The sequence below is a fragment of the Oculina patagonica genome, chromosome 6, assembly GCF_052425735.1.
Source record: "Oculina patagonica isolate OP01 chromosome 6, crgOcupat, whole genome shotgun sequence".
Classification (NCBI taxonomy): Eukaryota; Metazoa; Cnidaria; class Anthozoa; order Scleractinia; family Oculinidae; genus Oculina; species Oculina patagonica.
In genome coordinates, this window is record NC_135763.1 from 27003495 (window position 1) to 27123001 (window position 119507).

Below are 119507 nucleotides of genomic sequence, written 5' to 3' on the forward strand. Positions count from 1 at the left end.
AAATATTGATAAAATAGGTGGAAAAGATATCAGCGGTAAGAAAAAAGTAATCCACAGCATAAAGGAAATGAGCGACAACTTAAATCTCGATGATATATGGAGACTTCATCATCCAAATGATAAGCGCTTTACCCGGCAGAAAAGTTCAGGAAAAATAAGATGTCGATTAGACTATTGGCTTATTTCAAAACATTTAGTTCCACGTACTAGTATGACGGATGTGCTATCATATTACGACTCAGACCATTCCCCAATTTATGCTGAAATCGCGTATAAAAATAAGCAAAAAAAAGCTGGCCCTGGGTTTTGGAAATTTAACAACTCTCTTCTTGACAATGAAGAATTTATAACAAACCTAAAATTCTTTTTACTTCATGCCAAGAAAAAGCATAGTGGAACAAGTGACAAAAGACTCTATTGGGAGATGATTAAAATGGAGATTAGAGACTTTTGTATCCGTTTCTCTAAACGTCTTGCTAAAGGAAAAAAATCAAAAGAAATAAATTTACTCTGCAAGTTAAAACAATTAAATTTGCGTTTGGATCAAAATCCGCTAGCAGCTAATTTAGCAACAGACATTGAACGTGTCAAGCTTGAACTTCAAAGAATCGCTGAACATAAAACAAAAGGTGCGATTATAAGAAGCAGAGCACGGTGGTACGAACATGGCGAAAGAAACACGAAATATTTCATGAATCTGGAGAAGCGCTCGCATGAAAGGAAGCATATTGTTAAATTGAAAGCCGATCAAAACGAGTATGTAGAGGAACCGAACAGGATCTTGTGTGAGATGGAAACTTTTTATAAAGCTTTATATGCCTCACAAATAACAGATAACACATTTGATGCTTCAGCCCCGTCATTCTTAAATCTTGACAATGTACAGAGACTTGATAGCGAGCAGCAAAAATCCTGCGAGGGCCTTATCACTGAAGAAGAATGCTTAGCCGCTCTTAAAACGTTTGAGAAAAACTAAATCCCAGGTTCAGATGGACTGACTACAGAATTTTACTTATGCTTCTGGGAATCCGTGGTAACTCCTTTAATACACTGTTTAAATGAAGCCTATCACAGAAGTGAACTGATGTCGATCTCGCAAAGGAGAGGTGTGATTTCTCTGTTGCCTAAAAAGAATAAAGACACCCTCCTTCTCAAAAATTGGCGGCCAATCACGTTGTTGAATATTGACTACAAAATGGCAACGAAATGTATTGCAAAACGATTAGAGAAAGTCTTACCAACGTTGATAAATAATGATCAAACCGGGTACGTTAAAAACCGCTTTATAGGAGAAAATATTCGGCTAATATCTGATGTAATTGAGTTTTATGAGAAAAAACAACTACCTGGCATGTTACTTTTCATAGATTTTGAAAAAGCATTTGATTCCCTAGAGTGGAAGTACCTGTTTAAAGTCCTTGAATTAATGAACTTTGGGCCAATTTTCCAAAAATGGATCCACACCTTCTATTCCAATATCACCAGCTGTGTGATAAATAACGGATTTGCGTCCGATTTCTTCCAGCTTCAAAGAGGAGTCCGACAAGGATGCCCCTTATCGGGGCTCTTATTTGTCCTGGCAATTGAGGTACTTGGCCAAGCGATTAGGAATAATGAAAATATCAGTGGTTTGAAAATTAACGACACCGAATTAAAATTAAGTAGGTACGCGGATGATATCACAGCCTTTATAAAAGATGATCGCTCAGCTAATCACTTGTTTAATCTTTTAAATGATTTTGGAGGCTGTTCAGGTTTAAAAATAAATACTTCTAAAACGGCGGGAATGTGGCTGGGCATTCTTAAATGCAACTTGGGTCAACGTTCTTAATTTAATATTTCGTGGCCTGAAAAATATGTAATCGCGGTAGGTGTGGCCTTCGCATATGATCAGTCTGTTAGTTACAAAATTAATTTCGAGGAAAAACTTGTTGCGCTAAAGAAAATTTTAAACCAATGGACGACCAGAGGCTTAACTTTAATGGGAAGAATTTGTATCATCAAAACCCTCGCTATCTCCAAGCTTGTTTATAATACCTCCGTTCTCACAACACCACCAAATTTTTCTAGTGAAATTAATGATATTTGTTTCAAGTTCATATGGAACTTTAAGCCTGATAAGGTCAGACGTAACACGCTTATTGGTCCTATAGAGAAAGGTGGCCTTAACATGGTAGATTTCAACATGATGAACAAATCTTTAAAGGGAGCATGGGTTAAACGTTTATATGAAGCTGGTGATAACAAATGGTGCTCCCTCTTCCCATCTGCTACATCCCTATATGGTGGTTCGTTTCTTTTGGAATGTAATTTTAATGTATCTGATCTTAATTTCGTCTCGTATGTACCGTCCTTTTACAAGGAAGTATTGAATGTCTGGCAGGAGCTACATTCTAAAGACCCTTCTTCTGCTAAGGAATATGAAAACGAAATTATTTGGAATAACCGCTATATTAAAATAGATGGTAAATCAGTCTTCTATCCATCTTGGCATAGAAAAGGAGTTATTAAAATCGGTCATCTGCTAAATGAGAACAGAACGTTTTTATCCTGGTCTGAGTTTCAACATAGATATGGTATGACGATAAACTTCTTAACGTATTACGGCCTTCTCACCGCGATCCCTGAAGAATGGAAAAAATCAATTTTAAATTCCGAACGAATGCTTACCGATGTTGACAGTAATGAGCTTCCTCTTGCGAATGTTACCGCCAAATCTGCTCGCGAACTGCTTGTTATGAAAGTGTTTAAAGCCCCAAACATAGAAACTAAGCTTATAGAAAAACGTCTTCCTGCTAAAGCCATTTATGAATTGCCATTCAAAGTTACAATAGAAAATAAACTCAGATGTTTCCAATACAAGGTCATACATAACATTCTACCCACTAATAACTGACTTTACAAAATGAAATTGAAAAGTTCTCCCAGTTGTGATCGTTGTAGCTCTTCATACGAAACTTTACCTCATTTGCTGTATGAGTGTCCGACGGTACAATTATTCTGGCAAGAAGTTATTGCATGGTGGAATGAAAAACGTTCAGAAAATATCACCTTAATTGACACAGATATTTTTTACGGTTATAAACCAGATTTATTAAGTAATTTTTATGCCCTGAATCATTTCCTCATCATCGCCAAGTATCACATTTTTCTGTCCTGGTTGAATTCAGCATATCCGAATCTAGATATCTTCCTTCTCTTACTCAATCAAAAGATTCTCTATCAACGCACAATCGCTGTTAAAAATAATAGTTTGACGAAATTCAAAGCAAAATGGACAACACTTTGTGCCTGAGTTCCCCCAAGTTACCCCGCCCCCTGCCCAGAGGTTGTGCCGCAATCTATTTATTTATTTATTTATTTTTCGTTTCATAGTAAAATAAAATACATACAGTTAGTATTAGAGTTAGTAGTAAAAAATTGAACTTTGTAAATAGATTGTAACTTTAAAATGTAATAGTAATATAATGTAATATTTTTTGTAAGAGCGCTATTTGTTATAGTAGGTATTGTAAGGCGTGTTATTGCGATATTATTATTTAAAAAGAAAATGTATATTAAATAATGTAATAAGTAATGTCTTGTAATTAGCATCGTAAGTATTGTATGTATTTGTTAAGTAAGTAGTGTTCTTTGTGTGTCAATAAATAAATTAAAAAAAAAAATTAACAAATTAAAAAAAAAGTAAACCTAATAGGCCTTATCACGGTTTTCGACGCCATTTTGACGAGTAGGCAAAGCGGGTAGAAATTACAGTGTTTGTATGGGGGATCCGATGGCAAATATCTTCTACAAGAAATGAATTCTGGACAACTTATGAACTGTAAAGTTAAGACACAGGCAAAATTTTTTATTCGCCGAGTTTGAAGGATGTAGCTGGGCTAGAAAGCATTCAGTGACGTTTTTAATTTCCCTTACATTTGTCTATATTTTTTCCGCATGACTGACGCGATTCGCGGGAAAAATTATAGACAAATGTATGGAAAAATTAAAAACGTAACTGAACGCTTTCTAGCCCAGCGACAACCTTCAAACTTGGCGAATAAAAACTTTTGCCAAGCATCTTAACTTTACAATTCATAAGTTGTCCAGAATTCAATTTTTGTAGAAGATATTTGCCGTCGGATTCCCATACAAACACTGTAATTTCTACCCGCCTTGCCTACTCGTCAAAATGGCGTCGAAAATCGTGATAAGGCCTATTTAGTAAATGGTGTTTATAGTGGGCATGCACTTAACTTCATATCTCTTCGAAATAGCTAGTTTACAGGCATGCCTTTGAAACAGGGGAAACAAATATTTTAAATGAACATAACATAGTTCAAAACCCAACTACCAGAAGGCAGACCAGTTGGCTATACACAAAGCGTGACCGAGGATTTGAACGACCAAGAACAAATCCAGCTAGTGGCAGGGTGGAGGGGTTGAACCCGGGACATCCGGACTACAACATTAGCGTTATAAACCACTCGGAGACGCTGCCTCTTCTCAGTAAACTTTTTTTTTTTTACAAATCATTGATACCTGTGGCTTTCACTGTGCTTATTATTAGAGCAACACGGTCTAATATATATATATCAAAACTCAACCCCAAAGTAAGTCAAATTCCAAACTTGTATTTATCGTTATGTCGTATATTGATCTTACAGGGAATGTCGGGATCGCTGACGTACTAGCCGTGTTTGTGCGATGAAAACTCCAAGAAGGACACATCAGTGGACACTGTAGCTTTTGAAACACGAGTTTAGAATAAACAATGGGCGCACAATAGCAGCATCAAACCTTTGACCTTCCACCGGTCGGGAGCTCTACCACTGAGCTACAGGAGACATGTGGTAGCTAGACCATGTAACTAGGTAGAAATGACTGTCCTTACCGCGTACTACTAGGATTAGCTTTATTGTTAATGTTGCTCCATAGTTTTAACTTGTTGATTTTTATTTTCTTTACAATATAGCCAATGCATGCGATGTCATATTTTGAAATAAGAACATTCTGCTTCTTAGCCATCGCTGTAACCATTTTATAGATTCCTAGGTCGTGACTTGAAATATGGTGATCAAAAAATGAAAAATTTTTCCGGGTTGTCCTTTTCAGTTCTCCAAGAAAGTTCAAGTGGCGTGAATGGGCAGATTTCGCTGATCACATTTTAAGTCCAAAAAATGTAATTCTTGAAATTAAATTTTGTAAATTTAGGAACGGTGAAAAAGTTATTGCACTACAGGGTAAACATTTAAGGACTGCAGCTTTGTTGGCTAGCGGATAATCGTACAAATAAATCTCGAGGAAAATTTGCGGAAATAGGCCTTCACATGGCAGTAACATGGTACAAAATCGCAACTTTGCGTTTCCTTGTTTTTCATAACACAGTGTGTGTACAATGTGATCTTTTACCCAAGAAGTTTTATTTCTCTCGTACTACTAAAGGTTCAGTATAGAACTGCTCAGGCCCGAACCCGCAGTGGAAAGGTCATAAGAACACCTAAGAGACTGGAATTTACGTTAGCCACCCCTCCCCGGACATTGTTTCGTTGCTATCAGTACTATTATAGGATGTTTTGTTCGTTCTGAAGGATGTGCTTTCTACTCGAAGATGTGTTTTGTTGCGTATAGCGAATTGTTCAAAAAAGCGCGTAATTTCTTCATTGTTACGTGAAAATATATCAGATTCATTATGAACTGAACAAGAACAAAGGAATAACACCCATCGCTCATACTCGTACATCCTCAAGAAACTAATTTATGCGCTTTTCTTTGCCAAAAATTACTTCGTACATAACAAATGCTTCAAAGACAAGCAATGATATATAACAACTTTGGAAGCTACCTAGTTTAAAATTAAAAAGGCCAGCTTTTATAAGTATACTAGCAAAGTAGTGTTGATGTTCTGTACATGTGGACTCATCTCAAGTTTGATGATCATAAAACATATTTTTTTTCTCAACCAAATTCGGAGGTAAAACGCAACTTGCAACGCAATTTTATAAAAATGAGCCCGTCAGAGTGCGTCCTTCGCTTGTGGAAGATTTGAACTTAACTTTTTCCAGCAAGTGCATTGCAAATTGCGAGCAATAATTGCGAACGTGTAACAATCACTGTGCAACTTGCAATGATTTCAGTTGTCATCGTTGCATTGCAAGTTGCAAGGAAAATTACCTCGTGTAACATGGCTTTAATGAGAAAAGATAAAAAATGTAAACGATTTCTCGAGAAATTTCTCCTCTCATTCTTACCATTCCTAACCCTAAATAGCTTGTGTATGGCTAGAGAAGCTGAGATGAGTATGTCCTCTATTTAACATTACAACTATCAAGACTTTCGAATGCTTGCTAAGACTATTTGTACACTTAACCTGTACAGTAATTTAGAAATTCAAATATTGTGTGTATTAAGTCAGTTCGTCTCCAACAACCTCTACATACATATCTGTCTGGATTTTGCAAAACGTAGACCCCGGGATCCGTTCTTGAAGGCCCGGGCCCTGAACTAACAACCCAAGGGAGCCCTTCATCGGCTGTCGAATTGCAATCCGGCTGGGGGGTGGCTTAAGTCAGGTTTTTGGCTTGTTTTCTGCAAAGACTTTGCTTTGAAATGTGGTCAGGATTGCTCCTGGCTTTGGTTTTTGGGGGGCCAGGCTCAGTAGTCTTGAGACCTCTGAGAGCTCAGCTGTGACCGGGCATGGGAATGCTTCCTACCAGTGCCCCTGGGCTCTCAGAAACCCACAGGGATAAGGGAAGGGAGGGCTAAGATAATTGCTGGCTCCTAGTAATTCCTGGGGCCTTGTTTTCTTAAATCAGGACAGATATGTATTTTATTATTTAATCTTTAAGCAAAATAAAATAAATTCAATCCATACTTCTGGGATGTATTATTTACATATACATACGTTTTTACGACAAGCTTTTCATCAACATTGATAAGTAACAGTATTAGTACAATTCAGTAATTTCGGCCGAGGGTGCAGCGCGATCACGTGGGCGTCCAATTACAGATATCCAAGTTGAACAACTTCAAATTGGATACCTGTAATTGGACACCTACGCCATTCACACGTCAATCACTCGCATTTAAATGGGGTTTTTCTTCTCGTAATTGGATCTCGTGTCGGCCGAGCACGCAGCCCGAGACAGATTTGAAATTGCGAGCACTATTACTCTCTGAATTGTACGACACGAGGTCCAATTACTAATTAATCTTATCTATATAACAAATTTCGGGGTTAGGAATTCTTTGGAAAGTTTTTTGTATGAAAAAGTCAGTTTTACAAACATTAGGAAAACAGCATGAAATAACTCCTCTTAGTGCATATGATGGACGCACGAGCGGCGTAGGTGTCCAATTACAGGTATCCAATTGGAAGTTGTTCAAATTGGATACCTGTAATGGGAAACCCACGTAATAACGCGTCAATTACGCGACAAATGGGTGCGCAGAACCAATAAAAATCGAGATATTTTAACTGTCATTAATATTTTAAAGAAAACGCTTACGAAGTCTCTTCCGTTCATAACTGCATGGCTCACTGCTTTTCCTCTCCTCTGTCACTTTCATAGTGATTTGCAAATAAATGAGCTTTTAGTCAGTTATTCTACCGTTTTTAGTGGTATTCATACATATGATAAGTCGCTTCTTCCGTGTGACTTCGTTGTTCGCATTTATGTTTTGGAAGGCTGGGTTGCATTGCATCGCTGGAGCCAAGCAAGGTTAGTAAACTCCTCTATATGTTGGTAGAAATATATTGTCGTTATAAAAACGGAAGGAAAATTTGTTATTATTTCTACCATTTGCATTCATCCATAAAGCGTGACGAATTTAGCGCATAGTTTTACTTTTCAAACGTTAACGGTTTTTAACTGGTTATGTGTTACTTCGGACAAATGAATCAAGCATTGAAAATCTTGCTCTTAAGCGACTCCTGGACGATAATTCTTTCTAAACTTGTCAACTTTTTCCCTCTCTATTGCAATAACATTTTCCGAGCAGACTTCTATCGAGGTGAGCGTGCAAACCTTGAAAATATTAATAGCTCGTGAAGAAAAAATTATCGCATGGCGCCAAAGCGACCTGACCGCAAACTTTTTAGTGGTCAAAAGAGACACGTAAACAGACAACCGTTGAGGTTTTAAAAGTAAAACTACGCGTTGAATTCGTCACGCTTCAAGTATGGACGCAAATGGTAGTATTTTATTACAATTGCCCTTAGAGGTATTTTTTGCGTCGTTTAAACGTTATTCTAATCTTTCCATAACTAACTGTTGGAAAACAGGCGAACCAAGTCGGCTTAAAGATGCAAAGGTTCAATTAATGATTAATTAATACCTAGATTCTGTGCAAAACTACGCACTCCAGGCACATCACGTCACTTTGCTACATGATACGCTTGTTTTGAACATTTCTCTTCAAGAGGACAAAATAAAGTATCTAAAAGCGAAGAAAGTTATCAAGTTTTGAAATTGCCGTTATCACTTGCTGAGGTCTGCCTTGCATTTCACAGTTTCCTTTTTTCATTAATAATTAACAAAAAAAACATCCCCTTGTTTCGCCTAAAGTTATTTTTCTAGCTAGATAATACACTTTTGGCAAAACTAAAAAATAAAGCCTTCCACAGCATTCCTTTTAGCTTTTGTCATCGCCGATATTTTCCATTTTCAATTAAAATCGGTTCTTGAATTGAAATTATTATCGCTATTGTACCAGAGTAGATTTTTCGCAGATTGAAGTACACAATTTTTTCGACCGTCGATGAATTTTAATTTTGCTACAATACACTTTAACTAGGATGTGAGTTCTACTGTTGATTTCGTTGCCCCGAGTTATCTATTTTTACGCAGTACTTGCACGCGTCACGCGACTACATTTTCACCAATTTTCATGAAAAAAGTTTGATTGACCTCCAAATAATTTTTATTTACATTTGAAACTGACACCTCCGGCGACAAACTCTCAGACTTAAATCAACCTTTCATTTGTCTGAGCAAGCTCTGTGAAATAGCAATTAGTTTAAGATAAACATGCAGTTTATTAATTACTTCGAGACCTTTCGGCTGAGCAATTATAATTTCATAAAATAGACCTGTTTTAAATTGAAATCCCAAATGACAAAGTGCATGTTATCGATTACACACCAATGGCGCAAATGACGAAGTTATCTGATAACGGGTATCCAATTTTAAAAACAAAATGAAATTGAATACCTGAAATAAGACACCCACGTGACCACGCGCCAATTACTCGACAATTAGGGGGAAAAAAAAACCAATCGAAATCGAGAATTTTGTTAGATACGAAAAATCCCATTAATATTTAATATTTAAAATAAACGCCTACTAAGTCTTTTGCTCTACTCTGTCACTTTCATAGTGACTTGCAGATACATGTGCTTTCAGCAAGTTATTCTATCGTTTTCATTAGTATTTATTAATATGATAGGTCGCTTTTTCCGCGTGGCTTCGTTGTACACCTTTATGCTTTGGGGAGCTTGGTTGCACTGCATCACAGATGCCAATCAAGGTTGGTAAACTTCTTTTTTTGCAGGTAGAATAACATTTCTGTTATAAAAACTGAAGCATAAATTATTGGTATTATTTTTGATAAAACCGCTATTGGAGGTAATTTTTTTTTCGTCCTCGAACGTTATTCTGATAGTTCAATCAACAATCTATAAGTAACCTCTGGCGACTGTTTACTGGATCGCCTTAAAAGTGCAAAGGTTCAATAAACAAATAAATACCTTCAAAACTACGATAACTACATTTCTTTGTTACATGATGATTTTTTAACGCTTCTTTTCAAAGAGGACAACAATAGAGATTCTTAATATCTTAAAGCAGGGAAACCTGTCTCCTTTTGAAATTGCAATTATCACTTGCCGAGTTCTGTGTTGCATTTCGTTGTTTCCTTTTTCGTTAATACTCTACACAGCGAGCAAATACTTCGTCTAAGTCGAGATAGCTATGGCAGTTGAATACTGTTTCGTCTATTTTCTACATCGCATGAAACTCTTTTGTCAAAAAGAAATTCTAAAAATGTGGACTCTTCCACAATACTACTTTCAATTTCTGTCATCGACAACATTTTAAAATAGATGCTGTTTTTAATTTTGAATTTGAAATTGTTATTGAAATTGCCTTTTCGCAGATTGAAGTACACACACTTTTCGCTAAAGTTTTCCTACAATTCAACTTGGGGATATGAGATTTAGCGTTGTTTTCCTTGCCCCGAATTGTCGATTTTTACCTCGTACTTGCATATGTAATAGGACAGCATTCTCACTAATTTGCATGAAAAATATCCAAATAATATTTATTTTAATTTGGAAGACCTCCGGTGAGAAACAACCCTTAATCATCTCTTCATTTGTCAGGAGCAAGCTCTCCCATGCTGTTAAGATAAACATGCAGTTCATTAATTAGTTGGAAGCATTTCGGCTGAACAATTATAATTACGTAAAATATACATGTTTTAAATTACAATCCCAAATGACATACCGTATGTTCTCGATTAAACGCCACAGGCATTTATTTCAAACTTTGCCTGGTGGACCCGGCGTTTTTTTGACTTAAACAGTTCATTCGAGCCCGGCGTTTGGCCAGGTGACTTGACATTTTTTGGAAGTTATGTTTTCAAAGGTTGTTTTTTTTTTTTTTTTTTTAAAAAAAACTGTTTTTCTTCTTAATAAAGTTTTGGTTTTTGTTTAATATTTTTTTTATCATTATTGTAAACTTTTTTCAGATCTCTGTCGATCGCTAAAGTTTACAACACCGTTGGAAGGTCATGCCCTTGTTGGTCATGTGATAAAAAACCTTTCCATAGGAATACACGCATCATGTAAGCACCTGTGTACAATGGAAAGCCAGTGTGTCTCATTTAACATTGGTCCTCCAACAAATGCCAGAATGCTTTGCCAGCTGAGTGATTCTGATCACAACACGCATTCTGAAAATCTTAAACCAAAGGAGGGATTTATCTACAGAGCTACACAGGTATGAGACTCAATCGCGGAGTCGGTGTTCTTTTAACCACAAATATAATAATAATTTAAAGATCTGTGCAAGCTTTACTACTTGTTTATTTCATCAGAACGCTTGCCTCACTAACCTCTGCACGCACAATGGAACATGCCTGAATGGATTTACTTCCAAGGGATATCTATGTGAATGTAAACCTGGTTTTGCGGGAGAAAACTGCGAAAAAGGTAATGGAAACGAAAAGTACTATTAAATCAATATTTTATCACGTTCTTTTAATTGCTCACGATAACCAACAAAGAGCCATTCTTTTTAGGAGTCCTTTCACTGAGATTTCATCTGTCAATAGTAAAGCATCGTTACATCGTAATTTATAGAGTGCCATTCTCGTTATACTTGTATGTTTTGTTAGTTATCGTTTTTCTGCAAATCGTCACATCGTAATGAATGAATGAATGAATGAATGAATGAATGAAGGACTCAATTTAAGTGTCAATAGTATTTAGTTTATAAATACTAATTAGAGACACTTGTTAAGAAATATATCTAAGCTACATAAAGTTAAAAATATTTACATTTTGATTCTAGGAGAAAAGCTTTCTACATAGATAAATAAATGAATAAACGACGAGTGGTGCCGGATTTATTGAAGATCTGGATCAGTAACTTAGTTAAAACGGAAAATATAGACTGCAAACTGATCCTCACGGCTAAAGCGGTCAAAAATAAACAAAGTTGATTAAAAAAAACTAAGACGTATTGCATTGCCCTATATTTCGGTTTGCGATACAAACCTTCCTCAGGGGCTGGGCGGATAAAAAATGTGAGAAAAGGAAAAAATATCGTTACAAATAAGAAAAATTAAAATAAAATACTGAACAATGATTGGTTCTAAGAACTAATTAACAAGTGTCAGTGACGTGTTTCGTGACGTCTGTTTATGTCAAGGGGATTAAATGTTTTCGCTTTGGTACTAATTAAATGGGCTTCACGAGCCTTCCTAACTGAGTCACGTTTGCTATGAATAATTTCAAGCGGGATGAGGTGAACGTCGTTAATTGAATGGCCAGGTTTGTTGAAATGAATGGATACTGGAGAAGGGTCGTCAAGTTCATGGTGGTTAAGGATAGATCTGAGGCGTTGTCCGAAGCGTTCGTTGAGTTGACGTTTGGTCTCTCCAATGCATTGACGTATTTTTTACAATCGATTAAATAGATAAGGTTTTTAGAGCGAAGTACGCAAAATCACTGACAACATGTCTTGCCGCTCTAAAAACCTTATCGATATATTTTAGTTTTTTATCCATTTTGTTTATTTTATTTTTTATTATTTTTATTATTTTTTACTTTTACTAGTTCCCATTGTTTTTATAATGTATTTTAATTATTGTCATGCGCTTTTTACATAAGCCTCTGGCTCGGATAGAGAGGGCAACATCATCCAGCGCCGTGACTTTAATAAATTGATTGATTGATCGATTGATTGATTGACCGCTTTAGCCGTCAGGATCAGTTTCATCATCATCATCATCATCATCATCATCATCATCATCATCATCATCATCATCATCATCATCATGTCTCGTCGCGCCAGTAGGCGCATAAGGAAGTTTGCCGTCTATATTTTCCGTTTAAATTTACAATGTAATTTAAAATTAAAAAAATGTAAATTTATAGTGGCCTAGCATCCTATGTCACATTTACACTCAGTATCTATTAGGTGTGAAAGGTCTTCCCCTTCTAACAAAAATTATAAAGGTCTTATACTTGTATGTTTTGTTGGTTACCACGTTTTGCAGACACTTAAGGGCAAGATCATAGAGAGTTGGTTTGCAAGAAAATTATTATTGTTTTAAAATCTTTATTTCAGTTATCAACAATTGCTTGGACGCCTTTCCAACAACTGGAAAAGTTGAGATTTTTAATCACGGCCCGGAGCTCTTTCCTGTTTACTGTGATCAGACACACGACGATGGAGGTTGCTAATGTCATTTCTTGTTTAATTATTTTTCTTTTTGCATGTGTGTGTATATATATGTGTGTGTGTTTTTATCGTACACTTCATCAGATGAAATTTATGTTGGCGATAAGCAAAGGATATCATATTAGCATGCACTTCCCACGTTTGTTTAATTTGAATCTTTAGACAGACTACGTAGCACGATTTCACTTGCTTCATCATCATCATCAACATCGTCATCATTTTATTTGCCACTTTAGAAATTAATATATACAAAATAACTTAAATAGATAGGGTCAGGAGACCTCCAAGTAACCACAAGGCTTATGGGGGAGGCCACCTCGGGTTAGCAATATGTTAATAATTTCGCTGTGAATGTGTGTGTGGTATGATGTTATTTCCTTTTAAAAGCTTAATAATTAAAAAGCCATGGCCACATCTGCGCAGATGGGTAACTAAGAGGGGAGAGGTGGGTGGAAGTAGGAGTATGACGTATTTTCCAAAGGCAGCTACCAACGATAATTCGCAACTGCACCTCCTAAAATTGGCTTTCCCATTCCTCATTAGAATTACTCAAATAATGTGTAAAAACACATCTGAGTCCCCGTCGGGGACTCAGATTTTTTCTTTGTCCCACGCTCGTGTCATGTTGAATAATTTCTTCACTATTTATCACCGAGCTTGAAATTTACCATCTTTATTATTTACAACACATTTGATGATTTCGACATTGCTGATCCTAGCAGTATGCAGGACGCGTGTCACATATCAACCTAGTAAATGGCCCAGCTCACAACGAGTCTCTCGTAGCTCCGTTGGCCAGGCCATGGGTTCGATTCCCGTCGGGGACTCAGATTTTTTCTTTGTCCCACGCTCGTGTCATGTTGAATAATTTCTTCACTAAAACAACTTTTGTTTCTAATACCAAGGTTGGATGATGGTATTCAAAGTTGTTGGTGGCGTTTCTTCACCAAAAGTGGGCGAGTTGTGGCATTCATCCTCGGTGTTTTCAGAGAATGTTAGAGCTGCCCTTGACACGACTGCTTCGCATCTGGGGCATTACAAGAACCGCATTGTTCAAGACTGGACAACTTTTAATCCTCAAGAGGTAAATATATGAAACGGAATTCAGCCAATTTAGTATATGTTCCTATTTCTGATAATCTTTTGGGTGTTTGTTTCTGCCAGTTTGTGTGGCTTACTTATCATCGTTCGTTTTACGTCGAAACATTTTATCTGGACTTTCATTGAATACCTCAATAGCATTTAAACAATAATGATAAAACATCTATGGCGTATAAAGCAATTATATACACCTAACTGAAGAATCGCTGACCATGAAAAGCGTAAACCATGAACAATGCCACCTGTTTACTGAGAAATCGGAAAAAAATAATCGTCTTCTGTGACAAAACGAACATGATAATAAGACAGGTTGCATAAATCATGCCCTTAGGGCTCTCGACTAAAGAAACAAGTCTTCATTGTGAAAAAAAGGAATACAAAAACCCAGTCTACCCAGAATACCCTTTCGGTCATATCGTTGACGGTTTATGCTTTTCACATGATCAACGTTTCCTCAGTTATGTGTATAATATTTTCTCTCAGTCACGGTAATACAATTTTGGCTTTATTTTGGGCTTCGAGGAATACAAAAACCCAGTCTACCCAGAATACCCTTTCGGTCATATCGTTGACGGTTTATGCTTTTCACATGATCAACGTTTCCTCAGTTATGTGTATAATATTTTCTCTCAGTCACGGTAATACAATTTTGGCTTTATTTTGGGCTTCGAGGAATACAAAAACCCAGTCTACCCAGAATACCCTTTCGGTCATATCGTTGACGGTTTATGCTTTTCACATGATCAACGTTTCTTCAGTTATGTGTATAATATTTTCTCTCAGTCACGGTAATACAATTTTGGCTTTATTTTGGGCTTCGAGGAATACAAAAACCCAGTCTACCCAGAATACCCTTTCGGTCATATCGTTGACGGTTTATGCTTTTCACATGATCAACGTTTCTTCAGTTATGTGTATAATATTTTCTCTCAGTCACGGTAATACAATTTTGGCTTTATTTTGGGCTTCGAGGAATACAAAACCCAGTCTACCCAGGATACCCTTTCGGTCATATCGTTGACGGTTTATGCTTTTCACATGATCAACGTTTCTTCAGTTAGGTGTATAATATTTTCTCTCAGTCACGGTAATACAATTTTGGCTTTATTTTGGGCTTCGAGGAATACAAAAACCCAGTCTACCCAGAATACCCTTTCGGTCATATCGTTGACGGTTTATGCTTTTCACATGATCAACGTTTCTTGGGCCTCGAGGAATACAAAAACCCAGTCTACCCAGGATACCCTTTCGGTCATATCGTTGACGGTTTATGCTTTTCACATGATCAACGTTTCTTCAGTTGGGTGTATAATATTTTCTCTCAGTCACGGTAATACAATTTTGGCTTTATTTTGGGCTTCAATGGCTTAATTTTAAAACGCACCATCATCGTAAGGCTCAGTGATCGAAACAAGCTACCCCCTCTTACCCTGCCCTCCCCTCCCCACAAAAAATAATTATAATCATTGACTTGTTAAATCTCTCTCCAGTAAAGCTTCTGTCATTGTTTGGTCTGATGATGATGATGATAATGATGTCTGATATTATTTTTCTGGTACACCCATAGTGTTTTATTAAATATACATTTACAGTTACTCTAAAGACGCCCTTTATTAGTTAAAACTGGCCATTCAGACCGATATTAATATTCGAGAACAGAATTCCGTTGTTAGTCCAATTGGTCCTGTCAAATCAGTCAATGCATAAATATTATACACTGTTGTGGTGGATTTGTAGAAAAATCTCCCGGAAAAGCTAGGCCCATTCCACATTTAAAACCACAATACCACCCGGCCAGTTCCGAATAATAGGAATCTTTGACGTACTATGCATGTTATGTTTTTGTTGTTGTGATTTAAGGCCCGTGTGGTGCTGTATGAGAATGGAAATGAAGTGGTCTCCCTCAAGTTCAATGCCGGTGGCACAAACAACTTGAACTGGTTCTCGCAGGAAAACCTCATTTCGTCCCCATGGAGTGACCTCAAAACGGCTGCAAACTTGCAACATTTTGATTTGACCGGGTCATATGGTCGCTATATTGAGATCAGCAGGCCTTACAGTCACTGTAATACTGATTCTGGTTGGTTGGTGATCACGAGTGTAAATGATTGCGATTGGGAAACTCGCGTTCCTGTGCAAAGTATCCAATACAGTAAACTGGGGAATTCTGTAGTTTGGAATGATTACGGTAAGTAATGGTAGAGGTGTTTTCACTTGAGTGTCGTAAGTAATTTGCGTTTGCTTTGGTTTTGCATTGCTACGCTTAGTGATTGGCTCAAAAAATTCGCGCCACTTTCTCACCCAATCAGAAGTAAAACCAAAACCAATTGTGATTCGCTCGTGCACGTTCTCCCGTTCTTAATGCCGGTTACGTGTATTTGCTTCAAGTTTTCATTGGTTCGCTGGATTGTCTGTGTCCTTTGTGATTGGACAAAGTGATTACCTTGGTTTTGGTTTTACGACACTCAATTGAAAACTGCTCTAATATAGTAAATGGTAGGTAGTCATCACTTAGCTTCATATCTCTTCGAGATATGAGCCACTAAAACAGAGAAAATAAATATTTTAAATGATCATAACGCAGTTAATATCCCAACTAGCAAGAGGCATGACAGACCAGTTGATTGTATAGAAAGTTTGAATGAGGACTTAAACCCCTGTGGTGGGGGGATTCGCATAAAGAGAGGCAGGGATGCTTGATCGTTTCGTAAGGGTGTAAATTTCGGATTTTTTGTCTCGCTTAGGATGTTCCAGGCAAAACTCCAATATTTTTAGCCATAATAGTTTCGTTTAGGGCTACACAGGAATAAATATATAAATATAAATTCTATTCTTAGTTTTTTGGTGACTTTCAGGGTTCAAGAAAAGCTTGCGTCACCAACAGATTGGCTTCTTTTTAAGGGTTATTTTCAAAATTTTCCGAGGAGCATCCCTGCATCTTTTATATAGGAGTATCCCCCCCGGATTTGAAATCGGGACGGCCGAGAACAAATCCACCTAGTGGCAGGGTGGAGGGTTTGAGCCCGTGATTTCCGGATTACAACACCAGCACTACAAACCACTCGGCAACGCTGCCACCTCTCAGTAAACGTTTTTATTATCAGAGCAACAAGGGCTTTACTCGTTCATTCTATACAAGGGGAGGTACAAGCTATGTCATAAACAGGAAAATTACACTTTTTTCTTTCAATAAGGTTGTCTTTCTCAGGGAAGCAAGAGGGTGTTGTAAATTTTTCACTTTTAAACCATTCTGGTAATATTTGTTGAAACACTTCAAACACTTAAGTTTACCTGTGAAGGTTGTTTTTTACAAAAGACCAACTTTAAACAAGCAAAGCGTATACACAACCAATGGGCACAACGTGGTCTCCCTGTGTTGGTCTCCCTTATTACTGCCTTGATTCCAGTTTTTAAAACTGTAAAAATACAAAACTCAATTTTTTCTGTGATGGTGAGTCAAGCAAGGCATTTTTACCCAAAAGGACTAACGCCGATTATATATGTAAAGTTATACTAACTAAATAATCCATGAAAAATTCATCTCAGTCAATATTAAATACAACCTTAAAGTAAAGCAAATTTCAGACTTGTATTTATTGTTGTTTCGTGTATTGATCTCACAGGGAATGTCGGGATCGCTGACGTGCTAGCCGTGTTTGTCCGATAAAAGCACCAAGAAGACCCATCAGTGGACACTGTGTACTTTGAAACACGAATTTAGAATAAAACGCTAGGCGCACAAGAGCAGCATTAAGGCCTGGCTAAACTTAGAAACAATGTTTCAGAAATATTGTTTCCTGTCATGTTCCCTAGGTGGGTAAATTAGTGGAAAGTAAGGAAAATGTTTCGATAGCTTAAACATATATATAGGTTCAAGTGAATGATCTTCAGGCATACTGCCAGGATTAGCTTTATTGTTGCTATTTAGTTTGTGCTTTGTAACTTGTTCATTTTAATTTCTCTTACAATGCATCAAATGCATGCTATTACGTTTACTTAAAGTAAAAGCATTGTTTTGATTCTTCTAATTTCAAGGGGCGTCAATGGAAAGATTCTTTCCGTAGAAATCCGATATATGGAGCAAAAGCATTGTGAAACAAGAGAAAAACTGGGGTGAAAAGCAATCTTGGGTACTTTTGTTAACCCCTTTAAGAAGTAAAGTCGACTTTTAACGACATTTGGAAAAGCAGTCAATACACCGCCTGCGACGTCATCATCAATTGGGACGTCAGCAGACTTTGGTTAAAATCAACTGATAAAGCTTGGTTTGACCTTTTCATAGAACTATTCATTTTGCGTATCGATTACATCCAGACAGAGCTTATCGAGAAAAACACAATCCGTTTTTGGTGCAAAATCGCAGCTTAAACAGAGCAAAACACCTGTAATTGATCGAGGTCCTCTTTTCAGCGTTTACCAATGATTCATCAAAACTTTTCTGGCCTAAAGGAAGAAAGTGAAGAATATGATAAAGCGCATTGTTGAAATTAATCACAGAAATATTTAATAAATAAACCTCTTTCTGACTCGCTGGTATATTGGAGGACAATGCCCTTGGCTTAAAGTTTGTCCTCAAAATTTCACAGTTGCCCTCGAAGCTTCGCATCTCGGCCAATTGTTCCCTTTTGCGAAAACTTTTCTGCCTCGGGCAACATCCTAAATGTAGCAGATGCTTCAAAGAGAAATAAAGGTAAATGGCAACTAAGTAAGATAATTGCTTATTTAAAATTAAAAAAAACAGCTTTCATAAGTATACTATAGGCATTCAACAAAGAAGTGTTGTTGTAATATACGTATGCTAGTATACAATGACATGACTATTAAAACATCACTTTCCAGCAAAGCCATACCCCACTACCGAAGAAGAGGGGGTTTCATTGGTGAAGCTCCACACTCCTTATCAGTAATTTCACTGAAAAATTTTCTCGATATGTACTTAAAGATATGTAACGATAGATGTAATAAATGTAAATAATGGCATCTACCTCCTTTCGGTATTGATGGTTTGCTCTCAATCTCGAGAAATTGACCTGACAATTGATTGGCAGCCATTTTGTTGGAACAAACAAAAGAAGGTTATTAGAAATTTTCTGTTAATGACCACCAACATGGCGCGATGAAGTCACTTTAATTTGGCTTGGAAAACAAGAAACACGGTGTTTCCAGCGGTATGTTGTAAAACAACCAAATTTGGAATTTTGAGAGAAAAATCTTTTGGGAAAATTTCAGATGAAAAACGCTCGAAACTAAAGCGGGAATAAGCGAAGACATTGTATATATCTTAAATTGGCTAATGATAGAATAAGCTGTTAAGTTCGTAAACTTGTGTGTTTAGAAATTAAGTACTGAGAATTGGACATTCCATCATTACGTAGTTATTGTTACATTTTAATTAAAGGAACTAAGTACTTAGAAATCCTTTAGAATTCGAGTTTTACAGAGACTGATAGCGTTTGTTTGTACAACAACAACAATTATTTGTACTGTAAGATTACAAAAAAGAGTTACAAACATAAATTTAAAATACAAGCAGTTGTAACTGGTCACCCAAAATAACTTATAAGCCAAACTAGTTGGGGGACCTCTATTCTTTAATTCAAATAAAATATTTACATAGGCTAGCAAAAAGGTATAAACTAACTAACCATAACTAAATTCACACATCGTAATATTGTAGGTTACTTGTGTTAACAACTTAAAAGTAATATATAGAAATGGGCGTTCCTAGAGTAATTTGAGTTATACGCCCTTCTCTTACAGTTCCGTCGAAGAGTTGTTGTTTAAACATATTGCATAACGATAGCTAGTTTTAGTTTTTACTGTTCATTCTTGTAACTTACGTTTGATTTTATTCTGTACGAATGAACTCTGCAATTTTTGTATTGCTCACGCTGTTTTGTTTTGACCAGATGTCGTTTGAACGACAGTTAAAATTGGCAAGTTCAGTTCAAGACATTCGGAAACACTAATGTGCGCAGTCGCATTATAATTTTACAAAAGCTACGCTAGTCCTTACGTAAGCATAAACGTCTAAATTTTGACAGTTTGACAGCAGTTTGGCAGTTAAAGTCTGGTCATTATAAAAGTCGCGCGAGCTTGTTTAAGAGCAGAGTTCAAGGTTGCCAGTTGCTAAACATAGTTGTTAGTAGTGTTATTGCTGTGAAGTAGTGTGAAGTCGATTGAGTGATTAAAACAGTTATAAACAGATCCGCAAGTGATGTGATCCTTGTGTCAATCTGTGAAGGACTGGAGCAGAGCTAATTCCCCACCAAAGTTTCCTCCCTTTTACAATGTACAGCCCACTAACGTATATTTTTTTTAAGAACATGTCTTACTATCTTCTTTCTTTTTGTTTCTTACCCGAAATGTAGGCATGTTCGGTACTTTCTTTTACAAAGCTTGGTGAAAAATAAATGAGCGTTTGCTGTCGAATCATCTCAAGTTTGATGACCAATAAAACACACTTTTGTGCCAAGTGGTGGCGGAACTAATGATATTGAAGCTAATGATGTTATTCGGACAGTTTTAGTAAATAACGAACAGGTTTCAAACGATATCTATCCCACCTTAGGTTTTTAACCATGGCATAATAAATTACAATATTTGATTCACTATTTTTTTACCTTAGCCCTGCTTTGGGTTGTAGTGAATAAACTCGGACCTACAAGCAAACTCATGCCCACCTTGCCGTACAAACGGTCGAGCGTTTTTTACGTAACAAATTAAGCCTGGTTTACAAGCTCGTTAGGCTGGACTTGCTCTAAGCCACTCCTTTGTTCCGCAGGGGACTGCTGATTACGTAGGAGTAGGCGAGCGCAGGCTTGAGGATCAAAATTTCAAAATAAGTGCAAGCATACGCAAAAGAAACGTCCGTGTAACAAAGCATAAACGGAAGGGAAAAAAATCATTTTCTTGTTTGTTTGGTTTTGGTTTGCATCGTTGCATCGCCAATGTTAACCGGCATTACACAAGTACACGTGTTTTTTCACGTCTTGCCTTGGTCTTTAAGCCTTAATTCCATTTACAACCCAAGCATAAGCACAAAGATAGTGTTTATCAGGATTTAAAAGTACTCTGCCGGAATTTACTCTTTTGTTATTATGCATGTGGAAAATGTTAACAACTTGCGTCACACGTATTAACCAGTCTTGAGAACTTTCCTCAGCGAATGTACACTACCATAACTTCTGCAACTCCAACATCATCTATAAAACAAATAAGACAAAATAAGATTATAGAATATTTGGGAAGGCAAGGAAAGTTATTCATAAACAGCAAATATAGTGAGTTTCGAATTTTGGTTTCGGCCTCATTTAAGTTTTTCACCTATTTTTCCACCAAATTCGGAGATAAAACTTCATCATGATGCACTATTTGAACAATTCGTTCAGTTTGCACAGTTTTGGTTTAGCAAAATGATGTTTCATCAAAAGGCAGTCAAAAAGCTACATGTCAGCGGTCACGCTACAAAGTTTCTCTCTGAGTAGATCTCATAGTTGGGTAGATCTCAGCATAACCTAAATCATTTCAAAACAAGAACTATCTCAATAGGGGATAGTAACAATAGGGTAAAATTTGTATTTATTGCGTTAAAACGTTTCTCGTACCATGACTGTTCCAGTTGACAAAAGTGCTTATTTTGCTGTATAAAATGCTCGGTACAGGGTGACGAGTTTCCCATTGGCAGTGGGATTGGGTAATTAACAACCAACCAACGTCATTTCCACAACCACCATAACTGTGGCTTATCTCAAAGGTACGGGCAACACCATGGATGCTAAAAGCCACCAAGCCTGTTGCGGTTTTGAGATCCATCCAGGGTGATTGAATAACATTGTTTTGTGAAAACCAGTTCAGGTTGTCTGTCCCGGCAGCATTAAACTTAAGAGAAGCGACTTCTCTTCCACTTGTGTACACCACAACTCTGGCCTACAATCAGAAAGTAAAACACTGGTCAACATAACAGCATGAAGCCCAGGACAGCATGACGGGTATTCTAACATAGTAAGACCTGTGCGTAGAATAGAAGGAGGTGACGCGTTTCGCAACATACGCTGCATTAGTTTTTATATAGTTTTTAATATAATTGTCATAATATTGCAACTAATTTTTAATTTTTATTCTTATTCCTGTATTTAGCTCTTTTTTTTAAATAGTTTTACCATTGTATTTTATCAACTGAAATAAAGACACTTTATTTATTACTGCTCTTACGAAATGTAGTTTGTATTTTGAGTGACATATTGCCTGAAATATCTTTACACTTGTAGCATCGATCACGAAATGAAATCAGGGCATAATATCGTTGGCGAATCCAATAAGTGTATGGCAGATCTTTGAAATTTGCAACGTCAGATGACGTCATTATCATTGTAACTGTTTTGCATATGTTATTTTATATTTGCTCTTTAAAATAATATTAAGTAATTATAACGGTACCTTCTGCTTTGTTATAACTTACTTCTCGAGGGTTAAACTCTTGCCAGTTTTGTACAATGCGGTTTTTGTAGTGTGCTTTGTGGATAGAAGTTGGGTCTAATGCAGCATCGACATTTTCAGCAAGTGTGTTAGATGAAGACCACAATTGGTTAATGGTATCTGGAACAACTCCTCCAACTACTTTAAATATCATCGTCCAACCTTGATATCACGAAAACAACAAAATGAACAATTTTTTATGAGAAAATGTTGATCATCATACGATAGCAGTGCGAAATTGAAAGGTTTTCAGTTGTCCGTGTTGCACACGCTCTGAAGCTGCCGGGATAAGGACTCTAGCTTTGTGTGGCACTAACGGAAAGGGTCTTTGTACTCAAGTGTTTATTAGTTAATATAAAGGAAAAGGAAATACAGGAGATATCGAAGATGGGGTTTTTCAACTTTCCGTAGATAAAATTCGGCAATAACATAAAGACATACCTCCTCCGTCGTTTGACTGATCACAGTAGACAGGAAACGGCTGCAGACTGTGATCCCAAATCGTGTGCACTCCAGTTGTTTGTTTAACGTGAGAACAGTCATTGATAACTGAGAAGAAAATGAAAAACAAAACTGCATTAACAAAAACACAGTAAAAGTAAAGAAAGCGTAGAGCCACCTGAACATAAGATACCTTATCACGGCCGGTGCTAAGGTATTTGCTTCCCGACAGGAAGCAAATAAAGGGTAACCCCTTTTTTTCAGGTTGCTAAATTGTTGCTTAATTTGCTGAATTGGTAGAATTTGCTAAAAAAATATATGCTCCTTTACGACCAAATACTGAAAGCATAGTCAGGTTTGTTTTTTCTTGATTTCAAAAATTTTCCCATGTTGAAAATAATTTATTATCAATACAGCATTAATTACGCGGATAAAAACGGGTCTGGTAGCAGCTCTCGCAAGGTCTCCAAGTCCGTGCGCTAACTATTAACACAACCGTAATAAATACTACTTATTAACCGAGGGTAAGGTCATTACAGGGGAATCTCAGACCGAGGATTTGATGTATTGACCGAGCGATAGCGAGGTCAATACATCAAGGTCGAGGTCTGAGATTCTCCTGTAATGACCGAAACGACGAGGTTAATAAGTTATTTATTAAATGGCCTTTAAGCTCTATTCAAAAGAAGAGTAATATTATAATCAAGGGAAAAAACACTGGAGGTAAAACTCGCTCTCGCTCTCTGTGGCTCTCTTCGTCGCTCATACTAAAGAAGTATCGGTATGCTTATATTTTTCTTTAAGTTATTGAAAAGATAGTTATATTTTGTCGGCTTTTTTTTTGCCCCCTCGCTAGTAGCTTTTACTCACAACTCAAAAAATCGTCGAGCCGAGAAAAATTTTCATAATGCCCGGTCATTACAAGAAAATAATGCCCGCTCAGCAGCCAATCAGAGCGCGCGTACTATTGTAGCCATATAACAAATTACTATCTCACTCACATAATTCCCTAGCTGGAAAAAATAATTAATGTAATTAATCTAATAATCTAAAAGTGGTATTTAACAATGATTTCACGAGCGCGCATTGAATATGACTTGATTGTAGCGCCGAGTTGGCTATAACGATTTCATATCCAACAAGCACGCGTGGAATAATTGTTTTATTAAAAACGCCCAAAGAATTGCAATATTTGAGGTTCTTAGCTGTTTTCGTTGACGCCTAGCTATCGGCTACCATGTTTGTGGTCAATGGTATATAGGCTCATATACCATTGCCTGTTAGCAATCAAAACTCAGGAATTGCAATATACCACTCTAGTTTTTATAATCACTAAGATCAAATGAGGGAGTTAAAAAAAGAACTATTCTTTACCATGTTCACAGTCTTCACCAGTGAATCCAGAGGTACATAAACAGCGATATCCTTTACTTGTAAAGCCGGATTGACATATGGCGTTGTTCTTGCAGGGAGCCTTGCCACAAGCGTTCTTAAAAACAAGAAAACAGTAAAAAACCTTCAAGAGCATAATATCTCGTTGTTTCGGTTATATGGTTATATATAGGAACTAATACTATTATCTAATGCCACTATGACCGCCATAAGGATTGTCAAAGAAAAATTATAACAACGCACGTTGAGTAGAAGTAGTAAACACTCCGGTGCTTTCCAGCCAGCAGCTCCAATGCTGGATACAGCTCGGAAGTCGTCAGGAGGAACCATGGCAGACAGTTTCGGCCCATTCTCCTCGACTGCCGCCTTCTGCCGTGGCGGGGCCCCTCCCACAAGAGCTGGTGCTGGCTGGGACATCATGAGTTACAAAAAAAGCTAGCCTAGCCACAATTTGTCGTCAGGTTTCAACCAGATAAAGTATGAGGCTTTTTCTGCTGCCTGCCTCGATTAAAAGTAGGAAATAGTTTAACCCTCGGACGTACAAGGGGGGGGGGGGGTGGTGGATGCCACCCCCCCCCCCCCGTAAGGTTTTTTCTAAATTTTGAAAAAAGCATTTACTCTACAATGCTGAAACTTTCGGTAGCTTTTCGTTCATCCTTTGGGGAAATTTTGATATGTGAACCATGTGCCCATGGTAAATGACGTTGCCATGGCAACTTCATAAATACAAGCAGGTCTTGCCAAAAATCGTCATTTTTAACATTTTTCTTTATTTTTTCCAGTTTTTAAAAACAGAAGTGCAAGATTTGTTCATTTTTACACTCCATAAGCATTCTAGCTTGATTTTGCATCAATTTCCGTTATTTGGCGACTTTCTAAGAAAATGTTGAAATCCAAGATGGCGGATCACAGCCAATTAAAATTATGTCATCTTGTAGAGTAAGCTAAGGGCTTTCTTGTCAGAGCAAGATAATTTCGCTACGCCTTAATATAACGAAAACTCCGGGGAGGGGTTCCATCCACTCCCCCCCCCCCCTTGTACGATGATGGGGGTATGAGTTTGCTTGTACGTCCGAGGGTTAAGAAATAGTTTTAGCCTGTGTCGGAAACAAATACAAGCAACCCGAATGCTTGCGGACTTGGATGAGTTGTCAAAAATACACACAGCGCAAAGCCGTTGTAAATAAATGGAAATTTTTTTGCTTTCCTAGTCTTTCTGTGGAAAGAACTTCACACAATTGAAGGTCGCCTTGACTAAAACCTGAGCAAAGTGATCATTCGATTTTGTTGGCTGGGTCTCTTTGTTTAATCTTTGTTTAATCCTGTATTCAAATACAAATAGTAGCTGTAGCTTTCTGTAAGTAGTGATAGATATTTTCATTCTAAATAGATGATAGTCATTAACAAAATAAATACATGTGGCTGAAATGGAACTTGTCTTACAACTTACATTTGTTCCATGGTATACATAATTTGCTGCTTGCACCAGGTCCTTCTCGTACTCTTTATGAATTGCATTATTTAAGTCACAGTTGTGTGTTCCTGATGTGCTTGGTCTAACTTCAAAATTGATGCTGACACAATTATGTTCCATGTAACATTGAAATTCACAGATATCCTTGTTCATAACACCGCCCGATGCTATCACGTGGTTTATTAGACGTTCTCCTTCGAAAAATAACGAGGACGGAAACTCCAATTCACGACATTGATCTACAAAAAAAGTAAAAATGGAATTAGAACTCGAAAATCGGAACACCACTGTGGTCATGTTCGTTCTATTGATCTAAACACTCACAGTGATGTAGTGCAAATATCTTAAGCTTGCGGTCAATATTCCACTTTGTTTATTTTGCAGTGGAGGCAACGAGATTAACATAAACTTTTTTATTTTCTCCTTATTTACATGAAAAATCGGCATGCTAAAGGATTAGGAAGTTGTTAAACCTTTTTTGCCGTTTAGAGAAGTGTTAATGAATAGGATAAAAATTATATCAATATATTGTGCATTCAGTAATAATAAATAAGCTACAGTTCGCCAATATATCTTTTAATTAAGGCTATGTCCGCCAGTCCGTTGACATTAGACAATTCACCTGTTATGGAACATCTAATTCATCAGGTATAAACTCGACAGGAAATGCATATTTTTTTGTGTAAGCGAGGCGTTGTATAAGCAGTATTAGTCATTCACTCGATCTGTACAGAATACGCAAGAGAGCAAGGCGAAAATTACTAGAAGTACGTCTCATGACATTACAATTTACTGCAGTATTCATCGAGCTATCTCAGTAAACACCTTTCTGCAACGCGGTAATTGAAAACAAAGAAGCGAACTAAAGAGTGATTGAAAATAACAAAACTTGATGATAAGTTACGCCAGAAGGCAATCGTATCAACATTTTTAAAGCCTTTTAGCAAAAACAAAAAATAATATTCAAGGAAGTGCCTGTTTAATTGCGTGATAAAAGGTAGCCCACAAACTGCGGCGCCGTTCCAAATAAATAGGAGCTGTTCAAGCTAAATTAACACCTCTAAGTTTATTTTATGAATAGGAATTTAATTCGCTGCAGCGATAAAAGAAGAAAACATCAAAATAGTATAGGAAACTTACCATCCAAATGCAAACAGGATGAAACAGGATTTAGACGAAACAGCAGAAATAGCGCACATAAATGAATTGAGGAAGCCATGTCCTTCAAAGTGGCTACAAAAAATTAGTTCGTGATGCGATCGAACTTCCGTGCAACAACTCGAGTCAAGCAGGCCTTATCTTCTATATGATGTAATTAATTTTCATAGCGGGCATTTGTTAGCCAATAGCACGTCTTTTCAACTTCGTCACTAGCATTTCTTTTATGAGGAAGTTGCTTCATTGGTTATTATTATGAAGTAATTAACCACACTTTGTTTTTATATATTGCTTAACTTTAAATTGTGTCACGCACCAATGAGAATAGCTTTTATTAATGTCCAGCAGTTTAGGTTTCGTTTCGACGAAGATTATTCCTTTCGTTCACAAGGCTTAGTCTCCTTTACCAAAAACAAAACCAGTTGAACAAAGTCCGTGCGTAATCTTTATCTTTTGTTTAAATATTGTAAAATTCAAATTCTGAATTATCACAGACTTATTGGGTATCCCTACATTATACTATCGGATACAAAATTATCTTTAGTATGGTTTTTGTACATTAGCATGCCTCAGCATGGGCATTTGACTGAAAGAGCAATGCTATTTACCGCTCTACATGGTATTTGCACATCCACCATGCCTCGCATGGGCAATTGGCTGAGAACGCAATGTTATTTGCCGCACTACATGATGACCGGAGATGCTCGTGCATGCTAATGAAGTTCTTAAAGTTAAGGGTTCAACTGGTGGATTGACTAATTATCTGTTTCCAGTACGCCCTGAAAAATTGAGAATTCTGTGGATAGAATTCTCCTCAAAATAAAAAGAATACTAAATACTGCATAATTTTTGGAAAAGAAGTAAAAAAAAAATTAAAATAAGACGATTTCGTTCTCGGAACGCTTTGCCAATACTGTAACTTCAATAAACCATCTCGGTTCAAAATCCACCTGTTAAAGCAATTTCGTCTTTAAGTCAGAATTAGCATTCATTTCGTATATGCATACTCATTATATGTATATTTAAATTCACACATACAGTATACTATTTATACATTCCCTTCGCACCACTTAGAAAATTGGAGTTCAGTGAAGTAGTGTAGACTGTGCAAACAAGAAAAGGCTCGAAAAAAAACGAAAGGAAAAAATCAATAATAGCAATTGAAATTTTACGGACATTTGCATTTAGTTGATTGCGGAGAAAAGAATATCCCCTTACTGAGTCTTCTAAAAAAGTGATTTTAAACAGTCCAACAAGAGGTTTCGAGAATAAATAAATAACCGGGCGAAAATTGTAATAATCAGTATTTGAGTTTTCACTGTATTTACAATGCAAAAGAAACATGAAATCCACAATAGGCTTATCCGCTTGCTTACCGCTGCCGCAGAGTATTTATTGACATAAAACATAAAATAATAGCCACAAACAGTGTTATTTATAACTCATGAATTAAGGATAAATTTATTAACCCGCTTTTTGCTAGCCTGAACTATCGTAAGGAATTTTTCTAACCACTTCTTCAGATAGTGTGTACCAAGTGTGCATTACCCTTTATCAGATACGCCTGCAGGGAATGATGGTAGTTCTAGACAACAAAACATTTTTGTTGACTTGGCAACACTGAATACAACTACCATTATTTCCTGCAGTCGTGCCTTATAATGGTAATTGTGCATTCTAATTGATTCTAATTGTAGAGTGTAGGGAACTCCCATCTAGTGTGCTCATCTTCATAAACTTGCTCTGATAGAGCATGCAAAAGAATGGAATCAGTGAATCTTCGGGAATTCTTGATAATATACAATTCCCTCCAAGCCCTTGACCTGTCTATTCTTAAACAATTATTTTTTTACATCAAGTCTAACTGTTCAAGAATGTCTTTTAACGCACTTAACAAAGCTAAGCAGATGAAACTACGTTACTGAAAATTTTGGCTATTACAGATAGCAACTACAGGGGCAACTTTTCAAATTTGACCTGTACTGTTTGCGATTGAAGACAGATGATTAAAGCAAACTTATTGTTAACGCATGCAGCGCGTCATCTTATAATAGCGTAACTCTTCTTCCGAGACAAGACCATGGACTTCACATTAAAAAGGTTTGATATTAATCTTCTAGTCGTAGTCTCTTTAATCTTGGTGGGGTCTCTGTTTAAACCAGCATGTACTAAATTTCCGTCAGTGGCTGGTCTTTTTGGTGCAGGGAGGATCGAGTAATTTACGTCTTCATGAAGCGCGTTGAAGCATAATTCAATTTTACCAAAAGTTTACTAAGCTATAATATGGGAAGGGTGAAGCACGTTTCAACTCTTCCTCAATCCAGCTGAGAATTATCTTGAGGTGGATTTCCACTGAAGAGTGATTTTTTTACGTGCGTGAAAAATGTTACAGACAATGTATGAACGACTTGCCTATACGTTTACCCAAGTCGTTCATACATTGTCTCTAAATTTCTTCACGAACGTAAAGTTAACACACGTAAAAATTACGCGTCAGTGGAAATCCACCTTTAGCCTCTTGGCGTTATTAAGTAGCTGAGCTTTTCTTACTAATCAACAAGAAATAACAATCTTATATTTTTTTTTCTTTGTAATAACTTGTGAATCTGTACTGAACTGTTTTTAAGATGAAAAATGTTGAATGTCTAAGGCCTGTCCATGTTAAATTTGATTTTTTTATTTGTTATTGCGCCGAAGGATTAATGTTGTATTGTGACTGCTTATGTCGCCATCATGCTTAGCTTATCGTACGTATGGACACTCATATGCTTGTAGAACTGTCTTCAGCGAATGTACACTATCATCACCTCTGCAACTCCAACATCACCTAAAAACAAATAAGAAGATAAAATAAGATTATAAAGTATTTATAAAAGCAAGAGTTATATTTCAAAACAGCAATGTGGAATCTAACCATGTTTTAATTGACCTTTGAACCCGGGGGGGGGGGGGTACTCAAAAAAGTTTCATACGAAGAGGCTCCGCCCCAAGTTCTAACCCCTTACCCTTTTATTACCATTTTTGACAGAAATTGTACCCCTTTCGTATACTTTTAACTAAAAAAGGTAGCCCTTTCATATACCTAAGAGACATTGCGTGGACTTAAAATAGGACGTTTTCTTGTCAATTTTATGTAGCGCTTAACAACTTAAAATAATACACAGCCATAAATTGCGTTTGTTTGAAATATTTTAATTAAAGGCCCTTTTAAATTGCCAAATGGCAGATTTCCATACCCTTTCATATACCTAAACTCGTGAAATCCCTACCTTTTTATATACAGTAAAAACCCGCGTGTAAGAACCTGCTTTTTTAGAGTTTGGCAAAACAGGTTCTTATATTTTGGGGTACTTACTGGCATTTTTTAGCTTCCCTGTGCAATTCTTGATCTCTAAAGACATCCTTTTTGATAAAATACAGTTATTGTATTATAAATAAAATAGTTTAACTCCACATATAAGAACCTTTTGGGGTATTAAGGAAGCAAATTTCTGCCAGGAGGTTCTTAATTTCTAGGTTCTTACACGCGGGTTTTTACTGTACCTGAAGCCTGAAAAAGCTACCCCTTTCCGGCAGAGCCTCCCCGTATAGGCCATTATAGGGAGTACCCCCCCCCCCCCGGGCCTTTGAATACTTAGAATTATGCTCTTTTCAGGTACTGTGGCTTTGTTGTCCGCCAAATGTGATGATAGCACCAAATGCAGCGCTTTTAAAACTCTTTCAAGTGTCGACTAAACACAAAAGAGTTTTCATCACATAGCAAGCCGAGAGCAATATGTTTACTACTTTGCAATGATCGATAATCGTTCGTCAGAGGCACTTCTTATGAGATAGTTTGACCCTATTATTTACAGGTAGTTCGAATTGAAGCACGGCAACAGAATATAAAAATAAACATTGCACGTGCTCTAATAAATAGGCAAGTGTTATCTTTCAAAATGTCGCAGTACCCTTTTTCAGTGTTCAATACAACATCTAATTATGTCACTCGTTTCGAAAGGAATATTATCGCGAGTTTAAGAGCGGAATTCAATTTAGCAGGAAATATACTTTTTTTGCATTTGAGATACAACTAATTGCAATAACGCTGTCATATAAAAAAGAAAAAAATGGAAAACCAAACCTTATTAACAAGGAACCATGCTACATATGCAGAATTATACTGTGAGAAGAAAAAGCCAAAGCCTGTTATTACAACGTATTGTTGACTGCTTTGAGAATTATTACGGTCGAGGATGTAGTTTGTTTGCCTAATTAATTCCTATACGCTTTTTCCTCTTGTTTGTTTATGACAACGTTATTGCAGTTAGGTGTATCTAACGTTTTTCTCGTACCATACTGGTTCAAGCTGACAACATTGTTTAGCTTGCTGTACACGATGCTTGGCACAGGAAGGCGAGTTTCCCAAGAGCAGATGGGTTGGGTAATTAACAACCAACCAGTGTCATTTTCACAACCGGCATAACGGCCACTGATCTCAAAGGTGCGCACAATACCGTGAATATCAAAAACCTGTAAGTTTGTTGTATTTTTTAGATCCGTCCATGGTGATTGAACAAGATTGTTTTGCGAAAACCAGTTCAAGTTATCTGTCCCTGTAGCACTGAACTTGAGGGAAGCGACTTCTGTTCCATTTGTATATAGCGCTACTCTGGCCTACAATCAGAAAGTAAAAAACTGGTCAGCATTAAGGATATATTTCTGGCGCTCCTAATAACAATACGACTGATGATATCATTCTATTAAGATAGGTAGCTGGTAGAGAATGAGGTAATTGTTGTATCCATGGTAACAGCACTGTTATAAACTGCTCTACCAGAATTAAATGTTCAGATTTAATAAGATTTTCCTTGCAATATCTTCACAGTTTTAGCACAACTTATGATCGCGTCACTGACGCGATCGTAAGTTGTGCTAAAGTATACCAATGATTGGTATACTTATACAAGTATACCAATGATTGGTATACTAATTTTGTCTTTCTCGTCAATCATAGACAACACCGACATTCAAGTAGCCGAATCCAGTTTGGTAGATTTTTGAAATTAAAATCCTCATTGCTAAATGTAAAATGATAAGTAATCACAAGTCACCCCCCCCCCCCCCCCCCGAAAACTGGATAGGTTAGGTGAGTAGCACACAGCTACAGCGGTCCCAGGAAATGGAAGAAGCCCAGATCCTTGAGAAGATTACTAGGAAGTAAATGATCACGGAATAATACACGTTTCTCTTATATAAAGCTGCCCTACTTACTTCTTGTGGGTCAAACGTTTGCCAATTTGGAACAATCCGGTTTTTGTAGTGTCCTTGGTATGTTGAAGTTGTGTCTAACGCTGCATCAACATTTTCAGCAAGTGTGTCAGATGACGACCACAACTGGAAAAAACTCTGTGAAGCAACCCCTCCAATGACTTTAAATACCATTGTCCAACCTTAATGCACGAGAAACGATAGAATAAAAATATCAATGTAAAGTGTTTCGCTATTAACAGAGAACAATTGTTGGCCATGATACAGTATCAGGAGCGGGGGAAGGGAGGAAGGGAGGTGGTTACTCTCTGTATGGCACTGATGACGAAGATCCTTGTTGTACTCGTTTAGTATAAATCGATCCTCTTACTCTTCTTCGTTTAAAATTGACGATGATGAAGTAGGAGATACTACTGCAAATCTATATCTGATCCCGCAGGCGGACACCCTCGAGATGACCGATTAGGGCCCGTTTACGGAAGTTTGGAAAAATGGGCTTTGAATCAAAAGGACAACCTAACTTTGCTTTTCAGAGTCTCGCTTTGCTTGTTGCTAAGATAGTGAATTAAGCTATCTTAGGCTGATGTTGTAGTATTTTGTTTGACCCCCTTAATCGTGTGCTTTCAAGTGATTATTTTTGCCTCAACGAAAAGACTTCGGTGTTCGCTAAAGGAAGTTACAAAAAAGCGTTTAAGAGGGGAGAGTAAGAAGAAATAGTCGGGCCCGCTTACGAAGCTGTACTGTCCGTTAGTTGAGGCTCGGAAGTACTAAATACATCAGGGAGGAAATTATTTTCTCGGATTGGAAGCTGACAGGAAGAGTACTGTCTTACATCTATACGAACAATAGTTTGTTATAACCTACAAAATCTAAAATGTCGTGAAGTTAATTCATCAAATGCACTACGTCATTTCATTTCAGCTAAAGTTGGCACGAAAAGCCTAACGAAACGCCAATTTTTTTTTGTGTGAGTGGCAATTCTTCCGTCTTTAAAATGATTTTATCTCAACATTCCCTTGATCAAGTATACATGTATTTATCGAGATTTGCTGTTTGGTCAATGATGAAACAACTTGAAACTACGTATACCGTATTTATTCGATTAACGCCTTCCTCCAATAAACGCCGTATTTTAGAGCAGAAATATTTATAAACGCATCATGATGCGGCGTTTATTCGTATTATAGACTCAAAAAGCAAATGTAGTAACTATCAAGTTTGAGGAAGCCTAAACAATTATTTTCCTTGATGGAACAATGTTTCAAGATATTAAAATTGACTTTTGACACACGCACTGCAACATCTTCCTTTTTTTTAAAGCTCAAATGTTCAGTTACCATGCTGTTGTTTGCACGAAAGTAAATCAAATTTTAAACTAACGCCGCCCTCGTATAAACGCTGCCATCGAATAAACGCCGCACTGGAATCGCGAAAAAAATACAGTACTATGACATAAAATAACCCATACCTCCTCCATCAGTTGTCTGATCACAGTACACATTAAACGGTTGCAAGCCTTGATTCATGATACTGTAGATCCCAGTTATTTTAGGAGCGACAGAACAGTCACCAATAACTGAAAACCAAATTAAAAAAATGCATTAGCGAAAGTACTGACGAAAGTTAGTCAAAAGTTGAAGAATAAAGTAAAAGCCCGGGTTGCTTTACACGGTGGACGCTAATCCCGGTTTGCTATGCAGGAAGAGACTACAAAAAGCGGTCGTTTTATTCGTGAAAATTACAAGCAGCATTTTTGTTAAAGAGTGACAATAATAATAATAATAATATAATAATTTGCTAATTTATATAGCGCATATTTTCATGTTCTGATCAATAGCGCTTATGCCGGTCAATGCAAACACGCTGGTGTTTTCTAAAGAATGCGGCAAAGCCGACAAAAAGGACCAACTTATACACCAATGCTCGGGTTAACCACGGTACTTTTCATTTCAAATTTAGTTTGACTCATGAACAGTATGGCCTTTCAACAGGGCCTAAAAGGAAAGGGAGGAATATTTAATCCCACACTAGTGATACTACCTCCCTTCTTCGGCATGTAACTGGCATGGACGTACACTGTTCCGCATCCCTCGAGTTATTTCATCTTCCACCACTTTCCACCGATTTAGTTTTGTATTGGGCTTGACTAGCACTTAGTCTCGACATCGTTAAGCTCAAAGCTAAGCGTTGTAGTTATATTAACCCATTCTAAAACGTCTATTGCAAGACATACCATAAGACGTGGCGGAACTGGCTATGGTAAGGGAACTTGAACTCGATGTTGGTGACTCGTGAAAAGGGGTTGCAGTGGAGCTTGAGAACTCTGGAAGGAGAATTGTATATACACAATAAACATTGATAAGAGCTGCCTATCATGAGAGTTTTCGTCAGCTCTCATCAACTATGAACAACTCGGGCCAAAACGAGAGAAATTTTTAATCGACTTTCATGAGCAATCTGAGCACATTCAAAGTCGGTGAAGGCACATGAGAGTCGATGATTTGCAGATAGCATGAAAGTTTCAGGCCAAACAAGAGCGAGAGGTTGCACTCTCATCAATTCTCGTTCTCGTTTATCCTTGGTATTAAAACACATTCTCAGTAAGCGTACGGCTGGTTTCTAAGGCGATAACAACAACGACAACAAAATACAAACACATGTAAAACGATCAACAAACAAACAAACAAAAATGAAATTTACCAAAAGCCCCCGCGAAACTTGCAAAAAAATTGAACTTGGTGCTGTAGCTACTTAAAGAAATCGAAGTTTATGAAACGACGCTACCATGTGAACCATTTACTTATGCTAAAGATATATCCATGTATTTCTATAGAACAACAGAAAGGTGCATTTATTATAACTTTACCATTTGTTGGAGCGGAGCTCTTTGGTGGGCTTAAAGTTGAACTTGGGAACTCTGGAAAGAGAAATTTCTAAAATTAATTTGTATATATTCTCATGTTTGAAAAGGAAAGCTTAGGCTTGTCAGTTACAGTTAAAGAAAAGGCGTGAATGGACTGCAAATAAAACAAAATCATTTTAATTCACCAGAGGCCTCCTTGGGAATTGCAAGAAAACTTGAACTTTGACATTGTTTGACATTTTTTAACAAAAAAAAGACGAAGTAAAATAAAGTTACAAAGAACATCAACAAAAACTGAAATGTTATTTTGTAAACAATATATTCAAACTTAAATGGACTGTGTCACGGCTGAGTTTAGTCGATTTCAATCACATTCTGACAAAAACTCGCTATGAAACTAAATGGCAGTGAAGAAGTTTTATTTTTATGGATCTAAGGTACAAAACCTTAGCGTCATTACAAATTACCATGTTCTCCGGAAGTTAAAAAAGCTTATCTTTAAACATGACAAACAAACGAGATTAACTTTAAAAATTGTTCAGCTTAACAGTTTTTCAAAAACTAATACAATTTTTGTCCATTTGTACCTCCTTTGTAACTGTTCCGTCATTAAAGTGTTCCTTCAACTTAGTGATCATTTTCTTGTGTCTAAAATCTGTTACACAGTTTCTTTAGCAATGTGAAGGTATTTCCATGAAATTGCACAAATTAAAGATAAAAGGTTATCACTACCATTTCGTGAAGTGGATCTTTGTGATTGGTTTGAAGTTGAACTTGAAAACCATGGACGGAGAAATGTGTAAACTGAAAATGATCTTTATTTTCATGTCATTAAAAAACCTAGCGTTGAGAATTCCATGTCAGCGAATTGATCTAAATGGCAAAACCTTTAGTGTGTACATTTTTTTATTTTACTTCAATTAAAAAGCCAAGCTTACAGTAGGGTTAGTCAAAAGGCGAATAATTTGCTGCTTGGTCTTGAAAAGAAATTTAATTTACCGTAACTTGAACCTGAGCTACTATTAGCAAGTGAACTTGAACTTGATGCTGTTGACACTTGATTAAGAAAAAAAGGATAATAAAGTTTAAAACAACAACGACAATCACATCAACAACAACAAGGACAACAATTCCAAAGACGCTACTGTATAAACAACATTGAAGCTAAGAAGCGTACACACAGTATATATCAAGGAAATTATAGAGGTAAAAACCTCAAGTTACCGTTTGGTGGGGCCGTGCTCTCTGGTTGGCTTGGAGTTGAACTTGCGAGCTCTGGAAGGAGAAGTGTGTGGAAATAATTCATATTTTAATTTAATTTTACCTTGTTAATTTTTTACCTTTGTTGTGATATTGCACAGTAATTGTTGAGAGTGAAACGTGAAAGAAAGATATCGAAGTTGAAAGAATATTATTGAACAAGCCAGAGGGAAATAGAAACATATATTAAAGCTTGAAAGTGATTATCAGAAACCAACATTTAAAAGTGGTGTGTGATCAATGGCTAAACACGGAATTCTTAGAATTAAGTGTAAATTTGGCTAGGAAAGACTTTGTAACCCAATAATACTGTATCTTGGCATATGAAGGAATAAAGTACCAACCTCCAAGCGTGGTTCAGAAAGAGTAATCTGTACCACTGTAAAACATTAAGTTGTAACGGTACCTTGGGGGTTTTGTGGGTTGCGTATGCACCGGTATCCTTTATCGGTGAATCCATTTTGACATAACAGATCAGGATGGCAGGGACTTTTCAAACAGGCGTTCTAATGCAAAGCAAAATAAAGACAAGACAAAACAATGTAAGGTACCAATAACACAATTCGTTTTTTTGATTGGCAGGGCAAGGTTGTCTTTTGAATTCCTCCCCTTGATTTTAATATAAAATTAACCTTCCCCTTTACTTTGCAAACAACGCAACTTAGACTAGAACACCAGATCTAAAATTAACCTTCCCCTTTACTTTGCAAACAACGCAACTTAGACTAGAACACCAGATCTCGCACTTTTTTTGTATTTTTCAGAATTTGTTGTTGCCATGGCAGTGCCAAAAACATAAACATCATAACTTTCTCAAGAGATGAACGATCAGCTACTGAAAGCCTTAGCATCACAAAGTAATCCTATTTTTAAAATTGAGAAAAAAAAAAAACATTGAGGGTTGGCATCCCCTTCCCCCACCACCTTTGAACGTCTGAGTGTTCAGACGAAAACGCTTGCAGAAAGAAAAGATCCGGAACGGCGTTTAACCAATGGAATTACACAATTCAATACATCGCAACTGCAAAAAGAAAAATGACTTTCACCATGACTGATTTCGAAAAATTAAAATTAAACTGGAAGCCACTTTTATGTGGCTGTCCAGCTAACAGCGGTCTGGCGACTTTCGGGTCGCGAGTAAACCTTCCCTTTATTTTTTGTGACAGAAAAGGACTTAATGTGAAATGATTAAAATCGATCTAATTTTTTCCAGAAACTTTTTCTGTGCTTCAATTCGCTACAGGACAAAACGTATTTTACTATCTGAGAGCGGTTTTCAGGGTTATTCGATGGCGGAAATTCGGCGATTTTAAAAGCCGCGTTTCTTCGAAACGGATAAATATCGCTAAATTTTAAATAGTACATTACATTAAGCCGCATTTACGTTGTCTTATCAAGGAATAACGAATTAATTGATGAAAACTTAAATTAGCTTAATTAAATCAAAGACAACGCGGTTTGCGGTATGTTTTCTCGCATGACAGATTCCTCAAAAGTAAAAGCTAAAATCTCCAAAGCGGTACAAAAATCACTGAGCTACGAGAGACTCGTTGTGAGCTGGGCCATTTTTACTAGGTTGATAAGTGACACGCGTCCTGCATACTGCTAGGATCAGCAATGCCGAATTCATCAAGTCTGTAGCAAATAATAAAGATGGTAAATTTTAAGCTCGGTAATAAATAATGACGATGAAGTATTCAACATGACACGAGAAATTTACCATCTTTATTATTTGCTACCATAATAAAGATGGTAAATTTCTCGTGTCATGTTGAATACTTCATCTTCATTATTTATTACCGGGCTTAAAATTTACCATCTTTATTATTTGCTACAAACTTGATGAATTCGACATTGCTGATCCTAGCAGTATGCAGGACGCGTGTCACTTATCAACCTAGTAAAAATGGCCCAGCTCAAAACGAGTCTCTCGTAGCTCAGTTGGTTAGAGCGCCCAACCGGTACCTGGGAGGCCATGGGTTCGATTCCCGTCGGGGACTCAGAATTTTTCTTTGTCCCTTGCTCGTGTCATGTTGAATACTTCATCTTCATTATTTATTACCGAGCTTAAAATTTACCATCTTTATTATTTGCAACCCGTTATAAATAAGCAAAAATTTGCATATTGTGCGAGCGGACGAACGATTCCTATTTATGGCATTTCAGCCGTTTTTATTTATACAAACTAAAACGGCCATAAAAACCAAAAGTACTCGTTTTTCGAGGATGTACAGCAAGACTCTGAGCTGCTGGATAAAATATTTCTATCTAATCACATGCACTGGGCATAAACCGTCAAACGAGCAATCTAATGTAAATATTGCCAAAATGAGCTCTTAAAAACGTTTGTTCGCGTCCAAAGTAGAACGATACCCGGACCTTTTAATTTATTTTCTATTAGAATAGGGTTATATCTTTGCTTAACTTACTTACTTACTGCCCATCATGCCTGTGTGACACATAGGGCAGCAACGAAGTTTCTCCAACCCTGCCTATCTCTAGCCAGTTTTTCAAGCAAATTTATATGTAATATAAATGCCAATTTACATGTAATATAAATTAAAGTTAATGTGACAACCATGAAAGGAGTTCAGAGAAGTCATAAGATCACTCTATTCAAATACGCAGATCTGTCACGCAATATGCTGCAAGACTATCACTCTTGCGTTACATTCAAAGGTCAAACTCACTTCTGAGTGTGATGCGCTATTCGGGCTGGCCAATCACATCGCCCCTTTTCTATTATGTCAATCAAGGCCATGCGGTTTTATCTAGACTTGAGTAGTTTTACTTCAAATTCTCTGAGCTCCCTAAAAGAGTTTTCACAATAATAATTATTGCTGTGATATCCTTCGATTGTTTTTCGCTTCAACATCGCTCCATCAGTACTTTATGAGTTATCCTGGTATCTGCCCACGAACTACGTTCCGGTTTTACACATTTTATTCTGTCATTCGAAGATAAATGTGCGGACGATCTGTCGAAGGCATCGCACTACTGAACAGGTATTCGGTCCAGCAACTCAGGAACTTGATATGCACACACAGAACAGATTACCTCTACCGGAATATGGCCACTCTACCGACTCGGCTTCAAGGTCCTGTAGTCTCCAAACCGCGGCTAAACCCGACACTACAGCATTATTTGTATGGTGGAGACAACATGCCTTCGTTTGCCCGAGATTATGTAAGCTTAATGTGAATGAACGACTTATAAAGAACAAGACGATTTCTTCAACTAGAATATACTATTCTCTTGTCAAGCCGGAGAACAGTCAACAAGGGTCAAGGCCATCGCGAATGTCTTTCAAGCCTCGTCCAGCGCGCCGCCTTCTCTCCCGCCGAAAGTGGTCAGTAAAAAATTGGACAAGCAATCCGGATTTCCCTAGGGTGCATCTTGGCCAAGTGGAGCTTGCTAAAAGCTAAGTATAAATATTTATAAGCTGATTCTATTTTGCGTTATATTAGACCGGCGTTAAATGAGATTTCAATATGAAAACAAACGAAACTTAGAGCAATTTGCAGGCTGCCGTTTCCACCAGCCGTCGAAAAGCCTAAAGGGCTGGAAATTACAAGATACCGGTGGAATTCGCTATTGTTACCTTCTGTAATGTTCGAAGTCATGTCTTAATACCTGAGTAGACGAGACCCTTTATAATTTGGCTGCTCAAAGTTGAGGAAGAGCGACATAAACTTAACTTTGCTGGAGGCCAGGGTGGTGAATTCTCGTCCCTTGTCACTAAAGTAAAAATAGGACAAATAACAACTCAAAGCAACGAAAGTTTTCAGCTTATAGAATACTTTATGAAGATTCTAAAAATGTAAACAGTTTTTACATTTAATGCAAGAAATTTGAGGTATTTAAAGGTGCCATTGTCACTGCCATTTTAACAAAAAATAGGTTATAACTCAAGGGGAAATTGAACAATAATATTATTGTAGCAAGAATTTGATCCAAGACATACAGGGGCGTACCTGCCTTTACTACCACTAAAATTGCCTAGGAACGGCCCTGACATAAAATACAATAACAGGACTTTCTACGGGAGTATGTCACAGGAAATACAAAAGTGAGGATTCTAGGATCAAAACATAAAATTTTGCTTTGTAGTGAATACATTACTTTGTTCATGCAGAAGCATTGAACCATTTCAAGGCTGCCAAGTTTAGTGGCACAAGGATAAATCCAAAAGGAGCTACTCTATCTACAATGAATGCATGTCTGTGTAGCAAGTGTCTTAATTGTTCAAATACGCCTTATTTTTCGCACCTTCTACCCTGATTGATTCTTGTGCGAGTTCTGCCTTCCTGCCATGTTTCTTAGGTCAGCAATGTATAATTCCAGTGGTGAATAACAAACTTGTGCTCTGTATAAGGTCTTTTATTCCCGTTTTTCCCAGCACTTATTGAATTTGTGCTGTATCATTCACAGGGAAACCATGAATAGGGCATTTTAGTATTAACAGTCTTGAATTTATATATCTACTCCTTTACGTGTATGAAATGGCTAGGTCACACCTTACGGATGCATTCCTGTACCATCAAAAGGCAAGCTTTGACCTGAAATCCTCAAGGGAGTCAAAAGAGAGGTCGACTATTAAACACCTGGAGACGCTCGCTAATAGCAGAGATCGAGTCCATGGGCAAGAGTTGGTACCAGCTAGAGAAGGATGCACAGGATAGGATGCTATGACGAGAGACTGTTGATAGTCTATACTCCTGAAAAGGAGTCGAGTGAAGGGCTACTACTACTTATTTACATGTTAACTTAAACCTATTTTATATTTTCGTGCTATTCGTCTATGGGGAATACACTTCGTGTATTTGTGGGGATGAAGTGCTCTGTACCATTCGCCCTTTTGCCCCATAGCCTCACAGGGTCAGCTTTCCCCTTATAGTGGGGCCCCGCAGTGTTGCTGTTGTTGGTTGTTGTGATTGTTCCCAAGGGTCCTAGAGATTAGGACCTCAGTTTCTTGGGAACCAGGGCATGTGGTTGTGGTTGTTCCCAAGGGTCCTAGAGGTTAGGACCCCAGTTTCTTGGGAACGTTCCCAAGGGTCCTAGAGATTAGGACCCCAGTTTCTTGGGAACCAGGGCATGTGGTTGTGTTTGTTCCCAAGGGTCCTAGAGATTAGGACCCCAGTTTCTTGGGAACTAGGGCTTCCTGAAAGGAAGGAGAGGATTCCAGTCTCTCGTTGCCAACCAACTAACCTGTGATACATGTACCCTGCATGATTTCTATTGATGATTCTGATTGGCAACTCGAGCACTTCATCCCTTACCCCTTTTCTCCCACTGAACTTGTTGTCTTGTTTTAACTTCATGGGTTGGGAACATTAAAGCAAATTTATATGTAATATAAATGCCAATTTACATGTAATATAAATTAAAGTTAATGTGACAACCATGAAAGGAGTTCAGAGAAGTCATAAGATCACTCTATTCAAATACGCAGATCTGTCACGCAATATGCTGCAAGACTATCACTCTTGCGTTACATTCAAAGGTCAAACTCACTTCTGAGTGTGATGCGCTATTCGGGCTGGCCAATCACATCGCCCCTTTTCTATTATGTCAATCAAGGCCATGCGGTTTTATCTAGACTTGAGTAGTTTTACTTCAAACTCTCTGAGCTCCCTAAAAGAGTTTTCACAATAATTCCCACCCACCCAGCCCCCTTTGGTTCTCTTTTAGCTTAGTATTTGTAAAAATGTAGGCAATGTTTTAGTTCTACGCACATATCTGGCTATGTTAAGGGTGTTTATTATATTACTATTATTATTTTTAAACGTTAGCCATAGCTGATGGACTAAAGAAGCAAGCCCGCATTTATAGACATTATTCTAATAATTATTATTTCCATTTTGTATGCTTACTTACGTTTAGAGCTGATGGACTTAAGCAGCATGCCTGCTTACAGAAACATTGTTTTTATATTGTTATCATTTTGTATGCTAGCTCAGGCTTAGAGCTGTTGGACTTGAGCAATGTGTCTGCTTTTGAGATATTGATATACATGTAACCGTTAGCTTTAGTGTCGAGCTGGCATGTATCAACTCGACCATTCTGTTATTCGATTACTGTCTCTTCCGAACTTCTTCAATAGCTTTAGACCATCTTAACTAAGCATTGTCTTTTCTTATAGTTAATAAACCACGGGAGGGGATGAAGTGCTCTGTACCATTCGCCCTTTTGCCCCATAGCCTCACAGGGTCAGCTTTCCCCTTATAGTGGGGCCCCGCAGTGTTGCTGTTGTTGGTTGTTGTGATTGTTCCCAAGGGTCCTAGAGATTAGGACCCCAGTTTCTTGGGAACCAGGGCATGTGGTTGTGGTTGTTCCCAAGGGTCCTAGAGATTAGGACCCCAGTTTCTTGGGAACGTTCCCAAGGGTCCTAGAGATTAGGACCCCAGTTTCTTGGGAACCAGGGCATGTGGTTGTGTTTGTTCCCAAGGGTCCTAGAGATTAGGACCCCAGTTTCTTGGGAACTAGGGCTTCCTGAAAGGAAGGAGAGGATTCCAGTCTCTCGTTGCCAACCAACTAACCTGTGATACATGTACCCTGCATGATTTCTATTGATGATTCTGATTGGCAACTCGAGCACTTCATCCCTTACCCCTTTTCTCCCACTGAACTTGTTGTCTTGTTTTAACTTCATGGGTTGGGAACATTAAATGGTGCTCCAGCTGTAATTGAGCTCCCTTAACTCCGTTTCTACCGTTCTGCGCCATGTTGTTTTTGGGCGCCCTCTTCTGCGTTTGCCTTCAGGTGTCCAGCGCATTGCAGTCTTGGCTATGTTGTTGTTGTCCTTTCGAAGCACATGTCCAATCCATCTCCATCTTCTCCTGGTGACATATCTTTGCTGTGAATTGCATTTTACCTGTGATTTTTGTACCGCTTTGGAGATTTTAGCTTTTACTTTTGAGGAATCTGTCATGCGAGAAAACATACCGCTAACCGCGTTGTCTTTGATTTAATTAAGCTAATTTAATTTTTCATCAATTAATTCGTTATTCCTTGATAAGACAACGTAAATGCGGCTTAATGTAATGTACTATTTAAAATTTTAGCGATATTTATCCGTTTCGGAGAAACGCGGCTTTTAAAATCGCCGAATTTCCGCCATCGAATAACCCTGAAAACCGCTCTCAGATAGTAAAATACGTTTTGTCCTGTAGCGAATTGAAGCACAGAAAAAAGTTTCTGGAAAAAATTAGATCGATTTTCATCATTTCACATTAAGTCCTTTTCTGTCACAAAAAATAAAGGGAAGGTTTACACGCGACCCGAAAGTCGCCAGACCGCTGTTAGCTGGACAGCATGTCAGCTTCGCTACATGTAAAGTTGTCTGTACACACATTCGAGATTACATTTAGCCGTTCATTCATTCATTAGAAAGAGTTAAACTCTTCTCATCGTGTTTAAAAAACTGTTATATATATGAAAATCGTCAGACTTCGAAAACAGTTTGTGCAATACATAAATCAGTCGCGGGCTCCTGACTTTCCACCGTTGTATAGACCTTTCGCGCGGTCAGAAGGAAGTTGAGGACTGCACGGATCCTGTTAAACTGGTCTTGTGGAGTACAATTATCGTGAGATATCTATACATGTTTCGAGCGTTATTTGTACTTCTCTAAGCTGGATAATGAATTACTTAATCAAACTAACCTCAGTGGGTTGATAGGTGAATCCATGCCGACGTACGAGTGCCTTAGGGTGCATTTCATGATCAGAATCACTCAATTCACAGATGTAAGCGTCATCCTCGTCCAAAGATCCAACATTGAAAGAAACACAGTTATGTTCTATAAAGCACCTTGCGTCACACGCGCTTTCTCTCTGCACAGTTAAATTCTTAATCACGTGACCCTGAAGAGAATATCCTTCCATTGCGGCTTTGAATTTCAAAATACGGCAATCATCTGTCATGAAGTAAACAAAAAAACAAACAAACTATTACATGTAATAAACCTTTTTTTCACTGTAAAAAAGCTCTGCCTTCGCTTTCTCTTTCAATTGAGCGTGACATCTTTCTGCATATACATGTGCTAAAATCCCTTTATTCACTTCATTTTTAAAAAGTATTAAAAAGTACTTATTTGTGAATATTGTACCTGAAGTGAAGTTAGCGTGTACTACACGTTTTTCGGTTAATTTGTGCAATGCAATTCACTTAAGTGTCAAGTCAGTTGACACATTTTTAAATTTTAATGCTGTGATTGGAAACTCAAGCGTGTGACTCAACATGATAGTCACACCTGGCGCTGTTTTTTTTTTTTAATGTTTTTTCATACAAGGGAAGGCAAATATAATCTCTTGATGAGCCTCCTAAACAATATAAGTCAATAAGTGGATTATCTTTAGGCCAAAGATCCAAGCTGTGTTTATACAACTTTAGAGAACACGAATATTGCCTTTTGTTACTTTACTTAGTTCATAGGGTAGCCAACCGAAAACAAAAATTCCATATCGATAAAATTGTTAATATTTTTAGATAAATAGGTAAACTTAAAAAATAAATAAATAAAATTGTGCAAACAATGGTTGTCTTAAAAATTGTTTATGAAAGGTAATTTTGTTATTTTGAATATCAGAGAAGTCAAGATTTATATATCTTTATGAAAAGCGAATCTGACCTTACGTTAAGTCTTTTGTGGTAGTAAGGAACCAAGGACAGATATATCGTTGAAAACAATTTGCCTTAAGATTTAATAAGTTAGAATAGTAAATACTAAGTTTTCATTTTCATTCATTTTTAACTGTTTTATCAGTGTTTTTCTCTTCAGATGTTACCCTTTTATGGGCTTGCCGTGTGATCGTCGACACAATTCAACGTTGCAAAACTGCTTAACAAACAAATTCAGTTGTGTGCTTAAAAAAGTTTTTGACTCCGTAACTGAAAATCTGTCAAAAATACAGTTTGGGCGGGCGAATAGCTATAATATTTTGATGATCTTTGGTATATTGGTGACTGCAATATTTTTTTCAGACGACATCCAGTTTCATTACAAAGAAAAATTTCTAATTTCATCTCAAAAAATCTGAACGAAGCTGACTTTCAACGCACACGAAACTAATCGTGAAAGGTTAAGCTGTTTTGAAATATTACCATCAAATAAAGTTAACTAAATAAATGTTTAAACTATCTGTATCATACCATCTTGTGCCAAAGCCCACGAATGAAATAGCCAGGAGAAAAACAGACGTACAATCAATATTACAGTAGGCATATTTAGCCTGTAAAACAAACGAAGGACTGATAGATGCGACAAAATGCTCTTTAACACACAAAGTATTTCCAAAATTCGTCGCTTCACCCTTACAGCTACCTTTTAATTTTTAATTTATTGTGTTTTTTTTTTAACACGAGCAATTGTTGCTAAATGCAAAGCCAATTAAATGAAACCCCCTATGATAATGGTTTGACTTACATTAATTTATCATTTTTTTATTTAAAAAAACTGATATATTTGATTTAATCATATGTCATGTCTTAGTTAAACAGTTACGGCTATTTCGCGGTGATTTTTCCATGATTTGTTTCAACAGTCTGTACAAGATCTTTCTAAAGTTTAATATCTCAAACGCTCGGCGGTATATTTTAAATTTCAAGTTAATCACGTTTATTTTTGTTACACAAACAGTTGGCAATAATTAACAGTACAATCCGGCTTTGATAAAAACAAAATATATGCCTATTATATTTTCATCTTTTCATCTATATTCACAAGAAGTCTGCTTTCTTTTACATACGATAATTTTTTTCAAGAATTTTTTTCACATAAAGTATTAGACGAATCACAATAAAAGTCAATTAAGGCATAAGCCGCAGAATCTGACAGAAAAAAATACATTTCCTTTAAATCAACAAAACAAAACTAATAATACCACGATCAAACAAACGAGTTTTTGCGTAATAAAGAGGTTATGATACTACTAGCAATAATATAAGTTATAACTATATAAATGATTTATTTTTGTTACTAACAAAATCTGCTGCTGAGCAATGTAATCTTGACTATACGTTTGAGATTTTTTACTCGTTGTATTTTATTACTTCTATTACAAATTAATTTTGGTTAAGTTTTTTTTAGTTTGTAGTTATTTGTTGAAGGGAGGGCATGGTGTAAATAACTGAGCCATCAATAATGAATGTACCCTCTATAAACAAAGTATTACTTTTATTGTTGTTGTTATTGTTTGGTTGTTTGCTTGCTTTTACCGTTTCAAAATGTGTACCTTTAAATGTTTGCTAGGACTGTTACGTTATATGTCTTGAAAATAAAAGTGAGCTTCGTAAAGTTTCTTCGTCCTGTTAGGACTCGATTCTATTTAATTCCGTTTATGAAGTGTTTTTGTTGATATAAAAAAATGTCAACTTTGAAATACGGACGGTCCAACCATCTACTGCAGGCCCCTAGCCATGATGCTATGATGCATGCGTGTGTTCGTTCGCAAGCGCACACCTATCCCTTACGAGAATGCACTGTTTTTTAAAGATACCTTTTCGATTATACCTCGTATATGGCTTTATATAAACTTAAATATAAATTATTTTAGTACTCAGTCAAGATAAAATTTGCTGAAAAAATTAAAGCAAATAAATCGGGTGCAGATAATTAAATTTAGTGAAAAAAAATGAAGCAATGCCAATTTATTCCATTTCTATATATTTTTCAAAAATGTATGTTTGTTTAGGTTTCGCGCATGGATTGGGGTTATAACACGGCAAGCTGAAGCAATTAAACAAAAATAATAAACAAAACAGATTCGGAGGTATTCTTTTGGGGGCGGCCTTCAAATGTTGTCAACAGAAACAAAACAGTCATATCTTAAACCCCAGTCAGTTATTTTAGATAAGGGGATGAATTCGTCCCCTTTAGATGGGAAATGATTTTTTAACTTTTTTAAATTGCACTGTTTGTTGTGGTTTACATCTAACGAGTTCGATTTGCAATATTAATGGATCTTGATCCAACCGGCTTTATTTTTTGCTCCTCATTGGTCCAAAGTTTAAGAAATAACTGTGCTGTCATGGTTACCTATTGTGTTACTCTACACTCTTAAATTTTTAAACAGTCACACACCGAAACAATCACACCCCCGTTGTTAATTTGAAAAATGCTCTGTTAAAGGCATGGGAGGTGTTTTGATTTAGCAAGCTGAACTTGGATGAGTTTCTAATCATCGGAAAGAGAGATCAAGAGAAAATTTCACTTGATCTTCGAAGTGAAAACGATACAAATTTCGAGGGGCTAGTGCAGAACATTTTATTTCCTCGTCTGCGAGTTGGAATATGGCAAAGCTAAAACCTTACATTTTACTTTTGTTAATCGCTGCAGCTAATCAAGGTGAGTGAAATTACGCCAAAGCTTACAAATTTTTATATCCTCGCACTAAGCTAGAAAATACATAAAAAATAAATTCAAAAGTTCGATAGATAATTTTCCTTAGTTGTCTAGTAAGATGTGATGAACTGAAGTGCCGATCTCTCGCCTGCTTGAGGCTTTTTCTCTCGACCTGCAAAAATAATTTATTAATTTGAGCTACTCTCGCACCTAAGATGTGTCCTAATCTTTATGTTGTATTCCTTGTTAGATGGGTGTTTTACCCCTGAATGTGTTTATAAACAATAAGTCAAATTAAAATGAAAAACATCAGTAGAAGGGGAACTAATTTCGCAAACGGCATCACAATTCAACGACAGTTTTGTTTATCAATTTTCTTGCAGAGTTTGAATAGCTTTTATTTGATAAAAAATTCAAATTTTACCCCATCAAATCTGAACTTATTCGGGGCGTTTGGTCGATGTTGCGCGGCGACCATTGGAATTCGAAACGCTCTAAACCTAAAAAAAAAGAATTGTAAGAACTTTTGATAACAACGTTAAGTTCTTAGATGTAGATAAATATCTAGAAAATAGACTTTCATGGTCTTGTTAATGAAATATTTTTTCTGCAAATAAAAGCCATATACAGGCAGAAAGTGAAATTGGGTTCAAAGCCCATAACAGGTTATTTAATCGGCGACAAAATACCAGGATAGTTTAACAAACAGTTATGAAACAGCCAATGTATTTTATTTTTACAAAATGCGGTTTGAAGGTTCTATGTTACGTTCTATGTTTCTATTTTTTAACTTATAATTTTATGTAAGCTATCTATACTGGCGATAAATTAAGTTCCAAGAAAGCTTAAGCGTTATAGTCAAGCGCGACCCGTAAGCGATGTTTTGGCAGCTGCGTTCCAACGGGGTTTGGTTGCTTAGCAACTGCAAAGTTTATCTGAAACAGAAATAAAAAAAAAATAAACATAAACGTGGTGTCTCAGTTGTTCAAACTTGTATTTACTAGGCTTTTTAAGTGATCATAAAATGTGAAAATTAAAAAAAAACTGTACCTGTCTAACAGGTTAATCGATCAAACTTACACTATCTCGGTCGAGATACTGTTAGAAACGATAAACCAATGTATATTTTTTTCTTATTTAAAAATACAGCGCTTTCACATGGCTGCAGAATAATTGAATTCGTACCACGAACCCAGAATAAAGTTCTCAATAATCACTTGATCAGAAGCTTGGTAGCACCGAGCGAAGACCTGTGCGAGATACGCTGCTATCAAGAACCTAACTGCGTGTCCTATAACTACGGCCCAGTACAAAGCGATGAACCATCTTGCGCTTTGAACAATCGCACCCATTTACAAGTCTCCAGCAGCGATTTTGTGACAAAGGAAGGATATACCTATCGGCACATTCTGGTAAGAAACACAACTTAAAAATCTGATGCTCTATGGCATAGTGATTTATATAATAACCTGAATTCTACGCGCATTTTGATTGGTTCTTACTTATGATCTATAAGAGTACTGACGCATAGATGACGTCACGCGGTGTTGGCCCACTCGTCTAGCGGCTTGTAGGCCACTTTTTTGTTCATACCACATTTTGACGTCATCTGTGATCTATAACTGAACAGACGCACGGCAAAATGGAACATATTTGTTGAATAGATTGCGCGGTGTTCTTAGGACGGTTAAAATTGGTTAAAGGTATGTGTTCGGGTGTTTAAAATGCTTATAGTAAGGGACATTCTGGACGATTATGAATGCAAACGAAACGGTCATTAATGTTATATGCATAGAGAATTTAGAGTATGAACAGCAGTTGATGTTATTTCTTACGTATGAGCAGAAGCTGACTTTCTAAAGCGGCCTTCACACGACAAACTAAAGTTGGCAAACTTACGTTGGCAAACTCAAGTTGGTGTGTGTGAACAACACAACAACAGTTGGCAAACAATTAAGTTGGCAAACTGTTGGTGAGAATAGAGACAAGTTCTAATTTGTCGACAACAGTTGGCCCAACTTGTTTGCCGTTGTTGTGTCGTTCACACACACCAACGCGAGTTTGCCAACACGAGTTGGCCAATAGTTTGTCGTGTGAAGGCTGCTTTTAAAGTCCTTCGACGCGCGGTTTAGGTCGTTTTATTTTGGTGTCGATCTGATCGTGTTGCCCAACATTGTGTTTGTTACCGCCAAGTTGGCTAAGCTTCCGTATGTGTTTGTTTAAACGCGGCCTTCCTTTCGTTTAGAATGCCTGTGAGAGCAATCCATGTCCAGACAGTAGCACGTGCCAGACTGGTTTCGAACCAAAAGGATACCAATGTGCTTGTCCTCCAGGATACGAAGGAGATCACTGTGAAATAGGTAACTTGATATTTACTTCAGATACCATTTTCAATCGAGGCTTAACTTTGAATTTCTAGCAACCTTTAAGGGGATTTATATGCTGAAGCCGCGTCAGTTACAATAATGACAAAGCAGGAGAAAGCTGAATAAATAGTAATTAAATTAAAAGTCAAGTAATTTGTTAACGGAGAACCGCTTCAAAATGTAGAATTTATAAGAATAAATGAAGCTCTGCCATCTCTGGGGCTGCAAAACCATTTCAGGACATTTCGTTATCAGGTTAAAATGCTAAGACTGTCAAGAAATCCTGGTCTTCTCAATCTGGTCAAATAATAAGCAGTTATTATTAAAATGAAAACAAAACACAATGAAGTGTATACCAACTACAAATCAGATTCATATGTCACGGTTTTTTTCTTGTATAGGCTGCGAGATTTTAAGTTTAATGTTCTTTTTTAATGTTAGTCAGTATATTCTACTTATGCACTAAAATTGTATGTATCCGTCGTAGATATTAACGAGTGTTCTAGCAGTCCATGTTTGAATGATGGAACATGTGTTGATGACGTGAACACATTTCGCTGCAATTGTACAAGCGTGTATATCAAAGGACTGAGATGCGAGATAATAGGTTTGTTTTGTTTTTTGTTTTTTTGTGTTTTTTTATTTACCATGATGTAACGTTGGTAAGATATAAAGGTGATTCCTCAGTATTGAATTGCGCATCCTTATTGCGCAGAATTTTACGCGTAATTAGCGCGCGCACATAAACAAAATGGCGGCTTTTTTCTATGCGGCTTGGCTCGCGAGAGAGAGAAATCAAAGTTTTCTCGTAAACGAGTTCGGTGACCTATAATTTTTTCTCTTAGTTCGAAAGTAGCGATCAAATTCTTTCTATAAAATGAATACAAATCAATTTCTATAGCAGAATAATACATTTTCACCAAAAACGTGTACACTGCCAGTGCTCGCAAAGGAAATATAAGGAATTATATGGTCAATACAAGGTCTTCCTGCTCCTAAACAAATACGGTAACCCCCCTTTTTTATTTCAAAATTTAACTTTCCTTAAGGTAGACAACCAACTGGCAAAGTTTGGATGGAAATCTATGAGCAGTTTTATTTCTAGGGAATTACCCTAAGATATTCGCAGTGGGTGAACTACTACTACTTTTCTACTTTTTCCATATCTTATGATCAATTTGATAGCAGCTCGATCATTCCGGGTGTTTACCACCATAAAAAACAAATGTTTTTTATTTCTTTATTTTCTAGATGTACAGGACGCAGTTGCCCTTTACCCATTTAACTCTGCGTTCACCACTAAAGACACGATGGGCATTCAACCCGATGGAATTCCCTCCAATGTGCAGCTTGCAGAGGGACCAGACGGGAATCCAGAGGGATCGTACCAGTTCCTAGGTACCAATGACAGCTTCATCGAGCTCCCAAACAATGGTGGATTAGATACAAAGTATTCCATCACGGTATTAATGTGGATTTACCCTGAAGGACAAGAAGGACCTCTCTTCAACTACAGACCTAGCGGAGGTTGGGGAGTTCACGCGTGGATGATTGGAGGAGCTTTCTTTTGTCGTTTAACCAGAAGAGATGGTTCTGGTGTACCACATTTGTTAAGTCAATCTCTGAACACGGAGCAGTGGTATTACGTAGGCGTTTCCTATGATTACAACACTGGGATTAACAGGATGTGGGTGGACGGGACAGAGGTTGATCAAGGAGATTTTGGAGTCTTCACTCTGGGTACTGCTGATCCTGTCAGAATTGGCGTAAAAGACGATGAAAACAGACATTTTAGAGGAAGAGTTGCAAGGGTGCAGGTTTACAACACATCGCTAAATCTGGAACAAGTCGTAGCTGTAAAAACAAGAGGACGAGGCTAAACACTTTTGGATTGTCTAGAGGCCATTGATTTATTTTTCCTCAATGAGAAACAATTTGCCGAAAAATACTGACTTACACTGATGATTTTTTTCTCTGTGTTGTTGTGGCGGTTGTGGTTAAGATTTCAATTTATGCCCAAGGTATATTGATGTCATATGTATTCCCGAAATTTGAAGTCCTATGTACTTAATGATTATTCCCAGAATGGTCGAGAGGATCGCGCACAATGGTCGTATATTTCACATATCAGAAGTGATGAGATGATATACAGTTCAACAGGTGTATGCAGCACTTGTGTGTATAATTCGTAAACTCGCGTACTTGACATCATATTTGTCAAATTGATATTAGAAGAAATGACCCCCAACTGTTCAACTGTGTTTAATTGGCATGTAAGTTTCGGTCGATCGAATTCATTAAAACTAAGGATTGTTCTCATTTAAAACTACAACCAAATCAAACAGCAGGCATCTGTCATCATATGCCAGGGTTGCAAGAGAGATTGTAAATCCAGATTGGCTTAGTCTGCAGTGACACAAAACAATGCTCATCAAAACCGTCTCACGGTGCTTAACGAATCGACCACATTTTGCCATGGACTACACTCTCATAGACCATAGAAATTTGCCTTGCGTTTTGCTACAGGTTACGTCATTTCCAAGGTCTATTCTCTAATCAAGCATAACTTTCAACCAATGAGCGCGTGATGTTTTTTTTGTTTATGGTATAATATTCTCTAGATCGACAGACGTATTCCAACAGTAACGAATAAGCCAAGCAAACCAGCCAACCTGAAAACGCAACAAAAGTATTAGTGTTACTTTTACCTTATAGACAATATATTTCAGAGAAAAAGTATAGTGTAGTAAATTGCAAAAGTGACGTTTCGCTAGATTCACATCATAACGTTTTTTTCCTGTGTCAGGAAGGTTATCCAGTTAGAAGCTTTGTAGCGTAAAAGTTGCTTCTTAAAGCATGTAAAAAATAACCAAGTTCTGTTGAAATGGCGCCTTTGCAAAAGATTGCCAGCAAAGTCTCATACGTTCTTTTTTGTAAGTAAACAAATTGTTATGGGGATGTGCCTTGAATGAAGCAGACAAGCTCATTATTAAAGATGAATTCCGGGTCATGAATGCGCTGTGTACGTTCAAATAGGAACCATGTTTTGGTTACCCAAACTTTGATGTGCAAAATTACCGTGTGTGTGCGTGTGTATGTGTGTTAGTCGAGGCAGATCTTGTGCCAGGTGAAAAATTTAGCACGGAACGAGACTTTAAAGTATAAAGTTTATCTTTGAATATATACTTATTGACAATATTTACATGATCCATATTAAAAAAAAAAATATGTTGATAGTTTTCTTCGTGATACAGTCCCTTAATGTCTCACTGTGTTCAAGTGACCACAGCCACAGGAGGTGCAATAGCAGCTCTGGGTCAATAAAGGGACTCAATTTATGTAAATAGCTAGGCGTGAGTTATATCTGATAATGTAAGTCATTCGTATTATACCCATTAACGCACTGTAAAATAAAAGTATTGCTTGTTCATGCATGTGAAGCAAATCAAACAGCTTGTTTTCATGATATCTTCTAGACGAGCATGTAAAAGGCAGCACACAGCAATATTGAGGTGGGGATGGGGGGGGGGGTGGGTAGGGGGGGGTGGTGGCATTATGAAAAACTGTTTCTTTCAAATCATTTTGTAAATGCTTATTGTAGCTGGCTCTTTCTGACGTCAATCAGCCATTTTTGCACCGCATTGTAATTTTCTTTCTATAACATAATTTATCGATGTTAAAGAATTAAGAAAAAAAAATTAAACTGGAAGTGTTTTGCAGGTGTCTTTGTCTTCAGACTAGTTGGCTAGGCCTCTTTCACTTTCCTGAAGCATAAGTAGCAAAAAAATATATTGCTTCAACTTCAGATGAGTCGTTCGGAGCAATGTAGTTTTTTTTTTTAAAGATGACCAAACAAAGAAACTCATTGCCTACAGAGTAAAGTCCTTTGTATTGGTGATTTGGCGTTTGACCCCTGTCTTCATAATTTTTCAACTTCGGACACTAGCAAAAAAACTTTTATTACAACTTTGATTTTAGAGGCTTTGTTTTGGAAGGCTTACCAGTTTTGAAAAATCATTAAAAGTATTCGTTCGAAAACGTAAAAAGTATATAAGATAATATATGGCCTTTGTTGTCATACATGACTTTGTTGAAAACACAGAAAAACTTTAAACGTTATGCTTATTACATAATTATCTGCTAAAAGCCATGGGATCTTTCATAGTCTACACCACAGGTGCTTGTGTGGAGCATTTCACGGTATACCCCGAAATATGGTTGACTTAAAAAAGCCCCGCTAAGCCTCTCTGGGGAGTGTATCGCATTTATGAGTTCGAGTTAGAAATTTCGAGTTCGAGATAGACATTTCGAGTTCGAGTTAGAAATTTCGAGTTCGAGTTATGGGGTAACATTTTCCCAGTTGGTCACGTATAGTGTCGCCCTTATCACCAAATGAAAGCTAACCGAAAGCAAATAGGAGTGGAACTTACCGCAAGCAAATATAGGAGTGGAACTAACCGCAAGCAAACCAGAGTGGAACTAACCGCAAGCAACTCGAACTCGATATTTTAACTCGAACTCGAAATTCTAACTCGAAATTGAACTCAACTCGAAATTCTAACTCGAACTCGAACTCATGAAATGGACAGACCCCTCTCGAGTGGGTTCCTTAAAAAATACATAAAAAATAAAAAAAAAATAGAAAAAAAAATTATTTTTTGCCAGTTGAACCTTTGAGGCCCCTAGAATATTTGGGCTGCTACTAACATAATTATACAAAATAAGAACAGTAATTTATCTTAGAGTTTATGCTTTACATACGCTTAAAAATAAAATATTTTAGTACTCATAAAAGATAAAGTTGCTGGGAATTAAAGTACTGGACAAATTAAAGGTAAAATCTCAAGAAGACAATTATTTTATGGTTAGTGGCCGTGCCGACGCTTTGTCAACTAAATATAATTTAAAACACGCCACTCTAAAGCAATGAAAGTTTATTCATTTTTATTTTTTAAGAAAATTAATGTGTGTTTTGGTTTCATGTGGGGGATCGTATTGTAACACGCCAAGCTGAAGGACAAAAACAAGTCATACGGACACCGAATGGTCAAAAAGGAGTGTTCTTATTGTTGAGGTACCCCTACAATAGAGTTTCGACTGTCCAAACCTAAACAAAGCAGATTTTGAATTATTCTCGTAAGAGTTTCTCAAACATGAACAGCCCATTCTGTGTGGGTACCAAATGTTGTCAGTACGGTGCCCGAAACAGAAACAAAACAGTCATAACTCCAACCCCAGTCAGATATTTTAGATGGGGGGAATGATTTTGTTCACTTTATATGTAGAATGTTTTTTTTTTTAACTTTTCACAGTTGTGCTATTTGTTATGCTCAAAATTTCCCAAGTCGAATTCAATATTTGTGGGTCTCGAGCTAGAATTTTCTTTTTGCACCTCATAGGTCCCAAGTTCTCGGAATATGTGTGCTTTCATGGTTTTCTTTTGGGTTGTTCTAGCGCTCATAAATTCGTAAACATGCAATGTGGCTCTTAAACAATCACAAGACGTCCGTTGTAAATATGCAAAATGCTCTGTAAATTGCATGACAGGTGTTTTGCTTTAACAATCTGAACTTCGTTTGAGCTTCTGATTAACGGAGAGCGAGTAGAAGAAAAGTTTCAATAGGTCTTCAACTCGAAATTATGAATTGAAAACGATTTAAATTTCGAGAAGTCTGATCTGAACAATTTGTATTTGTTGTCTGCAAGTTGAAATATGGCAAAGCTAAACCCGTACATTTTACTTCTGTTAATCATTGCAGCTAATCAAGGTTAGTGCCTTTACTCCATATTTTTCTAGCCTTTTCTTTCTAGCTTTACACCCTCATCACAAAACTAGACATTGAAATTAAATCCAAAGTTCAATAGATAATTTACTTTAGTTGTCCAGTAAGATGTGGTTAACTGGAGTACGGGTCTTAAGTTATTTTTTTCTCCCGACGTCAAACATAATTTATTAATTTGAACTAGTCTTGCTCTTAAGATGTGCCTTAATCTTTGTGTTGTATGTCTTGTTAGATGGTTGTTCTGTCCAAATGTGTTTATAAACAAAAAGACGAACTTAGATGAGAAATCAATGGCAGGGGAACTAAATTCGCAAGTTACATCACAATACTATAAATTCTTCTTTTATCAAATTTATTGCACACTATGAGTAGCTATTATTTAAAAAATATACTGAAGTACTATCAAATTTTGCGTCACAAAAAAAAAAAACTTATTCGAGGCGTTTGGTCGACTTTGCTCGGCAGCGATTCGAATTCAAACTGCTTAAAAATCTTACAAAGAATATGTAACGTAAGGATAATTGATAACAACCTTCCGTCTTACTATATGATCTTGGTAATTAACGAATCTATCAGCACATAAAAACCATCTATAGCTAGGCAGAGAGCGAAAGCATAAACTTTGATATTGTTACGGTGTGTAATACTATGGATTTTTATCTAACTAAAATAGAGTCGTGACTAACGTACACAGCTGCCTACTGTTGGAGTCCAAAGCCCATAACAGATTATAAACTCTACGACAAAATATCAAGATAGTTTATCAAACAGTTAGTAAACAGATGATATTTTTTTCACGAAAGGTTCTTTGTTACATAAGAAAGAACATTTTTTAACTACAATGTTAAGAAAGCTTATCAATACTGGCGATAAATTAAGTTGCATGTAAGCTAAAACGTCATAGTCAAAAGCGACCCGTAAACGATGTTTTGGCATTTGGGTTCTAACAGGGTTTGGTTGAAAAAAAGAAAAAAAGAAAAAAAAAAAGAAAAAAAGTTGTTTATTTAGACAAATTTTCTGCCATCACACTTTACAAGTGCGGGTGATTTGTCGCGACCTGTCAAATTTTGGTCGAAGCGGACAAATTTTCAAACGCACTTTCAACAACAACTAACAATTTGTCCCAGATAAAAACTTGACAAAATCGACAAAATAAACAAAAACGCGTGATTCTTGTCAGTTAAGCAGCCATCAAAAATTGCATTAGCCGGGAGTTGTGAAACTGAGTTTTTGATTTACGCGATCAAGAGGACGCTCGCTCGAAGGCGGCTTTTACCTTTAAGCGGACTCCGGCCAGATTCGCGTTCTAAAGAAACAAACAAGTGTATGCTAAATTGTCACAATCATCGCAAACAATAAACAAACGAAGGACACTAGTAAGTTTTCTTTGATTTGAAAGCTGAAAAACGTGGCCGACTGCAAAGCAAGGACGCACAAGAGTTGTCAGATTTGATAGCTTGTAAAGCATCAGTAGTTTGAGTGCGGATTCAAGTTATCTGACAAAAAATTGTCGCGACAAAATTTGTTCTTTAGTTTTGTCACGGACAACTCCAATTTTGTCTGCTAGTGCGGAAAAGCCCTTATAAAAAATAAAAATAAGCACGGTGTCTCAGTGCGTTCAATTTTGTAGCTTCTAGGCTTTCTGTTATTGATCATAGAATGTTAGAGTAAACCCTACCTGTCTAACAGGTTAAACGATGAAACTTACACTATCTCAGTCGACTCGCTTTTGGAAACGTTAACCAATGTATATTTCTCTTATTTGAAAAATACAGCGCTTTCACATGGCTGCAGAATTATTGAATTCGAACCACGAACCAAGGATAAAGTTCTCAATAATCACTTGATCAGAAGCCTGGGAGTACCGAACGACGACCTGTGCGAGTTACACTGCTACCAAGAACCTAACTGCGTGTCCTATAACTATGGGCCAGTACAAAGTGATGAACCGTCTTGCGCTTTGAACAATCGCACTCATTTACAAGTCTCCAGCAGCGATTTTGTGACAAAGCAAGGATACAACTATGGGCATATATTGGTAAGAAACGCAACATTAAAAAAAAGCTTTTCTTCAATGTCTCTTGCCATTCTTGCAACGCCTTACAAGCAGATTCGTAATGACAGAACAAAACAAAAAAAGGAGATAGACAGACAGACAGACAGACAGGCAAGCAGACAGACAGACAGACAGACAAATAGACAGGCAAGCAGGCAGGCAGATAGACAGACAGATGGATAAGTAGAGAGATAGACAGGCAGTTAAGCAGACAGCCAGACAGACTAGCAGATAAGCTGACAGTCAGACATACAGACACAAATTCAGACTGACAAAAAAGGTCAAAACAATGCCTATTTGATATTCTTAAGCTTTTAAACCTGTTGCTTACATTTCTTGTTGCTATTTAAGAGGGCGTCTTTCTTAGAAACACCCACTCAATTTCGCGTAAAAAATAATTTTGCCTGAAACTCTGTCAACTGAAAGACTTTACCGAGGTAAGAACTAAAACAGATTTGGTTTGATTTGAAATGATATTCTGGCCGCGTTAGGAGCCATAAAATATTTTCCCTTGTCAGCCCCCGTCACAACGTCTCGAAAATTGAAAACTAGGCACTTTTCGTAACACTATAAAATATTTATTTCGCATCATCTGGCCGCAAATTTTATATCAACTTGCTCATAAACCTTTCTAGTTTTCCAAGACAGTCACAATTTGCCTCTCAATTCTCCTGAAAAGGCAAAATCGAGCATATTATGACCACTACTAATCGCCATCGAGTGAAGGCTGTAAATTGGCTTCGATTTAGAGACTATTTTTTAAATTTTGGGACCAACCTAATACTTCTCGCCTATACAGCCGACTAGAGTAGTCGTTTATCTGCAAATATGTGCAAAATCCCATGTACGTTTTCAATATTTCAAAAGTTGTGACCGTTTTTATCAGCACATGCACCAGCATTTTCGATTTTTTCACCTATTTTGAAATCGAACTCTCTCGAGCAGATTTTGACACACATGCAGCCTACCTGCTTCTCATCTCGGTTTATGTCCAACGTTAGACGGTAAACAATCCCCAGATTGATAAATCCCACAATAACTCCCGCAAATTGGTAGGTATTGCCTTCAAAACTTGAGCACCACGGCATCTATCTAGTCCCTTGTTAGCGAGCGAAAGCCTGAATCCAAGGCTACATTTCGCACTAAATAGCCCATTAAACACCGTTTCAGAGCCGTTTTTCTTCAAGAATCAGACAAAACACACTCCGAGACTGGTATTCAGAGAACATAGCGCGATTTGAGGTCTGAATTCCGAAGAAACATCACCATTTAATTTTTCTACTCCCTCCTGGATAGAATGCTAGTCCATCGCAGTTTTTTAAGAAAACGTGACAGCCTTCTGGCGGCCATCTTAGGTCTTGTGTGGCGTAAACTCCGAAATTCAAAATGCTTTATCTTATAGTCAGCGAATGCTATTTATTATTGTATCCATATGGGAGGCGCGGTGACCAGGGCATTCATACGCCCTGGCGGTGACCTATTGGTTAGCGCGCCGGCCGGACTCCAGATCTAACTGTCCGGGTTCGATCCCTGGCCAGGGTTGCTGTGTTGTGTTCTTTAGCAAGTCAATTTTTTCTCTCATAGCGCCTCTACCCACCTAGGTGTATAAATGGGTACCGGCGAAATAATGCTGGGGGGGGGGGGGGGGGTGGAGAGGGGGGACTGCGATGGACTAGCATTCTATCCAGGAGGGAGTAGAAATATTCTTAGCCGCTTAATGCTATCGAAACCGGGATAAGCTGTGACAGTATGGGCCATTTGGCCCGAGGCTCCGCTTTTATTTATTTTTTAGGATTGATTTCTTTAAAACTCGAAATTGCGCATGCTTTCCAAATTTTGATTTAAAAATTTTTTGGTGGCATTTAGAAGTCCTTGTTGGCACAAGCGATCAGCGGTCTCCCTATTTATGCGGACCTCTGCGGAAGCAGCATCACACGATACTCGATTGTCGAGATGTTCGCTGTAAATGGTGATGTTTCTTCGGAATTCAGACCTCAAATCGCGCTATGTTCTCTGAATACCAGTCTCGGAGTGTGTTTTGTCTGATTCTTGAAGAAAAACGGCTCTGAAACGGTGTTTAATGGGCTATTTAGTGCGAAATGTAGCCTTGGATTCAGGCTTTCGCTCGCTAACAAGGGACTCGATAGATGCCGTAGTGCTCAAGTTTTGAAGGCAATACCTACCAATTTGCGGGAGTTATTGTGGGATTTAGCAATCTGGGGATTGTTTACCGTCTAACGTTGGACATAAACCGAGATGAGAAGCAGGTAGGCTGCATGTGTGTCAAAATCTGCTCGAGAGAGTTCGATTTCAATATAGGCGAAAAAAATCGAAAATGCTGGTACATGTGCTGATAATAACGGTCACAACTTTTGAAATATTGAAAACGTACATGGGATTTTGCACATATTTGCAGATAAACGACTACTCTAGTCGGCTGTATAGGCGAGAAGTATTAGGTTGGTCCCAAAATTTAAAAAATAGCCTCTAAATCGAAGCCAATTTACAGCCTTCACTCGATGGCGATTAGTAGTGGTCATAATACGCTCGATTTTGCCTTTTCAGGAGAATTGAGAGGCAAATTGTGACTGTCTTGGAAAACTAGAAAGGTTTATGAGCAAGTTGATATAAAATTTGCGGCCAGATGATGCGAAATAAATATTTTATAGTGTTACGAAAAGTGCCTAGTTTTCAATTTTCGAGACGTTGTGACGGGGGCTGACAAGGGAAAATATTTTATGGCTCCTAACGTGGCCAGAATATCATTTCAAATCAAACCAAATCTGTTTTAGTTCTTACCTCGGTAAAGTCTTTCAGTTGACAGAGTTTCAGGCAAAATTATTTTTTATGCGAAATTGAGTGGGTGTTTCTAAGAAAGACGCCCTCTTAAAACAACACATGCATGCTATGCAAGCATTTACGTTACATTTACAGGCCACCTAGGCCACGTCATTATGCCCTCAATTTCATTGACTGAGTGTTTGCATCACCGATATCAACTACAAAAACATATTTTTCTACTAACAAGTTCTAACAAATATAGATTTTTTGGCGTGAGATTGCTTTAAAGTGCTGTCAGATGAAGGGACATGTTTCATGGGCACGTCGAAATTGCAGCAGGGACATGCGGCAGCAACACGTTCATCTGTGGCACAATGGGACTTGTCGCTGCACCTTTCTCTGCTAAATTTCCTTGTGTGTGTACATATTGTGTTTTAACGTCTGCTCCATGTCCTTTCTTGTGTCAGAAATATTTATCTTATTCCATCCAAAGAGGATGACAGCTAAAATTTAAATTGGAGGTAAAAAAGATCGGTCACTCGATTACGCAAAAATCGGTCATTATGACCGATATCGTTCTGACTAGAAAAGTACAGCAAAGATGTGTACTTACCTCTAGTGATGTTTAGTATAATGTATACAAATTGTTTTTCATATTGGTCTCCATCTGGCGCGTTGACAACAATATCTTTGCTGCCGCCAAATTGGCTTGGCTTCCGTTTGTGTTTGTTTGAACGCGGCCTTCTTTTCGTTTAGAATGCCTGTGAAAGCAATCCATGTCCAGAAAATACCACGTGTCAAGCTGGTTTTAAGCCAAAAGGATACCGATGTGTTTGTCCTCCAGGATACGAAGGGGATCACTGTGAAATAGGTACCTTAATATTTTTACTTCGGATACCATTATAAAACGAGGCTTAAAATTGAATTTCTAGCGCCCTTTAAGGGGATTTATCTGCTGAAGCTTATGTCACGGGTAGTGTGGTTAATGAAAAAGTGAGAAAAAGATGACTATTAAATAAGAATTAAAAGTCCAGTAATGTGTTTACGGAGAGACACTTCATATGTAAAATTGATAGGAACCTCTGCCATCTCTTGGGATTGCGAGCAATGGTTTAAGAAATTGATTTTAGTAGGCAAGTAGGCAACCAGGACGTTTTGCAATTAGCATAAATGTAATGCTAAGGCAATCAAGAAAGCCTGGTCTTCCCAATCTGGCAAAAATAAGTAATCGGTCATTGTCATAGCCAGCTTCAGGAACAAAACTCCACGAGCTGTTAACCCACTTCAAATCAGATCCACACGGTCACGTTTTTTTTTTCTTGTATAGGCTGCGAGGTTTAAATTTTAACGTGTTTTTTAGTGAGCACATTTTAATTATGAACTTAAAGTGTATGTATCCGTCGTAGATATTAACGAGTGTTCCAGCAGTCCATGTTTGAATGATGGAACATGTGTTGATGACGTGAACACATTTTACTGCAATTGTACAAGTCTGTATATCAAAGGACTCAGATGCGAGATAATAGGTTTGTTTCTGTTTTTGTTTGTTTGTTTTTCCTTTGTACCATTAAAACAGTGCTGCATTTCTTAACGCTTAAAATTGTTTGCTGGGCCCTTATACAGTAGTTGAACACACCAAGGGTGGAATTGAATGGCTATGGACAAAGGTCCATAGCCATGTTAATAACATTATTGTTTCCAATTGTTTATCGATTTTACATAGAACATAATTAGCTTCCTTTCTGGCCCAGCAAAGGTGAAAGAAATTCCATCCCCAGCGAGTCAAACAAAGCAATGTCACAACAGCAATAAAAAGCTCAGTTGAAGCGTATGCTCCGAGAGAACGCATCCTTTGTTTTCATCCTATGAGCCCTCGGCACAAACCAGGATGTTGTCACACAACCCGTGACACAACAAAATAAGACTGTCGGGATAAACATAAAAATCCTATTCGCAAGCAAATCATTCATTTATTTCACTAGCATGTAACGATAGTAAGGGATTTAGCTATTCTCCGTGGTTGAACTGCTATTCCATATCTACTTTTACCATAGATCATGATCAATTTGATAGCGGCTCATTCCGGGTGTTTACAGAAATAAAAAAAAAATCGTTAATTGTTTTTATGTGTTAACTACAAGATGTACAGGATGCAATTGCCCTTTACCCATTTAATTATGCGTACACCACCAAAGACATGATGGGTATTCAACCCGATGGAATTCCCTCCAATGTGCAGCTTGTAGAGGGACCAGATGGGAATCCCGAGGGTTCGTACCAGTTCCTAGGTACCCTTGACAGCTTCATCGAGCTCCCAAACAATGGTGGATTAGATACAAAGTATTCTATCACGGTATTAATGTGGATTTACCCTGAAGGATAAGAAGGACCTCTCTTCAACTACAGACCTAGCGGAGGTTGGGGAGTTCACCTGTGGATAGTTGTAGAATCGTTGTTTTGCCGTTTAAATAGAAGAGATGGATCTAATGTAACACCTTTGTCAAGTCAGTCTCTGAACACGGGGCAGTGGTATTATGTCGGCGCTTCCTACGATTATAGCACTGGGGACAACAGGCTGTGGGTCGATGGGACAGAGGTTGCTCAGACGAATCTCGGAGTTATTACCCTGGGTACTGATTATCCGGTCAGAATTGGCGCGAGAATTGCTGATCCCCACGACAGATACTTTAAAGGAAGAGTTGCAAGGGTGCAAGTTTACAACACATCGCTAAATCAGGAACAAGTCTTAGCTGTTAAAACAAGAGGAAGAGGTTGAAACGCTTTCGGATTGATAACAATGGTGGTTAAGGTCGTGGTTAAGATTTCAATTTATACACAAAGTATATTGATGTAATATGTATTACCGGGATTTCCCAGAATGGACGAGAGGATCGCGCACAATGGTCATATATTTCGCACATCAGAAATGATGAGATGATATACAGTACTACAGGTGTATGCAGCACTTGTGTGTATAATTCGTAAACTCGCGTACTTGACATAGATTCTAGATCTATGTCAAGAGTTAGTTTCTAGAGTTAGATTCACAACTTAATATTTTTTTTTCTGTGACAGGTAGGTTATGCAGAAAGAAGCTTTGTAGCGTAGAAGTTGCTTTTTAAAGCATGTAAAAAATTACCAAGTATTGTTGAAATGGCGACTTCGCAAAGTTTGCCAGCTAACTCTAATAAGTTATTTTGCGTAAATTAACAAATTGTTATGATGATGTGCCTTGAATGAAGCAGACAAGGTCATTATAAAAGATGAATTCCGGGTGATGAATGCGCTGTGGACGTTCAAATAGAAATCATGTTTTGGTTACCCATACTTTGATGTACAAGATTTTCGTGTGTGTGTGTGTCAATCGAGGCAGATCCTGCGCCAGATGATTACATTCCGCATGGATCGAGGCCATAAAGTATAAACTTACTTATCTTTTAATATATACTAATTGACAATAGTGAAAACTTTCAATGATACAATTTTTAAATACTATTTGTAGTTTTCTCCGTATGACGTGGCCCTTAATCTATAATTATGTGTGTTCACGTGGCGACAGCCACAACAGGCGCCATATAGCAGCTCTGGTCAAACAAGGGGCTCAACTTATGTAAATAGCTAGGTGTGAGTTTTATAACATTGTTAATCACAAGTGTAATTAATCATCAACCGACTGTTGAATGAAAATATTCATTGCTGATGAAAAGCAAATCTGCTGGTTCAAGAAGTATAATGCCCTTGCAAAATGGCTAAGACACTTTCGACGTTTTACAAGCTACTGTTTAAGCCAAGTTGAAACCTGCGGTATCAGGATGACCCTTCCATTATCAAAGTTGTTTTCATGCAAATATGTTTAAGACGAGCACATATAAGGTAGCCTACAGCATTACTGGGGGGAGAGTTGTCGTTATGAAAAACTGTTCCTTTCAATCATTTTGTAAATGCTTATTGTAGCTGGCTCTTTCTGACGTCTCTCAGCCATTATTGCACCGCATTGTAATTTTCTTTCTATAACATAATTTATCGATGTTAAAAAAAGCAGGGACGCAAATTAAACTTAAAGTGTGTTACAGGTGTCTTTGTCTTTAGAATAGTTGGCTAGGTCTCATTCACTTTCCTGAAGCATTAGTAGCAAAAAAGTCTCTAGATTAAACTTCAGATGAGTCGATCGAAAAATGACCTACAGAGAAAAATCCTTTTTTTCAGCGATTTGGCGTTTTGACCCCTGCCTCCTTAACTTTTCACCTTGGGACAATAGCAAAATTAGCTTTAATTATAACCATGATTCTTGTGGATTGTTTGGAGGGCTTACCAGTTCTTCTGAAAATCGTTTATAACATTCATTCGAAAATGTTAGAAGCATATATATGACAATATATGGCTTTTGTTTAAAAAAGTTGAAGGCTATAATATATAGAAATTGAAAGATGAAGTAAGCAACCGAACGTTTTCGACTAAAAGTTCATCATCAGGGTTGATGTGTTAAAGTCACTCCCATGAGGAACAGATGATTGGATGAGCTAGCAGCCTTTTGTTTAGCTCTGGCTTTCTTAAAGAATCCCGCCCACCCACTTTGCATTGCGCGCCTCTATTGTTGTTATTATCCGGGGACTCCTGATATCCGTTCCTTATATGGGCACAGATCTAAGGCCCCGTTTACACGGGTCCGGGCAAATTTTTGCACGGACAAAAACTTGCACGGTTCCACTTTGCGTTTACACGGGACCGGCGGAACTGGACGAATTTTTGAACGGCTAAGTGTGCAAGTTTGAGACCTGAAAAAAGCAGGTCACCTTTTTGACCAGCACGGTTCCAAACTTCGTACGGACAAGTGTAAACACCCGAAACGTGCAACATTTTGCTCAGATAGCGCGGTTAAGGCCTGGAATCTAGTTATGTTTTGTCTGGTTGCTTAGCAACAATGAAACATTTTGTTACATTTTGCTCCTGTTTTCTTACATTTTGTTAAATTTAAGACAAAATAAACCACAAAAAAAAAAGCAAAACAAAAAAAGCAGATTACAGATATGAGGAGACGAGCGGCAGCAGCATGCATCGCTATTTTAGCCGGATTAGCTGGGCTTTTGCAGTGCACGTTGCTGCAATTGGCTATTGTTTCCGATCTTCATCGATCGAGGCAACTTAACTTTGAATTTCTTGGTGAGCATGCACAGCTTACAAAACAACCAACCGATGAATCTACAACCACCTGTAAAAACAAATTAATTTCTTTATCCGACCACGTTAAGTGTTTGTCTGCCGCCATGTTTTACTTGCTGCGTACTGCATCAGCTGCAACATGATTGGCTTAAAACATTAGCGATAACCAATCACAACAGAGACGTAAAGAAGCCATTCAAATGCCGCGACTGGTCTAAAATTTGCACGGATCCGTGTAAACACCACTGCAATCTGTAACAGAATTTGCAGGGATCCATGTAAACAGGCGGTCCAGGAACAAAATTCGTCCGTCCAAAAAATTGTCCGGACCCGTGTAAACGTGGCCTAAGACACCGTATCTGTGTACATGCAGAGAAAATATGAGGATTTCAACACAAGAAAACAAGATCCAGTTCAGGAACGTCAACAAATGGACAAATGGCTTGAAAACAAACTTAAAACTAACAAAATTAATTACTGTTGCTCTCTAGACTGATGTGAAATATTTTAGTAGACTGGTTAAACAAGGAATATTTCGCTCAGAACTTACGTGAAACGACTTCATCTTCATCTGCTTCGTATGATCTGCACCGTTCACGAAGGTCTTCCAGGCTTTGGTGAAGTAATATTTCGGCAAACTGGCTATTACTAAGCCCTTTGATACCAAGGCTTTCCTTCCTTTGAATCCAGAGGTCGAACGTTGATTGCCGCAGAATAATTTTCTTGGTTTGTTCCGTCTTCGGCCGACCGCGCTTTGGAACGCGAAATGCCATCCGACATACAAACGAGTATTTAAATGACAAATTGAAAGAAACCAATAAAATAGACACTCGAAATAAACCACAGATAATTACTAAAGATTTTGACGGGAGTTAAAGTAGCGAACACAGCGTGTACGCGAGGATGCGCTTGGATTGTTGACCACAATATTGAAATTATCCAAAACTAGATGTCATACAAAATGGCGGATTATGCTTTTGAGGCGCGCAATGCAAAGTGGGTGGGCGGGATTCTTTAAAGCGATAAACAAAGCCTCCAGGATCTTGCGATTTCGCCAATTGTGTTGTGCTGTGATTATATTCTCAGTGTGAATTAGTACCCCGGGAATTCAAGTAGATGTCTCGCAGGTTCTGAGACCTTGGTGATGTCAGAATGTTCATCAATCCGAACACTGAAATTTCTTTGTGTTTCGCCGACATACTTGGCACCACAGTCGCAATTGCCTTCGTAAACCACGTGGGATTTGTGGACGTTTTTGTCCTTCAGATCGAAATGGCTTTTGTTGTCATAATTGATAAATGTTGTGACGCCTTTGTTTTGCTCTGTGAAATATTCGATATTATAGATTTTTGAAAATCTTGCAATGTTATGCTTATTAAACAATTATCTGTTAAAAGCCGTGGAATCTACACCGCAGGAGCTTGTGTGGAGCATTTCACGGTAGAAGTTCGTAAGCGAAAATACCCTGATTAGCACTCTGAGGATAAAAACAACATCTGGACTGTAAATTTAGCAAAATTTTGACCCCTTACAGCAAGATCACTTTGCAAAATCACTTTGCAGTGACTTTGCAGTCAATCTGCTTTTGCCAGTGACCTCACGCATTTTTTTACGTTTTCTTCTTTCTCGAAAGTGGTTGTCAATGTGCAAGAGATTGGTTTTTCCCTCTTCATCATTGTTAAGTACACAAAAAAACAGCAGGAATTTGACGTACTTATAGATTGTTTTTGGAAGTTGTTTTTTGTTCCGAATAGGCTGGCGACTCAAACAAAACCAAACAAGGGAAAACATGTGCTTTAAAATAAAAAAAGGAAACCAACATAATTACGTAGCAAGTTCCAAGCTCAAGCAAGGTGTTTCATTAGTTCGCTGGTTAGTTAGATAGTTAGTTAGTTAGTTAGTTAGTTAGTTAGTTAGTTAGTTAGTTAGTTAGTTAGTTAGTTAGTTAGTTAGTTAGTTTGTCAGTTAGTTAGTTAGTTAGTTAGTTAGTTCGTTCGTTCGTTCGTTAGGGGAGCTAAAATAGGGATAACCCCACGGTCCTCCCCTTCAAATACTTTATTTTTGTATGTTTTTGTATTTGAATAATTAAAGTATTATTATTGTTTCGGGAAAGTGTCGTGAGATTCTAAATTTTTGTTGTAAGCATTTGACAGGTGACAACTGTAGGTGGCAAAATCTTTTGTTCTTCCAATTACCAAAAACTCGTCAATTGTGTTCATGTCTTCAAAATAACTTGATCCCCTTTACTGGTCTGGTTCATAAAGAGCGTTGATGTCAAAAGCTATTTTGGGGAAGATGTCAAAGTTAAAATCACCATATGCGCTGTTTCTCATGGTTACTACAGTGAATGCAGGTGGGTGAAATTATGTAACATTATGTACATTCTCTGTTTTTTTTTTCTGAATATAATTCACTTCACAAGAGGCCACTACGTGTATATTTTAAAAATTAGAACTTTTCATAGGGTACCAAAAGTGAGAAATGGTTAGTTTCATTACCGTTTACCAGAATAAAGAAGGTGACGATTTTTTGGAAAAAAAGTCTGATAATTATCGAAAACTCCAACCTTAATTTTATGATATGTTCCGGCCAATGTATTTTCCTTAATTTTTTTCTTTTGTGCAAAACTGTTTCAGTAGAAATCGTTAATATTTAACAGTTTTTAAAAGAAGGCACTTAAACAAGATGGAGCTAATGCGACTCTTCTTTCTCGCCTTCCTTTTATTTCATCAATTCACTTCAACGGTAGTACTAGATTAAATTCCACGTTCCTTTGATTTGAAGCCAGCCGAGTGAAAATTCACTGCTTTATTATTTACCTCTTTTCCTGACGATGAGGACGACTTTTAAGTCAAAAACATTGGTTTGGTTAATCCATCTATCAAAGTTTTGTTCATATAGCCTTAAGAAAAAATTGATTGGATTATTTGTGTTACGTCGAGACTCATGACCGTCAAAAAAAAATGCATTTTGGCTTAAATAAAACTTAAAGTGCAAAACAACAACAACAACAAAAGTACAGAATAGAAAGAAAGATCGATGGCGCAAACTAAGGCTATGAGTTATGTGGCTGCTTCTAAGTCACTCGACCAGAAGAGTTTCAAAAAACCCAAAACGACGTTTATTCACAGGTAAGATAGGTTGTACTACACATGTAGATTCTTGAACATTAACTGGATTACCCGAGCTGGATTACCCGAGCTGGATTACCCGAGCTGGATTACCCGAGATAACAATCTGTGGGAAGAACCGAACTGAAATAAGCTAAAGTTCTAAGCACATCACTAAAATGATTTACAACATTGAGCGGAAAGTTCAACGAACAGTTTCTTACCGTTTAGGCCTTTAACAACACATGACACGGTCCGATGGAAAACGATTTGCTTTCACCAATACATATTTATAAGAGCACCACACGATGCGAAAACAAAATGGCGGTAAGTAAACGAGCGAGCGGTCGCTAAGCTGCGTAGATAACCGCTGATCATAATCTGGCTGAACTGCAGCCGCATGGCTCCCCCAATTGTTTTCTAACAATTAAACCTTAACAAACTTAATCAACAGTCACTTAAAAATAAAAACGAATGTTCATGTCTATAGTTCACTTGCACTTAGTCTCTCTCACTGAACATCTGGCTCCTCGATGGGGAATTCCCCGGTCTTTGTATTACTCTCATGGGAAAGCAGCTAAGACTCATCACATGGTAACAGCAGGACCAATTTATGGATTGGTCTGTCCAAGAGTGAAGGAGGCTTCTGTCGTCTCCCTTTGTTGTCAAGCTCTCCGTCAGCCTTTAGAATTTTGACTTTCCTGACATAACCATCTTCACTGGGGTAGACTTCAACGACCTTGGCGAGTGGCCACTGGTTACGTGGTCCTTCATCTTCCTTGGATATTACTATGTCCCCTACCATCAGGTTTCGTGTTGGGCGCTTCCACTTACTTCGGGACTGCAGGTTCTGGAGAAACTCATGACGCCACCTAACCCAGAATTGATTGGCAAGATACTGCACTCTACGCCACCATTTGCGACAATAAAGATCTGCTCGATGGAATTTGCCAGGGGGCGGAAGTACTACTTTCTGCTTTAGGGTGAGCAGATGATTTGGCGTTAGAGGTTCTGGTGCATCTGGATCATTCAGGTTGCTGACTGTTAGTGGCCTGGAATTCACTATACACTCTACCTCTGTCATAAGGGTTCTGAACGCTTCGTCGTCCAGCTGGGTGCCAGCACTGACAATTAGAGTTTCCAATGCACTACGAACTGTCCGTATGAGGCGCTCCCATACACCACCCATATGACTTGAATGTGGTACATTCATCTGAAATGGTATCCATTCGCAGCCATTTTCCACCAGGTACTCCTGCAAATGCTCTTGGTTTAACTCTTCTAAAGCCGCTTTCAACTCATTTTGTGCCCCCACAGTTTGTTCCTTGGTCACAACGTAGTTGTCTCACTGGACCACGTCGATGGAGAAAACGACTCAGAGCACTGATGAACGACGAGGTGTTCAAGGAGTTAGCCGTCTCCAAATGTGTACTTCTGCTTGCCATGCAGGTGAATATGACACCATAACGCTTTACTTCACTTCTTCTCTCTTTGATAAGAAAGGGCCCGAAGAAATCGACACCACAGTACGAGAATGGCGGGGAAGGCTCGACGCGGTCAATAGGCAAGTCTGCCATCTTCTGAGATTCCAGGGGACGACGCAACTTTCTGCAGGTCACACACTTTGATATACAGTTTGACACGGCTGAAGAGCCACCAACTACCCAATAACCTCTCTGGCGTAATTTATTTTGCGTGATTCCTCGTCCCATGTGGTTCACCTTGGCGTGGTAGAACTTGATTAACAAATCAGTAATTGGACTCTTCCGTGGAAGTATTACTGGATGCTTTGTTGCAACTGGAAGGTCGGCTCGTTTGATTCGACCACCTACTCTGATAAGACCATCGTCATCTAGCAATGGATCTAGACGGTACAAACAACTGGACATCTTGATAGTTTGATTTCTCTGTCTTGCTGACTCTCTAGTTGATACTTCTCCAACCACTTGAAGTTTCACTAGTACTTGAATTTCTTCATAGAAATGTTCACGCTGAACAATCTTCAGGACTTCCTTTTCAGCAAACTGGAATTCTGTAAGCGAAACAGCTGCTCTTGGCAAGGGTCTAGCGCACTTCACATTTGCTTGATTGTTCAACTTAACCTTTCTGTTTGTTAACTTTGACTTGAGTTGCAGGCATAAAGCAACAACCTTCAGAAGACGCCACCAGCTAGATACATGGGCTAAGCGGTCTGACTTGAACGAATCAGGGCAGTAAGTAGCTGTACTTTCTACGTGAGACATGAAGACATTTCCTTTCTTGACTTCCGGATCATCCTTTTCAACTTGAATGTCTTTCTTCTCTTGAGGCTGGAAGGCTCCTTCTTTCCAAAGAAACGCTGGCCCCGTTAACCAACTGGAACCTTGCAACAACTGCGAAGCTGTAAGACCACGAGATGCATGATCCGCTGGATTGTTTTCTGTGTCAATATACTGCCAAGAACTTGGGTTTGTGAGATCACGGATCTGCTGCACACGATTAGCAACATACACATGAAACCTCCTAGCTTCATTGTTGACATAGCCCAGGACGATTTTACTATCCGTCCAGAAATACTCTTTGACATCTGTGTAGGGGAGTTCTTCGCGCAGAAATTCACTCATCTTCGCTGAAACGGTGGCTGCGGCTAACTCTAGCCTTGGTATGGTAAACTGCTTTATCGGAGCAACTCGAGCTTTGCCAATGACAAAAGAACAGTGAGCTTGGTCTTCCTCATTAACAAGGCGGAGAAAAGAACACTGTCCGTAACCCTCCTTGCTGGCATCTGAGAAGTGATGCATTTCACACTCCTGAATCTGTCCAAACTTATCTGGCTTAAAGCATCTTTGAATCTCTAGCTTTTCTAAGTTCACAACATCTTTTAGCCACATCTCCCACTTAGGACGCAGACTCGCTGGGATCGGGCTGTCCCAATCAAGTTTGTCTCTCCACATTTGTTGAAGGATTTGTTTTCCTTTTAAAGTTACTCGTGAAACATAGCCATTGGGGTCATAGATGGAACTCACTGTAGACAATATTCCCCGGCGTGTAAATGGGCGTCCATCCAGCTCAATTCGAAACTGGAAACTGTCATTTTCTACGCACCACATCACTCCTAAGGCACGCTCCAAGGGAAGTGGGTCAACCTTTAAATCCAACTCTCTCACACCCTTAGCACGTTCTTCAATTGGGATTGCTTCGAGAACCTCTCTCCTGTTTGACATGACCTTGTGCAGCTTAAGTCCTGCTTTGTCGCAAATGCCTTGACTTGCTTTTATCAGGGTGACTGCTTCCTCCACGGTGGGAACCGATTTAAGCCCGTCATCCACATAGAAATCTCTTCTTATAAACTCAGCGGCAAACTCTGCCAACTATTCCCCATCCCATTAGGGACTTCTGACCATAGGGATCATCATCTTTTCCCACGACAACTTCTCTGGGCCTGACGATACTTGGGCAATTATTTCCAATAAGAAGGGAGATCTCAACATTAGGATCATACGGCATTAGCTTGTCAGCAATGGGGCGTAGATGTTCCCACTCTTGGGCAACACTGGCCTTTAGAATCTGTGACCTACTAGCTGGGATGGCATCCCGCGTGAACAACATAGGCAACTTCACACTGTGCTCCCGTTTTAAGTCCAACACTTCAAGTCCACAAATTCGGCTACTCGGTGTATGTACATTTCGCTCTTGCACTGTGGTCAGCAGCAAATCCGTTGGTGAGCCTTGCAAATTCAGTTTCTCACATAGACTCTGCGACACGAAACTAACATTAGACTGGTCATCTAACACTGCATAATGCAAAACTTCTTGATTGGGTTTACTTATGTGACGAACCCACACTGGCACAATCATGGCATGATCAGAACCTTTGCCTTGCTCTGGAATTGTTCAAACATTTGTACAGTTAGAGGTAGCCTCAACAGTGTCCTTCTGCAGGTGGAGACACGTTGGATGGGTTTTAGAACAAACACGACATACAAGTTTGTTCTTACAGGATGCTGCTTGGTGCTGTCTACTGGAAGCACAACCAAAACACAGAAATTTCTCAAAGAAAAAGTCCTTCCGATCCCTGTGGGACATCTCTGCAAACTTCTTACAGTTGTCTAGGTGATGGTGTTCCTTGCAAAACAAACAGGTTTGAGAATTTTCTTTCTTGCCTTGACTCTGGTTGTTTGAGTTCCTGTTTTGTTCAGATCCTTGAGTGGCAAAGGAATGTACTTCCTTGTCCTTGAATGACTTTCTGGTATGGTCATTGGGTTTAACAGTCTCCCTTGTTCTTGTTAGGTCTTCAAGCTCAGGGATGTTTGCCCTTTCAGCGCATTCTTTCACAAATGCAGCAAATTCGGTGAAAGGTGGATAGGCCCCATCTCCATTTAGCGCGCTACACTTCTTTACATTTCCTCTCCATTTACTTTGGAGCTGGACAGGCAGCTTTGACAGAATCTTAACATTTTCTCTGGCAAAGTCCAACACTTCGAGACTTGGAGTAGTTTCTCTGGCAGCCTTTATCTTTTCAAGGAAGTCGGAAAGATCCCTTAGAGCCTCTGCATCCTTGATACCAACTTTTGGCCAATTTTCTAACTTGTTTAGGAATGCCGAGCCAACAACATTGCAATTACCATATCTTTCTTTTAGCAATTTTCTGGCAGACTGATAAGCATCTTCAGTTCCAATCAATAGGTACTGATCAACAACTTGTTTAGGTTTCCCTGCGAGGTATTGATTTAGGAAGTTCAATTTGGTTTGAGCATCCATCGGCTTAGAATCAATAAGGGTACCAAAGGAACTGTTCCAGGAAGGATACTGAAGGGGGTCTCCACTGAAGACTGGAATTGAAATCTTTGGCAGCTGACCAGTGATAGCTAATTGCCTGTTTACTTGGTTCTGTTCTACAGTGGCGGCTTTTCTTCTGCTAAGCAGACATTAAGCTTGGCTTGATTTTGTGCTAGCTTACTTTTCAATCTTAGCTCCTCTAACCTTTGCTCTTGTTCTAGCTTCATTAACTCAACCTTTTTTTGTTCCATTTTCAATTTTCGTTCTTCATCTGCAAAAGCCAACTTGACCTTTAAAGCAGCTTCTTTCTTTCGTAACTGAAACTTATCAGACTTGACACTGCTGGTGGAACTGCGTTTTGATTTGAGACTGTCTCTGTCCTTAAAGGAAACACGACTAGAACCTTTGGAGCTGGCTGCATCGAAGGCAGATTCAAGTTTTTGATACTCAATAGCTTCTAGATGTTTTATTTCTGCTCTAATATCAGCTTCAAATTTCGACCACTCTTGCTCAGTTTCTACACAGATTCTTTCAATCTCTTCAATGCTTTCACCAGGAATGACAACCTCCTTAATTCCACCAACAATATCTCTAAATTCGCCATAGATGACTTGAGCTTCACTTAGCTCTCTCTTAAATTTAGAAAGATCTACTGACTGACCTCTTTCCAGCAGAGTACTTCTCATTCGTTGGACTAGCTCACGCTTCTTAGACTTAAAGTTGTTTGTCTTCACGTCCATTACATAATGGTAACCTTTCTCCGTCATTGGGCGCCTCCTTGCGTCCTCTACGTGTGCATCATCGAGAACTTTCTCGTCGCTACTTGCTTGTGCCACGGACGAAGCTTCATCGGGAGTCGCATCTTTCTTGCCGGACATTTCGGCTGTTGAAAACGATTGTTACTGTGGCTGCTTCTAAGTCACTCGACCAGAAGAGTTTCAAAAAACCCAAAACGACGTTTATTCACAGGTAAGATAGGTTGTACTACACATGTAGATTCTTGAACATTAACTGGATTACCCGAGCTGGATTACCCGAGCTGGATTACCCGAGCTGGATTACCCGAGATAACAATCTGTGGGAAGAACCGAACTGAAATAAGCTAAAGTTCTAAGCACATCACTAAAATGATTTACAACATTGAGCGGAAAGTTCAACGAACAGTTTCTTACCGTTTAGGCCTTTAACAACACATGACACGGTCCGATGGAAAACGATTTGCTTTCACCAATACATATTTATAAGAGCACCACACGATGCGAAAACAAAATGGCGGTAAGTAAACGAGCGAGAGGTCGCTAAGCTGCGTAGATAACCGCTGATCATAATCTGGCTGAACTGCAGCCACAAGTTATGATCCTTGTTAATAACTGACTGTGTAGAGGAAATCGCCACTGATAAAGTACACTGATAGAATAAAATGTTACAGCTTTTTAATGAAAAAACAAAAAACCAAACAAGCAAACGAAAGGCAAACAACGGTTTCGTAAAAGTTCTCTTAAATATCGTAAAAAAATGTGGTGCGAGCGCTGTGTATTTAGTTTTGGGTAGTTTAAATTTGTTTCAGTGTCTTGAATTGAAACAAAATATTTACTGTCGATATCGATGGTATTTTTCAACAAATCAAGACACACTCAACGATAATAGAGGTAGTTTAACAACATGCGAATGCTAACATGTTTTTCTTTCACACAAAGCTCTTTCAGATGACTGCAGAGCCATTCAATTTCAACCGGAAACAAAGGACAGGTTTCTCGAAAATCACATGATCAGAAGTATGAAAGTTCAGAGAAAATCATTGTGTGAATCACGCTGCTACCAAGAACCCAACTGCGTGTCCTACAACTATGGCCCAATAGACAGCGATACGCCATCGTGTGATCTAAACAACCGCACTCATTTTCAATCCTCCAGCAGCGATTTTGTGACCAAACAAAGTTACACCTACAGACATGTTTTGGTAAGGAACAAAAAATTAGCACAAAATGAAATCAAGAAATATAAATTTTAGTTGGACAAAAATCGAGTACCATAATAATTTAAATCCCATTATTTTAAAATTTCTACCCTTTTAAAATCTAAAGTTGTAAGCAATTATCCGTGATAACACCAACAACAATTGCTTATCAGAGCCTGAGAAAATTAATTTCAATGTTTACAAGAACCTTGTAAATTACAGGAAAAATCTCTCGTTCGATGTTTGGTGTTGCGAGGGATGATTTCTTTTGATAACATGTTTGAAACAGTAACACAGAAGTTTGTAAGAAGATGTAAATAATTTGGTACTTAATTTTGTCAAATAGTACCCGAAGTACTGGCGGATTCCGTCTTAAAGCGTTTGTTTTTGCTATTAATTGATACCATCTGCTGACGTCATAAATTCCTAGTAGTGATGGAGATCCAATTTCTTCTTAGTTCATCAATACAATGAACTATCTATGAGTCAGAGAGTCAGGGTCAGTCTCTTAAAAAGAGTGCTTAGATCTTTGAAAGGTCTACGTACTGTGCAATTTTGAAAATAATTGGATGACAATGCCTGTTCAACTTTTCAAGACCATGCAAGTGTGAACTGTATTTTGGAAAACAATTTTTTCATCGGCAGCTTTACACCAGGTAGCAAGTTCTCATTAAACTGTTATGAACCTGTTAGATTAATCTGTTCTCCTCTAAGGAGGGAAGTTAAGCCTGGACTCGGCTGTGTCCTTCTGAGAGAGAGAGAACTGCGTGTGAACTTTTCTAGAGGCATGTCACAACAGCTGTTTTCATTTCAAATGAAACCAAAAACTAGGATAAGTCAAGGTGAAACAATGACAGAGTTAATTAAGTATGAAGCGTGTGTATATTTCTCGTTTTAAATGTTCATTGTATAATAGCCCTCTTTTGTTATTGCGAATTCCGCGGTTGTAAGTTCTGTTGCTTGCTAGCAAAAGAAATTTCAACAGATTACGCGTTTTTTTTTTGTTTGCTTTGTTTGCTCGTTTTATTTCCTGGGAAGCATTTGTAAAATTTCTTGGCTCTCACGAGCTTATGTTCTTGGTTTCTATCATTCTTATTCCTTAGAATTCCTGTCAAAGCAGTCCTTGTCCGAGAAATTTAACCTGTCAAACTGGATTCACAGCAGAAGGCTACCGATGTGTTTGTGAATTAGGTACGTGCATTTCTATATGGTCTTCCTTTACAGAAGAAAAACAAAGAAACATAAAATTTGTCCATCGACCACGGGTTTAACTCCAGGGGTCGTCTAATGCGAAATATTTTGACCGAAATGTGAAACAAATAGATTTATTAATATATCTTCTTCAGACTTCATCCTCGGAACAGGGTCACTTGCTGGTTCATGCTACAAGCTATTCACTGAGCCTGAGACCTGGAGCAACGCACGTGCAAACTGTGAAAGTCTTGGAGCACAGCTGGCCAAGATCGAATCAGCAGTCGAGAACGACTTCATCAAAAGAACCTTCCTAACGTCATCTGGGCGGACGTTTTGGATTGGACTGAGTGACCAATTGGAGGAAGGCAAATGGATGTGGACGGACGGAAGCCCACTAGAAAATTACTTCAACTGGGAAGCACGGAATCCCAACAACCTGGGTGGTTACCAAAATTGTGGCCATATTTCGATGGGAACCTTTTCACTGAGCGGCTATGACTTTCATGGTTATGATGGATGGTGGAATGATTTGGAATGTGATGTTGCACTGGGATATATTTGTGAGAGGTTGTCTCCCTAAGGTTGTTGTGTTCATCGCTTCTTTGCTGACTGTCTTTTTGTCGTGTATAATTTTGGTGATTCAAAAGGTCTGTTGTACTATTGTGTTACCTTTAATATTGCTTGTCACTTTTAAAGATTTTATTTATACTATGCTGTGTATATGGCCGCTTGCCGCAAATTTTCATTCTCCCTACCCTTCCTATTACAAACTACGTGGTCTACGGATCACAGGGGGGACGAAGACGGGGGGGGGTGGGGGGCGGGGGGGGAAGCAGAGGATCTAGTAAAAATTATAAAATGGACAGGTTGATCACATGAAATTTCGAAAATAATGCATTATGGTATCATAACATTGTTTTGTGACCAGAAAGCAAAAATCAAAATACGGGAGGTAATACGCGCAACAACAGTACTTCACAACTTTCAGTGCAACATTGTTGTGAGACAAGTTGAAAGAAAATGTTGCCTGTATTGCTAAGGCCTTTAATAAGGAATCCTGGAGTGTAATTCTCAGCATAGATAATAAGGACAAAAGTTAGATAATAAGGACCAAAGTTACTGCGTGGTACTAAAACATAAAGGTGTAATAAAATGGGTAATAAAGTGACAAATTTTTTTTTTGAAAAACCAGACGTTTCGGGCAATAGCCCTTCTTCGGTGGTAAACGTCGCCAAATAAAATGCGACAAACAAGCCGAGCGTTTGAAAATCAAAAATAACGTTCAAAGCCCAGCGCGCGCAAAGGGGCACGCGCGCAGTTTAAATGAATGTGAATTAATGTTCATCCCGCGTGGTCGCACGGTACCCAATCCGAAGATCATTCTCATCTCCTGTCGCTTCCGGTTGATGTTGTTTCCGGTGTTTCCCCTTTTTTGGACGTCGGAGATAGAATGACGGTCTCTGCAGAAGTGCACCGCCACGGAAAAACCGGGTACCCTCTTCTCTATACTTCTAAGGTGTTCGCCGAAGCGTTCTCGTAGGGTACGTCCGGTTTCACCGATGTAAAGGGCGGAGCAACGACGACAGGAGACGCAATAGATCAGGTTACTGGACTGGCAGCTGAAATGTTCCTTGATGGTAAAGGAGCCAGTAAAGGAGCCATTTTATTACACCTTTAATTCTCAGCATAGTCTATGTTTTCGAGTTAAAGCGAAAAACGACTAGAGAAAGGAGAAATTAGAGCCCTTTTTAAGGATAAAAGACTACGAGTGAGTCAGCAAGTATAATTGCATCATTTACATTAATTTATTAATTGATCGATTCGTCGACTTACTAATCAATCGTAGTCTTAATCAAACTATAACAAAATCCTCGAGCGTGATTGATTATCTAATCAACAGTCCGATTTGAGCACTAAGAGAACAGTGTGCACGTCATGCTTGTAATTGAACAGTGTAATAGGACAGTAAACGCGTCATACCTGTGTAATTGGACAGTACGCGTTAATGAATTTGTGCGCGTTGTTAATTGTTGTGCATTTTGTTGAGTTAAATGTTACGTTTTTCAGTACTCATAAAGATGTTAAACCATTGAACCGAATATAAGTCTCTTTCTCGAATTTTGTCATAGTTTTGATTAATTGGTAACAGGATTTGGTTGATCACTCGTGTGATTGAAGACCGAATTGGACTAAACTCAGTCCTATAACCATTATTTATTTATCATGATAATAGAGCAAAAATAATAATCCACAATAGCGTGCAGGGTTTACAAAGAAGCACAGTAGTTATAATAATACTACAAAAAAAAAAGTTAATATTTAAGTCACGTTAAAGGCCCAGAAGGCTCAGATACAAATGCCGTGTTAGATAAGGTTTAGTTTGCATGGGGCTGCAAACGAGGGTGAGGGATGGTGAGAGAAGCCTTTCATGGAATTGTTCTCCACCTCTCAGCGACGACCATAAACTCGGGCCACACGAGAGAAACTCTCGTCGACTCTCATGAAAAATGGGAGCAATTTCAAAGTCGACGACAGCACACGAGAGACGATAAGAGTGCATGAGAAATTCAGGCCAAACGAGATCTAGAGTTTGAACTTTCGTCAATTTTTATCCTCGTTTAGCCCGAGCGTAACAAAGAAGTAATTAACAGTTTCTGTCATCAAACTTTTGAACATCGAAACATCTCCAAGAGATAAATAGATAAATGAGCGACTGTTGCAATTTCTAACCTCCGAGACAAAGCCCGTGTTTAAAACCGTGGAATAACCTCAAACAAACAAAATATTCAAGGTAAAAGTTTAAATTGTCAATACACCAAATTGCAATAGCGTTGTCATATTAACAATAAAAATAAAAACGTCAAACATGAATTAAATAGCTCGATCAATCAACATACGTGGCAGCATTTACAGGAATCTCACGTTTGTATAACTTGATATATACGTATTTTGAAGCGTTTCAGTGAGGCCAAAGTTTCAAATATATCTCTGTAATAAATTCATATTAATTCCCTTTTTTCCCTTTTTTATTTTTTTTTTATAACATTTTTGCGATTTTGGCGTAGAAACGTTCGTCTAAATTTGTATTTTGCGTATTTGTACCCAGGAAAATCGGACTCAAACGGGCATGTAGGGTGGCCGGGTCGTGCAAAGCGCAAGCGACAAGCATTGAGCGTGATTGTGCTTCGCGTTAGCCGCTACCCATAAACGCTCTGCCCGTTTAATCACCTGCTCTGTAGGCTACCTTATTTGTACAATTACTGTGTCATCAGAATTCCTTTCTTGGAACTTGATGGAATATATAACTACTGAAAGATTAAAGCACATTTTTATCTCAAAATCTCTTTTTCTTTATTTATTGTTAAAAGCTACAGTTTTGCATGAAACGTTATTCTTGCTCTAAAAACGGTATATATACACAGGATCCACGAGGGTAGTATTTTGACTATTTGCAGCGCCCTTATAAGGAGGTTCGATGTAGTTTTTTTTAGCCCTAGGGTGGTCGTTTTGAAAATGAAAATTATCTAGGAAGCCAATGTCCGATTTTTGCAAAAATACACCATAATTATTAAATATGTCCAAAGTTTAATTTTTTTGCGGGTCACTTAGTCACAAAGGTTACCATAGCAACGATTGTCGTTTTCTTTTGTTTTCAAACAAGCTTGATTCTAGATTGACAATTGGTTTTTGTTTTTTGATATGTTAAAGTACAGTGGATTGACTAACAAGGGATCATAGTTGCTAGATCATTCTACTTTGCCGTGAACGTGATATTTATTGCGCAAATTATCTGTTGAAAAACGTGGAGTATCTTTATTTGGTACCCTCTTTATGATGTAAAACCTGAAAAACAGGCGGGGCCTTTAAACTTAGGGGAGAAAGAACGCTAAATCGCCATCATTGTGGGCGTTTTTCGAGAAGGCCGTCTTCGACCCTTCAAAGTGTCGCACTTAAGCCACAAACAAACAACTAAATTGGAGCTATCGTATTGCTCGGGGCGGCGGGGGACGGCGGGGGTTTTATTTTGTGACAATGGCATGCAGGTATGTCAACTGATTAAGCTGTTTTTATGAAAGCTTTATTGGTAATCCTTCTTAATTAAAAATTGCCCTACTTGTTTTGGAAGTTAATTCTTTGTCGTTTAGCCGCAGGAGCCGACAACTTATGAATCCTCAATTATCGAAACGGATAAAAACAATTTTTTTATAATGGGAAGATAACATATTAGTCGTGATTTTAACCCCACTTTTTCTTGTTATCGATTTTTTAATGGTACAGCTGATGGGATTTTCGGTAAAACAACCTGACGCATTCTGTAAGCTTCCTTACAACTGATTAAACTTGTTTCGTATCTTCATCATCATTAGCAGCAGGACTTGACTTCCTAAGTTTTGTTTTGAAAGTTATCTCTATGTTGTAAAATGACTGTTGATGCAAAGCAATTAACACTGTTCAAAAGAATATAAACTGATATGTGTTATTCTTTCCCCAGTTCCTAATCTAGTATAAAAATTTGATTCACAATAAACTAAATCTTTGCACTGGTTAGTTTAATTTATAGGTCTCAAGTTAAAGAATAAGCTTGGAAAACTGTTAAATTCAGTGCTTTGTGTAATTTGCGCCAGGCTATTAACAGGTGGTAGCAATAGGGTGCAAAATATTTCAATCTTTCAATTACAACAGACGACGTCAATTGTATTTGATATTAAAAACAACGATTTATGTTTTGCTCTTCTCTTGGTACGCTTCAGAAACAGCTTTGATGTCGAAGGTAGCTTCCGAGAATATGCCAGGGCTGAAACCGTACGTCCTGTTTCTTTTAACCTCCACGGTAAACGCAGGTAAGAGATAAAATATGCTCATTTTTTCCTTCACTTTTTTTTTTCTTAGCACCTTCACTTATAAGAGCAGAAAGGAATCAAAAAATGTAGCATATCATAAATTCAAGAAAATCTGGCTCAGGATATTTCAGTCGTGTAACAATTCAAAATACGATAAACAGGGAAAACACAGCTACACCCTTCGAATTCATTTTTCGGAGTTACTTATCGTTTAGAAATTCGCCTTAGCCCTATTACTGCATTCTTCGTTTCCTTTTTGAATACTTTTTCTGAGGGCCACAAGTTCATCGGTTTTATTACTGTCAAATGTCACCCTCATACAACTAGCCCACTTTTGATTGCATTACAGAGAGTTACATTTGAATATTCTACTCGATAAAATAATCTAACAACTTAAGTCTTTTAACTTTGTCCGCTATACTAAGTAACAGCTACTGGTCTCGCTTTCTCTCCTAATTAATGTGCAAACAACTTGTAACCTTTTGATCCTTGTTCTTCCTTTAAACGCGTCTAATTTTATCTGTGTGCAGAAAATAAAACTTCATTATACTGTAAATCAATCTTTTAAAAGAATGCCAAAATGAAAGAAAAAACGGTTAAAAAATAACGGTAATATTATTTTCTCATTCCTAGATTTTGAAAAAAAAATATAATGAGCATGAACTGTAGAAAAACAGCTTTTATTTGACATTTCTCTAATTTGAAGGCGTTCAAAAGATGTCTTATTTATTATTTATCATATTTTAGAAGAGTTATGGCTAAAAATTGCGCAAAAATATCGAAATTGGCGTAAAAATGTAAATAATATTTTAAAACCATGAATGATTTAATTAAATGGTAAGAAAATCTACCGAGAAAACAAACTTTGAAGAGTTCTAACTTTGGGTAATTGACAACAACCAATTTTAAAAACAGATCAACTTTTCGCTTCAATATAATGCAGTTTAGCAGAATTATAGCCAATACAGGTGCTTGTGTTTACAGTGTCCCAGTATTGGACATGGCGCTTAGCAGGCAGTTGGCAATAAACTCTGCCAAAAACCACCAAAACATGTTTGCCCCAAATAAAATGTTAAATAAGAATAATAGGCCTTATTATGGTTTTTAACGCCATTTTGAAGAGTAGGCAAAGCGGGTAGAAATTACAGTGTTTGTTTGGGAATCCTACGGCGAATATCTTTTACACAAATCGAATTCTAGACAACTTATGAATTGTTAAGTTAAGATACTTGGCAAACGTTTTTATTCGCCAAGTTTGAAGGACGTAACTGGGCTAGAAAGCCTTCAATTACGTTTTTTTTTTTAACTTTCCATACATTTGTCTATAATTTTTCCCCCGAACCGAGTCAATTTGCGGGGAAAAATTTAGGAAAATGTGTGGGAAATTAAAAAAGCAAATGGACGCTTTTTAGCCCAGCTACATCCTTCAAACTCGGCGAATAAAAACTTTTGCCTAGTATCTTAACTTTATAATTCATAAGTTGTCCAGAATTTAAGTTTTGTTAAAAATATTTGCCGTTGGATTCCCATATAAACACTGTATTTTCTAACCGCGTTGCCTGCCTGAAAAAAAATAGCGTTGAAAACCGTGATTAGGCCTATTAAGCAAAATGCCGCACATTTTTTGGTTTTGGCTAAAACGACGATTTATTTTTTTATGAGCCGTCAAAGTTAGGGTTTTTAGCTGCCGAACCTTCTCGGACTCGGGCGATTATATCTTATGGTGAACAGTGTTAAGTGGAAGTCCCGTTTAAAGCGGTCCTCTCAACTTCGCACCAAAAGAAAGTTTCCGTTTATTTTTTGCCTGTGAAAAGGCTTTGGTCCATACATACAAAAAAGCAATAAATTATTTTCTAGTTTTTTATTTTCGCTTTGCTACAGACCAAAATTGAATTTTGGCCGACATGGGGCCGCCAACGGTAGTCGAAGGGCTAAATTTCGACCATTTTGTGAAGCGCGCTATGTCCACAAAAATGTACTTGACGGAATATCATTTGGCACAAATTCTAAGACACCTTTATTTAGTTCACTGACGAAACGAGGAAAATTTTACGAAAATTCTAAGCATGCCAGCGCTTCTGAAATACACCATACTCTGAGGTCTTTATTCACATGTTAAAATTTAGGTAAATACAAGAGATTAAAACTCAAAAGTTTCAACATAAATTGGAGTAGAAAAGCACATCAATGTAATCTTCTTACCTCAATGAATCGTTTTCTACTTTCAAACCGGTGGGTATCTCCTTGGATTGCACGCGAGAACAAATTAAAATCTGCCATATTCAGTGTGTTTACATAATTGTCGCTTCGTGCCAAAGCTCATTTGCATAACCTTGCAATCGATGAGAAAACTCCCTCAACCGTCCAAACTCGATTAAATAGCTTTAGAATATAAGGAAATTGCTTCTTTTGATATTCCTATACCATACAGATCCAGCGCTGAGAAAAATTGCGTTGAAGATGACAAGAATACTCGCGGCGTGCGAGACTCCACAAAGTAAATATTGACGGTTTATTCACTGGTCGCACTTGTCCCATAATTTAAGTTCAATTCGCTCCCGTAGTATCTCTAGGGGAAGAAGAAGAGTCGAAATTCAGCCATTTAATAAATATAAAACGTGTTAAAACGACAAATGAATTCTGACAACGGGAATCGATCATGCAAAGACAGCTTATAACTTTATGTCCAAAAACATCACTTACAGGTTGCTTACTGAGGAAACGTAGTCGCCAGATACAATCCACAAGTTTGAATAGAACTGTTTTATGTTATGAAGTGATGAAAAGGCATAAGCTTCAATTCATTCTTGATACGTTTGCTTTCATAATCGGTCATTCGAAGCCACAATGGAAGGTTTGTGCTTCGGGATCCATCAACTCTTTCCCCTTGCGACACGATGTCACACAACTAAGTGAATTGTGACGTGACTGGCTGATCAGAGGTCAAACAAGGGTCATACTTTGGGGGTGGTGGGGAGGGGGTTGGGTTGTCGGTATTTTACAGCAGGAGAAAACTTGAGGGGTTGAAGAGCTTTTTTCACAGCTAGAGAAAACTCAGAAGTAGTAAATGATCTGTTTTTTTTTTAATAAGTGACTCGTGTTTTATCGCTAAATATTTCTTTTTTCCTTGTTCCTTATTCCACCTTGTATCACTCAAGTGTAACGTGCCTTTGCTAATTTATTTCTGTGGTTGGGCATTTGGGAGCAAATCGCAAAAAGACAGAACAGAAAAAAAAAATCCAAGAAAAGGTTCCGATAAAAGGCGGAGTGTGCTAAACTGTTTTCAATATTGAAATGAAAAAATGCTACCCTTAGTTGTGTTTTATCTTACTGTCACGGGCATCTGTGAAAAAAAAATATAATCTGGCAAAGTTTTTTTTTTCAAAAATCTATAGGACTTAGCAAATGGAAAGAAACAGTTTTTCTTACCTGGAGGTGCTCTTATTAGTAGCTACAGCAGGAATCGTACCGTAAAAACACGCAATCACTGTATTTTATCATTACTTATTTATCCTTCAGAAAATATGGAGAATTTCCACTACTCGGGAAACGGGCTGGGTACCCCCTCCCCCCCCCCCTCCTTTTTCTAAAATCTAACATCACTCCTTTTCTTTACACCAGGACACACGTGCAAGGAAATTAGAGTTAACTTTTGTGTCCATCTCTTGAACACATAATTAGTCTAAACAAGATGCTACAAAGTTAATGTTGTATAGGTATAATTTCTTTATATCGGCCATACCCCCAGGCCTTTGTTTTTTCTTTCTTTGGTGGGTTAGACAAATGACAGAGTGCACTTATCCGTTTACAAATCCCAACATTCTTGAAATTTCTTGCATTAAACCTTCTTTCAGTCCCTTTTTATAGGTCTTTACTCTCTTTGTTTGCTAGTTTGTTTTCAAATGACCACGGGCATTATGAAAAATACGAAAATACGGATCAATACAGATTTACAATCATGTTATCTGTCCAATCTACAGGCGTCCATAAATTTAAAATAACGAACGTGTTCATTCTTTACTTCACTGAGTGGCAGCCTCGTCAGCTACTTAAAACAGGTGCATTCCTTTACCATGTCCTTTACCTTGTTCACTAAGGAGGAATTGAGATCTCTGGATTTGTGTGGAAGTTCAAAGTGAGCGCACATGGCTTTTAGCGTCGTGACATTGAATTTCGATAAGGTGTCATGTCTGGCATACTCACAAATGTCATGACCGTCATAAGTTATGGGATGCACCAGTCCCACTTGGCTGACAATATCTTCCACTGCTTCACGTCTAGCTTTGTCATCCAGGTAAACAAGTTCGTCTTCGATGAGACTGTCATCGTCGTCATTATCGTCCTCTACTTGATCAGCTGTTCCTTTCCTTCGTTTGGCTGCAAGTCTCGAAAAAAATCCTTGCACCTGGGTCTTTGTTAACCATTCGCTTCTTTTGAACTTTCTCGTTCCATCAGTGTTTCTGGCTTTTTTCATGTCAGCTGCCACTTGGGCGGGATCGGCTTTACGACCAGTTGTCTCGCCAGTGTTAAATCTCGTTGAAAGATAGTCTTTCACATTCTCCGCAAACCTCGTTCCTCCCCCTCTTGGTTTCTGAAGGGCCCAACCGATATTGGAACTCTCATTATTTACTCCACCTGTTACTTCTTTAACTGTGGACGATAATTGCGATTCCAGTGTAAGTGACGAGAACTTTAAAGCCCAGGCGCGCCTTAGTCCATCGTACAAGTTCTCTGATGTGTTGTGTCGCCCGAGGTGAATATGATCTTCAAGTTCCTCTACCGAAGAAAATTCAGAGGAGCATCCTGGCTCTTGGCAGACAAGCTGTATGTCGTTAACGTCATCATCATCATCATCATCACGGGAAGCCTCAGGGTCATTTGAGGTCGGCTTTATTGCTCTAGGAACGGTGGCAAAGAGACCATAATTATCAACTTCCTTAAGCACTGCAGGATTCTGGTTCTGAATGAAAAGTTCCGACCATGGAATGAGAGTCTTCCACCACCAATTCCATACGCTTTCACGACACGAAGGCCATCTTCTTCATATGAAAAATTGTGAAAAGCACTGAAATTGGCGATCCGGTTGACTTGCAGTTCCTGAACCTCTACTTGATCCAGCTTACAAACGACTGCAGAAGTCCCCTTAACCTGCCTTGCTCTTAAGGCCTCGTACATGTCACTGGCTGACATGATGTCATTCCCTTCATTGCAATATCTGCGTATTGCGCTTTTCATCGGGGAAATAATGCGGTCGCAAACATCTTTCCCAAACTGCGGCTCCGAAAAGTCGTAGCTAATAGGGTAGAAAAGGGAATATAAATTAGTTACTGCTACTGCTGATGCTGCTGCTACTGCCAGAACTTTAGCATATTAAGCGGCTCCACAGGAAAATGGAATCGAAAAATAAAATAAAGGTAGGAGTAGTTAACAATTATTCACCTCATCAGTGTCGTTGAATAGTGGCGTTCGCGGCTCAGTAAATATCCATCACATTCACCGACACTGAGGTGAATAATTGCTTTAGTATATACCACACAAGTTGAAAAACTAACGGACCAAGACATCACTTTCGGTAAACAAAACGACGCGCAAAGGCAGATTGTTTCTCTATAGCTGCTCGAAGGTGAATAGTACTTTGCTAATCACCTCCGAGTTAACCAATCAGCGCGCGCGAAAGACACTATTCACTTGGCTGTGTGGTATATACTAAAAAAGGATAACCTCAAACGCAACAACTTCTACGGGGCTGCTAAACAATATTTATATTGGATTTTCACGAACAAATATAGGAAAAAAGCAACACTATTAGTGTTAAGATAAAAGTTTAACGAAATTGTCGTCCATTATAATAAACGGCACGCAATGCATGCAAGACGATGAGGTTTCCCAAGGGGTCCTAAATAGTTTTTGTAACATTTGTCAAAAAAATTAACGTATACCATTCTTATGCGTATATTAAATATTAGTAGATGACAACTTCTTTATTGAATGACTGTTGTGTTTTTCTTGTAGCGTGAAATATTTTATAAGCCTTATTTACGATATCTCGCTTAAGCGACCAAGGTCTTTATTAAATAAGACGAATGTAGGCCGCTGGAGATGTCTGTTTACTGAATTTAATCGAACTTGTCAAATATTTTAATTTTTTTTTTTTACCATACCCAAATTCACAAGTACCTGACATCCTACGATATCAAGTTACTGACCTGATATGCCAAGATATCGTGGCCACTTTCACGTATAAATTAGTGTTACTGTGCGACGAAAAGAAATCACATTTTATGAAACCGCATACGGATGCCACAGTTTGAATTCGAAAAAACGTAATAGCATTTACTGTTTAGCCCAAAGAAGCAACTCTGTGGTCACATTGCTGGTTAAAATTGCAGATACGGCCATCAATTGGCACAAAAACATGTTTGCGCGGAACATGCGCCATCTTGTTTTGATCTCGCACGAAAACCGCGCACGCGAAAATGCTTTTGGTTGAACTGGTCGACTCTGTCATGTGAATGCAGAACGAACTTCATTCCAGAATCATGTAACAGGACCTTGGAAAGAAATAGTGACTGGGAATTGAGGTCCTTCCATATTTGGACAATTCAATGTAGTAAGGAAGCCGTGGGTTAGTCAAAACACAAGCGTGGAAGTAAGATGATAGCTTCAAAGATGGAACCTTTATAAGCTTATCTTCAATTGCTGTGCACCGTAGTTATAGTATAACTCTTAGATTTTCTTACCTCATAACTTTGATTCCAACTTCCTCCCCAACGTCAAGGGCAGCCGCAATTAGATTGTTGTTATGGTAACAACCGGCTTCGTCTGATCGCAAGAAGACCTCACTTACGTTCGGCTTGTTTCCTTTGATGGTACGGAGAAGGTGCTTCAGTATTGCGCAAACTGTGTACCAGTCTTGGGCACAGCTGTCAAACAGGTGGGCATATGACACGATCTCCAGGCCGTTGTCTGCTTCATTCCTCGTGATGACACAACTAACATGCCAATTTATCCCCCTTTTTCCAAACCACTCTGATTGCTTCTCCCGATATTTAAGTTGCAAAAACTTCATGGCCCAGTCCATGACCACTTTATAGAGCAGAATTCAACTGGAGTGAGTTAATCACATTCTGTTTAGCTCTCTCTTGATTCTCTGCTCTGATGAGGTGGGCCTTCCATTGAAGAATCATTTCCTGAGCTTGCGTATGGTCGTACTTGAGGTCCTCTTTCTGATCAACACTGTACAGATTGATTGAAGGTGATTCAATCTCATCTGCGATTGCCTGCATCGTAGATTTTAAGCTTTCACAATCTTCGCAGCGAACGCGATGCTCATGTAGGCTCGTCCTTTGAAACTCGCGATTCTCAGGATCGCTGACAGCAAAGCGTGGACAGTGGTCAGCACAAGCACTCTCATCTTCCCGACAATGGACTCTGTACACCGTCTTAAGGTAGCGCTTTCCATCCTTGAGATTGCTTCGAATTTCATCGCACCACTTTGCACTTGCGCCTGCGTTTTTCAACTCATCTACTATCTTGTGCATAGTATCAAACCCTTCAGCTCCAGCTGCAGCAGTGTTGTCAAGCCCCTGGAGGGATTTTCTCTGAGATGCTTCCCTGACCTGTAAAATTCTGTAGAGCGTCGATCTTCCAAGAGGGTCAAAGGCTTCTTCGCAACAATATTTGAAATACTGTTCGATCATCGTCGACCTTCCAACAATTCTTACGACGTTGGGCATGACCAGGCGCTCTCCAGAGTCGAGTTTTAAAGTTCTCGTTCCATAGGCAACATCCTGGTAAAAGTGGGGCTGATCTGCGAAAGAAAGAAAGTGCTCAAGCTTCACTAGGTCTATTCGAACCCTATGACTTGGCAGCTTTTCCACAGTAAACCCTACTCCGACGTTTTTTGCATGTGCCCTTGCCTTCTTTATCTGGCGGTCACTCAGCTTTTCAAAAGGCTCGTGTATTTTTTTCAGGAATTTGCCTGAATAACGCGTTGCATACAGGCTGAGAATCTGGGTTTTCAGATTTTTGGTTGGTGCATTTTTGTACGCGGCTACTAGTGCCTGTAGGTCGTCGGAGCACGCGTTTTCTTGTGTTGACTCGTGAAATGCTTTGAGAAGCCTTTCACTGTCTCTCGGGGCAATGACACTGCACACAGCTAAACATGCTTCATCCACCTTTTCCAAGCATAAAGCTTTTTCACTTGCAGTAGCCTTGTCCCACTCAGACACAAGCCTGAAGGTGAGTGGCTCCACGGTTCGATCTGTGAGAGACGCAATGTTCGTCATCGACTCATTGTACACCTTAAACACATCACGATCTTTCTCAGCAGAAGATTCATCGTCTGACGAGCTATCAGATTCCTTTTCACGCCATTTCCCAGGAGTCCAAGTGGGATCTGTACTGCAGCATTCTAAAGCGGGAGATGAAAAGCAACGTCTGATTGTGGAGACTGCCGCTTCTTTCGTTTTTCTGAAAAAAAAAAAGGATAGTAAAGTAAAGATAAATAAAAAATAAAAAGCGGAAAAAGGACAAACGACAAAGAATAAATTAAAAATTATATTTGGCGCACGGATGTACTAATGAACAAATTTTAATTAATGAAAGAATAGAAAGATCCGCACACACGACCAAATAGGCATAACATATCGAGGTAGTCGCTTTACAAAGGTTATTCTGGCTGACCAGACCACATGGATAATATTTTTGCATAGGTCTGTTCATCACGGCCATATTCATTTAATCAGGACAGAGAATACCCTTAAACTCGAGCGGCTTATAGATATACAAACCCGGGCGGGGATACCCAAAAAAGTTTTGTACGGGGAGGCTCCGCTCCGGGCTCTTACCCCTTGCCTTTTTATATACCATTTTGACAGAAATTGTACCCCATTCGTATACCTTTTAATGAACAATGGTACCCCTTTCATATACCTGAAAGTCATGGTATAACTTTTTCTTGTCATTTTCATGTAGCGCTTAATAAATTGAAATAATACAGCCATAAATTGCATCTGTTCGAAATATTTAAATAAAAGGCCCTTCCAAAAACGTAAATGACAGATTTCCATACCCTTGCGTATACCTAAACTTGTGAAATCCCTACCATTTTATATACCTGCAGCCTGAAAAAGGTAACTCTTTCAAGCGCAGCCTTCCCGTATAGGCCATTATAGGGAGTACCCCCTCCCCGGTATAAACATCTCTTGTGAACGGTAATAGTATGCGTCAGATTAAAAAGAAAGCTATGCTATCTCTAGTTCCTTAAAAAATCGGAGCACTTTCTTCTTTCCGGGTTTTAGGGACTGTAAACGTAACAGTTGGTTTGGGACTGATTCCTGTTCTGTATGCGCAATGATATATTTTCTAAAGTAGGTGCCCCTCCCAACGCCGCCCCCCTCCCCCCTCCGACGCACACACACACAAATGAAATCCAACATTCAGTGACAAAATGCTAAAAAATCGCTTGCCACAAAATGCGGTATTACCTTGACAAATCTAAAATGAGACCATAATCCTCTTCTTCCGTACGACTGCTTTCTTTTTTCGGTGTCCTTAGCCACAGCCATTCACTCTTCAGTCTGCTACTGTGCAGCTTTCTACAGCTGTTACAGATGGCTAAAAAATACATAAAAAATGATCCTTGTGTGCTGTACTTATCAAAGCGTGTTTTATTATATAGATAATATCGCAAGATATAATTAAATTAAGTTGTTTTCTTCTTCTTTTGGAACTGTTATGTTACAAATTCCCGTTTAAACGCCAAGAGCATTTCATCAATAAGCTTTAATTGAATACGTCCTTATTTCTCGCTGGCTCTGTGTTTGCTTGGTTCATTCTTGGGTATTGAGAGTAACAAAAAAACAAAAACCCGAAAAGTGCGTAAGTGCACAAATAAATGTAATTAGTCTGTTAGTCGAAATTATGTTCTTGTCGATTTATAATTTCGGACTGAAAAGTAACATATTTACATATTCAAAAGTAGAAATACGCTCATTTCGGTAACTGTTGCATTTTTTTACTCGTAAAAACAAAGTCATTACTCCATTTAAACTAGAACTTACGTGATCCGACTGCAACTGTAATTCCAAAAACTTCAGAAACATCTCTTGCCAGTCGTACATTAAAAACGCGGTCTCCCTTTACTCGTTCAGGCTTCCCCTTATGTTCAGGATGCTGACAAACACTTTTAGTACATTTCCAATATTTTCCGAGATAACCCCGATGCATTGGGCACACAAACATTTCCATAACCTTGTCTTCGCTTAGGCCAAAGTGACCCGCACGAACAAGAATCAATTGGTATTCAAGAACATCTTCGTTAGAAAGGTGAAAGCGATTCAAGTGGGCTGAAATGTCATCTTGGCATTCATGAAGACGTGCGAGGGCGCTAACTCCTCTGAAATCCCCACACCCACCTCCATCCTTGATGTTCATAAAGCACACAGGCATTGTTTTACCGATAACAAGCCGCAAGCTTGCAAGTACAGTTCGTGCTTTCTAAATCTAATTAGCGTAGTTGTTTGACAGCGCGAAATTTAGAAATCGAAAGGGAATTGAAAAATGTGAATTGCAATCAGGACTGACGGCATGTACATATGTGATCTTGGGCCATTACAGAGGGGAAATATAATGATTCTCTCAAACCTTTTTCAGTTCCCGTTTTCATTTCCTAATCACCGTTGAACTGTTTTTAGTTCTCATTACGTATCCCGTTTATGACCTTCCCTTTCCATTAAATCATTTCCATTCCCTAAACGTTTCTCTATTCCCCGTACGCGTTTCTTACTCCTTTTCATGCACAAGAAGAGAATGTCATACCAATTACACTCCTTCCTTTATCGCCCTTCATTTGTGGCTTTCCAAGGGTTGCATGGATATATTTGGACTTGACCAAGGCAAACAGACATTCGTTTTGCGACGGGTTACTACGCAATCCAACATTTCTAGCAGAATAGATGTACAAACGCAAACCAACACTGAGTTTTTCATCAGTGATTTTTCGCTATATCCATTTAGGCATAAGTGCTTTTACTTCATTCAAGTTATGTTTAATAATTTTGTTTGGCTGAAGTCGCAGTGAACTTTTTTTAGTACATATTCAAAGAAAAATAAAGAAAATGTTGACCAATGGAAAGCATAAATTCGTTTAAATGCTTTCAACTGCTGAGTTTTCTCTTGCTGTGAAAAAAGCTCTTCAACCCCTCAAGTTTTCTCCTGCTGTAAAATACCGACAACCCAACCCCCTCCCCACCACCCCCAAAGTATGACCCTTGTTTGACCTCTGATCAGCCAGTCACGTCACAATTCACTTAGTTGTGTGACATCGTGTCGCAAGGGGAAAAAGTTGATGGATCCCGAAGCACAAACCTTCCATTGTGGCTTCGAATGACCGATTATGAAAGCAAACGTATCAAAAATGAATTGAAGCTTATGCCTTTTCATCACTTCATAACATAAAACAGTTCTATTCAAACTTGTGGATTGTATCTGGCGACTACGTTTCCTCAGTAAGCAACCTGTAAGTGATGTTTTTGGACATAAAGTTATAAGCTGTCTTTGCATGATCGATTCCCGTTGTCAGAATTCATTTGTCGTTTTAACACGTTTTATATTTATTAAATGGCTGAATCTCGACTCTTCTTCTTCCCCTAGATATACTACGGGAGCGAATTGAACTTAAATTATGGGACAAGTGCGACCAGTGAATAAAACGTCAATATTTACTTTATGGAGTCTCGCACGCCGCGAGTATTCTTGTCATCTTCAACGCAATTTTTCTCAGCGCTGGATCTGTATGGTATAGGAATATCAAAAGAAGCAATTTCCTTATATTCTAAAGCTATTTAATCGAGTTTGGACGGTCGAGGGAGTTTTCTCATCGATTGCAAGGTTATGCAAATGAGCTTTGGCACGAAGCGACAATTATGTAAACACACTGAATATGGCAGATTTTAATTTGTTCTCGCGTGCAATCCAAGGAGATACCCACCGGTTTGAAAGTGGAAAACGATTCATTGAGGTAAGAAGATTACATTGATGTGCTTTTTTACTCCAATTTATGTTGAAACTTTTGAGTTTTAATCTCTTGTATTTACCTAAATTTTAACATGTGAATAAAGACCTCAGAGTATGGTGTATTTCAGAAGCGCTGGCATGCTTAGAATTTTCGTAAAATTTTCCTCGTTTCGTCAGTGAACTAAATAAAGGTGTCTTAGAATTTGTGCCAAATGATATTCCGTCAAGTACATTTTTGTGGACATAGCGCGCTTCACAAAATGGTCGAAATTTAGCCCTTCGACTACCGTTGGCGGCCCCATGTCGGCCAAAATTCAATTTTGGTCTGTAGCAAAGCGAAAATAAAGAACTAGAAAATAATTTATTGCTGTTTTGTATGTATGGACCAGAGCCTTTTCACAGAACAAAAAATAAACGGAAACTTTCTTTTGGTGCGAAGTTGAGAGGACCGCTTTAAACGGGACTTCCACTTAATAAGCCATGTAAAAACTAGAGTTGATTCCATTTCCTTTTCAAAACTAGCTCTTTCAGATGACTGCAGAACCATTCAATTCCAACCGGGAACAAACGACAAGTTTCTCGAAAATCACATGATAAGAAGCATGAAAGTTCACAGCAAATCAATGTGCGAATCAAAGTGCTACCAAGAACCCAACTGCGTGTCCATCAACTACGGACCAATAGACATCGATGGGCCATCCTGCGATTTAAACAATCGCACTCATTTGCAAGTATCTGGTGATGACTTTGTAACAAAGGACGGTTACATATACCGGGGCATTTTGGTAAGAAACAAAAATTTATTGTTTATTTTATCCGCCTTAGCTTTTTTATTTTCCAATTTGTGCTACCTTTTTTTCTGCTTTATATTTTGAATAATCTTCAATTTTCGGCACAATCACGAGCTCGAGCTTGTGTCACTTTCATGTACATATGAACCGAAGCAGCGTCAGGCCAGGCCATTAGCTTCCAGCCCCTTTATAAAAAGTCTTTTTCAAGATGACGTTTACGATGACTGGCAGCAATATATTTTTAGGCTTTAAAGACGGAACACTCTCTAGTTTTGGCTCCCCGTCATGTAACATACTTCAGGCGAAAACAATCCATTTATTAGCCTAGACATTCTGTTGGTCTAGAAAATCTGCTGATCAGAATTTCTAAAGGACTGTGTGTAGGTGCGATGCGCTAGCTTGTCCCTATTTAAACTGTCTTCGAGGCCAAGTTTCCGGGCCGTCTATCATAACCCCGGCCTGGCCGAAATAGTAACAACGTAACGAGGAAAAGAAAAATAATTTGAACGTTCTTTACCACATTTCTCTATTTTCAGGGGCACCCAACGAAACTTTTTCATAAAATGCAACAAACAACCCATAACAATGATAAAAAATGCTGTTTAGGCCTTTTTAACACTTTTTTTTTGGTTGCTGGGAAAAATATATCTGTTCCGCACTCCCAGGAGGACGGTAGGAAAAATTCCACTCCCAGCTATGTTGGTCGGACATTTCCCAGCCAGCTGATCGTCAACTTATTTGCTCCCAGCCAGCAAATGAAAACGGCATTAAAAAGTCAAAACGCATACTTGTTTAGTATTGCTTTAGTTTTGGCCTTATTTTGCCTAAGAGAAAGCTAAGGACTATGATTAAACAATTAGATATCATAACCTGCCTAGCTGCTTTACTGTTGTAAGTATTGCTGTGTAAAAACCTTAATGAGAAATAAAAAAAAATCAGATAAAACAATTAGACAGTTATTGCACATTGTCAAACATTTATTAACTTGTTCACATGATTGAAAAAAGTGTACAATGATTCGGCCATGCAGTGTACAATGAACAAATAGAGGTACAACGATCTCCTTTCATGAGGATGTACATACATTTACAAAGGTTTTTCAGAATTTTATTAGTGCGCGCGTATGTGGTACATACATATTTCATGGTTAATTTGGTAAATTAACTCTTGTAATGAAACCGATAATAATTTTGCAAACAATTTCAAAATATTTGAACGCTCGCCATGAGCTTGTAAAGGCAAAGTACAAATGAAATCTTACAAATTGAATTTTTGTGAGCGACATCAAGCTCATATATTTTTATGTGTCATAATTACCATAACCGCCTTTGGTTAACCACTCCTCATTAGCTGATGTTACAATAATGGGATGAAATATATGGAACAGGTACCCAATTAGTGGTGTGAACACACTGTGGCCATATTTCTGATTTCTCGGTTCAACTAATTATGGGGCATTCGTTTGATTCCTTTGTTGTAATATCAACTGCATATGAGAAGTGGTAGTAATATCCTATTAAAGTGTAAGTACGAAAAAGTACTGTAAACATTTGCCACTGTAAGTAACAAAAAAGAATAGCAAGAGAAGTGGACTCTGGAAATACAGTAAAAACCCACGAGTAAGAACCTAACATTTAAGAACCTGTTAGGCTAAAATTTGCAAATTAGACCCTACTTTTATAAGAACCTATGGCCTAAAATCTGAAAACAGGTTCTTATTTTCTAAAATTGATTAAAAATGTTTACTTTTGTGAAAATAAGTTTGGACATGCAAGGCTTTACTGTACATGTATACAATGTCATATTCTGAATAACAAGTGCATCATTTTTACATAAACACTTGATTAGATAGGCTAAATATTGCTAACAGTTCTATAAGCAGCAATGTAAATTTCATTTCTTTAAGAACCTGTTTAGGATAACCTGAAAAAACCTAGGTTCTTACTCGATCGTGGGTTTTTACTGTAGATGAAGACGTAGCTATGGCACTGCTATCCAGTCTTCACTGCTCTTGACATAGACAGCTGACAGACTCTAAAACAAGGAAAGAAATGAAAGTTTGTGTTAGTATAAACTTGAACTGCAATTTCGTAAAGTTTACTTCTTAAACAATTAGGGGCGTAATTGTCACAAGAAATGTGCTGTTTTGTTGTAAATGGCCTCCATCAAACTACAACCAAGTACAAACTTACTTTTTTTCTACATGGAGTGGTAATATAATAATAGTTATTATTAATGAAATTGACCTGTGTAAGCAATCACTGTTGTCAGAAAACAAGAAACGGAACATTCGATAAACAAATAGAATTCCCAGATTTGTAATTGTTTCATCGTACCATCATGGCTTATTATGAATGACATCCAGCATAAACCGTTTTCTGTACTGCGGGGCTTCTTCGAATGTCCAGCCAAAATCCTTGACACCATTGGAGTAGTCTGTTGCTGCAAGGAGAACACCAATACCACAGCTCGCCGAGCCTGTGCCAGAGTGGGGTTGGTCAGGCATACCAAAGCTCTCAAGGGAGAGTGGCTTCCATTTAGTAACATTGAACCTCTCACAATTTGAGTTTTCAAAAATTGTCTGCAACACCTTTACGCAACTCCTTAGGTAAATTGGCGGAGGATGCAAATGGAAACCATCGTCATACAACAGTCTTTGCGATGTTAAATCAAAGATTATTAGACCCCAGTGGTTCCTTTCAATGATGCAGGGCAACATTATAATTTCTAGAGAAGAAATATCATGGGTAAGTGTTACCCTATGGAGCATCTTCATTGCTCCTTCACCCAATTGCTCTGGTGAAAGAAATGTAGAAAGAGACAAGCAAATGGTTTTTCCTGCATTGCTGTTTGCCCTTTCATCAATCAAATTGAATAAAAAATCAATTATTTTATCATTCAGGTAACGTTCTCCACAAAGAGTCGTCAAATCATCAACAAAGATTTCAATTCCATTCCGTTTGGCGATCAAACCACCATTTTTAGGAGGAAGATACAAGACAGTGTTTAAGAGATGCATCTTTTCCTTCAGGGAAACTCTTTGTGTGTCCTCCTGCAGCCACTTTTCTTCAAATGTAGCCTTTGTTGCAATAGACTTAAATGCAAAATAATTTTGGAGGACCCTTAGAGATTGTGCACTGAACTTACCCAAGCCATTAAATTCAACAACGTGAGATTCTGGGTTTTTTTTCGAAAACAGACTTTTGGATGCATCATTAATTACTCTTTCTGGTGGTAACCAATTTACAGCAAAAGGGTCAGCCAAACTCCCATTACCTGCATTCAAGGGAAACAGACTAAATGTGGTGCATCTGCGCACTGGTGGTGTGTGATAGGAAGCAATGGCCATTCTAGGGCTGCAGAACCTTCCACTACTTTGAAGCAAATCCGACCTGAGAAGTGCGGCATCAGTGGTAGTCACTAAGGGAACAGAATTTCCATCATCACTATCATAAGTCAAAGAAGACAGCTTGTTCAACGGAAGTTTTTGCCCAGGGGATTTGGAAGCACCTGAAATGATTGTTGGAGTGTGTTTGGCTTCGTCTGCTTGAGTCACATTTGTGTCATGTTTTATGACATCATCAGCAGATATCACATTGCTTTTCTTTTTAGGCTTTGAGGTTCTTTTGGTTTTTTGAGGCTGCTTCACTTTTTTCCCTTTAGGGTTTCGTTTCGCACTTTCATCCTTTCCTAACTTAACAGAACCTGAGAGAGGATTACTTGCCTCGTCAACATTGGTCTTATGGAACCGCTTTCTACCATACCTTGAGCTTGAAGCGAAATCTACAGGCCGATTAAAAGATGATGCAGGGAGCCAGGCATCATCTGACTCAGTGTAGCCGCTAAACCTCACCCTATACTCAAATTCATGAGTCTTAGCATTGATCCGTGTACCAACAATGTCATCAACTTCAAAGAAACCATGACTTAATAGGTCCTGTTTTTCATCACTAACAACCTCATCCTCTCCACCAGATTCTTCTAAACAATTGATGTTAACCATGTCAGAAAGAGGAAGGTAGCCCATTTTCGTTAAACATTCAAGGCTTTCTGAAGCTACCTCGTACACACCATCTCTGTCTGTTTTGGAAAGTTTGACTGGCCCCAAAATACTACTCCCTGATATCCAGTCAGTGACCAAAACATCAGAAGGGACAGAAACCACATTCCCATTCTGCTCATACAATGAGCACCTACAACGAAACTCTTTTCCTTTTTTTGAGGTTGTGCTCAGAATGTCACTGCCACCCTTTTCTTGCAGAGACACGATTCTTCCAATTTTAAAGCCTTTTTTCTTTTCTTTGCTACTTTTAATAGCCACATCAGAAAATTTTACAATGTCATGGTTAGGATCCATTGGGGATTTTCCGGGCAAGTAATTTGAAGCTATGTGCCGCTGTGAGCGATTGCGGGAAATGAATTCTCGTGGGAGAAGCATTTTGATTGCCCTGCTCACATGTACCTTGGTAACACAGTCTCTCTCGACCCTACTAATGTACCACTCTTTGGATGCCTTTTTGTCAATACACTCATCATCATCATCGACAGTCTCAAACAACTCACTTCTCTCAATCTTGACATTACTCTGTTCATCGTTACCATCACCACTTTCAACAGGCAGGGCTTCACATTTTTTATGCTCTTCATTGTCAACAGAGCATTCTTCCTCAATTGTTTTCAACTGCTGCCTTAATTGCATGGAGTCAGAAAAAGAGAAATCTAACTTATCGTAGCCTGCAGGCAAGCCACCCTCTCCTACCACTATCATTCCTTCGGGCATATTAAATGTGAAAGGCTTTCCCCATGCACCCGCCTTCTTCAAACAATCCACAGCAGCTAAGGGAAGGTACTTCTCCAACTGTGACAAGCCAAGCAATATGCCTTCCCGATGGGCCTTTTTTTGCTCATTTTGATACTCCAAAAAAGAATCAGGGTATCTGTACCCTTCATTTGAACCATCACTGGGCGTTTGGAAGGCAAATGCGAGCTTTTTGCGTGCCGTTGTTGGCTTGACTTTGACACCTGATAAAGCCAACTTTTTTTCTGCGCCCTGGTTAAATTGCACCGAAGCTGCTTTATCAAGCATTTCCCCGAAGGTAGGTTGACTATTTAGGGACTGCATCTGGACAGTTTTGCCTTGCAATTCGCCAATAATGCGTTCAGTTGACTTTGTTCCAGAGCAATAAGGAGAAGACCACCTTGGTCCCAGTTCTCCAAAATGCAAAAAAAGAGCTAGATTATGAAGGGTGCCAGCAGCAAACAATATTTCTGCAGTTTGTTCACAACCATAGGTAAGAAAGTGACCTCTGTTTTCTGGGTTTGTTTTTGCACCAGCTTTTGAACGTAGTCTACGACCTTGCAGTTCAACCAAACGTTTCCAGTGTCTGAAGATGGTTATCCCGGCTGACAATGACGTTTGCACTTCTGCTGGAGTGCCAAAATTAACATTTCTAAAAGGTTCAGTTAAAAAGAACACAGCTCTTATAAACAGGCTTGTACCTTGAGATGAAGAAACATACTTGTCAAGAAGGTCTGCTGTTTGGATAGTAAAAAGGCGGTCACTGGCATCAGGATTTTGGTCAAAGAATGAAGCAAGCAAGAGATCATGCACAGTAAAACCACAGACAACACCTTCATCTTTGCATTTCTCTCTAAGGGCTTTCAGGTGATCAATGGTAGCAATGCAGATACTTGAATCTTTCCAGAAGGTCAAATCTAGGGTTGGATACTTCAAACATTTTGCAAATAGCCTTCTTTCATGTTCATAATCAAGATAGGCAATGAAAGGCAATTTGAAGTAATAGGGAGCTGCAAATTTCTCATCATCTACTCCCAGCCTCAAAAAATAAATACCAGCTTCAACTTGACTTTCAGAAGGAGTCATAGAAATGACTGAAGCTGCAAGAGAAAATCCTGCTGAGTCAGTTGAAAATCCCATCAGATTCAAAGGCTTTTTTCTTACACACCCATTTGGTTTAAAAACAGTTAATCTTCTGAGATTTTCAAGGTACTTTAAAAGATGAACAGACTTATAGCCCTTATTTGGCGTTGGCCACAAGCAATGGACAACATTGGGTACTGACACAGATGTTAATGATGAGAAATGGTGTACAGAAACACTTTTAGATAACAAATCTTTGTTCACCAAGTCTTCAACCAAATGTTTTAGAGCAGAAAAATCATCAGGGGCGCCATTTTCACCTGTTTTTGGTATTTGCAAAGTCTGATTAACCCAGTTCTCAACTGAAGGATCAAAGCACCTTCCAACAAGCTCAACTCCTCCATCAATACTTTTACGAGCCTCTAAATAACGCAAAGCCCGTGCTTCATCGCTGCACTCAATTACTGGCATGTCTGAGTAAACATCACATGCTTTTTCTAAAGCAGCCTCATTCAAACCAGGATACAATTTTTCACTTCCACCATGTGAACTAGCTGTTGTCTTGCCACACAGGCCAAAGATGTCAGCCAAAATACTATAATTTCTTTCACCAAGTCTGTTTTTGTGCAGTGTACTGATATCTTTTACAATATCTAGGTACTTGTGATTGTTCTTGCTTTTTAACTTTCCTACCAAATTTTTCATCACAGTTAATTGAACTGGATGATTTTTAGCTATGTTTCCTTTAAACAAACCCACCAAGTCAAGGATGAACTTTACATCATCCTGATTCTCAACCGATTCTCCTAACACCTCTTCCCATTCTTTATGTGTACGAACAACATTTAGAAGACTACTGGTAAGTTTCTCAGCCCTTTTTCTGTTAATTTTCTCCTTCTCTAGTGCCTGCTTTTGCTCATTCACTCGGGAATAACTGGCACGGAAACCAACTCTTCCAATCCTGTTATCAGTCTCTCCATACACTGCCTTCTTTTTTTTTCTCAAATGATCTTTAAGGTCCCTCAGTTGCTTTGAACAGTTTTTACAAGTATATGGATGATTTCCATTTGCATCAGCAACACCCAAACAAGGTGGCACAATGCTCATGATTCCACCCTCAATTTTTACATGCCTCCCATAAACGTTTAGAGTTGCTGGTTGAGGAATAAATGTGGATCTAGGAGAATTTCCTGCTCTGTCAACAACATTTCTGTGCTGTTGGGGATGCCTTTTCTTCCAAACTTTGTATTGAATATTACATCCTTTGTGCCCTGGAGTACTGCATTTAATCTCCCCCGTTTTGGTCATTTCACGAAACAACATACGCACACTGGACCTTCGAATTTGACTTGCATCCTTGAAATGTTTAACGACCTCTGGATCCCAAAGAAAGTGACATCTGACCTTTTCATTAGTAGAACCAGAGGTCCTTCTCAGTTTAAAGAATGAGAAGAAGGAAAGAAATAGGTTAAGTTGGATTGTAGCTTCTTAGGATGTTTCTTCTCTTCCTGTTGTAAATTTGTACCTTCAATAACACTACCATCAGTTTCATCAAGGAAGAAATTGATTGCCTCTCTATGGGATTTAGATATGGCATGCTCATATAGCTGCCTAAGTCCAGAAAACATCAAGCATGCAGTGCCCTTGGCGATCTGTTCAAGAGTGGCAGCTTTTGATTTTAGTTTAGCAGATGAAACGTTATGTTCTTGAGCCCATTTTTGATATGGAACACAGATCTCACACTGAAATTTTAATTTTGATGGAGAAGCAGCAGAAAATTGAGGAAATGAAGTACCCATTGAAATTGGTGCCACATAATGTGCAGCCTTTGGACCAACGGCTACTGGCAAGAAAGATGCTGCCAAAAAGCTGTGAATCTGTGTGAGGCAAGCATTGCTGACAGATCCAATCACATTGAGAAGGGCAGTGTTCTGCTGAAATAAATACTCTGGGAATAGCTGCTCAAGATAGCTAGTGTGATTTGGAAAATAACTAGGCAGTTTGGAAGATGTAAATGCTCTCACATTTTTCCAGTGACTAAAAAATATGGATGGATTGAAAAACTTGCTCTCGCAATCTTTTTTGCGAAAAGATGCCCCCTTCAAACCATCAGCCAATAATTCATCTTCCACATCAATAGGGTCATTCCAAGATGTTTCAGAAAAATCAGTCATATCATCATCAAAATCACCATCATCAATAACTTCGGGACCATCAGAAGAGTCAGAATAACCACCACTTTTCCCATAATCTACAACATCATCACCATTAACAACAACATCAGGACCAGCAACAACTGAAGAGCCAAAGCCAAACTCAGGATAACTACCACTTTCCACACAACTAACATCAGAAACATCCTGATGGCCTGAAGTGTCAATAGTTATGTTGGTGTCACATTCAGATAACCTTTTACCACCAATTTCCTCTGATCCACTTGCACGTCGAATACTGGCCTTCCTGTTTTGGGAACTGCAACTCTTAATTTGTTTGGCTTTTTTATTTTGCGGCTCATCAAAAACATCCACATTCACTTCACCAGTTTCTAAGACCACATCACCAACATCTTGACAAGATTTTGTTGTGTCATTTATGTTGCTTCCACATTTTGAGAATTTTTCACCACCAGTTTGTTTTAACAAATTAACATCTTCATTATACTTCCCTTTTTGGGAAATACTACTGATACTTATACAATTCCCTTTTTGGGAATTACTGCTAATCATTTTTGAAGTTTTGTTTGGCTTATTTGCAAAACCCACGTCAGTAACAATCTGACATAATTTTCTTTTATTTGTTTCCTTAAATAAAGGCATTTCTTTTTCTCTTTTGTTTGGTACTTCACTTTCACTCAAATGTTTGTCATGTTTAAATGAGGCCTCTTTTTTATCAGCCATTTTCTCAATGGGTTCACTGTTTTTAAATGTTAAAAAACGGTACCCCAATATCTTTCCCTTTTTTTTAAGTGGAGTTACATGGTCAAATGGGGCATTTCCCATGAATCGACCAAAAAAAGAAAAAAAAGTATCTCGAGGAATGTCTGGATGCTCCACTTGAAAGGCCTTAAACAAATCATCCTTGAGAATAACATCAGAATCTTGTTGTGTCTGCTGTACCTTGTCTACAGTCCAGTTCCATGCCCTCTTCAGTTCCATGACCTAAAATAGTATTGAAAAGGCAAAAAAAGAAATAAATAATAAACAAATAGGATGATTGATTCAATGCTATTTTCTGATGAAATTACAGTTCCTTTTGTAAAATTGAAGGATAAGAATAGTAGACATTTCTTGAACCCAAACCGTACGAATTTTGAATTCATTCTTCATCTTGAATTTGAATGAATTTTCAACTTATTTTTCAGTTCTTCCCTATAAATTTAATCTAATTTATTTACTTATTAAGCTAAACACTACTCAGTTTAAAGATGCATTAAATTGTAATTTTAACATTTCAATTTTAGGCAAATTCTTTTATTATTGTTCTAAAGTGTTTGACAGCTAGTGTATGGTACTGCATAGGTGTATTTCAATTAACTTAAATTTGAAACAAAGAACTGAGGTGTAACAAGGTACATGTAGCTGCAAAATGTCACCATATATATTATTTATTTGTCCAACAAAAACAACTGAAGTTGTAACATCAATTTGTTATCATGGTTCAAATGTGACCAAATTAGTTATGGCATTTTTATGTCAACAACAGCCAAATATGTCCGACTGTTAAAATACTCCAAAAACATAGCTCAATTCAATTAATGTAAAACAAAATGTATTTGTTACCATGGCTGAACAAACTGTTGAACGTCTTTATCCCAATGACTTGGATGTGCAGACATTCACAAAAAGTGACAGTAGAAATTTAAGAGGGGGCATATAGGAAAGCATACGGAAGAGAAAGGGTCGCAAGAATGAACAAGCAATGAATGTTCATCGTCACAAGCCTAACTCAACCAGGCGGCAGAGAGAGGGTCGCAAGAATGAACAAGCAATGAATGTTCATCGTCACAAGCCTAATTCAACCAGGCGGCAGAGAGAGGGTCGCAAGAATGAACAAGCAATGAATGTTCATCGTCACAAGCCTAACTCAACCAGACGGCAGAGAGAGGGTCGCAAGAATGAACAAGCAATGAATGTTCATCGTCACAAGCCTAACTCAACCAGGCGGCAGAAAGAGGGTCGCAAGAATGAACAAGCAATGAATGTTCATCGTCACAAGCCTAACTCAACCAGGCGGCAGAAAGAGGGTCGCAAGAATGAACAAGCAATGAATGTTCATCGTCACAAGCCTAACTCAACCAGACGGCAGAGAGAGGGTCGCAAGAATGAACAAGCAATGAATGTTCATCGTCACAAGCCTAACTCAACCAGGCGGCAGAGAGAGGGTCGCAAGAATGAACAAGCAATGAATGTTCATCGTCACAAGCCTAACTCAACCAGACGGCAGAGAGAGGGTCGCAAGAATGAACAACCAATGAATTTTCATCGTCACAAGCCTAACTCAACCAGACGGCAGAGAGAGGGTCGCAAGAATGAACAAGCAATGAATGTTCGTCGTCACAAGCCTAACTCAACCAGACGGCAGAGAGAGGGTCGCAAGAATGAACAAGCAATAAATGTTCATCGTCACAAGCCTAACTCAACCAGACGACAGAGAGAGGGTCGCAAGAATGAACAAGCAATGAATGTTCATCGTCACAAGACTAACTCAACCAGACGGCAGAGAGAGGGTCGCAAGAATGAACAAGCAATGAATGTTCATCGTCACAAGCCTAACTCAACCAGACGGCAGAGAGAGGGTCGCAGGAATGAACAAGCAATGAATGTTCATCGTCACAAGCCTAACTCAACCAGACGGCAGAGAGAGGGTCGCAAGAATGAACAACCAATGAATTTTCATCGTCACAAGCCTAACTCAACCAGACGGCAGAGAGAGGGTCGCAAGAATGAACAAGCAATGAATGTTCATCGTCACAAGCCTAACTCAACTTTGTAGTGTGGAGATAGTATTAAATTTATGTTAAATGTTTCACAATCAAAAAGGAGAAGTTTGAGATCTGCCATGGTCTCATAACTATAATAATACCTGACATAAAAAAATTAAAAATATTAATAACTGTTTACTGAAACACTTTATATACCCAAACCCACACAAAACAATAATTTGATCATATCATCAGTTGAATTTTGACCAGTGAACCATAGTCTAGCCTAATAAGGGGCAATCTCAAACACTCTCAAATTTAACTTAGTGTGGCAAAAAATATACTACTCAAGCATTTCAGCCTGGCATTTGACATATCACAGATAAAAAAATACATGAAATACTGCAGTTGATATAAACATGAGACATGAAATAATTTTTTTTATAAAAAAGTCTAAAATAATTAAAAAATATCTGAGATTTCCTTGTCCAACAATGTACAAAAAGGAATGCATGCAATTGATGATCTCTTTCCCCAAAAATTCCTTGAATTTGTCAGAAACAGTGTCTTAAAAAGTTGAATTTTGAATATAAGCACGACATTAGCAATAAGTAAATGTCGTACACTGTATTTTCTGGCACATATTTGTTTGCTACAGCCGAATCTAAAAATAACCATGCTGATCAGCTCCACCAGGGACAGGTTTTCTAAAGATATTAACCGTACGTACAGTAGAATAGTTTCTGGCCGTTCTATTATGTTAACACAAAATGTAGGCCTTGCAGGAGTTCTCGAGAAAGACTGATAAACTTTTTACTGTAAAATATGCTATTAAATCGACTACAAGGTGAAGTTTTACCTTTTGTTTGGAGCACCAGCACTGCAATTCTCCTGATTCTCTTGCACCGCGTCAAATCTGCGAATGAAAATATACATTAAATGATTCCTTTAGTTTGTACAATTTGCAGAATTCATTTTACCTTTAAACTAGAAGAACATCACAGAAACTTAAGCATGCAGATAAAAAAACAATGAATAACCAAATGCCTGAAATACATCTTCCATGTAAATGAAATTAATACACGTGGAATAAGAATTTCACGTCAAATTTCAGTGAAATTTGTGAATGAAAATGATGTTAGTTCCAGTAATTCGTTTAAACTGTAGAATAGCATACAGATCACAAAACAATGGAAAATTAATCTTACATGATAATGAAGAAGCATTCGGAGATCCAGGAGATCCCTGAAATCCGAAATCCCGCGTCAAATCTGTGAATGAAAACACTACTGTTAGTGTTAATTCACCCAAATAGTTTCAACCGAAGAAAAACATCGCAAGAGCTTTAGTATACAGATCACAAAACAATGGAAATAAATCTTACATGTAAATGATGCCTAATATATTCGCCCAAATTCCGTTGCTCTAAATCCCGCGTGTATGAATGAATCCAAAGCGACCAAAACCGGTTTTTTCCGCAAACGCGATCAGCCAGCGGTCGTCATTTTGTCAGCACTGGGGGAGGGGTGGAGGAGTTCTTTTTCTGGTCAACCTCAGTCTCCAGAGAGTTTCTAGGAGTCTCTTCATGATTCTTCAGTCATCTCTCCCAGCTCGGCTCGAAATGTTAGAGAAAGTAAGTAATTCCCAGCCAGCTTGGCTTTAAATGCTTGAAAAAGTCAGTATTTCCCAGCGGAGCCTCTAGCAATAAAAAATTTCCCAGCCAGCTCAATCTCTACTGCGGAACACCTTCTTTGCGGAACACCTCCGCTGGGTGCCCCTGTATTTTGTTGTTTTACGTTGTTGCTTTTTTATTTAGAAATATGTTTTCTGAACTGAATGGATAACATAAACCATAATTAAAACCATCTTTACTTATTTTCTTTAGAATCCCTGTCAAAGCAAGCCTTGTCCGAGTGGCTTCTTCTGTCAAGTTGGGTTTACTACCAAAGGCTACCGATGTGTTTGTCCGCAAGGATACATCGGGGTCCAATGTGAATTGCGTATGTGCAGTTTGTCATTTTGTTAATAACAGTAGTTTTCATTTCATAAGCTTGAATTAAGTGGGAACTTGCTATGCCTGGTAGCTTTTATCTTCGGGAAAAGCTGAGTTTGTTAGGCCAAATCAGAGCAGGAGCAATCTTACTCTCCATTCCTTTCAAATAAGAATATTTTTAAATTGCGGCAATGAAACTCCCAGGCTGTAAAATGCATCAAAAACTTAAAATTTGCAACGACAAGGTCACGAAGCGGGGAATGCGTCGTCAAATTCCAAACAACCGCCATACTGAATTGGCCGTCTTTTTTTCTTTATCTGAGAAGTCAGAAAATTTATCGAAACTAATAAAAAAAATGCTACAAGAAAGTTAAATTATTTTATTTCATGATGCGGTAATATTCTGAACAGGTTAATTGATCATCACTTACTTTTATAAGTTAGTTAAAAAAATCTATTTTCACTATTATCAGTTTCATCGCCAACAATAATGCCAGTTAAGGCACCGTCACCGATACCGTCAATTACGTCAAAAAGCGTTTTCATCATCATCATCATCATCATCTACGCCTCTACCACCATCTTCATCAGTGACATCCGACCAAAACGGTGAGTTTATTATTATCACAATTTTTTTTAACCAAATCATAGACATGAATTCATGGGCTGATAGATCGAAGTTGTCGTGAATTGCGGTAAGTTCCAAAGATTTAAATTTAAAATTAGCTTTAGGTCTACTTTCACTATTAAAAGCGGGAAATTTTCTCTTGTCTTCAGTTGCATCGTCTACGTTACCACCAGCTGCAATGACGTCACCTTCACCAATACTGCCAATAACACCGAAAATATCACCAACAACATCGACACCATCGCCATCATCATCATCAGTGGCATCTGTCCAAAACCGTGAGTTTTCTTTTTATTATTTTAAACCCAACCACAGAAATGAATAAGTAGGCTGTTGAATAGAGCATGTTGTTTTTTTTTGTTGTAAGGTGCAAACAGGTCCGTCCGAACGGTCCGGCCTGTTGGCCGTGTCTGTCTGTCTGCCTGTCTGTCTGTCTGTCTGTCTGTCTGTCTGTCTGTCGGTCGGTCTGTCTGCCTGTCTGTCTGTATGTCTGTCTGTTTGTCTTTCTTTCTATAAATATGTATGTCCATCTTTTTTAGTGACGGGTGGCATATGCGTTTTGAAAAGGCGATAATACTTATTGAATAAGATCATTTTTTTGTTTATTAAAGCCTGTCAATCACCGTGGATTGAGTTTCAAGGTTCATGCTATACCCTGTTCACACAAGCATTGTCATGGCACAGCGCGCAAGCACGTTGCGTGGGTGATGGTGCCCAGTTGGTGAAGATTGAATCCTCGGCAGAAAACGACTTCATTAAAAACGAATATATGGCAAGTGATCGGGATTTTTGGATTGGACTAACGGATGAAGAATCCGAAGGTGACTGGAAGTGGCCTGATGGAAGTGATGTGTTAGGGTACGACAACTGGGAATCTAACCAGCCAAGCCATGGCTCGAGCCAGAACTGTGGCGGGATAAGAAAAGCAGGCGCATATTGGCACGACAAATCCTGTATAGATTTGAAAGGGTTTATTTGCGAAAAGTAACTAGATGCATTGCCGTGGATTTTCTTCAATTTCAATACGTTTCACAATTCACTGGGCGATATCAAACCAAACAGAAAACTTTGATTTAACTTTGACATGTTAATTTGTTGATTTTATAAATAACTTACACTGCAATTGTATCAATTAGACGTTAACTAGTGTCAGAATTTCGATACTAGCCAGATTATCAAAACAAGTATAATGGAACGTTACATTATTTATATGATATAGGTTGCCATTTTAAACTTAGTTTCGTTCCTCTCAATGCCTTTTATTTGTAGGTGGGTATTTTATCAATTTTCCTAACAACCTCTAGGCGGGAGAAACTAGCTCAATTTATATTATTGGGCACTTCTCGGTTGTGGACAAGAAAATGATGATGTTGATAATGAAGAGGCTTTTACGCGCGGGGACTACTGCTTCCAATGAAAATGGAGACTTTTCCACACAGGATACCTGTTAAGAAACCTCCCATGAAAATGACACGTTGATTTTCACTATTTTATGAAATCAAACTAATCTCTCGTTAAAGGCTTTGCACCAGATCTCATATTAAGGTAGGGGTAGCAGTCCCTCATAGAATGGCCTTTTCTTCGAATAATAAAAGCCCGATATAACAAAGGATAGAAATTCAAAATCAACAGCTAAACAGCACGATCTCGTAATTATTCAACTTAACTAAGAGGTCTTATTGAATCTGCTTACAATGGCCTGTATGACATTAGTTATGTTAAATATTCTTAAGAGTGTATAACTCGTATATTGTTACACTATACTTTCTAATTAATAGGGGATCTTTATGGAAACTGTCTAACTCTCAGGGCTTCTGGTCTGGAAAACAAAATGTTTGGGGAGAAGGAGGAGGGAGGGACGGAGGGAGGTACGGAAACCTGTTATAGAGACGTTTTTTCCACGCGAAGGAACAATCCGTGAGTTGCGTCATGGTACGGATGTCAGGAAAAACCTCGCATGGGTGGATGTCTGTGCCCCAGAGTAATTAAGCTGCTTCGCATATCCGCAATCCAGTATGATCCAGCATCGGTTACGCATTACCACACCAACACAAGAAAAGCTTTTTGTTATTAAATTATCTTCTGAAAGCCGTAAACACTTTTATTTGATATGCTTCTCTTTTCCCTGAAAGATAAATATTTTACCGAATACAGGGATTTTCTACCAGAAGGGCGCAGAACTTTATCAATGTCAACGTAACCCCTCCCCCCCCCCCCCCTCCCCCCAGCCACCTTTTCGCCTCTCGGTAGGATACCTTTAATATATTTTTCCATCACTTGACAAGATCCCCTTCTTTTCATTTTCAGCTTGGGCCAATAGCAAACAAAGACCGAAAAAGTATCTCTTTCGTTAAAACTTTATTTTTGTTTGAGATAGTTTTTCAATCGATAAATCTGATCAATCACCCTACGTTTGCGTGCTCACGGTGCAACCAATTTTAAAGGTTGTTTTGATGAGGCGATTGTTCTGTAAATGACCTCACAGGCATTATATCACATTATCAATATGCAAAAAAAATTTGAACTTGAACAACTGTATTCACATTTATAGTAAAATGGTTTGGACTTATTGCAAAATGATTAAAAAAAAACCTGCTATGAATTCTCAGGCCAGGTGGATTTACTTTGTTTACCTATATTTTGATCATGAGCTGCCCTCATCAAGGAGAAAAGCATAAAATCACCCTTTGTCATTATTATTGTTGTATGATTTGGATTCAAGCCACAGGACTTGACCCATTTAAAGTTGTGTGTTGAAGTTCTTTTTAATTCGGAAATAACTGTTGACACCCGGTAATAAGTAATGTTCAAAACAATACAGATTCAGGTTGTTTTTCTTGTCTCGAAAGTTTCAACCTAACATAATGTTGGATTCGTCACATTTGGTATACCTTTTTATAGGCTTCAATTTTTGAGAATTTGTGATTTGGTTGAGCTCACGTAGCATTTATTTTTCTTCATTTTATTTTATTCAAAACAGCAGTACTTTAAGTTATGGTTTTTAAGTTCTTTATTATTCCGAAATAACTGTCGACGCACGGTTATTAAAACTGTTCAAAACAACATAATTATCTGTCACGCAAGTTCAAGCAAGTTCAATCAAGATGTAAAGAGGTTAACTATGGACCACCTTTTTCATACTCGATATCGTTTTTGTTAATAACAAGAATACAATTAATAGCCTCCAAATTTCAGAATTGTGAACTGCGAAATTGTTTTGGGAGATTTTCTTTGCAAAACGGATAACAGGTGCTAACATTTGGGGGCTAAAATTAAAACTCCTAATTATCTGAGGACGTTAGTTGTATTTGTATCGATAATTATAACAGTATGCTTCCATCAGTTATTAGTTGGGTACAGAAACACGCAGTTTTGAAGGATGCACAGGAACGCTTTCAAAGATATGCCGAAGTTAAGCCCGTGTATCCTGTTTCTATTAATCTCTATTATATCTCTATATATTCTTTGTTGCATTTTCACTCTTCTTTTTCCTACTTTAAATTCCGTTTTACAAAAAAAATAGAAAATACATTAACGGCGGTAAATTCGACATAACGTCATTACCGAGTTAAGTGTAAAATTTTAATCTTTTAAAAACTTACCGAACTAATCATTCAAAAAAATATAAATATATATTTAGGAAGCAGAAAGCAGTCTTAAACTGTTTACAGTTTGTCATTTAAAAACAACTTTATATGTTTTGCTCTTCTCTTGGTACGCTTCAGAAACAGCTCTGATGTCAAAGATTGCTTTCGAGAATATATCAGGGCTGAAACCGTACCTCTTGTTTCTTTTAACCTCCACGGTAAATGCATGTAAGAGATAAAATGTGCTCATTTTTTCTTTCATTTTTTTTTTGTCTTAGCACCTTCACTTATAAGAGCAGAAAGGAATCAAACAAATTTAGCTTATCATAAATTCAGGAAAAATCTCAGGATGTTTCAGTCGTGTAACAATTCAAAATACGATAAACAGGGAAAACACAGCTACACCCTTCGAATTCATTTTTCGGAGTTACTTATCGTTTAGAAATTCGCCTTAGCTCTTTTACTGCATTCTTCGTTTCCTTTTTTAATACTTTTTTTGAGAGTCACAAGTTCATCGGTTTTATTACTGTCAAGTGTCACCCTCATACAACTAGCCCACTTTTGATGGCATTACAGAGATGTACATTTGAATATTCCACTCGATAATATAATCTAACGACATAAATCTTTTAACTTTGTCCGCGATACTAAGTAACAGCCACCGGTCTCGCTTTCTCTCCCAATTAATGCGCTTACAACTTGTAACCTTTTGATCCTTGTTCTTCCTCTAAACGCGTCTAATTTCATCTGCGTGCAGAAAATAAAACTTCATTATACTGTTCATCAATCTTTTAAAAGAATGCCAGAATGAAACAAAAAACGGTTAGAAAATAACGGTAATTGTGGTATTCTTTTCTCATTCTTAGATTTTGAAAAAAATAAATAAATCATATAATCAGCATGAACTGTAGAAAAACAGCTTTTATTTGACATTTCGAATTCTCCTGCGCACAATTTGAAGGCGTTCAAAACATGTCTAATTTATTATTTATCATATTTTAGAAGTAGTTATAGCTAAAAATTGCGGCAATTGTCGAAATTGGCGTAAAATCGTAAATAATAATTTTAATAACATGAATGAATTAATTAAATGGTTAGAAAATCTACCGAGAAAACAAACTTGGAAGAATGCTATCCTGGGTAATTGAAAACAAATCAACTTTTCGCTTGAATATAATGCAGTTTAGCATAATTTTACGCAATACAGGTGCAGGTCATTATAGTGTATCCGAGTATTGGACATTGCGCTCAATAGGGGGTTAGCAGAAAACTCTATTAAATTGCCTATAACCACCGAAATATTCTTGCCCCAAATAAAATTTTACATTATAATAATTGTCGCAAAATGTCGCACATTTCTTGGTTTTGCCTAAAACGGCGATTTTTTTTTTTCATTAGCCCTCAAGGTTTTCGGTTTTAGCTGCAGAAAATTGCTCAAACCTGGGCGATTATATTACAGTGTAAAAATTGTATTTGCCTTTTAAAACTAGCTCTTTCAGACGACAGCAGAACCATTCAATTTCAACCGGGAACAAAGGACAAGTTTCTCGAAAACCACATGACCAGAAGTATGAAAGTTCACAGCAAATCAATGTGCGAATCAAAGTGCTACCAAGAACCCAACTGCGTGTCCATCAACTATGGCCTAAAAGACAGCGATATGCCATCGTGTGATTTAAACAATCGCACCCATTTGCAAGTATCTAGTGCTGACTTTGTAGCGAAAGTCGGTTACATGTACCGGGGCATTTTGGTAAGAAACAAAAATTAAATGTTTGTGTGTCATCCCACTTAGCCTTTTAAAATCTCCATCTGTGTTAACATTTTCTTCTACTAAATAAACTTAAACAAATATATATTTTGAATAATCCCCGATTTTCTGCACAATCACGAGGTTGTGTCATTTTCACGTACATGTGAACCGAAGCAGCGTCAGGCCTAGCCATTGGCTACCAGCCCCTTTGTAGAAAGTCTGATGACGTTTACGATGACTGGCGGGAATTTATTTATAAGTTTTTAATATGGAACACTCTCGTTGATGATCTAGTTTTGGCTCCCCGTCATGTAACTGATTCAAACAGTGCATCAACATACTTCAGGCGGAAGCAATCCGTTTATTATTATTCTTCATTTTGAGCAGATGTTCTAGACATTCTGTTGGTCTAGAAAATCTGCTGATCAGAATTTCTAGAGCACTGTGTGTGGGTGCGATGTCCCTATTTAACTGTCTTCGAGGTCATTTTTCTGCGCCGTCTATCATAACTCCGGCCAGGCCGAAATAGTAACAACGAGGAAAAGAAAAATAATGTGAACGTCCTTTACCACATTTTTCTCTTTTGCTGTTTTCCGCAGTTGCTTTTTTATTTAGAAATATGTTTTCTGAATTGCATTGATAACATTGGCCATAATTAAAATCCTCTTTTCTTATTTTCTTTAGAATCCTTGTCAAAGCAAGCCTTGTCCGAGTGGCTCCATCTGTCAAGTTGGGTTTACTACCAAAGGCTACCGATGTGTTTGTCCGCAAGGATACATCGGGGTCCATTGTGAATTGCGTATGTGCAGTTTGTCATTTTGTTCATAAGAGTATTATTCATTTGATGAGCTTGAATTAAGCGAGAACTTGCTATACTCGGTAGCTAATATCTTAAGGAAAACCTGAATTTGTTAGCCCAAATTAAAGTGGGAGGAATCCGACCCTCCACTCTTACAAAATAACAAGATTTAACCCATTAGCACCGGTTCGGGTCAAACTCGGCCGTGGACAAACATTGCCCTTTGTTCCACTTCTGACGTCATTATCTTTGACCAAAATAGGTATCATTTACATTCAAACTTTGCAGGAGAAAAAGATCTTTCCAATGATACCCAAATTTGAGTGATTGGTTTAATTGAGCTTGAAATACCCATAAAAATGCTTAGCAATTTGAATGAAAAACTTGGAGGAAAATTTGCCTCAACCACCCTTGGGTACTCAATGGCAAGAATTTCCTGTTTGGATGATGCTTTCTCGGGATTTTTTGAACTAAAAACAAGCCCAGTGGAAGGCCAATAACTGCAACAAAAATGGAATAAAAGGATAAAAAGGAAAAGCGGAAAAAACTCTCACTTTTGCGCATGTCCAAGCAGAAATAATGTAAATGCGATGCGTGTTTCTATTGCCGTTTTCAGCAGTTTGGAGCAGATTTAGCTCATATCTAATTTGAAAATGTCAAAACTGTCCAACATTTGTGCTTTTACAAAGAAAATTCTGGCGCCAAAGGGTTAAAAATGGCGGTAATGAGCCGCTGCCGGCTTTAAATTGTTTCCAAAACTGTATATTTTAACATGACAAGGACACGAAGCGGGGAATGCGTCGTTAAATTCCGAACAGCCAAAAAAAATCCAGTTTCCCGTCTTGACTTATCGTTTTTCTCTACTGCAGTCAGAAAAGTAATCAAAACTAATAAAAGGCTGCTGCTTAAATCGCCTAAAAAGTAAAAGCTGCTACAAGAAAGTAAAATTACCTCATTTCATGATGCGGGAAAATTCAAAAGCTGCATGGAATAATACGCCTGTCAACTCGATTGCCATTACAACATCAAGTTCCTTGAACAATCACATGTCACATCAACCTGCTCACACAAAGCTTTCAGCTGCAGATAAAGACAGAACGTTAGGAAGCAATTGCTTATACATGAAAAAATGTTAAAGCTATTAACGTTTAAATATTTTCAGTGCATATTCCCACTCCTCTGATCTGACAATTGATAATTGATCACCACTTACTTTTATAATAATTATAAGCTAAACAATTCTTTTTTATTATTATTATCAGTTTCATCGCCAACATCGATGCCAGTTACAGCACCGTCACTGATACCGTCAATAACGCCAGAAAGCGCATCATCATCATCATCATCATCATCATCATCATCATCTCCGCCACTTCCACCATCTTCATCAGTGACATCCAACCAAAACAGTGAGTTTATTATTATCACAATTTTTAACCAAATCTTAGACATGAATTTATGGGCTGATAGGTCGAAGTTGTCGTGATGTGCAGTAAGGTGAAAATATTTAAATTTAAAATTAGTATAAATTCTACTTTTTACTATTAAAAGCGGGGAATTTTATCTTGTCTTCAGTTGCATCGTCGTCGTTACCACCAGCTGCAGTGACGTCACCTTCACCAGTACTGCCAATGACACCAGAAATATCACCAACTACTTCATCACCATCTCCACCACCATCATCATCAGTGGCATCTGTCCAAGACCGTGAGTTTTTTTATTATTTTTAACCAAACCAAGGAAATGAATAAAAAAAGCTGATGGATAGAGCATGTCCAAACGGTCTGTCCATCCGTCCGTGTCTGTCTGTCTGTCTGTCTGTCTGTCTTTCTTAATATGGGAAACAAAGGGACTAAGAAAAGCGGCGGGATGTCCATCTATTTGGTTACGGGTGGCATATGTGTTTTGTCATGGCGATAATAGTTATTGATTAAGATTATTTTTCTGTTTATTAAAGCCTGTCAATCACCGTGGATCGAGTTTCAAGGTTCGTGCTATCTCCGGTCCGGAGTAGCACTTCCATGGAAAGACGCGCGCGATTATTGCATAACTGATGGTGCCCAGTTGGTGAAGATTGAATCCTTAGCAGAAAACGACTTCATTAGAAGCTCATATATGGCAAATTATCTTGATTTTTGGATTGGACTAACAGATGAAGAAGCCGAAGGTGTCTGGAAATGGTCTGATGGAAGTGCATTGTCCGGGTGGACCAACTGGGCAGAGGGCCAGCCAAGTGATATTAGCGACCATGACCAGAACTGTGGCGGGATAAGAACGCGACTGGATAGAGGTGAAGACGCACAATGGCACGGTAAAAAATGTTCAAGCGTCAAAGGGTTTATTTGCGAGAAGTAATAAGTTTGGTTTTCACGGATTTGCAATCGAACACTAGGAATGCATTTCCATCCCATATTTTCTTTATTTCCACTATCTTTTTTCGCTTAGATAACCGACCGTAGATAAACATTTCAATCTAGCACGTAATATATTTTATTTACATTTTTCTTAGACGTAAACCACTATCACAATTTCGATACTAGTTACATTACCAAAACAAGTTAGTTAAACAAGAGAATGAATTTTCTTGTTTGAAACTTTTACTTTTGTTATATGAAGTAGGCTGCTGACTTTTGTGTGTCAGTCAAATCTATGCCTTTCAGTAGTAGTAGACCCTATCAGTTATTGAATAGTAGGTTGCGCGGTTACAAAGATGAAACCAGTTCAAACCTGATTTAGATTTACCTTTCGATGTGACTTGTTTGTTATCAAAATCGGGGACCATGTCATGCTATTTAAGCTGTTCAGTCCGACTACAGCTGGAGGGGTGCTTTACCGTGCCTTTTAAAGGGGGGAGTAAAGAGAAGACAAATCAAGTGTAAATGAAGGCATCGGTCGCAGTGTTCTAGCCTTTGAGAATCCAGTCGTCTGTTGAGTGCTGGACAAAGCACAGATAAACCATTGTTTATTTATTTGTTTAAAAATACAACAACTACTATATTCTGGAGAGGCTCGCTTATGTGAAGCGACAGATCAAAACTATTTTAAAAGGGCGCACATGATGATGTGGTTCCAATAAAGACACTCGATAATACTTTCTTTGATGTTTTACGGCTAGCCTAATAATTGCGGAAATTGTGAAAATTGGCTTGAAATCGTAAATGATAATTTTAAAACCATAAATGATTTAATTAAACAAATGGTTAGAAAATCTACCGAGGAGACAAACTAATAGACGTAAGATGTATTTAGCATCCGACAGCTTAGTACAGCTAGCCAACCGCTTGCTGGTCACGAGTTTAATTTTATTAAAGAAATAAAGAATTAAGATCCCAGGAAGTAGCAATATATGTGATTTCTGAGGGTTGGAAAGGGAAAAGGGAAGCAATTAGTATAAAACGACAGTATATAGAGGATATAAGACGGTGGCGAGAAGATATGAATTTTATGTTCGACTAGCAGAAACGATATCTCACGAGTTCGCTACGCTTACTCGTGTGATATGGTTTTTGCCACAAGAACATAAAATTCATATCTTTGAGCAAACGTGTAATGTTCTTTTTATTATATGGGGACCAGATGTAGTTGATGTTGCCGATTTTTATTTCATTGTTTTTGAATAATCGAGCCTCTTTTACAAATCAGCGTTCGTCTTCATAGAAAATACAAAGCACCCGTGCCCAGGATATAGAAACACTAACTGAATTCTAATCAAACAAAATACTTGTCAACCAAATAACACGTAAGAACTGAAAGCATATAACTAACTTTGAGCTTATCATTGCTCTCGAAGTGTTGCTTGTTAGAATCAGAAGTGACGTGAGTATAAAAGGTATTGTCGTTGACAAGGAAATCAAACTTGCAGCTTTCGCTGATGATCTGACAACGTTTTTACATGACGTCAACTCCCTCGAAAATCTTTCCACGACTCTTCATAAATTTGGATTGTGTTCTGGCTTGAAGCTCAACGCGGAGAAAACCGAAGCTTTATGGCTAGGAACCAGCCACGATAACGACCAACCCTTTCCTGCTGGTATCGACAAAGTTAATAAACCAATTAAAATTCTTGGCGTTCATTTTATCTACGATTTGAAGAAAAAACAAGAGCTCAACTATGATGAAACTCTAAAGTCGCTTTCCGATACCCTAGCAGGATGGAGATGGCGGAACTTGACTTTATATGGCAAAATCCAGGTCGTTAAGACATTTCTTATACCAAAATTTATGTTTCGCGCATCACTCATGTGCTCCACGAAAAAAATAATCAAAGAGCTTAACTCCATTATCTACAGGTTCATCTGGAAGGGATGTGACAAAATTAAACGCTTAGCACTAATCAGTGATTATAAGAATGGTGGTCTAAGAATGCCACATGTTAAAACTCTTATCGATACCCAACGCATTATCTGTCTTAAAAAATATATTGAGGATTACGACAGCCCATGGAAACACTTTCTTTCGTTCTTTCTCAAGGACTATGGCGGAAAATTTCTCTTATACTGCAATTTCAATCCTGCTGACCTACCAGACCATATTCCCAGCTTTTACAGAGACTGTCTTGATGTCTGGTCAAAATTAACGACCAAACCTGCCGAGTCCCGTGGCGAAGTTCTAAACCAAATCCTCTGGAACAATCAATTCGTACGCATCAACGGCAAACCTTTTTTTTACAGAAGACTACTCTCAAAGGGTATCACTTTCATTTCTGACATTCTGACCAAGAACGGCAAGCTAAAGCCTTGGCCCTCTTTTGCGACAATTGGGCTTACGCTCATTGAATTTTTCTCACTACTGGGTATTTTTGACTCTCTTCCTTCTCCGTGGAAAGCCCTAATTAACTCGAATGGGACTCCTATTGAATCTTACATCCCACCTGTATTGCAACATACCCTCTATTTAAATGGTAAATGCTTTCCGCTTGATTCGATTAACTCGAAAAAGCTATACTGGGAATTGGTGGAGACGATTCAAGTAGACCCAGCGGCACGACACAAATATACAACATTATTTCACAATCACGAGCTAGACTGGGAAACATTTTACTTAATTCCACATGTCGTTACAATTGACACGAATACAAAAATTTTCCAATACAAAATTTCTCAATCGGATACTGTACACCAATAAATCTCTATACAAAATGAAAATAGTCAGCTCTCCTCTTTGTACTTTCTGTCACACGTCTGAGGAATCTCTCGAGCATCTTTTTTGTTATTGTAAACATAGCATCGACTTTTGGAAGTCCGTTGTTCTTTGGCTAAAATCCATAGACATAAATATTGACTTTTTAAATGATTACGATATCATTTTCGGCCTAGCTCGAAAGAATCTCAATTGGACCCTTCTAAATCATATTATTATTATTGGTAAACAGGTCATTTACTCTAACCGGCTCAAGAATATTCTACCCCTTTTGCCACAT

General features: G+C 38.1%; 7 protein-coding genes, 1 long non-coding RNA gene and 1 pseudogene across 9 annotated transcripts; 5 read left to right on the forward strand and 4 right to left on the reverse strand.

Moving 5' to 3' along the window:
- Positions 1 to 7569: 7569 nt before the first annotated feature.
- On the forward strand, positions 7570 to 20300 carry LOC144658210 (uncharacterized). Its single transcript, XM_078518589.1, has 8 exons — positions 7570 to 7703; positions 9430 to 9510; positions 10732 to 10982; positions 11080 to 11194; positions 12837 to 12944; positions 13856 to 14034; positions 15912 to 16239; positions 17675 to 20300. Exons 1-8 carry the CDS (start codon positions 7616 to 7618, stop codon positions 17716 to 17718), a joined length of 1194 nt encoding a protein of 397 aa, XP_078374715.1. The 5' UTR covers positions 7570 to 7615; the 3' UTR covers positions 17719 to 20300.
- On the reverse strand, positions 20256 to 26077 carry LOC144658271 (uncharacterized). The gene is made up of 6 exons (XM_078518677.1): positions 25813 to 26077; positions 24345 to 24459; positions 22971 to 23078; positions 22513 to 22691; positions 21659 to 21980; positions 20256 to 21256 (listed from the first exon to the last, which is right to left on the reverse strand). The coding sequence occupies exons 1-6, from the start codon at positions 25987 to 25989 to the stop codon at positions 21213 to 21215; spliced, it is 945 nt and encodes a 314-aa protein (XP_078374803.1). The 5' UTR covers positions 25990 to 26077; the 3' UTR covers positions 20256 to 21212.
- Positions 26078 to 27883: 1806 nt separating this feature from the next.
- LOC144658196 (uncharacterized) lies at positions 27884 to 45698 on the reverse strand. 2 transcript variants are annotated; one of them, XM_078518565.1, is made up of 11 exons: positions 45521 to 45698; positions 44032 to 44285; positions 36774 to 36873; positions 36332 to 36382; positions 36107 to 36163; positions 35111 to 35161; positions 34478 to 34567; positions 33713 to 33820; positions 32248 to 32426; positions 31329 to 31650; positions 27884 to 29821 (listed from the first exon to the last, which is right to left on the reverse strand). In XM_078518565.1, the coding sequence occupies exons 1-11, from the start codon at positions 45591 to 45593 to the stop codon at positions 29778 to 29780; spliced, it is 1329 nt and encodes a 442-aa protein (XP_078374691.1). In that variant the 5' UTR covers positions 45594 to 45698; the 3' UTR covers positions 27884 to 29777. The 2 variants fall into 2 exon arrangements, with proteins under 2 accessions (XP_078374691.1, XP_078374692.1); XM_078518566.1 differs by lacking the exon at positions 36107 to 36163.
- A 1807-nt stretch (positions 45699 to 47505) lies between these two features.
- LOC144658211 (uncharacterized) lies at positions 47506 to 53563 on the forward strand. Its single transcript, XM_078518590.1, has 5 exons — positions 47506 to 47714; positions 48861 to 49123; positions 49957 to 50071; positions 50565 to 50684; positions 51329 to 53563. The coding sequence occupies exons 1-5, from the start codon at positions 47660 to 47662 to the stop codon at positions 51955 to 51957; spliced, it is 1182 nt and encodes a 393-aa protein (XP_078374716.1). The 5' UTR covers positions 47506 to 47659; the 3' UTR covers positions 51958 to 53563.
- Positions 53564 to 55665: 2102 nt separating this feature from the next.
- On the forward strand, positions 55666 to 77645 carry LOC144658194 (uncharacterized). Its single transcript, XM_078518563.1, has 7 exons — positions 55666 to 55845; positions 57636 to 57898; positions 61454 to 61568; positions 62104 to 62223; positions 75423 to 75685; positions 76786 to 76873; positions 77029 to 77645. The coding sequence occupies exons 1-7, from the start codon at positions 55791 to 55793 to the stop codon at positions 77454 to 77456; spliced, it is 1332 nt and encodes a 443-aa protein (XP_078374689.1). The 5' UTR covers positions 55666 to 55790; the 3' UTR covers positions 77457 to 77645.
- On the reverse strand, positions 72869 to 74616 carry LOC144656391 (uncharacterized; annotated as a pseudogene).
- A 3982-nt stretch (positions 77646 to 81627) lies between the features above and the next one.
- On the forward strand, positions 81628 to 108703 carry LOC144658328 (uncharacterized). Its single transcript, XM_078518750.1, has 6 exons — positions 81628 to 81717; positions 94258 to 94520; positions 107214 to 107328; positions 107795 to 107930; positions 108099 to 108227; positions 108561 to 108703. The coding sequence occupies exons 1-6, from the start codon at positions 81639 to 81641 to the stop codon at positions 108580 to 108582; spliced, it is 744 nt and encodes a 247-aa protein (XP_078374876.1). The 5' UTR covers positions 81628 to 81638; the 3' UTR covers positions 108583 to 108703.
- Positions 96385 to 106774, reverse strand: LOC144658410 (uncharacterized). The gene is made up of 5 exons (XR_013571702.1): positions 106713 to 106774; positions 106537 to 106599; positions 106188 to 106244; positions 103524 to 103565; positions 96385 to 96560 (listed from the first exon to the last, which is right to left on the reverse strand). It is a non-coding gene; the product is annotated as an uncharacterized LOC144658410 (long non-coding RNA).
- A 4344-nt stretch (positions 108704 to 113047) lies between the features above and the next one.
- LOC144656392 (uncharacterized) lies at positions 113048 to 116443 on the forward strand. The gene is made up of 5 exons (XM_078516614.1): positions 113048 to 113289; positions 113974 to 114088; positions 115351 to 115497; positions 115664 to 115795; positions 116046 to 116443. Exons 1-5 carry the CDS (start codon positions 113095 to 113097, stop codon positions 116441 to 116443), a joined length of 987 nt encoding a protein of 328 aa, XP_078372740.1. The 5' UTR covers positions 113048 to 113094.
- Positions 116444 to 119507: the final 3064 nt, after the last annotated feature.

Coding starts and splice junctions, on each gene's coding strand:
- LOC144658196 (XM_078518565.1), bottom strand. CDS start 45,593: ATGCCTACTGTAATATTGATTGTACGTCTGTTTTTCTCCTGGCTATTT. Junction 35,162..36,106: donor TAGCTCAGGTTCAAGTTACG/GTAAATTAAATT, acceptor TTCTCTTTCCAG/AGTTCCCAAGTTCAACTTTA. Junction 32,427..33,712: donor TCAGACAACTGATGGAGGAG/GTATGGGTTATT, acceptor TCGTGCATTAAG/GTTGGACAATGGTATTTAAA.
- LOC144656392 (XM_078516614.1), top strand. CDS start 113,095: ATGACCAGAAGTATGAAAGTTCACAGCAAATCAATGTGCGAATCAAAG. Junction 114,089..115,350: donor CGGGGTCCATTGTGAATTGC/GTATGTGCAGTT, acceptor TATTATTATCAG/TTTCATCGCCAACATCGATG. Junction 115,796..116,045: donor AGTGGCATCTGTCCAAGACC/GTGAGTTTTTTT, acceptor TGTTTATTAAAG/CCTGTCAATCACCGTGGATC.
- LOC144658328 (XM_078518750.1), top strand. CDS start 81,639: ATGTCGAAGGTAGCTTCCGAGAATATGCCAGGGCTGAAACCGTACGTC. Junction 81,718..94,257: donor AACCTCCACGGTAAACGCAG/GTAAGAGATAAA, acceptor TTTCAAAACTAG/CTCTTTCAGATGACTGCAGA. Junction 94,521..107,213: donor ACATATACCGGGGCATTTTG/GTAAGAAACAAA, acceptor TATTTTCTTTAG/AATCCCTGTCAAAGCAAGCC.
- LOC144658194 (XM_078518563.1), top strand. CDS start 55,791: ATGGCAAAGCTAAACCCGTACATTTTACTTCTGTTAATCATTGCAGCT. Junction 75,686..76,785: donor ACACCTACAGACATGTTTTG/GTAAGGAACAAA, acceptor CTTATTCCTTAG/AATTCCTGTCAAAGCAGTCC. Junction 76,874..77,028: donor CCGATGTGTTTGTGAATTAG/GTACGTGCATTT, acceptor TATCTTCTTCAG/ACTTCATCCTCGGAACAGGG.
- LOC144658210 (XM_078518589.1), top strand. CDS start 7,616: ATGATAAGTCGCTTCTTCCGTGTGACTTCGTTGTTCGCATTTATGTTT. Junction 9,511..10,731: donor CATCACAGATGCCAATCAAG/GTTGGTAAACTT, acceptor AACTTTTTTCAG/ATCTCTGTCGATCGCTAAAG. Junction 10,983..11,079: donor TTATCTACAGAGCTACACAG/GTATGAGACTCA, acceptor TTATTTCATCAG/AACGCTTGCCTCACTAACCT.
- LOC144658211 (XM_078518590.1), top strand. CDS start 47,660: ATGGCAAAGCTAAAACCTTACATTTTACTTTTGTTAATCGCTGCAGCT. Junction 47,715..48,860: donor AATCGCTGCAGCTAATCAAG/GTGAGTGAAATT, acceptor TTAAAAATACAG/CGCTTTCACATGGCTGCAGA. Junction 50,072..50,564: donor AGGAGATCACTGTGAAATAG/GTAACTTGATAT, acceptor TATCCGTCGTAG/ATATTAACGAGTGTTCTAGC.
- LOC144658271 (XM_078518677.1), bottom strand. CDS start 25,989: ATGAACAAGGATATCTGTGAATTTCAATGTTACATGGAACATAATTGT. Junction 21,981..22,512: donor AAGAGTTTAACCCTCGAGAA/GTAAGTTATAAC, acceptor TTCTGATTGTAG/GCCAGAGTTGTGGTGTACAC. Junction 21,257..21,658: donor TGTCAACTGGAACAGTCATG/GTACGAGAAACG, acceptor TTTGTTTTATAG/ATGATGTTGGAGTTGCAGAA.